Here is a 115,335-nt window from a genome sequence, read left to right as displayed (position 1 = left end):
AGACCACATCATCAGCTTATTTGCAGATGATATCATACTTTACCTAGAAAATCCAAATCAAACTTTAATTCCACTGTTTAATGTAATTAATATCTTTGCTGAACATTCGGGGTACAAAATTAATGTGACCAAAACTCAGATAATGGCTTTCAACTATTTGCCATCCGAAGAGGTTAAAAATAAGTTTAAACTGAACTGGACTGCAAAACAAATAAAATACCTGGGTGTAACTGTGACGAAACAATTGAGTGAACTTTTTAAAACTAATTATGATGGACTGACCACTCAGATTAAACACGATCTAAACCGATGGTCAACTTTACACTAGACTTTAGTGCAAGAATCACAACAATAAAAATGAGTATCCTCCCACGGCTATTGTACCTTTTCCAATCTCTGCCAGTTAAGATCCCAGGACTGGGATAGGCTCATCTCTAGATTTGTATGGAATGGTAAAAGGCCTAGAATAAAATACACAACATTACAACTATCTAGGAAGCAAGGTGGTGTGGGACTCCCTAATCTGAAAGATTACTACCATGCGGCCCAAACCAGACCAGCGATAAAGTGGTGTGATCAGAACTTTAATGCTAAATGGAAAGATATTGAAATAAAAGTACAGGATGTCCCAGTCCAGACTTTTCTTGGAAATGAGCAACTTCAGAAAACTTTACAGCATTTCCTTGATCCTATAACATCCCACACTCTAGAGATATGGTTTGGCCTAGACAAAGTAAGTTGGAAAGGGAGGTTAAAATGTTAAACTGGGCTGCCTATGTTGTTGGTGATATACCAAGTGCTCACGACTCAGGATTCAGGAAGTGGGAACAAAAAGGAATAACAGCGATTTGTACAGTAATGAAAGATGGCCATTTGATGAGTTTCCAAGATTTAAAAGATCAGTATAGTCTAGAGAAAACAGATTTCTACCGGTACATGCAACTCAGAGACTACTTTTCAAAGGAAGTACGAAGTTCGCGTACGTCTTATGGCGTGCTCGATTGCGTAATTAAATCATACAGGGGCCTCCAATTCAAGGAAATTTCTGTATTATATAAAACAAACAATACAATAATAATAATAAAACTATACAAAACACGCCGTCACTCCTAAAACTTCCCCCTCCTAAACAACTAAATACCATGTTGCCATATCATTTTTTGATTGGTCGACCAATAGGAAAGGGTTGGTTTTGTTTTTGCTCACAGGCTTTCGAGCGTTGTCCTTATAAAACGCTGTTTTTTCTTTTGTTTTTTTTTGCCTGTCCCATTTGGTTCTTTAGACGTCAGAATTGTTGTCTGAAGACCAACAAGGATACCCAATGGATTTATTTTGCCAAATGGATCATCATGGCATTGCCGTATTGGTCCATTTGATCGACCTTTGTTGTTATTGTTTATTTTATTTTATTTTCAGTTCTTACAGACGGGACAGACATGAGTGAGGGATAGGAAAGGGAGAAAGAAAGAGGAAGGAAAAGAAAAACAGAAGGGGAGAGGGACAGTGAGAAAGGGGGGAAAATAAAAATCTCCTGGATCACCTGTTGAGAGAAAAAGAATAGAGAACAAGCAAAAAAAAAAACAAAGCAACATACTAAACACAACACCATCGCATTAATCTAGCTAAGTGTAAACAGCAGTAAATACTAAATATTGAATGTTGTTGTGCAGCACGCAGGACAGACAGCGCACAATGTGCTTTGAAGTAGCAGCCAAGAAAGGTGTGATTTAAGTCTACAAACAGTGAACACCTGTGTGCACACCTGTGTGGATCGGCGCGCTTGTATTCAAATGGTTTCCCCATGTAATGGTCTGCAAGAGGATGTAGAGAGCCATAGCCCCGCCCCCAGGGCATGAAGCAGGCATGGAGGAGATCCAGGCCCCAGACATCCAGAGGCCCCAGAGTGCGAGAGCCCAAGGAGGACCACCGGAGGGGCATCCGTGCTACCCTCCTGGGAAGAGCTGAGGATCCCCAGATGAGGGGTCACCCAGTAGCCACCGGGCTACTGGGTGACCTACTAGAGGGGGCTGCAGTGGCGTGCCCGCCGGCTCTGCCGGCAGCCAGCTGTGCCAGAGTGAACCGAGCCGCAGGCACAGAGGCCGGAGGCCCGAGGGCCCCCCGCGCCCCGGAAGAGGCCTGACCGAGCAGCAGGCGCCAGGCCCCGCCAAGTAGCCACCGGGAGTGAGCTGGCACATGACCTGAGCGCCCAGCCCCGGACACCAAGAACCAACAATGCACCGACCCCTGAGGGCATCAGTCACCGGCAGGGAGTGTGGTGAGGGGAGATAGGCCTCCACACTTTGGAGGGCCTGGGAGTTCCCAGAGAGGTGGAGTGTAAGACCCGACCTGACATATAGACACAGCTTTTATTTTGATATTTTCTTTGACCAGTAAATTTGCATATTAGCTAAATATTTAGTTTCCTGTAACATTTAGATTTAAATATAAAAAGTTACAAATTTTGTCCTAAATGTGTCATAAAATTTCAGCATATTTTAGTTACAGTCTAGAAATCCATGTCAGTACATCCTTTCATACGTGCAGGTTGAGCTCTTTCTGCTGATGTGATGAAACCTGTTCACGAGCAGCAGCGTGGAAACGCCGGCTCATCTGCCAAGAGACAAACAGCAGTGATAACTGAGTCCAAGCAGGGCGTCTGTCAGGACTATAAAATGTCCGCTGGACGTCTCTCTGAGCTGTGACGGGACAAATGTCCACGATGGGTCCCTTCAAAGTGCTCCTCTGTGCGCTGACTCTGCTGGCCGTGACCGTGGAGGCCTCGTCTGGTAAAAAGTTGTGGTGAGGTTTAAAAGCAGCTGCGTGGCTGATTGTACAGAACACAGATGACATCAAACTAACAACGTTTCCTCCTGTCAGGAGGAAACAGCAACTACGACCTGTCGGGTCACAGATCTCTACAACTCTCCAGTGTACAAAGCTGAATGGATGGTCCGACCGCTTGGATCCAGTTGGTCCACGTTTGGACCGCTCAGCCACACCGGCGTCAGGTCAGGCTACACGCTCACCTGCTGCTGTCACTACTGCTGATGTCCATCTGGAGTCCACCGTCGCCACAGAAAAAGACGCTGCCTGAGATTCCTTCAGAGTTTTCTTCAGTTGCACTTTGCAGCAGCTCCTGCTGACGGCTGCAATGATGGGTCATCATATCTGAGCCCAGACTGGTTTTTATGTTTCCAGGCTAGAAACGTTTTTAACCAAACCACGGCCGAAGCTTTGACATCTCTTTGCTATTCTCTGAAAAGGCTCCGATTGCGTCCGACTGCTGCACCTCTTACATCCTCAGATTCGTTCCTTTCCTTCCTCGAGTTCAGACGCGCTTTGACAGCTCGAATCTCGGACTCTCAGATGTTTGACGAGTGCAGCGTCAGACTCGTTACGTTTTCTCTTCCCTCAGAGTGACGCTCGCTGATGAATCTCAGTGGCTGATCCACAAAGGTCATGGCTACGGCGTCTCCTCTGAGACGGTGGTGACCAGCGCTCGGCCCACGAGCTCAGCCTGGAAGGTAAGTTTGAACTGAAGCTTTGAGACATTTTTAAAAGAGTGATGAGTTGCTGAACATAAAGATATTTCCTCTGTGGAGCAAAATGTGTGTTTCAGTGACTGATGAGCAGTATGGAGGCAGAATAAAGCACTAAAGTGTGCGTTCCCCGTGTTTCACCTGAGCAGACAGTTCAACGAGAGGAAGAAAGTTGCTGATTTTGTGGAGGAGAAACCTACAACGCCCTCTTCAGCTGTCACGTAGCTTCTATTACGATGATGCTTCAGTAAATCTGATTTCTGCAGGTGAAAGCTCCCAGACAGCGTCACAGGTGGATGTTGTTGTTGCAGCTTCATGAACTCAAACTTCACTGAATCTGCATCTGAACGACCACACGGTGCAAAATGTCACGTGCTGTTCTCACTTTACTACCTGGTAAAGATCCTGATACATCTGTGCAGTTTTAACAAAGACTACACACAGACTGCAGCGCCCCCTGGTGTTTGTTTCTGTTCAGACATGCCCATTAGGATAAACTCCTCAGAGCAGGGGTGGGCAACTCCAGGCCTCGAGCACCGGTGTCCTGCAGGTTTTAGATCGCACCCTGGGTCAACACACCTGAATCACATGATTAGTTCATTACCAGGCCTCTGGAGAACTTCAAGACATGCTGACGAGTCGTTTAGCCTTTAAATCAGCTGAGATCATGGACACATCTAAAACCTGCAGGACACCGGCCCTCGAGGCCTGGAGTTGCCCACCCCTGCCTTAGAGCAACAACACATCAGTGTCATAAATAAAACATTAATGCTAAACAAGTTTCCGTCTCTGAGTGTGAACGTGACGTGATTAACTCTTTTCATTTTGACTCTATGGTCTCTGCCCTGTATTCGTGTTCACAGGCTTTGAATCATTTATGACGTGAATCCAAACGAGCTCGTTAATGTCACGAGTGCAAACCAACATTGCAAATCAAACACTTCGTGTGTGTGAATGTGGCGGTAAACATTCACCCCGAGACCTTTTGAAGCCTGTTTAGTTCTTCGTGGTTTAAAAGTGAAGCTCTGCAAACTCTCCCACGGGGCTCAGATTCACATCACGAACGCCAACATTTCAGAGACGCTGACGTCTGCCTGAAGAGTGATTGTTGTGCAGATTGCCGTGAAACGCCCGCAGCGGACGATGGGAATTGGCAGGGATCCCTGTGAACAGGACATCCCATAATGAGTGAGGTCAGGCTCCGGCGTCAGGCAGCGACGTGAAAGAAGCGATGGTCGTGTGGTGTGACGGCCTCGGTCGGTCAGCGGGCACAGAAAGCCTCTGACGTCACACATCTGAGGAATCTGCGCTCGTGCAAACACACGCCGAGGATGCATCCTTACATCCTTACATCCTTACTGTAGCAGACGCAGGAGTCCTGCACATCAGACTCAGAGCTGCTCGTCTATGACTCCAATGAAGCGTCTCTAAACGCAGACGCTGTCCTACATACACATATTTATATGTTCGTTCATGTTTGCCTCCAGGAAAGATCAGAAGACTGTCATGGATGTAAAACGCTCTGGTCCTGTGAGCCGAGGCTGCGTGTTGAACCTCCACGTGGAACAGAAGTCGACTTTTCAAACCTTCTTCACAGGCGTTAAAGGAGACATAATCCTTATTTCTTTCAAATAAATATTAAAAATGTTTCATTCTATGATAAAAACACTGAGGCAGCAAACTAAATAAAATCCCTGTAAGCCAAACGAGTGTGTTTCCTACTGTCACAGATTTCCTGACACAGAGTCATCTTCTACAGCACAGGTGTCCAACTGCAGGCCTCAGGGGCGGAGTCCTGCAGGTGTGAGACGTGTCCTTGATCCATCACAGCTGATTTAACGGCTACATGACCTCAACATGTCCTGAAGGTCTCCACAGGCCTGATGATGAACTAATCATGTGATTCAGGTGTGTTGGCCCAGGGTGATATTAAAACCTGCAGGACGCCGGCCCTCGAGGCAGCTCTACAGGCACTGAGCACCCACAAAGCACACGTAGCCCCTCAGCAGGCTTCCACAAGCTGCCCAATCAAAAGAAAGCAGGCAGGGTGTTGGAGTCAAATTGTTAATTGTTGTCATTTAAATTAAATTTGTAAGTCTTAGTTTAAACTATATGATCAAAGACGTTCCTTGGTCTCTGACCACCTCCCCCTGCTACTCTGGTGCTGGGGAGGCTTTATTAGGCACATCCTATCTGAAAGATCTGTTTCCTGTGTGGTAAGCTTCCTGCTTTTATGATCCTTCTGTGATCAGCAGGAGGTCACACAAACGCACAACCATGACACAAACATGTACTCACACACACACAGGTGCTTACACATGCGCGCACACACACTGCCTTATCTTTTAGAACCATAGGGGGGTTTATGAGGGGAGGTGCTTGTGTTTACTGTTGTGTAACTGTTTTCAATAAATAGCTGCGAGGAAGCGAGGAAGGCTCTTTGAAGAAGCCTTCCTCGCTTCTTCAAAGACGTCACACACAACGCGCTCTGTTTAGACCCAGACCAACAGTATTGTTTGACTGATGGTCTTAATATAAAGACTTCGGACTTTACGTTTCCCAATTTTTGCTTTAAGTTATTTTGTTATTTACATAATAATGTAAATAACCTAATAATGATCCTTATTGCTGTTTTAGAGGAGCGCTGCTTCAAAGGATAGTTGCAGATTTCTGTCAGAATCTGCAGATTATACAGAACAAATAAAATGTTCACGTTTCTCCAACGTTGTCTTCCCAACAGTTTCACCGGATGGTCAGGAAGTGTTCGCGATGTCTTCTCCGGCGCTGATAATCGGCGTCTGTCTTGTGTCAGTGACGTAAAAGATGGATTTAATGCGACATGACCATCAAACAGCAGCTTTCTGAAACATCAGATATGTATCGGATTCAGAACCACATATGAAAGTGACCCAGATCAGATTTGTGCCGTTCACACTGTCACACCATGATCAGATATGGGTCGCATAGGGTCAAAAAAAATCGGATTTGATGCGCTTTCGCCTGCAGTGTGAACGCAGCCAAAGATATGGAGCTGCAAATGACAGGAAGGAAGCCGACGACTGCGTTCTGTATAAATCTCTGTTTTAATGCATAAACAGTCAATAGAAATAAAAAGAAAACAAACTCAGATGTGATTAAAGGAGAATATTTACAAAAAAAACACAAGGAATAATTTTCTGTCATTTGCACATTTCATAAAACACACAAACGTCCAAAAAAAAAAAAACGCGTCTTCATTTTCACTGCGCGCCGTGACCAGCAGGGGTCATGTGACCTGCCTGAACAAACCCCCGTGAGGCCCGTCCGTGCGACGCAGCTCACAGGTGATGATGTCGCGTCTCTTTCAAATCCTGTTTTCGGCGTCGCTCTTCCTCTCGGTGTAAAGCCCCCCCCCTCCTGCTTCTTCCCTTTTTTCTCGCCTCAGTGCTTCAGGATCATAGGTGGAAGTTTGATGCAGAAACAAAGTTCCCCCTCGAGGAAAGCGAAAGTTCAGACTCTCCTCTCGAGGCAGATGGCAGAGACACCCCCTCAGTCTCGGTGTGTCTCAGGCGAGCGTTTGCAGGGTCTGGTAACCCCGCCTCTTCTGCGCTCGCAGCAGAGGCGTCTGAGTGTCCACGTCTCGAGACGAAAACGTCCTGCGGGCTCGGCGCAGGGACACGCGAATCCATCCGTAGACCAGACAGTTAAAGAAGCCCTGAGAGGCCGAGGTTAACGCCTGAGGACACAAGACACGCTCGGGTCAAAGACACGTGAAACAACCTGAGAGAGGCGAGTGAGCGATAACGATGAGCCTGAAATATCTGATGAATCGCAGAAACCAGAAGGCAACAAAAGACGAGTCAAGCAGTCAAGAAGGCTCAAACAGGAAGCTTGATGAGAGACATGGTTACACAAAGAGCACAAAATGAGCCCGACACACAAATTCAACCACAAACTGTTCGACAGCCTCAGGAAAAGACGACACTCCACCACAAACAGGTAAACGAGCTCAAAGTGTGAATGTCGTCGTTTCTCTGGACTCACCTGCAGGATGTAGAGCACCACCCCGGCTTTGCCCTGGCACGCCGCGGGATCCGCCACTCGCAGAAACGCCAGAATCACCGCTGAGGAAACAACACGACAAACAAAGACACGCTGAAACCTCGCTCACTGCGTCTGTCGTCAACAAGAACCAATCAGAGTCCGCGCCGAACAAACCTGGACCCCAGCAGAAGACGAAGACCAGCGGGTACAGGACCATCCTCCGGTCCATCACGCCGAACGAGGCCCGCTGCTCGCTGCCCAGGTAACCGTTAGAGGTCACGATGCGCCTGTAAATACAGCGCGCTTTGACCACGAGGACCTGCGGGGGGGAGAGGAGAGGTCACCTCCACGTGATGTTCGTGGAATAAGACGCGTCTGCGCGACGTGAACTCACCGTGATGCTCAGGAGGGTGACGAGCACGGTGATGAGGAAGACGGTGATGTGGTAGGTGTGCAGGTACAGGCAGCTCCGGCTCATCGGCTGCTCGCCCGACATCAGGAACAGCGCTCCGGTGTGCATCATCAGACACCTGGATGTGGAGAAAGCCCACTGAGCTCCTGTGTGGGATGAATCGTGGTGTGAACACTTTGTGTTCTGGCCTCACCTGTAGGGTTCGGTAAGGTTGGCCTGGCAGCGGCTGATGTTCCCCTCTATGATTACCGGCAGCATCAGCAGCACAGGAAGCAGACTGCAGACACAAGAGGAGGACTCACTGTTATCAGTACTGCGTGTGTGTTTGCATCCACACAGAGGCTGTGGCGCTCACTCACCATGAAACCAGAGCAACGATTTTACCCGCTGTGCTCACTCGGTTGGAAACCTGCACAAGGATGCAAAATATCAAAATGTATTTATAGAGCAGATATTAAAACAGTGTTGACCATAGTGCTTCACAGTCAGTACAAGCACGAGACAATAAAACAAACAATAGGCAACAACACAACAAGCTAGAATCAAAAGCCAAAGTAAAAAGTTTTATGACGTGATTTAAAAGACTGGATCGACTCGGCGGTACGAATGAACAGGGAGGTTATTCTAGGCGCCACGGTTGCAACGGCCCGGTCACCTCCTAGGTTGTGCTGGGAGCCTGTGATTGGACGATCTGCTCTGTTGGGATTGTATAAGTGGAGGAGTTCAGAGAGATAGCTGGGCCTGCTTTTATCGGTGTTTGGGTTTTTTTCTCTTTCTTTAAAGCCACCTACTATCTGTAGCAAGCCAAAAAGAACTGCGCACAATGCAGCCCCCCCTTTTATTTATGTATTTATTTTATTCTATTTTTGTTTGTTTTGTTTTTTTTGGTGGGTTTGTTTTTTGGTTTTTTTTCTGTTTGTTTGTTTGTTTGTTTTTTGCCTTGTTCACGTGATAGTACTTTTTTTTTTGTATGTGCCCATAAATTACACATTTTTCTGCATCCAAATGGTTTGCCACTGCGTGGCGTAACCAGTTTCACAATGGCAGTGTTTGTAATCGCAATTCGAGTTGTATTTTTCTGTACTTTTGTCATATTGGAAAATTATAAATAAAGTTGTCAAAAGAAAGAAAGCTGGGCGCTAAATTATTCAGAATTTTAAAACAAAATAATTTTAAAATCGATGCGATATTTAACAGGGAGCCAGTTTGTAGTTTGGCTAAAATTGGAGTGATGCGTTCATGGATTCTCGTAGCTGTTAAAAGACACGCAGCTGCATTTTGAATGAACTGAAGCCGGTAAAGAGACGAGCGTTGGAGGCCGAGTAGAGACAGTCACAGTCGTGTGGATCAGCTTTTCAAGGTTTTTACAGCCTCGTGTTTACTGAGACAAACAAAGCTGTTCATGCTGTAATCAGGTACCAGATCAAAACTATTGAAGCATCAGGACCAAACATGGGGGGGGTCTGTGCCACGTTCAGGACACTGGAGCATCTTTTTCCCCAACCACTGAGCTGTGGGAGCCTCTCAGAGTTTGACCCTGTCAGGTTTGTGTTATTCTTAAGCTTTATGAGCTGCAAACAAAACCCTGGAAGCTTTGTTTACTACCAGTGTCGTTGTTGTCTATTGTGTGTGTTTCGCTGCCCTGGCAGCTGGACAGATGTGTACCTGTACAGAGTATCCATCCATGCAGCTGCAGTACTTCTCCTTGATTCCTTTGTAGAGGTTCCAAACGTAGTTGAGGGTGTAGAAGAAGGAGGCCATGTAGAAAACCTGAAACAGAGTTTGTGATGAGACAAATCCTCGCTCACGCTCGCCGCGCTGATTCTCTAAATGGGTGACCTGACACCCCGCCCCCTTTTTAGACTTTAATAGAACACGAGAGCCAAAAGGGGCAGCTGACCCGGGGTTGTTGCTCTGAGTGAGAGATGTGGGTCAGGGATGTTTTTCTGCTTCCAGGCTGTTCTGTCCTGGTTCTGCTGCCCCACTTCATCCCAGAATGACCCAGTTCAGGATCTGGTCATCTGCGCCAGAATAGCTCACTCGATAGATATTTGTCAACAGAGACGTCATTTACCCGCTCGTCCTCAGGTGCTGGATTGGTTGTCATAGAAACAGAGGTAAAACCGCACCCAGTTTTATTTGATGTAAACGGGACTGAAGGAGCTGGAGGAAGCGGATGAGTCACTGATGATAAAACATTTAGAGAGAGAAGCTCAGCAGCTCAGCTTCTCTTTAGTTTGCTGTTTCCTTGAGCTGATTGATTTTATTTTGTTTCTCTTTCAATTTTTCATCACGATTGCTGCCCCGACCTTTTTCCTGCCACTTCCTTTTCCTTTTTTTGGTGATTTGCCCATTAGCACAAATCCTCTTGCTAAACTTACTCTTGTGTGGTTAAAAAACTCTTTTCTGATAACTATGGATATCATCTGATGATGGCTTTTAGCTGTAAATGTGCTCCATGTGTTAAACATTTGACTCTATTGTGTGAAAGTTCTTGTTTTTTGATTGTTGGCACACGCTCAGCTTCTGTATTTCAGTTGTGTGTGGGGTCAACTTTGGCTGACTTCTCAGGAAACACGTTGCTTTGAGAATATGGAAATCCCTCAGCAGCTCCACGCTTCACTCTGAAAACTTTCCCCTGAAACAAAGTAAAGAGAACAAAGGAAGCCCGTCTGAAGCGGAGCTTGTTTTGAACATGTTGGGGTCACGTGATGAAGGTGGAAGTGTTACCGGTGTGGTCTGACCACCGCGCTGGAATCACCGACTCTCCGTCGCTCATCTGGAAAATTGTGTGTGGCGTTGTGTTGTCAGAGCTGCTGCTCCGTCAGATCGGAGTTCATGCCAGCGATCGGTCTCCCTGTTTATTTTATTTTAGTAGCTTTATCAATAAAGTTGACCTGGGCTCCTCACACTAGGGCTGCCACAAACGATTATTTTGATAGTCGACTAGTCAGATCATCATCCATTGGACGTAAAACTACAGCTTATTGCACCAGCAGCATCTGCTCTTATATAACTATCATTAGCTTACAGCTCTAAGTGTTTAAGGTATGTGCTAACTAAAAATAAAGACAAGATGATAGTTTATTAAATTTTAATGAAATTTACAGATTGTTTCAGTGAAGTTTAATAAACTCCTTGCTATCTAAAATATAACAGGACACCGAGGATATTCTCAAGCATCTCACACTTCTGATAATCAGCTGTCTGCTTGACGTTTATTCAGCTGTGTAAAAACTATAACTTTAATCTCAGCCAAACCGATTTACTCAGGAACAAATAAAATACTAAAAAAAGCCAAACAATAACATTTTTAAGTTATCTAAGTGACTTATATATCATGTTTAACCTGAGTAGCGAAACACGACAGTGGGTTTGAAAACGATTAGCCGGGAGTCCGGTGTTCTCACGGCTCTAGTTAGCCTAGCCCCCGGCTAGCTATCGAGCTAGTGGCTAACAGACGTCTCCGAAAATGTCGGAGCGCTTTTGAAAATATGTGGTGTCTTGATAAACTGAGCAGATATTTGAGGTTTACACAGCTACATTCTCGCCTGAAAACATGTTAAACGTTTATTTTGTGACCCAGAAAGAATAATAAGAGTAATATTAAAACTAACTAGCTGCCGCCATTGTTGGAAACTGAGCTGGGCTGCGCTATGAATTCTGGGACAGCTTCTTCTTCTTCGGGGTTTAACGGCAGCTGGCATCCTTGTACATGCAGTGCTGCCATCTTCTGTTTCAGTCCGTTATTACACTCTTAAATCCTACTACTTATTCCTGCGTCTTTTGGGATCTTACAAAGCTTCAAACGACGCGTCGACTATTAAATCAGTCGTCGACGATTTTGATAGTCGACGTAATCGTGGCAGCCCTACCTCACACACACAAACCCTCGGGTCTTTCAGTTTGATTTTACTCCGTGGGTCACTTTGTCTTACAGTATAACCACAGCAGTCCAGTGTAGTGTTGTGTAGTGTTGTTTCACCTGTTCCACGATGTGCAGGTAGTAACAGTGCGTGCTCAGGCTTGTGCAGTCTTTAAAGAACAGGATGGAGCCGATCAGCCAGCACACGGCGAGCAGCAGGTCTGCGATGCTGAGCAGCATCAGAGGCTGCAGCTGCACACACACACACACACACACACACACACACACACACACACACACACACACACATACAGTGTGCTGAGAAATGATTTTAAAAGCTGGACGGAGGACGGAGCGTGGCTACTGTAGATGACCAGCAGGGGGCGACTCCTGGTTGTAGTGCAGCGGTCCCCAACCCCCGGGCCTCGGACCGTTACCGGGCCGCGAGAGTTGAGGCTCAGGTGTGAAATGTATAGTTTTCGGGGTTTTTATCGGTTTTCAGCGTTATTTTGTTATCGTTTTTATCGTTTACTTGGTTTTCCTGGGTCTTTTCACGTGTGTTATGAATAAATCTTCTTTTTTTCAGTACTGATACTCGTTTTATTTTGTTGTATTTATCCTTAAAGGCCGGTCTGTGAAAATATTGTCGGGCATAAACCGGTCCGTGGTGCAAAAAAGGTTGGAGACCGCTGCTGTAGAGGTAAGTCTGATTGGACAGAAGCTTATGAGAAAACGAGTCTCCTGTTCACCTGAAGACCTTTCTGGTGGGTTTCACGTCTCACTGAATAAACACGACGACGGTTTTATAAACCTCATTAGGACTCGAGAAGGTGACGCATGTCTCAGGGCGGGGCTTCTTTGTGACTGATCGGGTGTCTTTTCTGTATAAAACGATGAGTGGACCCAGCAGTTACGTAATGTTTTCCTTCTTATCCACATGAAGGTTAGAAGCAGAGCTGACTCTGAATATAAACATGTGAATGACAGCACATCTTTGCTGCTGATCGCTCTGCGCCGGGGAAATCTGACCTCGTTAAAGCGTTGAACAATAGGTACAGTGTCAGTGTTCGGCCCCCTCTCATCACGCCTAGTTTCACATCAGCGGCTCGGCTGAGGTTTGGAAAAGAGAACTGGATAACACAAAGGGTGATTTCACAGCGGCCACGTCCAGCTTTTATAAGCACTTCCTCTTCATTATTTTAACTTTAAAGTTCAGACCACAGTTTATCTCACAGTTTGTGCAAAGCGTCAGAGAACAGAGAGGCGGCTGACCTCGGGCTTCCGGCTGAGTCCCCGTAACATCAGGCAGCAGATGATGGAGCCTGAACCCAGAATGCTGCAAAAACAAACACACATCATCCTCACAATACTGCAAATGCACTGAAGGTGTGAGTGTAACCTCACGGGAAGAGCTCTGTGTTTCATAAAGATGGCGTGAAAGAAAAACAGCTGATTGGAACTGTGCCTGCCTCTATTGTCTGAGCGCTGTGACCTCTGACCCCTCAGGTCTTTCCCACTGGTCCCACACTGGGTAAATGAACCAGTAATAAAAGCCTAATGTGCTCTGAGCCCATTACAAACAAGTTTCTGTACAGGAACGTCCAACAGTCCGGCCGAGATGACGACTCAGAGTCTTTTTCAGCGCTCGGATTATTATCAAAAGGTCAAATGTATGTGTCACTAAAATGTAGTTAGAGTATCTTGACTTTTCCAGTCATGTTTCCAGTTTTACTCCTGATAAAAACAGTAATGACGACAGTTCGTGCTGCTGAACGTGACTGAAGTAAAATAAATTACTCATGAATGCCTTTTCTTTACTTTCCAGCTGTGCCTGTGGAGGATGAAGACACTGACCTGAGCACAGCCATGACGAGCTGGATCCAACTGACCACGACGTACACCTGCAGGGAAACAGGCAGGCGGTCAGCAGGCTGACACACACACACACACACACACTGGGTGTCTATGCAGATGACACCCAGCTCTATCTGTCCATGAAGCCAGATAACACACACCAATTAGTTAAACTGCAGGAATGTCTTAAAGACATAAAGACTTGGATGGCCACTAACTTTCTGCTTCTTAACTCAGATAAAACTGAGGTCATTGTACTCGGCGCTGAAAAGCTTAGAAATATGGTATCTAACCAGATTCTTACTCTGGATGGCATTACCTTGGCCTCCAGTAACACTGTGAGGAACCTTGGAGTCATTTTTGACCAGGATATGTCCTTCAACGCACATATTAAACAAATATGTAAGACTGCGTTCTTCCATTTGCGCAACATCTCTAAAATTAGAAATATCCTGTCTCAGAGTGACGCTGAAAAACTAGTTCATGCATTTATTACTTCCAGGCTGGACTACTGCAATTCATTATTATCAGGATGTCCAAAAAACTCACTGAAAAGCCTTCAGTTAATCCAAAATGCTGCAGCAAGAGTCCTGACAGGGACTAGAAAGAGAGAGCATATTTCTCCTGTTTTGGCTTCCTGTTAAATCCAGAATTGAATTCAAAATCCTGCTCCTCACATACAAGGTCTTAAATAATCAGGCCCCATCTTATCTTAATGACCTTGTAGTACCATATCACCCTATTAGAGCACTTCGCTCCCGCTCTGCAGGCCTACTTGTTGTTCCTAGAGTATTTAAAAGTAGAATGGGAGGGAGAGCCTTCAGTTTTCAGGCCCCTCTTCTGTGGAACCAGCTTCCAGTTTGGATTCAGGAGACAGACACTATCTCTACTTTTAAGATTAGGCTTCAAACTTTCCTTTTTGCTAAAGCATATAGTTAGGGCTGGACCAGGTGACCCTGAATCCTCCCTTAGTTATGCTGCAATAGATGTAGGCTGCCGGGGATTCCCATGATGCATTGAGTTTTTCCTTTCCAGTCACCTTTCTCACTCACTATGTATTAACAGACCTCTCTGCATTGAATCATATCTGTTATTAATCTCTGTCTCTCTTCCACAGCATGTCTTTATCCTGTCTTCCTTCTCTCACCCCAACCAATCACAGCAGATGGCCGCCCCTCCCTGAGCCTGGTTCTGCCGGAGGTTTCTTCCTGTTAAAAGGGAGTTTTTCCTTCCCACTGTCGCCAAAGTGCTTGCTCATAGGGGGTCATATGATTGTTGGGCTTTTCTCTGTATCTATGAAGCGCCTTGAGGCGACATTTGTTGTGATTTGGCGCTATATAAATAAAATTGAATTGAATTGAATTGAATTGAACACTGCAAACTTCACATTTCTTCACGATGAAGCGCAAACATCAAATGTTACTTTGTTACTTATTCGAGCTCTTAGAGCTGCATGACTCTTAATGCGATTGTGCTTAAATCGATGCTGCAGCGAGCATTCGTCTCTCTGTGAGGTCAGTTAACATCAGCTGCAGATGTGGGAGTGAAAGTGTTAAAAATAGAGACAAACAAACTGTGGGGGAAACACAAAAAAACCCCAGAGGAAGTTCAGAAATTCACTCCGAGAGGAGAAAAAGGAAACTGTTGTAGTCTCATTATCTCTTCTTTCTAAGATGTCAGTTTAACCATCTCACACCGACGACGGTTTAAATTCACAGTTTTCAACACACAAAAAGACCAACAAGATAACGGCGAGCGCGCACAACCCTCAAAGTGCCCGCTGACCGCGGCCTCCTCCTACACAGAATAAAACTGAACACGGCCCAGACTTCACAAACTGCAGTTCCTCTGACGTCCAGCAGAGGCTGCATCAGTGACGTCACCGTGGTAACCTCACTGCTAAGTGTAATTCGCAGATTTATCTGGATGTTAATGAGCAGTAGTTAGCAGGTGACAGCTTTCAACATTCGTGAAAGTCATTTTCCGACACTCTCACACTGCACGAGAAAATGCTAACTTCCTGTTTTACGAATCAAAGCTCCGCCCTCAGGGTCGTTAGACAAGCCGCTCTACCACTGGACCCACAGCTACCCATCGATGGAAGTAGCTAGCATTGACAGCACGCCACCCTCTCCAAATATGGTCACTTCTGGTGCCAAAAGACCAACATGGCTAAAATACTGACGCTTCAAAATCAGTGAGCGACGCCTTGTTGGATACCTCCATCTTTTAAATACAGTCTGTGAGAATACATCAAAGTATAAATATGAATAAAATATGTTTTAACTAAATATGTTTATATTTACTATATATAAATATAATACATATAATATATATTTAATTATGATCAAGATCAATAGACATTTTAAAATAAACAAATCCATGATTATGTACAAGAGAAAGAGAATAAATACAAATAAATATGACTGAACTCTTCATACAGCGACCCTGTTTCTCAGTCTGTCTTTAATGAGTTGTGCACTAAATGAAGAGTGAGAGAAACCCAGTGTGTGTTTGTGATGATGCTTTCTCTGCTTCTGCATTAAACCATCAGGTTGTTATTGTTCAGCGGTGAGCGCGAGCACCTCAAAGATTTTATTGGAAGTGAAATTTATGAATTTATTTCACTTCCTTCAGTGAGAGACGCTCGATTTACTGCAGCAGCACAAAAACACGCGCTGATTGTTTTACTGGACTTTTGGCAGATGTTGAACTGACTGATTCTCCGAGTGCAGCTCACAGACTGAACAAACCGAGACTCGTCACAGAAAACCAAACACATCCTGGACGTGACTCCGTGTAAATCACACTCGGATGGTTTCCTCCGGGTTGTTATTCACACAGAGTAACAGCGCGGTGTACTGTTCCTTTAACGAGCTGCAGCATCACGTGACTACACCAATATAATCTAATAATACGAGTTTAGAAAACATTTTTATTCATGCAGCACCAAATCACGACTGTTGTTGTTTATTGTTGTGAATTATTGCACTGTTGTAGATCCCACAGTAATACACAGTTCGAGTTTATTTCCACGCTCATCCAGCCGCATGTAAAGTTGCTGAGCTCCGTTAAAGTGCTTGAATGTGCGCGTGAGCTCACCTGCGTCCAGTCCTCGGCTCCGGTGGTGTTTGCTGCTGTGTGGTTGGTCAGAATCATGTCGTCTGAAGACATCAGAAACTCTCTGAGCATTTCAAATAATCAAGCTGAAGGTGATCACGTGATCTTGCCTGGTCCTGGAGCGGTCAGCTGAGCCTTCCGTAGGCTGTCGGGACCAGCTTTTATCCTGCAGGATGGCGCGGTGTCCGCTGACCCCGCCCCCGGGGGTCTGGCCACGCCCCCTGCCCGTGAGGGTAATACCCACCTGCCTGACGACGCCGGAGCTTCGCTTTTATTAAATTGAATAAATAATTAAGTGAAGAAGCAGCAGCTGTGAGTACTTCTACTCCAGTACTTGTGTAATATACTCAGTATTTTCAGTTACTTATACTTTATATATTAGCTCAGGACTCCTGAGAGAACTGCTGATCTTTTTTCCCCTGTCCGTTTGGATCTTTAGCCATCAGAATTATTGCCTGAAGAAAGATGCCAAGCGGACCATCATGGCCTCGCCATGATGGTCCATTTGATTGACCTTTATTATAATTATGTATTTATTTTATTCAGGGAGAGTGGTGAGGGGAGATAGGCCTCCGTACCTTGGAGAGCCTGAGATGTTCCCAGAGAGGTGGAGTCTAAGACCCGACCTGACATATAGACAAACAGGCGCACGCAGACACAAACATGCATTCCCACCCCCACACACACACAAACAAATCCTCGGCGCTCACCCGACGTGGAGACAGACACTCCCCAAACATTCTCCACATCCCAGGTCCAGGTACCCTCGCCACAAAGGGGCAAACCATACCTAGACCCAGGAGATGTAACCCTTTTCCCTGAAGTGGAGACAAGCAGACCGCCCCCTATTCTCCATTAGCACCTCCTCCCAGCCCCGCCGGTTAACAGAGAACAGGGGTGAGTGAAGACGCTGATATGTAGTGTTGCTGCGCGCTGTTCTAAAGTGCATTTAAAACACAGGCGGGCATGGTCAATGTTCCCTCTAAGCTAAGCGCATGCGCAATAGAGATTGAAAATGTGACGTCATTCAAGGGTAAAACCGCAAAGAATTCTGGGAACTCGTGGCAAGAGGTAGTAGCGCACGCAGGCTTTCAATTGAAATCAGTTACACAGCGATAAAAAGAAACACAAAAAACTGTCAAGAAGCTGTTGTATTATTAACTGCAATAGCCGGTCGCATGACAGCCATGAAGCCGACGGGTAAAGAGATCGTTTTTTTTTTTATCGATTACGTCGTTGAAGAGAAATTATTCGAGCCATGTTTCTGAAGTAAAAAGAGGCGACAGGTGGCCTGGATTGCAGCCATTCAAAGACCAAATATAACGTCCCAGAACATCCGGCTCACAGGTTAGTCTGCTCCAAGCATTTCCACAAAGGTCAGTGTTTTGTAGTAGTTAATACGTCATTTTTCTTAACATAATTGGTGATATAGGTTACAAGCAAGTCTGGCGCTGAACAGAAATTGTGGCGCTATGCTATCACTAATTGCCCAGTACGATTACAGCGTACAATATTATTGTCACTGCTACGTTTCTGTAATGCGAACCAGAAATTATTTCCACTACTAATTAATTACCGTTGAGCTCAAAGGTCCTATTAGTAAACGGTTAATGAATGTGTATTTATGAAGACGATTTGTGAGACTCGTAAACTTATGATACGTACGATGGTCTTTCGTTCTACACGGTGCATTTCATGGTCCTGTACCCATCCGTCGGTAAAGTGTACCTGGGCTTGATGCAGTGACCTGAAGTTACTGAACTTCATGAGTGTATGCACTCACTCCAAGAACCGTATCATTATAAATATGAGCGTGGTGAAAGTTGGGCAGCACGCTAACGTATTTTGTCCACTCTGTGTGCTCGTAAGGGTCTATCCCTTTCACTCCTTTGATTTTTTCCTCGTATCTTTTCTCTGCCTTTTCATCAAGTCTGACTTTGTACGGTCCGGCATTGTTCTCCTTCGTTTTGTACATAACTTTTTTGGGGGGCAAAGAAAAAGCAAGAAGGTATTGGAACCGGAGAATGAACGTTTTGCGGTGCTGCAAATGCTTGCATTTGATGCGGTACTTGGATTGTTTTGCCACGAGTTACCGGCATGCAATGCGCGAAAGTCACGTGGTCTGTCAATCTCTATTGCGCACTGCTGGCACGGTCTCTGCGCACAAAGATTTTTTTAACCTGAATTGAAATTTAAACTTTAAGAATCCTGTTTTGCAGTGTTAGTCAGTGACTGGCTGCTAAAAATATCTGCAGTGTTTGGTTTTCTTCCTGAATACTGTCGTTGTTTATATTTACTTCAATTCAATTTATTTATATAGCGCCAAATCACAACAAAAGTCGCCTCAAGGCGCTTCATAGATACAGAGAAAAACCCAACAATCATATGACCCCTATGAGCAGCACTTTGGCGACAGTGGGAAGGAAAAACTCCCTTTTAACAGGAAGAAACCTCCGGCAGAACCAGGCTGAGGGAGGGGCGGGGCCATCTGCTGTGATTGGTTGGGGTGAGAGATGATGTAGCTAAGAATGTGCTCAGCTTCATCCAGAGGTGGTGCTCTGCACACCACCACACAGCCCACAGGCTTCACCTCAGCCACGACCTGCCGTTTGATGGCGGTCGTTTCCCCCATAAATGCATTTGATATGTAAATAATGAAATGCATGAACAGTTTGTCTCAGTTTAATGTTTCAGATTATAAACTGATGATGAACTCGCTCCATGCTGGGACACCTCAGATTCCCGTCTGCTTCCCACAGACTGAACCTGGAAACATTTAAACAGGAAATATCTACAACTCGTGGGAAAATCCCTCGTCGGGACGTGAAAGGTTTGTTGGACGTGACGTATAAACTCTCACAGGTATTCTCACCTGGTGGAGATTTCAGTTTCATTCATGGACATAATCCCACTCATTTAAGCTCGCTGTTACACGCTGTTGTATTTAACTCGAGCTGCTGTAACAAGAGAAGATCAATCATACCCATCAGCCACTTTATTAGGTACACCTTGCCAGTACAGGATTGGTTTCTTCTTCCCAGCGTTGACGAGGTTTTGGAAGCGTCGACGAGGTTCTGGAAGCGTCGACGAGGTTCTGGAAGCATTCCTCAGAGACTCTCCGTGTTGACGTGACATCGTCACAGACTTACTGCAGAGCTGTGGACTGCATCCATGACATGTGGCGACTGTGGAGGCGTTTGGAGGACAGTGAACTTGTCACGGACGTGCCAAGAAACCATCACGCCCTCCCGACAGAGAGATCCTGATGTTGTGGCAGATCTTCTGCTGTAGCTCATTTGCTTCAGGGTGTGATGTGTCAGAGACGCTCTTCTGCATACCTTTGTTATAATAAGTTATATACGTTTGGTCATTCTCCTGTGACCTGCGGCACCAACCGAGCATTTTCTTTACAGAGAGCTGTAAACTCAGCAGGTGTACCTAATAAAGTGGGCAGTGAGTGTAAATATAAACTTCATAGAGTTCATAGAGGGGTACTGCCACCTGCTGGTAGAAAGATATCAGTCGTGTTGTTTCTGTGACGGGAACATTTCTGTTGTTGACATAATTCCAGATTTTTCCTCAGGATGCGATGAAGCGTTGGAGCGTTCAGACTCGTCTTTTAGTGTTTTCTGGTTGTGGTGGAGGAATCTGTGGCTCTGCAGGAACACGCAGCTGCTCGAGCTCCGGAAACAAACTCAGGTTCAGGTTCAGGTTCAGGTGAGCTCAGAGGCTTTAAAGACGTGGTGACTTTAAAAGTGTACAAACTGGACCAGGGACAGTTTTTTAGTTTAGACCATAGGTGTCAAACTCTGGCCGAAGCCATACCAGATTACTATCAGAGCTGGCTTACTGGTATTATACAGCTAATATATATATTGTTTAGTATTAAGCTTTGCTTGTTCCATATTCAGTTTTTCAGCAAAACGTGTTTGAGTCCATAAGAAAAGATTCATTCTTATATCTGGAGGAAGATTTTTTTCAATAAATATTAACGTTAGCCTGCGACTTTGTTCCAGGTTTGAATTTTGGCCCACTGTGTGTTTGAGTTTGACACCCCTGGTTTAGACTCTCTACAACAGCACGAAGGCCTCTGTGTAGCTGACCTTTGACCTTCATATATCAGCTGTTTTACCCCTCAGAACCAGGGCTGCTGATCTGTAGCACCAAATATTCAACGAGCACTAAAAGTTTGAAAAACCCTTCGTGACCACGCCTCTCGTTTGAAACACGTGACCTCCAAATGAGAAGCTGTCGGCAAAGTTCAGGGTTCACATCCGGACACGCGTCTGTGGTTCAGGCACCAAAAGCACTTTGGTTAACGGGTCAGTGTGGTCCAATCAGACGGCCGGATCGTGGACCAGCGGCTCGTTCGGAGGCAGAGATTTGTTCTGTTACTTGGGATGCTGTTAGCCTAGCTTAGCATACAAGCTGAAGGCTCATACTTCTTCCTGTTTCTTCACTGTGTCCACGACAGGAATGTAATGACAGTTGCAACAGGAAGTGAGCTGGGGCGGGGCTTTCCTTTAAGGCAGATTTAACCGAGCGCGTCCTCTGAACTCACACTGGTTTCACTGGTTACTCGCTGACTTTTGTCCGCACTGGTTTTCCCAGCACGGGCCTCCCTCTCTCGCCGCTTTCAGAGACTCTCATTGGTCGAGGAGGTCCCAGCCTCCCTCAGCCCGGCTGGCTGCAGCTCGTGCTTCTTCATGTGCTTCCTGAAGACTCGGGCTCCGCTCAGGTTCTTCTGGCAGATGTCGCAGAAGTACGGCCGAGCCTCCGAGTGCACGTCCACGTGGTAGGTGAGCTCGAGGGCGCGGCTGAAGCTCTTGCTGCACAGCGGGCACTGGTAGCGGACGCCGGAGTGCGTCAGCTGGTGCTCTTTGAGCGAGCTGCGCTGCTTGAAGGTCTTGGGACAGATGGGGCACTGATACGGCCGGGCGTCGGTGTGCAGACGCTGGTGCCGGCGCAGCGCGCTGGAGAAGGTGAAGCTCTTGCTGCAGATGCTGCAGGTGTAGGGTCTCTCTCCCGTGTGGATCCTCTGGTGCTCTGTCATGTGCACGTGCTGGATGAAGCTCTTCCTGCAGGTGGGGCACTGAAAGGGACGCTCGCCCGAGTGGATCCGCAGGTGCTTCTGCAGCGCTGACGCTTTGAAACAGTCGCGCCCGCAGACGGGGCAGCAGTGCCGTGATTTCCCATCAGCCCCACTGTCGGCCTGTGGGTTCAGGGGTCCGTGAGGACTTGTGGGCCCATCGCAATCTAAGAATCCATCAGGGTGTAGAGGTACATCAGGAAGTGTGGGTCCGTCAGGAAGTGTGGGTCCGTCAGGAACTGTGGGTCCGTCAGGGTCTGTGGGTCCGTCAGGGTCTGTGGGTCCGTCAGGGTCTGTGAGAGACATCAGAGAGAGCTCAGAGAAACACCGGCTGCTGCTGAGGAGAGTGCCTGCAGGCTTCATGAGGGCAGTCAGCGTTTCAGGGTCAAACATGCAGCCGTCCAATCATCATTCAGAAAAATCAAACTGCCCTCACAGAGCCCGTCGGGAACAATCAATAACTAATTAATTAACGATGAAGACTCACTGCCGCGCGCTGGCCTCCAGTCCTCTTCCTCACCATCAGAGTTTATCAGCCCGCTCATGTCTGGCTCTTTACGCTCCTCGCTGTTGCCCCGCCCCTCGGTGGGGCGGGGTTTGTTAACAGAGGGCTCGACTCTGGTGAAAACATCTACGGAGGTCTGTAGAAGTAGACAAAGACAGTTAAATGTTGGCGTGATTATGTCTCCAGATAAATCAAAGTAATTTAAAATCACTGTGACGTGATGTGAGTGGCGAGCACGCGGGTTCACACAGAGGACCGCAGCGTCCTGGACTGTCGGTGACGGCGTTCTGTGCTGACCTCATTCTGCACCTCAGACACAGGTCAAAGTTCACCTGAGACCAGCTGTTTTCTTACCTGCACGCCTTCATCCACCTCCTTCTTCTTCATCCCCAGCTCCACCTTCCCGCCCTCGATCTTCATGTCGAACCAGAACACCTGAAAGATGCAGAAAATCTGATCTGAGTGCAGTTTCTATCAGTCGAACGCACGCTCAGATGAAAGAGCTTTGAAGTCTGGGCGTCACCTTGTCGGCGGGGTCGGCGATGAGCCCGTCCCTGATGTGGGTCCTCATGTGCTGGCGCAGCAGGCAGGGCTTCAGGAAGCTGCGGGGGCAGATGCTGCAGGCGTGCGGCTTGTCGGCCATGTGGGTCTTCCTGTGCACTCGCAGGGTGGCCGCGCTGCTGAGGATCTTCGCGCATACCGGGCAGCGGTGCGGCTTCTCCGAGTCGTGGACCTTGGCGTGCTCCAAGAGAGCCGACATCTCCGGGAAGCTCCTCCCACAGCTGAGGCAGCTGTGGGAGGAGCTTCCCTTCGGAGTATCGGCGCTCCCGCCTGAGGACGAACAGGAAGGAGTGAAGGACCTGCTTAACTCAGCCGTTCATGTCACCTGGTACTGTATCGTTAAAGCTCGCAGACTAAAAGGACAGACAGCTAAACGGTGGAGAACATAACGTGTGGCGTGAAATGAGAAGCTGCTTTGTCGGCGTGCGAACGGGCCGACCCGTCGAGCTCTCGTCTGAAACGAGGAGCTGGAGTTTCTCACCGGTCGCCGAGTCTCCGTCTGCGTTCCCGGCGTTCCCGTTCTCCACTTTCATCCCGCTGAGCGATTCACCCGTTTTCTGGAACAGAGCGCAGACCTGAGGTCAGTTTACCTGCATCAGCTGTGAGCAGGTCAGATCATCTAACATTTCAAACACGCCAAATAATCCTCTTACATTCTGAAGTCGAGCCTCGCTGCTCACCGGCTGGTCTGAAGGCTGTGATTGGTCGTCAGCGGCGGCGGCGCTGCACTCTTCCCTGCTGTGGATCTCCTGATGCTTCCTCAGCACTCTGAGCACAGAGAAGCGCTTCATGCAGACGTCGCACTGGTACGGCCTCTCTCCGGTGTGAGAGCGCATGTGCTCCTTCAGCCGCGACGCTCGACCGAACTCTCGGCCGCAGACGCCGCAGGTGAACCGCTGCGCCCTCTGGTGGAGCTGCCGGTGCTGCAGCAGCTTCTCCACAGACAAGAAGTCCTTCTGACACAGGAAGCAGTGAAGATTCGTCTCCCCCTGAGTTTCAGACAGACGGAGAACAACCTGAAGCTTCAACGTTTAGCTCAAACCAACTCACAGCAACAGCTTTACATCGTTACAGGGAGGAAGACAGAACCAGGCTCAGGAAGAGAATAAGCAGAGGCAATGCTGACAGCCTCCCAGAGTCTGAGTGCAGACGAGACACCCACTATCTCGCCCTCTGTGGCGACACGTTGTGTCTCAAAATAAAGACCTGAGAATCGACTCGCAGACACGGGGGTCAGAAGGGCGTCGACTACGATAATGAGTCCGACCTGGAGTTGAGCAGAGGGGACGCTGTCCCAACGCTCTGCTGTCAGGTTAACACCTGTTCAACATCTGGTTCTCCAGCTGTGGGGGGACACGTTACTGTTCGACTTCACTGGGAATTGTCTGATGTTTCCTCAGAGAACGTCAGTCTTCCTTCTCTCACCCCAACCAATCACAGCAGATGGCCCCGCCCCTCCCTGAGCCTGGTTCTGCTGGAGGTTTCTTCCTGTTAAAAGGGAGTTTTTCCTTCCCACTGTCGCCAAAGTGCTGCTCATAGGGGGTCATATGATGGTTGGTTTTTCTCTGTGTGTGTTATTGCAGGCTCGACCTCACAGTATAAATCGCATCGATGAGTCTGTTGTTGTGATTTGGCGCTGTGTAAATAAAACTGAACTGAAGTGGACACGAGCCCACGCTTGGTTTTTGCCCACCCAGAACACCATGTGTGTGTTTTCAGGGAGTCACGGACCAACATCCTGGACAACCTCCTGTCCCGGATGGAGCAGTACGCCAACAACCTGGAGGAGCTGGTGGAGGAGCGAACTATGTATTATTGTAGGGTCTACCTGACAATATAAAACACCTTGAGGCGACTGTTGTTGTGATTTGGAGCTTTCAAACTGAATTGGATCGCTGTGAGCTCCTCCTCCAAACTGCTCCTCTAAGCAGAACTTCGGACTCGGTGTTTCTCCTGAATTCTGCTTGAATGGTCCAAAAGAAGGTCAGGTCAGCGTGACACTAAACTAAGTGAATTTAACCTTCAGTTCATTGAGCTTGAATCTGATTTTATTGCTGACAGACAGTAACTGTGAGGAGCGGCGCGTGAGCCAGAAACAGCCAATCACAGCGAGCCTCTCGCCTACTTTAAGTCACGACACAAAAGGAAAATGTGACACTTCTAAAGAAACTGTTCACACAGACCAATCCCTCCTTTCACACTCAGTCACGTGACCACACCTGTGCACTCACCTCTCCGTCAGCACCTTCGACTTTGACCACCTGGATCTGCTCGGCGTGCTTCTGCAGGTGTTTCCTCAGCAGACCCGGCCTGTTGAAGCTCTTGCCGCACAGCGAGCAGGGGTGCGGCTGCTGCCCCGTGTGCAGCCTCACGTGATCCCTGAAGGACGACGCCGTGGAGAAAACCTTCTCGCAGATGGAGCAGGAGTACAGGTTCTGTCCCGTGTGGGTTTTCTGGTGGTCGACGAGCCCCGTCCTGGAGGCGAAGCTCTTGGGGCACAGCGAGCAGAGGAACGGCCTTTCTCCGGTGTGAGTGCGCTCGTGCTGGACGAGGTGGCGCCGCTGGACGAATCCTCTCCCGCACACCGAGCAGCAGTGGGGTTTCTCTGCGGCGTGGCTGAGCCGGTGACGCCGCAGGCAGCTGAGCTGGGCGTAGCTGACGCCGCAGTCGGGGCAGGAATACGGCTTCTCTCCGGTGTGAACCCGCTGGTGGACCGCCACGTTTATCTTCTTTGTGAAGCGTTTGCTGCACAGCGAGCAGCTGTACGGCTTCTCGCCCGTGTGGGCGGTCATGTGATCGACCAGGCGGGAGGGACGCGAAAACTCCCGGCCGCATACCGAGCACCGGTGGCAGCGCTTTGACCGGTGAGCGCCGTCTGAAGCCGGTTCATCTGGTACAGAGAGACTCTGCACACCTGGATTAAGCCCCGCCCCTGCAGGACACAAATACATAAATGATCATTAAAATCACTTTTTAAAGGATTTCCTTTAACTTTCAATATGAATCACGTGAAGATCAATCAGAAGAGCAGAGGTAGAGGAGGCTGGGCAGACGCTCCCCCCGTAACGCCGCTCTGACACTAAAATAACCCAACGAGGGTCCCTAACCTTGAGCAGGGAGCTGCTGACAGTCCTCTCCTGTTTCCTCAGGCTCCTCCTTCACTCCATTCATCTCCTCATGCTCTCCTCCTCCTCAGTGTTGATGCGTCTCCTTCAGGCTTCTGTAATAATAATGATGGATTGCATTTATAGAGCTTTACAATTCCACTATTCATTCACACACTGGTGGAGGCAGCTACAGGTGTAGCCACAGCTGCTCTGGGGCAGACTGACAGAAGCGAGGCTGCCATATCGCACCATCCTGGTGTTGTCCTGGCCCCTCTGACCAACACCAATAGGTGAAGTGTCTTGCCCAAGGACACAAGGACCAGGACAGACAGAGCAGGGGATCGAACCAGCGACCTTCCGGTCCCTGAACCACATTCGCCCCGACCAATAAACACTTGTACACAAACTTCCTGCTCACGGTGAAAGCACCACAGTGTTAGCAGACGTACCTGAAGCCTGGTTGGTTTCCTCTGAGACGAGCCGCATGAAGCCGTCGTCGCCCGGCTGGAGTGAGTCCTCACACTGAGACAGAAGCAAACATGAATCAACCTTAACCGTTCGTCAGCGTGCTGCGTCTGCGACACCGCTCTGTCCTGATGACACGCCGATGAGCCAACGTGGCTCACCATCATCAGGCCTCGGCGCTCCACGCTGACGGATGTTTCACCGATCAATCGCTGTGAATCAGCTAGATCGATACACCGCAGCCCCGCCTCCTCTCCATTTGCACACAGCATCACTCAGCTTAACTTCATCATCCTCCGGACCTCTCCACGTATCACTGGACGCCTCCTCCCCACAGACCACAACCCTACTGGTGACCACTTCTCCAACAGAAGGGAAACAAGAATTTAACCTTTATCTGTTCAAATCATGGTCAGTATGTGCGAGGTGGTCAGGAGGTCCAAAAGTGAGTCTGCAGCCATCTGTGAGACATGGTGGAGGCTCTGTCGTGGTTTCAGCTGCATGTCAGCCAGCGGTGTTGGAGAGCTTCGATCAAACTGATCAAGTATGATCATCAGTTTGATCCACCATGCAGGAACATCTAGAAACATCTGATTGGAAGCACATCTGGATAGAAACACATGCAGTGGATCACCACAGGCAGATTTAGACTCAGATCAATTGTGGGATTAAGTACTGAACAGTCGTGAGCAACGTGATGCTGCCGCACAGTCGACGGCACCGCATGCTGCCCCCTGTTGGTCACAGGGAGCTGTGCTGAGATAAAGAAACGTCGGTGCATTTGTAAGAACACTGTTATTACAATGTTACAGGACACTGTGTCAGTGCTAGAGGATGAAAGAGACTGAACAGAAAATGTGAATGTACGTTTAAGCTTCAAGCTATTAAAAAGTCACTTTATAACAAAATAAATACAAAACAACAAAGTAAACTTTGTTCAAATGTGCATCGTCCACATGAACAGTATGTTTGAAATCCATTTGTATGTTTTATTTTTAAATGTTCAATTAATTTTGTTTGTGCTCCAAATAAATTAGAAATTGCCCTGTTGTCTTGTTCTGTGCCCACCCTGAGCCCCAGGTGTGGGACCGTCACTGTGGAACACCATGAGTCATGGATGGGCCTCCCCAGAGCCCGGACCCCTGCAGCAGTGTGGGATCATCCTGACAGGGAACAGAACAACAGGCAGAAACATCCAAAGCAGCAGTGGTTCAGTCTATGTTTGCACATATTTCACATTTTCATCACAGAACATAAAGAAATGAGGTGGCTCAAGACTTTTGCACAGTGTTGTGTGTCTTTGTCTGCTCTCGCTGTCATTTCTTCTTCCTTTACCGCACTGTGAGCATTAAAGTGCGTGTTCGGAGCTTCCTGATCACACAGACAGCAGCTCGGAGCTCACGCTGATGGTTTTTGGTGCTTTAACTCGGAGCATCAAACGGACAGCCAGCTAGCCCATCAGCTAGCCTAGGAGCTAGCCCGCTATGTTAACGTAAAGCGTTCAGAGAGAAGCCCGGAGCTTCAAACGCACTCGTCCGTACAGAATGGGCAAAGAAACGCCCGAAAAAGGATCTAAACCCGACGGTGTTACAGGAGCATCCCTGACAGCAGAGCGGCTGATGCTTAGCTGTGAGTGCGGCTAGCGCATGCTAACGCTAATTAGCTGTGATGGAGGCGGAGCGCCGGTTTAAAGGCTTCACAGCCGCCTTTGGCGAGCTAACCCGCAGGTGTACGGATGGAGCTCTCACCTGTCTGTCAGGAGCACTCACACCGACTCCAGGAGAACTGAAAACCAGGGAATGTTTTTAAAAAATGAAAAGAGCCAGACAGCAGGTGAGTCCCAACTGAACCTAACTCAGTGCTGCCGCCGCTGGCCGGGAAGTGAACTACAACAACACTGCAGCGAGAGGCGGGCGTCCGCGTGCGCTCACGCACACTTGAGGTGACACAAAAGGAACCAGATGTTTCCATCTACGTCATCACACTTCACCATAGCCTCACCAACATCTGCAGCAGCTTCACAGTCACCTTTGAACTCTGCAGGTGAGACTGGAGGTAACTCACCTGGAGCTCATGGACAGGTTATCACACAGGTCAAGCCAAGGACTTTATTTTATTCTTCCTCCCACATGAAGGCAAACTGAATATTTGAGCTTATTCATCTCTGCGAATTTATTTAGACTCCATCATGGCGAATGACTGAAATCTGCCGCCGCACCACAAATTAGAGCTCAGTTAAACTTCAGACGTCAGCGTCACTGTGGCCTCAGAGAAACTGTGATTACATCACAAAGAGGAGGAGGAACCTGCAAATGAACTGTGTGCACCAAATTTCATGAATATGCAACACGGCGGCGAGGCTGCCTCTGTGAAAGGCGGCGCTGCCTGTTTTTTAGGGACTTCCCCCTGAAATGTGACCTCGACACGCGCTGTAAACAAACACCAACTCAAACTGAAGTGACGACAACAACAACAGTGTGTTTTTTTAGGATGAACAGGAAGTGTCTTTAATTCTGGACACTGACAGCAGATCATCACAAACATGGAGCTGAGTGAAGCTCAGGACCGTCGCCGCCGCTGGCAGGAGGTCACCACCCACACACACACACACACACCTTGCACCCCTCCCCCCACAGTCAGTCTACTGCTTCTTCTTCACCACGTGAGCGCAGTCATATTTGCCCCGCACCACGGTGAGTTTGACCCCGGGCAAGTCCTGCGTCCGACCCCCCTGCACAAGCACCACGTTGTGCTCCTGCAGGTTGTGCCCCTCCCCGGGAATGAACACCACCGCCTCCTTCCCGTTGGACAGCCGGACGCGGGCGCACTTCCTGTTGGCGGAGTTGGGCTTCTTGGGCTTTCGGATCATCGTCTTCAGGATGACCGCCTTCAGCTGGGGGCGGCCAAACGTGGCTCCAACGGCTTTGGGAGGGACTTTGGGCTTCCCTTGGCGGTGCATCTGGTTGAGCGTGGCCATGGTCCTGGACAGGAGGGGGGCGGTCCACGCAGAGGCGTGCTGGGACGCTGCAGAGGGAGGGGTTTATGGTTAAACGCTGAAATAAAGTCGGCGCTTGTTCACCTGTCTGACACTCACCTTGAATCAGCGACGTCAGTGCCGGTCTCAGACTCCACAGAGACGCCATTCCTGAAACATCAGAGAACATCTGTCAGGAGACCGTCCTGACAACCATCAGCTGACACGCCCACATCAAACACTCGAGTATTGCAGTATTTCAGGTTGGTATTTTGGGCTGGGTCACCTGACCCCTCAGCAGGTCGCATCTTTTAACGTCAGCTCCGCCCAAACTTCTCATCAGCACTTTAAAATCAAACGTTTGTCTGCGACTCGTTTGGCATTTATTCAGGAAACAGAGCGGTCCTCGTCTTTGTCCGTCAGACGAGCGTCGGCGCAAAGCTCGGCTTGTGTCTCGTGTCATAAATCAAACAGCTCACTAACAGCTGGACTCGCTCATCGGCGGTGATACTTTACTTCCTCCCTGCGAGGTCAGTTTGGCTGTTATTACACATCAGCATCTGTAACAGTACAAAATATAAAAGTGCAGCTCTGCAGCTGTTAAACTGGACGTGAAACACATTGTGTACAAAGGCTCATTTGCATCATGGAGCCCTGCTCTCTAAAACTCTGTGTGAAGCTGGATTTAAGAAATAATGCTTTATAAACAGCATGTTTGCAGCCAGCTCGCTTCAGTACAGGTGGTGTTGGTTGGTCACAGCTACAACAGTTTCTGTAACTGACCTCAGGTCAGCAGGAAGCGTGTGCCGAGAACAGCACCACAGTAACCAGAAGCATCCTCAGCTCTGAGATCTGATCTGGGCACAAAGACCAGCAGCTGGTGACTGACAGGTGTGACTGGGTTATGGTGGGAGAACAAGCCGCTGAGAGCTTTATGAGCCGATGGAAACCATTTTAAAAGGTGACTGTGCAGAACTGGGAGCCAGTGAGTGTTACCATAATCTAACCTGCATGAAACATGAATTAATCTGATTACAAAGAAGCTGAAAAGAAACTAAAAGGTTCATCTTGGCAGCAGAACACGAGCTTTCTGTGGCTTCTTTCTTTACTGCAGATTAAACCTGTTTTTACGCGCGAGCAGCAGCTCTCGGTGGGTCCTCGTGCACGCGTCAGCGCAGTCTGTTAAACTCACGAGAACTAAACTGAACGCGCGCAGTTGTTCCACTAAACCAGGGGTGGGCAACTCCAGGCCCCGAGGACCGGTGTCCCTGCAGGTGTTAGATGCGTCCTTGAACCAACACAGCTGAGTTAAAGGCTAAATTAGCTCCTACAGTTCTCTGGTAACGAACTAATCACGTGATTCAGGTGTGTGGACCCAAGGTGAGATCTGAAACCTGCAGGACACCGACCCTCGGGGCCTGGAGTCGCCCACCCCTGCACTAAACTCCTGTGGAAGGAGCACACCTGTGCACGCGCTGATGTTTATACTACAGCGTGGCTAACGCTTAACATCGGCTAGCTTCAGGACGCACGCGCACACACACACAGGGGTTACCGGAAGTTTGCTCGCTCCACGCACACCTGCTGAGACTCCCGGACAAACAGGCTCCACACCGGCGGAAGGAATCGGAACTCTGACCGGTTAATGTCAAAGTATTGACGGCATTCCAGTGAAATCTATCGAGGACGTCGCAGCACGAGCACCACGACCTCTCATCAACCCGGAAATCCTTCCGCTGTCAGTGCGGCTCCACTGGCGCATTACTGCCCCCTGCAGGACGAAATAGTCACTTCGCGTTTCTCCTGATTTCTTCTTCTTCCTCCTGCCTCCATCCATGAACCTCTGAGCTCCTCTTCTCCTCCGCACATGCTCAGACCTCAGCAGGTCTCACCTCGGTCTTTAAACCTTCCTTTTCGCTCTCCTTCTGTCAGAAATCACGCCTCCTCTCCTCGCAGCTTCACTGTACATTTTTATTGTATTCTACAGGTTGTAATGCACGTCATCGTCACCAACACTTAAACACTTATTTAAAGGTGTTTTTTCCTGCTTATCATCGTGTATTATTCTGTTTTATTGCATTTGGCTCTGTTATCAGTTCACGAGTACAGGTGAAGCACTTTGGTTTCAGACTCTGTAATAACTCTAATTACTCTGCAATGGGGTTTTCAGCCAGAGCCGATTCAAGAAGGTCAGCTCAAGTCCTGATAAGTGGCTCCAAGGTTTCGTGCTTCACACATGTCAGCTGATCTCTATCAGACACGGTTACACATTAACCAGGTGGTCCACAGGTGTGCAGGACAGGTAAAGCAGCTACAGCCTCACGCCGAGCTGCAGTCAGTCGGAGTGAAGATGAAGATGAGGCCGCAGCTCCTCCTGGTTCTGACGGCGGTCGTCTGCGCCGCCGCCAAGCCTCTGAGCAAGGCGGCGATGACGAGTAACAAGCTGCTGCTGATCTCCTTCGACGGCTTCAGGTGGGACTACGACCAGGACGTGGACACGCCGAACCTGGACCAGCTGGCTGCGGACGGGGTCAAGGCCAAATACATCACCCCTCCCATGCTGACCATGACCTCGCCGTCCCACTTCACCACCATCACCGGTAACCATGACAACTTCATTTTAATATCAATTTAGTTTCAAAGTTGCAGCAGTCACAGGCAGTACTGCAGTAGGAATACTGCATGCGCTGGAAAGTACACACACTGTACAAGTACAAATATTAAATACCTGAAAGTACTTAATATTTGTACAACTTTGTTTGTATAGCATTTAAACCCAGCGGTGCACCAACGGGCTTTACAGTAATACAATCATTTATAGAAAGGGAACATTAACAGGGAATAAATACACCAACAGGTGGAGAGCACTAATCAGCCACAGCGCTGTGAAAATATGCAGTAGGAAGATTGTTCCAGAGTTTGGGTGCAGCTGTGGCAAAAGCGCGATCACCTCTGGTCTTCAACCGTGCCCGTGGTTGCCCTGAGAGATCTCAGTGCTCTACTAGGAGTGTACAAGCTGAGAAGTTCAACAGGATAGCTGGGAGCAGTGTGGTGTGTAATTTTAAAGGTGAGCAATAGTATTTTAAATCAATCTTTGACAGGAAGCCAGTGCAGGTCAGTGAGGATAGGGCTGATAGAATCAAACCTGCAGTTCCAGTTTGTACAGGAGCAACAAAAACACGAACGGAGTCTGTTGACGCACCTCTGTCTTTATCTACTGATATCTCTGTTTCTGCACTTTATGAGTGCTGGATGTTTGTAGGTATGGAAACTCAGTTTCCCTCAAAGTCTCTCTGATTCTGAAAAATTGAAAATCTGGGCGAGATGTTCCAGAAAAAATCAATATCTTAAAAGTTATAATTTACAAACTGCAGAGAGCCGTCTGCTTTAGCTACTTCACAACTATTTTAAGGCTTTTTGAAAATATTAATTTCTGTGACCAAGACATTAAAACAACGAGAGCGGAGCAGCAAAGAGAGGAGGTTGTGCAGACGCGGTGCTAAAAACAGCTGGATAGGAGCCACAGAGTCGGGTCATAACCAGCCTCAGACATGCTCCTCCATAACATGTCCTGTTACTGCTGCTGTATCAGTACGTGCTGCTGATAACACGCCTCTGAGTGCAGCTTTAATCTGTAACAAATGCATGATTTAAAAACTGCTTTCACAGGCAGTATCAGACGGTTAGCTGTGTGTGAGCAGTTTGATTTATAATGCATCAAATCAGTGACCTCAGATTAGGTTCATGTAGTTAAGGAAGTCAGAGAGATAAGCTGCGACGGTGCTGCTGGGAAATAAACCCGTCTGAGACCAGAGTCCAGAGACTGCTGCTCCGGGGACAGGTTTAATCTGAGCCGAGGGTCATGGACACGCGATGATGATGTCAACCAGCTGCTGACGCCGCCACACTTTCTGACATTCAACTTGAACCTTTTGCAGACTGTGTGTGACGCCCATCCCACGGTCTGGTCTGTTAGCTGTGCCTGGAGGACAGCCTATGATGATTCGCTAATGCATCTCCCTCGTGGCCTTTCAGCCAATAAAAGCTTCCTTACTGGTTTAGTTAGTGATACCTGCTGATTCAGCCTGCACAGTGTAGATCGACTGTGCAGCACAAACATCTCTTTGCTGCTGCTCCGAATTCCACTGTGTTTTTGTCAGCACGGTGCATGGACCGCTTCTTTTTTTGCACTAAACCAGTGTCACACACTGGGGACTTGTCCAGGATTCAAGCCTGTGACCTCATGCATGTCTCAGAAGTTGCACATATAGTAAAACACAGATGTGTGCAAATCCCTCCAGACAATCTGTAGATTATTTACCTCCTTACCTGTGGGGAAAGATAAAGCGAAGGACATGCACAACCTAAAATCTGGCTCAGCTTCTGTCGGCGTTTCACATCGTCTCCAACTCCTAAATAAAAGATCACTAATATCCGACCTCTGATGGTCCCTCTCAAATAAAGGATCTTACTTTCTGTCTACTTTCAGTTTCCAGAGCGCTGCAGTGAAATGTGCTAAAACCTTCCTGTGTTCTTTAGGCCGATGGGTGGAGGATCATGAAGTCGTCCATAACATGATGTTCGACCAAGAGACGAACCTGAAAGTTCCTGGCAAAGAGACGATGAAGAGATCGGAGTGGTGGGACAATGGCGCTCTGCCGCTGTGGATCACCGCTCAGAACCAGGTGAGTCGGGGTGAAGGCTGAGCTGCACACACAGGAGGACGCGTCATTGTGGTTATTTTACCGCAGCTGACGCGTCCAAACACTCAGGAGAGCACCAGATGTAGAAAGTAGACGACATTTCTACGTTTGTCTAATTCGGGAAAAGTTGGATTCTTCAGGAACATCACTGATAAAAAACCAAGCTGGATGAAATCTGACTTCCTGTGAACTCGAGTGCTTCTAACACTTCTGGGCTGGTTGTAGCCATAACACGATCACAGATCCGGAGTGCGATGTGGTGCTTACCATTCTGTTATTCTAATTTCAGGGTCTGAAAACAGCTTCCTTCTTCTTCCCCGGAGGCGGAGCCAACTACAGCGGCCAAGCGGTCAATCGAGTGCTACTGGAGGAGCCCGGCCACCCCGACGACAATGAGACCGAGTGGCGTCAGAAGATCGACACGGTGATGAGCTGGTTCTCTGAGGAGGACTTCCACCTGGTGACGCTGTACTATGGCCAGCCAGACCGCGTGGGCCACGCCAAAGGGCCGGACACGCCGGACCGGAAAGAGATCATCCGTCAGATCGACCGTACCATCGGCTACTTGAGGGACGCTATCGATCGCCACAACCTGACCGACAGGCTGAATGTCATCATCACCTCTGACCACGGCATGACCACAGTAAAGAAGAAGCCGCAGGTAGACGAGGTCATCCTCAACAACTACCTGAATTTATTCAAGGTCGCTAAATTTGAAATTCTCGACTACGGCGGGTTTGGCATCCTGACGCCACATCCGGGGAAGGAGCAGGAAGTTTTCGACGCCCTCTCCAACGTGCCCAATGTCACGGTGTACAAGAAAAACGAGATTCCAGAAAGTTTCCATCTCGCCAAAAGTGAGCGTCTGCCTCCCATCGTGATCATCGCAGATCTGGGATTCAACCTGAACTCTGTAAGTACCCCAACGTTTCACCTCCAAGAAGCAAAATTCAACAAATCTAGAGATCGTATATCGACTTTGTATCGTTTCACACCAGAGATTCATCGTCTACGTGAATAAAGGTGACCACGGCTTCCATAACACTGAGATGGACATGAAGACCATCTTCAGGGCCTTCGGCCCGAGCTTCAAGAGGAGCTACCTGTCCGAGCCGTTCGACAGCATCCACATCTACCCTCTGATGTGCAAACTGCTGCAGATCGAACCAGCGCCGCACAACGGGTCACTGAGCGTGACCGAGGACATGCTGCTCCCCGCCCCGATCACCACGGCCAAGCCTTCGTTCACAACGCCGCAAGGCTCTTTTACCACAGGTGTGTTGCCCTCGTCTGACGCTCTGCTAGACCAGAGTAGCGGTCTGTCATCCAAGGTTCAGACAGACTCATCCTTTAAGTCTGGCTTGAGTTCAGGGTCAGTTCACGTTCTCGCTTCAAAACGACAACTTTTGAAGATAAAATAAATCATTTCATCTATAAAAAGGTAGAATTCTGTACATGGCTCACAGACCTGTCGTAGGTCCGTATCATTTGGTGCCATTGGTCGTCATGCATTCACATTAAAAACTCTGGCCCCGCCCACTGCTCATCAGCACTGATACAAGATGCTGAACCTGCAGCCAGTTTTTGAAGGCGTCTCCAGTCCAATCACAGAATTATTTCATATCATAAGTGAGAGTTTAATAAGACCAGGTAAAAACTAGCTTAGCTTTCAGCTCTGAGTGCAGATCATGTGACGTGCACGTTAACCACGATGCTCCTTTCCTTTCCAGCTGGAGCGCAGGGAGCGCGGCTGTCCGTGGCTCTGCTGCTGGCCACGCTGCTGTCCACGTTCACCGTGCTGTAACTGCTCCAGGATCAGTTTGACGTACAGCTGGATTCAGCGATCTCCTCATTTACTTTGCTGCAGGTTCACTCTGAATGTTGTAACGTTTGCTTCTCCAATAAATATGAACAACGTGAACATTTTTAAAGGTTTTCTTCTTTAACATGTTGTGTTTCACCTGATGTTCCTCTCTGAGGTGTTTCCGTTCGGTCAGACTGAGCACTGGTTTTACTGGATTGAAAGAATCCTTTGTGCCTCGTTATGTGTTTTTCTGTGAACCAATCCCTGCAGCTGAGGTACAGAGTGCACAATTAGCCTGAACCTCACACACAACACTAACAGAGATGGGCTAACGAGTTACTGTACTCAGATTACTTTTTTCAAGTAACGAGTAAAGTAAGGGATTACTATTGCAAATATGGTAATTAGATTACCGTTACTTTCCCGTAGGAACGCTGCGTTACTGCGTTACTAAAACCGTGATTTTTTTGCGAGAATGTCTCATGACAGTGACGTAAGCGAGTGCGACGTTCGTGACAACAGCTGTGTGCAGATCAACAATGGATCATATATCGAGTGCAGAGAGAGTATGAGCGTGCAGCGTTTAAAGCGTGGAAGTACTGACCTTACTTTGAGTTTGATTCCATAAAAAGTGACAAAAACATTAGTGTCCGTTGTGCGTGGGAAGAAAACTTCCAAACAAGCACCGAGTAGCTACGACGTAATGGGAAACTCACAGAGAAACTCGCGGATTCTTCCACTGACCGCTGCACACCTGCACCAGGGTAACCCTCCGCCTACCCCACTCCTGCTTTACAGGTGAAAATAGAGTAACAGGACCGCTAGTCTTTGACTTTATTTATTTTCTGCTGTGTTTTACTTGCATCTATTTGAAAGACTGAGTGTAAACACACAAAATATTTTATTTTATGTGCTGGAATGAGCAGAAAATAGGTTTAAATAATTTCTTCCAGTCAGAGAATGTTGCAGATAATTAAATGTTTGCTTGATGCATAAAGTTAAAAGATTAAAACTAATAAAACAAGTTTTAAAAAGAGACTTTTCCATTTGATTACATTTTGTATGATGATTATGCAGAAAAAGTAGAATTGGGCTGAAAGATCTATCACTTTATCACCTATTCAGGTTGTAAATCCTGTTTTTAAAAAGTAACTAAGTAATTAATTACTTTTGAAAATAAGTAATCAGTAATTAATTACTGATTACTTATTTTCAAAAGTAATCAGTAATTAATTACTGATTGGTCAAGTTACTTGAAAAAAGTAATCAGTAATTAATTACTGATTACTTTTTTCAAGTAACTTGACCAACACATGCACTAACAGGAAATACTCAGCAATGGACATTTTATCAGGTTGTGTCTGACACTGTGAGGACGGCCTCGCTGTGGGAGCCTCTGGTGGACGTGGAAGGAAATGCAGCTTTTGCATCAAATCTCTTTATTGTCAAATTGTTGAAATAAATCCATCAGAGATCAGCAGCGACTCCTGAAATGATCGAGACGACTAGAGAGGTCACGTGACTCGCTGTGACCGTCGCCACCAAACTGATTTATTAAACTTTACAAAGAAACTACGACAACAGCAGCTGTGACGTCATTCGTTTTTTCTGCTGTAGGCAACCAGGTGCTGTACAGAGACCACACCCACACACGCGCACACACGCACACACACAAACTAAATCAGCATGATGGATTAAATAAAAACGTGTCGGCGCTTTGCCCATTTCACGAACACTGAAACAAAAGTTCAAACCATGAAATTAAAATTTCTGACGACATCCGTCCGGAGACTCAGCTGCTTTTTCCTCCTTTCTTTCTCAGTTTGATGCTTCGGCAGCCAATCACAGACCGCCCGAGTTAAAAAATTAAAAACGGCAGCAGAAGAAACCTGAGGAAGCCGTTTCCAGAAGAGTCTCATGTTTCACCTTAAAACGATGAGAAAATAAAACGTTCGCCTCGTCCGAGACAACGCAGAGTCAGAAGTACGGCACGCTCAGGTGAAGCCCGATTGGTCCCCCCGCGACCTTTCGCCTCCCTCAGAGCACGCGGAGGAGCTGCAGCGCCCCCGCCTCACCCTCCTGCCCCGGGGCGGTGGATCATAGCGACGTCTCGGCGTTCACGACTCTTTGCCCGTCCTCGTTTTCCACGTTTATCCGGACGCTCGGCAGCTTGTCGTGGCTGAAAGAGAACAGAAACTTTACTGGCACCAGAGTCGGAGACTTCACGTCTTACAGACACGTTAAATAACTTCCACTTCCTGTTCTGAGATCTGATTGTGCTCACAGCACAGGTGTGGCAGCAGCAGGCAGGTGGAGCGACGTCTCCGAGGTTTGGTTTGTGGCTCTGGGAGGAAGCTCGTCTCCGCTGGTCTGACCGAGCTGTCAGCGACTCGTTTCATGATGTGTTTGAAGTTTATAATGAAAACATCAAAATTGGATTTTGTTTCTTAATCCACATCGTCCAGCCCTCCACAGCACAGACACACCTGCCAGCGCTCATTTTTAATGGTTACAGGACTGCTGTTTAAGTCTGACGTCATCAGTCGTGTCCGGGTCCAAAGTCAAACGAACACTGAGAGTTAAAAACTGTCTAAATTATTTCATCTTTAATAAAATGATCAGCGTTGCTGCTTTACCAGGTGTAACAATTAAGTTTAACATCCATGAAAACAGGATTTATTACATCTAATAGAGTTAGAAGTTAGCAGGAAGTTAGCTCGCTAGTTTCCACCTAAACTAAGATGTTCTGACTGAGAGATTTATGAAACTAATTCAAACGTACAGCTCTGCTGTCACTTCCAACATAAATGAAGACAGAAAACTAAACAGCAGTGACGTTTGTAGGGTTACTGAAGTTGAACTACCTGGTATATAATGTTGTGCTACGTGATCGCTAGCGACACAGCTATGTTAGCATAGCATTAGCACAGTGAAGCTGGAGGATGAGCGCTAACTTTTTCCCCACTCGATAAAAGTTAACGTGATGTGTAATGTGTATGTGTTAGTCCCCCGTAGGGAAATTACTCCTCTGCATTGGTTACAGGACTGCTGTTTAAGTCTGACGTCATCAGTCGTGTCCGGGTCCAAAGTCAAACGTCACTGAGATTAAAAACTGTCTAAATTCTTTCATCTTTAATAAAATGATCAGCGTTGCTGCTTTACCAGGTGTAACAATTAAGTTTAACATCCATAAAAACAGGATTTATGAAGTTTAACAGAGTTGGAAGTTAGCAGGAAGTTAGCTCGCTAGCTTCCACCTAAACATGATATAGCTGCATGATGTTCTGACTGAGAGATTTATGAAACAATCCAAACGTACAGCTCTGCTGTCACTTCCAACATAAATAAAGACAGAAAACTAAACAGCAGTGACGTTTGTAGGGTTACTGAAGTTGGGCTAGCTGGTATATAATGAGGTGCTACGTGATCGCTAGCTACACAGCTATGTTAGCATAGCATTAGCACAGTGAAGCTGGAGGATTAACAAAAGTTAACGTGAAGGTTCCTGATGGTTCGAGACAAATACAGTCGCATGGCAGGATGCTGTAAATGGACCAAACTTCAGCAGGAGAACAACTGAGATAATCCATCCACAATACCAGGTTAGTCATTCATATACTGCTGCAGGGCTGGAGTTACATCGTGAGGTTTAAACACTGAGCTTTAAAACGATTAGCGATAATAAACCGAGAGAGGCCGACAGCAATCACTGACTGTTTTTAGGGGCTTGTTGAGATTAAATAAAAACACAACAGCCTTATTAAACACAGAAGCAGGGTTCCTATGGCATCACTTAAAGACAAACACAGTGCAGAGAGAGCCAATCAGAGCATAGCAGGTGATGTCGCTGGTGGCGAGGCAGGCGTACCTGAAGGTGCGCCTCAGAGCTTTGCTGCTGTCGGAGTTTTTGGAAACAGACTTCCAGATGCCGCTTTTGGCCATTTCATCAGAGATGTTGACCTCTGACGGGTCGCTGCTGAGTCAAACACACACACGTTAGCCTCTGCTGCAGACGCGCAGCCGTCAGCGTGTTTGATGTCAGACCCACCGCTTCTTCAGGTTTTTGATCGGGAAGTTGAGGACTCCTCCTCTGTCGTACGGCAGCTCCTCCTCCACCTCCTCCAGCATCCGCCGAGCGTCCTGCACACACATACACACACACACACACACACACGGTTGAGCCAATGAGGACACAGAAGCAGGGTCACGTGCACACACCAGCGCCCTTCACCTCCTTCTCCTTCTTCTTGTCGTCCTCCTTCTTCTTCTTGCTCTCAGGGATCAGGTCGTCCAGCCAGCTCAGCTCTCTCTTGGTGAAGCAGAAGTCCAGAAGCTTCCGGATGAAAACCAGAGCGAGAACCTGCAGAACGCAGCAGGAGGTGAGTCGCCGCGTTAGGAAACAAGGAGATGCAGTGTCTCTCAGTGCGTCTCACCATCATGGGGAAGATGACGGCGGCGGGCGAGGCTTTGATGGCCCACAGCGCGATGAGGCAGGACAGCTGCACCACGGTGAAGACGTGCACCTTCCACAGCGGCACGTAGCGCAGGTAGATCAGGTCGGGCTGGTGTTTGGCCGGCATGCCGAACAGTTTGATGCGGTCAAAGAGCTACGGGACAGACAGACGCACGAGAGGTCAGACGAGCTTTAACGCCGCCGTCGGCCGGACGGACGCAGAGACGTACCTGGATGCCTTTGAGCGAGGACACGCCCATGTAGAGGAACACGCCGTACAGGACGGGCATCGGGATGAACTGTAAAAGCAGAGAAGCGATCAGTGAAGGGAGCGAGGAAGCGTGAACGCAGCACGCACCGTCGGACGACTCGCCTTCAGGACGGAGGTCATGAACACGGAGCAGCCCATCAGGAAGAAGATCATGAAGCCGGTCACGCGCTGCTCTCTGATGCCGAGGAACTTGGGCTGCTCGCCGGGCGCCGCGCACTCCGACTCCAGCTTCAGGCTGTTGACGTGGGAGATTGAGAGCACCGTCGCTGCCACGAACCACGGCAGGCCCATGATGGAGCACACGCCCAGCATCACCGCCACCACCAGCAGGTCCAGATGGTAGCCACACCCTTTCTGCAGCCCGCACACACAAACGCACAGTGAGGTAAAGGTCGTCGCCCCGCGGGGACAACGGCGCGCGGCTTCTACGTCAGTTCTGACCTTCAGCTTGTTTTCCTTCCTGTTGATGATGACGGCGGTGATCTGCTGGTCCATGAAGATGAGGATGGTGCAGAGCAGCGCGGGGACGGCGGCGGCCAGCAGCGTCCACCACGGGTTCGGGCCCAGCGGGGAAATCAGCCACCCCCGATTTTCAGACGTGGGCTGAAAGCAGCGCGAGACCATTTCATCGTGTCAGCAGGTGTGAGCCGCCGCCCATACACGTGATGATGTCACACTTTTTGTTACATTAAATATGTTAAATGTTTCATAGTTAAACAGTTCAAATGATCCGAACTGTGAAAGATGAAGAACGAATCCAAAGTTGTGACCCAGTGAACGACCCTCCGTCAGCATCGAGCGACCTCTGACCTTTTATCGCAGCGAGCTGCTGAGGGCCCTCGCTCAGTTTAACCCTTTAAGACCGACCATAGAACCAAGTCCGCCAGAGCTTATATTATATGTTTACATGCTGTGGAGCCATTTTTGGGAGCATTTCAAGTTGATATACATCAATACAACCATTACAGCCCAGATTTTAATAATATGTCTGCATTAAGTGCATAGTAATTACATAAATTGCAAAAAAGTGCAATAAACTACAAAAAAATTGAAAATTGTTTTTGTTTTTTTAACATATATTTCTAGTTAGAGAAATTTAAGAGGCTTATCCCTCAAAACTGTAAATACAAAAAAGTTGCACAAAATAGTTTCCCACCACAGGAAATTTATTTTGAGTGTCTTCAGAGTTTTATTTTTGAAATACACCAATTTTTATACACTGCAGGAAAAACGAAAATAAATATTATGATGCAAATCTGCAAAAAAGCAGCATATGCATCAAAATAAACTATTTCCAGCAGTGCAATATGAGTCCTAAGCATCCCAGAAACCACACAGAAAGTCATAAAGTCAAACATAACTTTTAAAAACACTACATTTCTGCAAAATGACGTCACTTCCGGTTTCGGGCAGGTCATGGCAGACATGCGATAGTTCGCGCTGACGTCTATTCCAACGTAGGAAGTGTTACAAACAGCTGATCGGATCGGCAAAGCGTGTTTCTGGAATATTATGTTTTTGTTGCTGCAAGTGCTTTTTATGCAGTTTTTGCAAAACTATATGTGGAAGGAAACTGTGACCGAGGACAAGCTGATGGCATAAGATGTAAGTACAACTCCTCCGGTTTATATGCAAAAAAAATTATTGCGCTAGCTTACGTGGTTGCAGAGCTACCGGGATTTAAAAATAGTTACACAAAACAGAGCGTGCTGCTCTGACCGGCTTTCAAGGGTTAAAACCTCCCCAACATCCATCACTGAAGCTGGATTACATTATTACTGGAATAAAGGGGAAATGGCGCCCCCGCAGGCCGTTTGGACCTGCGCATGCTGAGAGGCGAGCGTTACCTTGAAGCGGTCGGGCACATTGAGTTTGGGTGAAGGAACTCCCACCAGATAATCCACCAGCACCATGATCATGATGGTGAGGAAGACGGCGAAGTCGCTGATGGTCGATCGAACCTGCGGGCGGGAAACAGCATCGATATTTTCTTATCGAACGGTAAAACGCGACCGCCTCAGACCTCCAGCTCTGCACAAATGTTACAACGAGTGGTGATGTTTCCTGTGGATCCAATAAATCGTTTATCTTCATCACACGTGAGAAACATTAAAGAGTCTGCGAGCACGCCATCGGCTCCTCTCTCGGGGTGTCACTGACCTTGGTGGGGAAGTAGCTCTTAGTCTTGAACTGTTTGAGGAAGGAGGAGAGGAAGAAGGTGGTGAAGAAGAGGATGATGGACCAGAAGAGGACGTCGGGGACGTAGGGGCCGCTGTGGCTGCACGCCGGGCCGACCAGCTCCCCCATGAGCGCCTTGCACGTCTGTGGGGAGAGGGAAGCGTCAGCCGCAGTTCCTCTGATGACCAGCAGAGGCTGCTGCTCGTTTGTTCTGACTGAAAGGCGTCGCCGACGGCGTCAGACAGCAAACGTTTATTTCTTACCTTCGAGCTCAGCTGATCCCAGGTGATGTTTTCTGGGGTCACGTTCTTTTTGCTCCACACACCCAGGACTTCGGCTGAGGCGTTGGCGGGCGGAGCGCACTGACATCTGAAACAGAGCAGCGCTCACGTAAACTCGGAGCTAAATGACCACGTCACCCTCTTAGCTCCAACCATCTGAAACGACCACGGTGACGCCGGACAGTCGCCTCACCTGTAGAAGGTCAGGTTGTCCAGCTGGTTGTGCATGTTGATGGGGTAGAGCTCCCCGAGGCGGACCAGCTTCTCCAGCGCCTCGTAGATGAAGATGATGCAGATGAGCGCGGCGAAGGCTTCCTCTGTGAAGCGGGTGATGTAGCAGACCAGAGAGCTGGCGTCCGTGGCGACCAGCAGCAGGCACAGGAAGGCGGTCCAGAGTCCGATGCTGGTCCTCAGGTGCAGGTAGGACAGATGGTACTGACTGAGGATGGGAAGGAAAGGAGGTCAAAGGTCAGCCGAGGGCACTTCTGTAGGGTCACTTTCTCTAACCCAGCAGACATCCCTGAAGTTTGAAGCTCTCCTGACCTCTCCGTGACCTACTACATGGATGATGTAATCCAGATGAAAGTGGAGCAGGTTAAAGAAAATGAGGCTTTTATGCAACTGTTACAAAACATTTTTGTGCATCACAGAAAGATTTTTTTTAATCCACCAAAAAATTATAAAACAATATGAAACAGCTGAGAGCACAAAAGCACAACGTTCCCACAGCTGCTCCAAAAACCCCTCGAATCACGTTAATCTGTGACGCTGAGATTAAGCCTGTGACGCGCCGCCAGCTCGCGGCCCCGTGCACCGCACTGGCTGCGCCTGCAGGGGGAGCTGCAGCGCTGCAAACACAGAGGAGACAAACACAAAGGCACAAGGACGGAAACAAAACCTTAAAAACAGCAGCCCGCTGTGATGTCATCACAACCCGAACAGCCAATGGGAGCAAAGCTTTCATGCAAACCTGTCTCACCTGCAGAACTTGAAGAGGATCTTCTCAAAGACCAGAACCGGGCCCGTGCTGCCCAGGATGGTGAGAGGCTGCCCGGCGAACAGAGAGTAGGCCACGCCCGTCAGAGACGCGCCAAACAGCGACTCGATGGCACTCTATCAGAGAGAGAGAGAGGGGAGTAACACCCGGATGCACCAATCAGGGCCCAGGATGAGCTCACACAGGGGTCCTTACTATGCTCCCTTTGGTGGCCTCCCCGAGCAGACCTCCGAAGGTGATGACGGGCGACATGCAGGCGCAGTACAGGAAGAGGATGGAGGCCAGGCACTGCAGGTTCACGGCGTCTCTGATGTCGCTCCAGTAGAACGGCGCCTTCCGCCGAACGTCATTCACCAAACCGCCAAAAATCCTGTCGGACACACGAGGGATTCCCCGTCACTCCCAACACACACCGAGCCAGGACTCGTTTAACACGTTTCCTGTTTTATTTTGAAAATCTCCTCGCAGTGTTTATTAATATTGCTGAGCTTCACTCACCTCCCCGTCCTCTGCAGCTCTGGTCCCGCGTGATGCTCCGCCTCCTTGCTCATCTCAGAGCTGTGGGCGGAGCCATTGGGGAAGGACGCTATCTTTCTCTTCTCCTGCGGACACAGACGGGGGCGGGGACGTCACTTCTGAGAGATCAGAGCTGGCGTGGCGGGTTTGTTTCGGATCTTTTACCTGAGACGGGACGCTCTTCGGGGGCTCGATGCGGATGCTGGGGTCCCATTCTCCCGGCGGCAGCACGGTGACCTGATCCAGGAACTCGTCGATCCCCGACAGCAGGTCGTTGCGGTCCCTCGCCTTGTACGCCACATCGTGGAAAACCTGCAGCAGAGCCGCCACACGTCAACAACTTTTTGTCTGCGCTTCAAACGACATCACGCCTCCTGAAGCTTTTTCACGAGCACGCCGTCACACTGACGCGTCTGTGTCCGCTTCTACAGACATGAACTCCGTCACTAAGAAGAGCGTCGCTCACCTCGTCTGTCATCAGCGTGGCGATGGAGCGCCCGATCTCGTGGTACTGCGGACCTTTTCCAAACGGACCGAGCAGCAGGAAGAGAAACCTGCAGGGACAGGAAGTCTGTCAGCAGAGGAAACGCACGGAGCGGCGTGCCGAGGGCGGCGCGGTCGCGGCTTACCTGGTGGGCACCGGGACTTCGGTGAGGCCGGTCAGCAGCACGGCGGGGCAGAGCCGGACGAAGGCGATGATGGGCCGCTCCAGGAAGTCCACTTCACCCACCAGGACGTTGGAGGCCTCGGCTCCGTGAGGAATCTTCTTCATGAAGTTCATGTCCACCTGACACACACACACACACACACACACACACTTTGTGTTTGTTTTATTTTGTAGTTCCTCGTTGGTTCACTTCCTGGTCTCTCTGTGATCCTCGCTGCCTGAGCACGGCTGAGAACCACAGCAGCTCATCAGCTGCAGACAGAAAGCATCTGTGATCATCCAGAAGATGAGTGCACAGACTTGACCTTTGACCTCTACGGGAAACATGTGAGGTGAAGCAAAGATGTGGGGAAAAAAAAGTTTCACATCAACGACTGAAACATGAAAAACTGTGAGATGAGACCTGCAGGAGGAGGAGGAGCAGATGGAGGAGGAGGAGGAGCAGATGATGGAGGAGGAGGAGCAGGAGGAGGAGGAGGAGGAGGAAAGGAGAGAAGGAGAGGAGAAGCAGATGGAGGAGCAGGAGGTGCAGATGGAGGAGGAGGAGCAGATGATGGAGGAGGAGGAGGAAAGGAGAGAAGGAGAGGAGAAGCAGATGGAGGAGCAGGAGGTGCAGATGGAGGAGGAGGAGCAGATGATGGAGGAGGAGGAGGAAAGGAGAGAAGGAGAGGAGGAGCAGATGGAGGAGCAGGAGGTGCAGATGGAGGAGGAGGAGCAGATGATGGAGGAGGAGGAGGAAAGGAGAGAAGGAGAGGAGAAGCAGATGGAGGAGGAGGAGCAGATGGAGGAGGAGGAGGAAAGGAGAGAAGGAGAGGAGGAGCAGATGGAGGAGGAGGAGCAGATGGAGGAGGAGGAGGAGCAGATGGAGGAGGAGGAGCAGATGGAGGAGGAGGAGGAGCAGATGATGGAGCAGGAGGGAAGGAGAGGAGGAGCAGATGATGGAGGAGGTGGTGCAGATGGAGGAGTGAACAGATCCATGCGTTTGTCATGAATCTGAGTTTCTGTATAAATAAAGTTCAATTGAATAAACCAATAAAAACATTTCTCCATCCAACACTGAAACAGCTGATGGTCACAGGACGCCACAGACAGCCAATCACAGAGCACCACCACGATGAGTCACAGGACAGGCTACACTGATTGGCCGAGGGCCGGCGACTGACGTGTGACTTACTGCGGGCTTCCTGCTGGCCGCTGGCAGCAAACAAACGCAGTCGCAGTCCTGCTGGGAAACACAACACAGCTTCTGATTGGCTCATTCGGGGACTCGCCGTCACGTGACCGAAAGCTCGGGTTCTGTTTGCACCTGGAGGCAGGTGTGGCTGCACAGCTGGATGCTCACTGGATGGTTTTAAGACCAAAGTCATCGTCCAATAGCGTCACAGACTGAAGCAGGAAGTGGAATTCATCTTTTCTGCTGTGACAGACCAAGTCTCCTGATTTCATCCTGAATGTGAGCAGATACCTGATGACCTGCTGAACCACGGACACAACGAGCTGATACTTGGATCGGATATCAGGCTGATCCCGACTCACGCAGTCTGATCTACTGGATTCAGATCTACTGGATTCAGATCTACTGGATTCAGATCTACTGGATTCAGATCTACGCAGGAACGCAGAATTGATCAAATCTGCACTCGATTTACAATTTTGTCTCCAACAGTTTGTTAAAGCAGAGGAACGGATGTTCTGCTGTGCAGGAACGTCTCGTGTTGCCTTTCAGTGCATCACTGTGCAGCTTTAGCGAGTCGTTCATTTATTCGTTGTGTTCGTTCGCGGCGTGGAGGAAGCAGCTGCAGGTTTCTCCACCCACAGCTCCTCTTTCATGTGTGAAAGTCAAACATAAACCACTGAATCAAAGCGAACTGTCCACGAGGTCACTCAGGATCATCACAGCTTTAATTCTGACTACGACTCGAGGATACAACGTTTTCTGCAGCGTCTTGAGTCAAACGTGAGGGTGGAGGCTCGGTGACAGTCAGTTTAGACTCCGCCCCACTGGCAGGTTACTGTGTGAACCCGACCCCGCCCTGAGCTGCGAGGCCACCCTGTAACCTGGATTTAGTTCTGACGGGTGTCGGAGCTAAAAACGTGTTTTTAACCCTTCAGAAGTTTCATGTGGTCATTTCCTGTGCAGCTCTGTGTACTTAAAGGGCCGGACCTCTGGAGACGCTCACAGTATGAAGGTAAAGATCTCTGATTGGCTCAGACTGAACGTTTCATCCTCGGTGCTTCTGTCAGTTATTAGTTATCTGTCACAGTGTGTCTGACAGGCAGAGCAGCTGATGTGTGAGGCTTCATGCAGCTGGCAGGGGTCAGGGGTCAGAGGTCAAAGTCTGACCTCTCATCATTAAACCGTCTCTCACCTCCCTGAAGCTCCAAACAAGCAGCAGCTGATCTATAAACCACGTGTGAGGCGGAGCCCCGCGTTTACCTTGCTGAAGTCCACCGTGCTGTTCTCCCGGCTGCCGTTGCCGCCGTTGCCGCGACTCTCGCTGTTTTTGTTGTCGTCGAGGTTTCCGGGCGCCGACTGAGGCGACGCCAGCAGACCTGCAGAGCCACAAAGACCACAGAGTCACACGCAACATCTGCAGCAGCTGCCTGCAAACACACAGCCGTGTTACTGACACACGTGACATCACCGCCTCCTGACCCGGCGGAGCGGGCGGCGGCTTAAATATCTCCAACTTTTAAATGCAATTCCTGCTCGCTCACACTGAGCGCGGTGCGGGCAGTGATGCGGTTTCCTCGGTTACGTCACTGTTAGTCGGTGCGCAGCACGCCTGTGGTCACGGAGCGCCGCGCAGCAGAGTCTCGGCTCCACAAACACGATCAGCACAAATCAGCTTTTCACGCTTCAGCACCTGAACAGTGATGAGTCGGTGGTCAGGTGATCGAGCGTCAGCGAGTTTTGATTCTTTTACGGATCATTAATGAACAGGAAGTGCCGAGAGTCACTCGAGCGTCCAGAGTTCACCGAGACGCAGCAGAGAGGAAACAAGCCGACCTGCTGGGATCCACTTTAATAAATCACATCTTTCCACTGCTGTGCTGACGACTGGATCTGATGCCTCTGCCCCTCCAGCCTTTGTTGACTGTCTGTGGGATGTTAAAGCCTGGCTGTGGCTTAATGTTCTCAATAAAACAGAAAAGACCGTTTTTGAGGCGACAGCCCTGTGGGCCGTCCCTCTCACACTGTTAGAAACATTGGAGTATTTTTGGACAGCTCCCTCAAATTAGAGAAGCACGAGTTTCTATCAGCTACACCAAAGTTTCAAAGCAAAGCCCCACGTCCCCCTGAAAGACTTCTCCCTGCTCTCAGCACCTCCCACACTCTCTCCTTCAGCAGTCGCTTCAAAATGCTGCTGCACACCTCTGAACCGGCATTAGAAGGTACGATCACATCACTCCAGTCCCAGCCAGCTTACACCGGCTCCCCGTTAAATACAGGATTGATTTTAAATTCTCTTGCACACTTTGAAATAACGCCTAGATAATAGGGGTGCAACGATACACAAAATTCACGGTTCAGTTCGATACTTTGGTGTCACGGTTTGATATTTTTTCGATACAAAAAAAAATGTTCATGCTTTTTTAATTTGTAATTGATTAAAATTATAAATATATATTTTAACTCAAAAGTACAGTTTTTAAATTTAATGTTGCTGAAACCACAAAATAAAATAAAAAATAAATAAATCTATCTGATTGAGGAATCACTCATCTTTGGAAAAGAGAGTTAATACAGAGAAACGTCTCTTTCCAAAATAAAAGCTCTACTATACGCTTCTTCTGGGCTATATTCTCAGCAGCATATTAAACATATCAGGTCCCCATAAGGAGAATCATGTGCTAACGGCTGTCTAAATGACTCGGGTAAAGTTTGTAGCATGCCTGCTTGTTGTTTTTGTCTGCTTCCACTTGTCTTTGCACTAGGATGATGTTGGAGTAAATGTGCAGTCATATTCGTTGTGTTCCCACTAGTGCTGTCAGCGTTAATCTGAAATGACGTTAACGCCACAACACGGCAAATCTCCGTTAACGAGCTACCGCGGATCGCCCCGTGCGTGGGGCTGGACGGCCAACACTTAACGAGCTAACTGTGCTAACACACTAGTTCCCACCAATGTAATTGAGCATTGCTGGCACATCCGACATACTGTTTTACTTTAGTCCATGACGCGCTTACCTTCAGGGTCATACTTCACATGAAAACCAAAATAGTTCCAAACGCCAGATCTGAATGAGGGTGGGGGAGGTTCAATTTGCCATGTTGCAGCGAGCTTAGCTTCTGTCTCGCTAGCTTGCGCTGCGCGCAGTGAATCTGTGTTCGACTACTCCGCCTAGGCTGCACTGTCGAGCACAGATCCACTGAGCTCTCAACACAGACAGCACCGTCAGAAGGAAAGTTGATAAAATTAATTAAAAATGTTGTATTGTTCATACATATGCGTACCGAACCGAAAGCACTGTATCGAACGGTTCAATATCCATACGAGTATCCTTGCACCCCTACTAGCTACCTAACTGATCTCCTCCACTCGTACAACCCCAGGAGAGCACTAAGATGAACTGATGAACGATGGTCTTTTAAGATGTGCTATAGCAATAAACTTTTATGTGATCGCGCTTCTGACAGCGACACAGACGGAGAACAAAAAGTTTACAATACAAGGAAAAAATGTAGTTTTTGGTGGGTTTTGTTTTTTTGTGTAGTAAGACCACAAAAGTTCAGACGTCCTGATTTCCAGATCTTTAATGTTTCATGAAGGAGAGAAATCAACTCAGATCAGACCCAAGCCGCCTCTCAGAGCGAGGAAACAAACATACAGACTCTGTCACTGCAGCTAACAGCCTGTTAATGGCAGCAGCCGCGGCCTATCAGAGGCCGGTTTGTTAACTCCAGCAGAGGCTAAAGGAGATCGAGGATCCAGAGGACGCTGCCGTTCAACCTTCACCTGTTAAAAACGTTTGTTAACAGAAAAACTTGATGTGAACACATGTAGCTCAGACAGGCGGGTGTTACGACACTGCAGGTCCAACACTCACGCAACTCTGTCTCCAACAGACAGACGTCAGCAAAACAAACCAAAAACATGCAAAATAACTCCGCCCCCAAATAAGCTACCCGTCTGCCAACATTCATCCAATCATCCGCCTCCAGCTTCATCAGCACGTTAGCGTGCATGCTTCAGTGTCAGAGCGTGGAGACGGCATCACGCCGGAGGAAAGCCGTGCCGTATTTGCCTGTTCGGGGAACCACGTCGTCTTCATCTCCCAGGTGGAACACCTCCTCCTCCTCTTCTGGGGGGTGCACCACCACCGTGGGGAGCCCCACGGGAGCAGAGGAGCGGCGTGGAGAGCCACCGGGGACGGGAAGGGCGAGTCCGTGAGGCTGGCTGGGTTCGGAGAGGTGACGGCCGTAACGATACAGAGAGAGGTCGGTCTGCGACGAGGAGGCGGAGCCGGGGAGGAGGTGCCCGAACGGGCCTGGGGTCCTCGCAGAGGGGGGTAGGGTGGAGAGGTCGAAGGAGGCCATGGAGCAACGACGGAGGAGAGAGAGACGAGAGGAGGACAGACCCTCCCCTGAGGAGGAAGAGGAGGAGAAAGATGATGATGATGAAGAACGATGCTGCAGGAAACACCAAGCCAGCGTGCACGGATCAGTGAGTTAGTGACGTCACACCAACATCAGCTTTCTAAAGTAAACCTTCCTCCACCAATCACGAGCTCCGACTCCACACATATATATATACACAGCACCAAATCACAACAGCAGTCAGCTCAGTCCTTAACGAGCCACAGCAGCTTCATGCAGAGCCTCTGTGCCGGTTCTCGACAGCCAGACGACTTCTGGGTTCTTGAAGATGTTTCGCCTCCATCTGAGGGCGTCTCAGGTGTCGCACCTGTACAGGGGTGGTCACTTTGAGGGCGGTAGGACATTTGTGCGTCGCTGCCTCACCCTCCCATCGTGTCAGTTGCATCTTCAAGGACACAGAAGTCGTCCGGCTGCCTCCGGACCCGAGGGACAGTCACTGAACTAGGATGAACCTCTTTCAGCCTGTTTGAGAAGCAAACACTTTACTGCACCACTTTCTGTCTTTTAGTTACAGTCTTTGTTCAGGTGAAGGCACCACCCTCGCTCTAACTACCCGTCTGCAGTGAACACAAATTACTGAATGTTTACTCCATCACAGGCAGGAAGAGCTGCTGTAACTGGGCATCACCCACTCAGCCCACTGTGGTGGAGAGCAGAGGTCCTGCTGGTGCAGAGAGCAGTCGCCTGAGCCGGGAACTGAGCCGGGAGCGCCGCGTTGGAGGCGACGACCTCGTGAAGTACAGCTGTAATCAAAGTCTGACCCTGAGCTCTGCTCTGTGACGTCTTCAGCTTTATAAACTGTAGGAAAGCGTCAATCTGAAGAAAAGCTCCTGAGCGAACGAGCGCGAGCAAACGGTAAAAGCTGCAGCTGATGGTCACGTAGAAGCAGGTCACACGCACGCCAGACGGCTCAGCGCCTGCAGACGGCGTTCAGCCCGAGCAGCATTAAAACATTCCTCTCTCACAAACAGGATCCAGGAGTGCGGATATTAAAACGCCGACTCCGCTCATGCTGTTAGCTGGTTATTAGCTCAGCGAGTCGGCGGGTCCAGCCAGGTCAGGGAGTCCCGGCCAATAATAAACAGGCTGAGGTCACAGGAGGTCACAGCAGCTCAGGGACGGGCGGGGGAGAAACCAACCAAACCGGAGCCATAAAACTCATCACAATCACTCAAAAACCACGGCAACGGGACCGTGCAGCAATATGAGACCCGTCGTCTTGTCACCCCTTTACCTCGACCAATCAGGATGGACAGACTCTACATTCTGCCCGACAACAGAAACAAAGAACTATGAACTCTTAGGAAAGAAAACAGTGCATTGCTTAGTAAAGAAATCGTAAACCTGCCGCCACGCCACGCTAACTAAACCCTGCAGAGGCCGAGCAGTGCCAGAGGTCAGGAGGGGTCAACCTGAACTGGCCTCCTGCAGCTCGTCTCCTGACCTGCAGACGCGAGGATGACAAGAGCGCTGCCGTCTCACCGTTGCGTTCCAGTAAATTTGGCTCCGAGTATTTCTTGCCTATGTCGGCAAAGGATCGGACCAGCGGGATGCGGTTGCTCAGCTTCTTCTCATTCTGATGGTGGTGGCGCCTCAGCATGGCCTCCCTCACCTTCTCCTGCGCGCCATCCTCCAGCTGACCGGACGCCAGCATGCTGTCAATCACCATGTCTGTGAGGAAGGAGGACAAGAGGTCAGCTGACGGACACAAACACACTGCAGGTTTATGTTCTGAGGAGGAAGTGAAAGGCGTGACGCAGCCTTTCACTTCCTCTTCTCTCTGAAACAAGACGTCAGAACTCGCCCTAAATACCAACTCTAGAGATTGGCTGATGCCTGGAAGCCTGCTGAGGGGCAGCTCAGCTCAGCTTTCATCGTGGCGTTCTTCTTCTCCAGCAGCTGATTCAAACTAGATTCAAAGCTCAAATGTGGTTTTAGCACGCCTCGACCTCTAGATTTAAAGACGAAGGTCGTTTTTGGAGCAGCGTATCGAGTGATGGGACGAGTTCCCGATGGCGCTCTGACCTGCGATCTCCTCGATGGAGCTGGCTCTCATGTCGAGCAGCACGGTGCCGTTCAGGATGCAGGAGCGCAGCTCGAACAGGCTGTGCAGCGACAGCGTCGCCACGTAGGGTTTGCTCCAGCGCTCGCCGCCGTCCTCAACGTCCTCCTCAAACTTCAGCCACCTGAACGAACACACACACAGCCGAGTGTTGACATGTGAAGAACGCCAGGCGTTCGTGCTAATGCTATAATGCTAACTAATGTGGGCTGATCCACTCTGCTCTGCTGAGTAAACACGTTAATCTGCAGGTTTCCAAACCACACGACGTGGCCCGCCTTCATCGGTTTCCTCTCAAATCCAGCGAGGCTCGTCTTCCTCACGGCGCTCTGCAGAGTCGGGATTAGAGAGGAAACCTCGTTAACCTGAACAAACAAGGCCTCGCCCGTGCACAGCAGGAGGATTACTCCTCACAGCTCTGCAGCGTTGTTGGAAAACGCCGCAGATTAACGTCTGAACGCAGAGCAGAGAAAGCGAAAGCGCGCCCTGCCTGGCCGTCTCCTTCCACTCCTGCATGTCTCCGTCTTTGAAGGCGAGCTCGTCCAGCTCGGTGAACAGGTCGTGGGGGATGTGCTCCTCGTCGTCGTCCTCGGTGCCGAGGATGAACTGGACCCTCTGAGACGGCGTGTCTGCGGGGACACAAACGCTTCAGCACGCCGCCGTCGTACAGCTGGCCCGTGTTTGTTTATCCTCGTTCAAACCTGACCGTATGACGGCGACTCTCGCCCGTCCTCCCGATCCGAGCGCTCTCTTCGCTTCCTGTGATGTCGATGTCCGCGGTGACGGTGTCTTCTCCGGCTCTGGCGGCCCAGCGGAACGTGCACGCCAACGTACACCGCCCTGTGACCTGACGGAGGAAAGCAGAGGGGTCACATGAGTTTGTTCTACACCTCCAGTGATGACAGAACGCTGGAAACAAACACGTGAAGGCGCTGCGAACACGGGAGGCGTGCTGCACGCTCCGTTACCTCAGTAACGTTCATCATTCTCAGGCTGTGTGTCGACCTCTCACTCAGTTGTTTGTTTAAAACAGGACTGTAATAAACTAGTAATAACATGGAAACAACCTACAGCGTCTAACAAGACGTGAACTGAAGCTGCGTTTGAGTTAAAGATGCTTTTTGTAATTATGGTGACGTCACTTTTCATGTTTTCGGCCTTTCAGAGGTTTCCGGGAAGCTCGGGACTCAAACTGCACTGTCTCTGTCTCTCTTCCACAGCATGTCTTTATCCTGTCTTCCTTCTCTCTCACCAACCAATCACAGCAGATGGCCCCGCCCCTCCCTGAGCCTGGTTCTGCTGGAGGTTTCTTCCTGTTAAAAGGGAGTTTTTCCTTCCCACTGTCGCCAAAGTGCTTGCTCATAGGGGGTCATATGATTGTTGGGTTTTTCTCTGTATCTATGAAGCGCCTTGAGGCGACTTTTGTTGTGATTTGGCGCTATATAAATAAAACTGAATTGAATTGAATTGTTGGAAATCGTTTGATTTGATGCCGTTTTTGGCAAATTGTGCACAAAAATAATATTTTTTGTTTTTTCCTGCAGTTTATAAAAATTGTTGCATCTCAAAAATGAAACTAAGAAGAAACTCAAAATCCATTTCCTGTTTGAAACCATTTCATGCAACTTTTTGCATTTACAGTTTTGAGGGATTCACGTCTGAAATATCTGTAACTAGAAATATGTGTAAAAAAACAAGGTTTCTGTAGTTAATTGCACCATTTTGCAGTTCACGTAGCTTCTGTGGACTTCATGCACACATGTGATTGAACTCTGGGATATAACGGTTGCACTGACGGCACTACGGCAGGTACAAACATACAGAGAAAACATCCTGACAATGACAGGAGCTGCACCACACGGGGCTTCGTGCGTGCTTTAGTTCCTCTTTCTGAACACGCCACCTCACGATAAGAGCTGAGGTCACGTGAGTCAGCCACTCCATGTTTGGTGTGTACACGTCACGATATTTCATTTCCACTTTCTCTGCAGAAATGACGTCGACACTGTACAAAAGGGTTAGATTTGTGTATGGGATTTCCTATGCCCCCTGAATGCACCATCGGTGTGCATGTCCGCAAATTTAGATCAGAGACAAACGGCAGCCGAACAACGGACAGTGTGTGCGTTCATAAGACTGTAAGTTAATGTTTACTTCATTCAGTTATGTTGGTGTTCAGCCATGAGTGTATTTGATGACTTACCAGCAGTTTCTGCTTCTGTTGAAGTGACGTTATGTACAAGTAGCAGTTCGCTAGCATAACAGATTTGTTCGCTAATTAGCTTCTAGCAGAGAGATTCGTTGTTATCGTGTTGTTGATTCTGTGCTCTGTGTAACAGATGATAACCCAATGTAAAGTTGCCTTCAGTGCATAGTTGTATGCGGTGTGTTAATGCATAATGTCTGACTTTAAGTTTATGTAACCAGTCTGAAGTATAATGTCAGCTTATTTAGTTATATACTGTACTTGAGTACACCTCAGTTGTATCTATATGTTTATTATGTAATTTGATTTGTATCATTATGCTTTGTCTACAGAAACCACACACACACACACACACACACACACACTCACGCCCAGCTGCGGGCACATTCTCAATTGGAAATACAAAGAATGACAACTTTATTCCTGGACTCTGCCTGTTTGTTCCTCTCACATCTGAACATTTACAAGTGTTCTGACCCGACACTCTGAAGTGATTGCTGCCAGCTCAGATTTCTTTACCCCTTCTCAACAGACACACTGGAGACTGTTTTTGTGTGTGTGTGTGTAATGCGGGCTGAGTCATTTTGTTACTGTGTGTTTGACTGTAAACACACAGAGGCGTCTTTGTGTGTGTGGTGTATAAACTCACTCTCCAGTTCCTCCTTCTCAAAGTTGGTGTACAGGGTGGAGCTGGTTTTGCCCTGGTCCAGCACGGCCTCCTCATCGTTGCCCTGCAGAACACACACAGACCCACAGGTGACCTGAGAGTGGGTTTAAACGACTGTTTATCAAACTCTGTAAACACGGTCGCATCTGCCTCAAAACAACGGCGAGGCTTCGGAGACAGACCCGTGAGTGACGCGAGGACGGCTGCTGAGGTCACGGCGTGTTAGTTAGCACCGGGAGGGCGGCAGAGTCATCACAGTCACAGCGTCTGCGGCTTTAAACGCCGACCCGCCAGCACGCTGGAGCCTCGGCCGCAGATTACACCTCGCCACTCAAATCAATCACCAAACAATGTCACAGTGAAAGGGCAGGAAGTTACTGTCAGCCAAGGAGTCTGGCTCCGCCCACAGCTGATGGGAATGCGTGACTAACTGTACAACAGGAAGTGGAGCAACAGCTGGACATCAGTAGGGTGAGATGGAGACAAACACAAAACAAAAAAAACAGAAAGAAGAGGACGCTAAACTGAGCGTGCTCCACTGACCATAATGATTTATGTCGACCGCCCCGAGAGAGAGAGACACACAAGTTTGATGTTGGTGTGTCAAACAGGAAGTGCAGCTCCACACTGGCTGCTTTTTAACAGCCAGCTGTCTGTTTGCAGAGCAGCACATCACCCACACACACTCCTCGTGCCTATGGTACGACAACTTTTCTCCGTGCCCCTGGTACACTGCGCAGAAACACCTTGCCCCACACACACACACACACACACACACACACACACACACACACACACACACACACACACACACACACATATAAAAGCAGCAGCTGATTCCAGTCAAACAGCTGCTGTTTTCGACCTCTTTGGAAAACGTTCCCGTTCAGCAGCATCGCTCCATCTGCACGTCGGAGCTGCTGACACTCGTCCCGAGCTGATCTCAGGTCTGCGAGCTCTCCGCTGAGCCGTCTGTGTGAGGTCGGGCTGATTTTGGCCTCCCAACAATCATTTCTGCTGCAAAGCTTAAACTCACGCTTCAGTTCAGCTCGTTCATCCCAATAACGATGAAGAATCTCTGAAGCGAGCACGTGCTCACAGAGCGAGCAGGTGACCTTCCCCACAGCTCACGACCCGGCAGAGCCCTCACCACGGCGGGTCGATACACGCCCGCATCACTGTGGATGTGGCAATCTGTTACATCACTCATCGACACCCCGAGACACCCGACCTTCCTCTGTTTAATGAACCGACCCAGAGTGAGTCAGTGATTAATCGTCACTAGCGAACGATCACACAGGTTGACGGTTAGCCCCGCCCCTCCTCATCACATCTGAGAACAGCTGCGTCTGTAGTTTCACAGACAGGTCTGGGCACGCTGCAGACAGAATAAAGTTGAAGATCGTTTGTCTCTTAACATTTTTAATAACTGCGCATGTGCCTGCATTTGTGTGCGCGTGGAGACACAGCCGAGTCATTTAAAAACAAAACAAAGGAAGAGGAAGAAGAGGAAGCTGAAGGAGCTGGTGAGAGGACAGAGACCCGAGAGGACCTGAGACAGGACGAGCCAGCAGGTGCGAGGTAGCGAGTCAGCTGACCTCTGCCCATTTACGTCAGCTACAGTCTCTCATGTGTTTGCTCTGATGGGTGGATGCTAACGTCCTGCCTCTCACTAACCTGCTGTCACTGTGAGGCCGGTGAGTGACAACAAAGATGGCCGCTCTCCAACCGTTTATTGTTTAAACTCGGAGCGACGCTACGACGGAGGGAGGAGGAGCCGCTGACGAGGTTTTATTTATACAGCACAAAATCACAGCAACAGTCGCCTCAAGGTACTTTACACTGTAAAGACCCAACAATACGACAGAGGAAACCCCAACAATCAGAGGCCCTCCTGTAAACAAGCACTGGAGACAGTGGGAAGGAAAAACTCCCGTTTAACAGGAAGCCGGCAGAAGCAGGCTGTGGGAGGGGCGGCTTTGGGCTGAGAAACAGAGGACGAGTTACTGATAACAGGAAGACCAACGTCGTCGCAGGTGTGACATCTCATGTCAGGACCAGTGTTACTATGGTTACTGCTCAAGGGTTAGCTCTTTAGTTACATTGTTACTTTAAATTTCCTGGGAAAGCAACAATTTGGTTACTTTAGTGGTTACGTCGGAGCTCTGCTGTCAGTGGATACGACGCGGCAGCGCGGTCGGGGACGCGGCAGTGCGGCCGTAAAACATTCAGCCATAAAAATGATCAGCAGGCTTTCTTAGATGTCACGCTGATACGTCTACATCACAGGGATGAACTTAGACATCAGTAAAATGTTTGTGTTTATTTATAGTAAGAGCTGGACGCCCCGCAGGAACAGATCTGAGGCGCTGACAGACCCAAACATGCGAGGAGGAGGAGCCTCCCAAGCCTGATGTGGTGAAAGCGTACACGCCTGCAGCTCTCGGTCCAAATAAGCTGCAAGTGCCTGAGAGCAGAGCGACAGATCCATCCGGTTCAGCAGGGTTAAAGATAGATCGCACACACACACACGGCTCAGGGGTTCCTGTTTCCTGTCATTACGCTGTTAGCGCACGCTGCCAATGCCACGTCGGCCCACAGGAAGCGCACACACGTGGACTCTTCTTCTCTTTCACAACTTTGAGAAGCTACAAAACTTTCAGCTTCTGGGAAGTGAACCGAGCGCAACTCTGCAGGGGGGGGGGGGTGTGTGTCAGGTGTGTTCATTTACAGGCTCGGCTGCAAAGTTGACCTCAGCTGACACATATACACTCGCCGGCCACATTATTAGTTACACTATACTCATGCTGGAAACGCTCCTCAGAGACTTTGGTCCACGTCGATATGACATCATCGCACAGCTGTTGCAACATCCGTGATGCGAAAGTCGCTCAGCTGGCCTGAGACCTGTGGGTGTGGACGTCCAGTTTGAGATGATCAGAGTTATATGAAGTTGTGTGTCATCCTGCTGGAAGCAGCCAATCCACGACCCAGCACGCCACCGGCCTGCACCACTGATGCTGTGGTTGTATAAGAGCCGCTTCAGTTACCATGGTGATGTACAACATCCGAACATCACAGCACAAAGATTCAGACCAGGAGAACTTCACGTCACCTTCATCACTTTGAACTTCAGCAGGTCGGCTTGTGCTGCCTTGTGATTGGCCGATTAGAAATTTGTGTTAAAGAACAGTTTAACCGATGTACCTAATAAACTGTCCTGTGTGTAAAAGTGACTTTCTACTAATTTACACTAAACTTAAAGGAAGAGACGAGGCTCCTCTGCAGAGAGCTCGCCGAGCACACACACAGCCGGCGCTTCCAGCTGCAGCGTCCACACAAACTAAACTCGATGGTCCGCCCTCGGTGGAAATCAGCGCTGCAGAGACCTGGAGGAGGAGACGTCCAGGTCTGACCTTCTGACCTCAGAGATGAACTCTGGATCCTGGACAACGGAGCGGAAACACAAACTTTCACTTCAAGGCTTCTAAAAATATAAATCGTCCCCGAAGGATCGAGAACATCGCTCACGTTTCAAGATCGGCTTTCAGCTTCAGAGAGCGAGGCGGTACGAAACATCCAGCGCGTCATTCCCCACGAGCGTGACCTCTTACCTTCTGTGTGGGGCTTCACGTGCACAGCAGCCACGAGGGGTCAGAGTTACGAACCAACATGTGGTAACCTCAGCTGGTCATTGCAGTCTGACTGCACGTGTGCGCCCGGTACTTCACAGATGTGTGCGCCTCACACAAAGACGGGGAAACATGAGAGCCGGCGCTTACGCAGCATTTCTACTGTTCTGTACATCAGCTACACGGCGAGAGACGCCCACGTCACCAGACGAGGGCGAGATCAGGAGAGATCTGCTTCCTGTCCACCGACGGCTCGAGCTGAAGGTGAGCCGGTACCTGTGAGCGGATATCGTGCAAAACAGATGTGGCCAGATGTTGCAACGCAGCAGACACCCGCCTCTCGAGGTGCACCTGTGGCTGCGTTTAGATGCAGAGGAGTCCGCCGGTCGCCGATGCAGCGGGCGGCGGACTCTAAACATCAGAGCTGAGTCTGGGCTACGATCGACTCTGCGTGTGTGCAGAGGCAGGATGTTGCTGTTGCACACATGCTTTCAGCTCTTTTCCTGTTAAACTCACTTCCTTCAACGCTGCGTGACCAACAGACACATGGAAACCACTAAAGCTCGTCACCTTTGCTCAGTCACAACCACGAACAGCCGACCAAAGGAGAAGCTGCCCGACTATCAGCGTCAGAAACTCACTTTTCAGTCTGATAACGTGAAACACAAACTGCTTCTATAAGCAAATACATACCAGAGACATGGCCCGGGCCACCCTCTGACTGGCAATGTCCCCCCAGAAGTCTCCCATAGCTGCTCAGTCCAAAAACACAGAGACTCCTCAGGGTCAAAGAAATCCTGCCACACGAGAGAAAAACTGTGGAAGTGTCCCACAGAGCTGTGAAAATCAAATCCAGCAGGTCTGCAGCTCGAACACAGCGAGTGTCCCCGGGACAGTAAGTGAATCCAGAGCCTCGGATACGATTCAAGTATTTATAGCAGAGCGTGTTGCTTCACTGAGCGAGCAGCCAGCCTGCAAGTCTGCAAACACAGCAAGAAAAAAAAAACACTGAAAAAAAGGAGGCGGGGCATCTGCTGACAGAGGCGTCATCCACATTTCTGAGCAGGAAAAAAAGGCAAACAGAACAAGAGCAAACTGAAACCGGCCTCAGCTGCCCCCGTTTTCCACCCCGACACGTCCGTACCTGCAGTGTTTACCTTCCAGGTCAGAGGTCACACACACGAGACTCCTTTATAGTCACAGATGTTCAAATCAACATGAAATGAACCAAAACAGACGATCACTCCTCTAATGATTCACTTTTACTTCCTGCTGTACGGTTACTGACGCCTGTAATTACGTTTTACTTCTTTAATGTTGCCACTTCCATATTTTATTTCCTTATTATTTGCTTATTGTCTAGCACATTTATTTCCTTATGTATTTATGATTTGTTTATTTAATGAATTTACAGGACAAGTCGTTATGTTACAAACTTATAGTTGAAACGACCGCCTGCTGTGAAGCTGCACAAATAACACAAACATATTCAATTCAATACATTATTACTGAAAAGATAAAAACATACACATTTATTCTATTATATATAGAGGTGCAAGTTGAAACTAGTTATTGTTAGTTTAGGCAGACTGTCAGCTGCTGCCCGTCACGATGCAAACTTTAAGCCCTGATGAGATTTAAACAGGCGAGTTATAAAATACAGGGACGAGCTGGGAATCCTCCACAGCATTCCGGCCTTTCCGGTGTGGCGGATAAATACAACAAAATAAAACGAGACAAACACTGTGGGATTTTCTAAATATAATAATAAACGCAAATTTACTGTGTGATTGTGTAACTTTATTAGCAGCGTCCTCCTGAAATGTGTCAACAACAGAGAGTAACATCCTCCGCTCTCAGGTCGCTATGGTAACGCATAAATATTTCTTTCAAAATAAGACGCACAACTACAGAACGGGAAAGACTAGGGGTGGGGAAAAATGGATACTGTGTAGCATGGTGATATTTTGTTTGCTAATAATGTATGGATACAGGGACAGCAGAAATCGATACTTTGTTACAAAAAGGTTTTTGTGCTCTGACTTCAGAGCATGTTGATCCTTTTTCTGAGCAAGAATCCTGACATTCCTTCACTGTCCAAATGTGTTTAATAAACATGACAGTTTACTTATTTTAATTTAAGACATGTTTTATTTTAATTCAGTTTAAAACTTTTTTATTTAATGTAAAATTATATTTTGTTTTAATTTACTTTCAAATTCTTCAGTTGCTGAAGGGGCTGCATAGTTTTCATAAACTGCATAGTTCAGAATAGCTATAATTGTACCAGATGGTTGATTCAGTTAAGTTGGACTAGACTGTAATACAAACCGTTCAGTTTGTCAACAATCAAACTGAAATGAGAGAAAGACTGAGTGTGAGACTTTGATATTAGAGAAAATGATGATTGATAAAGTTTACCTTTATGTACAGAATCTAGAATAAGTATTGTGATAATATCGTATCGTGGGATGTATGGTGATTCCCACCTCTAGGAGAGACCCAGGGAGACCGAGCTCACGATTAAAACGCTGAAAACCATAAAATTTCACGACCGAGTCTCAACTCTCGCGGCCCGGTCCATGAGCCGGGGGTCGGGGACCGCTGATCCACAGAGACCCAACAGTATCAGGCTGTACACATGTTTAACGTGGGGACTGAGCCTGCTGGAGCCCCTGCTGGATGCTGGGGGAACTGCAGGGTGTGGTGCTTCTGATTTACTGTCTCAGCCTAATGCTCAGAGTCTCGTTCGGTCCAGCATTTCTCCCTCTGTCGTCCCAGTTTTTTGCTCCACCAGTCCACTGTCTGTGTGAGGAAGCTTTTCAAATGAGTTTCTCTCAAACTAGAAGCAGCTGCCTGTAGGGCAGAGACGACACGCATGGGAGGAAACCCTCTGTGGCGAGACGAGCCGTGGGGTCAGCTGACGATCCTTTACTGACCTTAAAATACGAGTGTGAGCTGCTGAGAGGAGCGCGGCAGCAGGGAAGCTGGTCACTGTGTTTAAGGCCGGAAAGTGAGGAAGTCAGGAAAGTCTGTTGGTGCAGTTTCTGTTTCACACGTCGAGTTTCTCTGGTCACGTGACCGAGTCGGCCACTTGTGGTTGTCAGAGGCCAGATGAGTGCATGCGTGCGATAAAACAGTGGAGGAAATGTAAAAGCTCCTTCGTCGTGTGTTGATGTGCTCGTGCAGCAGCTTGTTCTCGGTCCTCATTAGAATTCCTGAGCTGTGGAAAAGAACTGGCGTGGCCTCAGAGGCACGTACGCAGTATCGCTGCAGTAAACCAGTTATTGTTTTCAGATGCAAAACTCCGGGCTGAATGCCGTCCATGCCGAGAAACACGAGACGGCTTCATTTATTCTTTCCAGCGCTGCCGATTCTCCCTGCGAGCAAATCGAATTTACCCACCCCGACTCTCCCACAGGGACTCCCAGGTCAGGAGAATCGGCTTCCTGCATCACCGAGATTAAAAAGCAACCGTAGAGCGAGGTCAAAGGTCGGAAGACAACAGGAGGAACGGCAAACGGTCCCATGGGACTCGGATTACTTAAGGAGAGACGAGCTGCGCTGGCACGAAGGAGCAGAGCAGGTCAGGTGGTTCAGATCTGCCCTTCAGGCCCGCAGCAGCGGCGCTGAGCAGCATGTGGAAACACACATACATGTGCGTGCTACAAACACACACATGAAGAACAGTGGCAGATATTTGTCCTTTCAAACCGGGACCAGGACTTTTTTGGGGTCTTAAACTGGGACTTCCTGCAGTTCCTCTGACGTCCACCTGGGGCGCCGTCACAAAGAGCAGGTTTTATTTAAACAGGCACATTTTATTATGTCTTATTGTATCTTTATATTGGACATAATGACATTTAATGTTCTTGTATCAGTTTTGGTTTCTACAGCTGATAACGGCCAGCCGCCACTTCCTGGCTGCTAAGAACCGTCATTAACCAAGAAGCTGATGAAAAATAATAAAAGTATGAAAATGTTTTTTTATGTATGAAAACATTTAAGTTTGAACCTGAAGCTCCACAACCTGCTGCAGGCTTCAGTTATGATTTCAGCAAAGAGAGAAAGAAAGAGGAAGTGCAGCAGGGAGGAAGAGTATTTTTGGAAATCTTTGCAATGAAAATATAATCACACACACACACACACACACACACACACACACACACTCACTCCCCTGAGACCACAGAGATGTCTGTGCTGATGCTGCCATATTAGGAGAACCAGCAGGGAGGAAAAACATCTGGACTGCAGCAGCATTTACTAAACACATCAGCAACTGTGGGAAAATTCACACACACACACACACACACACACACACACACACACACCTCGTGCCTATGGTACAACAGCTTCTGATTGGCTAATTTCACAGCTAGTGAGTCTATTATTGACCGTGGCCTGGGCTCACCCAGTGTGTGTGTGTGTGTGTGTGTGTGTGTGGCTGCCAAAGGAAGCTGATTTAGACAGAAAGTACTCTGAAAGGTTAGTTCTCCATTCAGATCAAAATACTTGAGAGGGCCAATCAGAAAGCAGCAGCATGACATCACTCACATTAGGAAGCCCAGAGTTTAGCGTTTGTCTGTGAAGGTTCTCAGTCATCCAGGTCATCGTAGTCTAAGGAGCTTGCAAAGAAAAGCGTCTGGACTTCTTTAAGTTACTTGAAGACGTTTCACCTTCATCCAAGAAGCTTCTTCAGTTCTAAGGTCAAATGGTGGAGAGTCCCAGATTTAAACCTAGTGGGAGTTTCCCCCCACAGAGGGACAAAAGGACCCCTGATGATCCTCTAATCACATGAGCCAAGGTGTGAAACTGGGTGTGGGTCACAATCAGCCAGAGTTTCAGGTGAGCTCATTGTGAAACCTGGCCCCACCCTATCATGTGATGTCCTGAGGTCAGAGTTTAGCATTATTGCCAGAAGTGCCATATTTGGAAACAGAGGGGGGAGGGGCAAGCTATCGGCTAATGCTAATTAGCTTGGTTAGCATCCACAGACAAGATAACGGCCGATTAGAGCTCAGTAAAAAAAAAAGAAAGTAGAATTTCACCAGAACTGAAGCGTGTTAGCGCAGCAACCTCACAGCAGCCATTTCATTGGTCACATTAGGTCAATAAAGGCTCCAACAGCACAAACCTGGTCCACAGGTGCAGCCCAAAGTTAGCTGAAGTGAAGCCAAGCAGCCAGCTAGCAGCTACAGCCACCTGTGTCAGCATCCACCTGTCAGTCAAAAAGGCCACGCCCCTAACATTACAAGCTACAAGCCTTAATACAATGAGTATTCGACCTTGTTTTTAACGAGGGGGGCTCTAAGAGGGTAAAACTGATGCTGGCGTTCCTCACGCCGAGCCTGCAACTGATCAAACGTCCTCAGTGAAGAGCTCGCACAGATTTGTGAAGGTTAAAATGATGGTTTGAACCTCGTTGTTTGGTGCAACAGCAGGATTCAGTTACCAGGATGCAGAGACGACCCTGAATAAAAGGCTTTGTCCCCCAGCACACCGATCAAATACTTCCCTGCTGGCCAGAGCAGGGCGATATGACTAAAAACATTTATCACCATATACATTTAAAAATTTGCAATAACGATATAACTGACGATATAATTGACACGAGACAAAATACTTTACAATTCCACAACTTTATCAGTGAAAAACCCATCAATGTATTTTCACTGAAACAAGCAGCTGTTTTATCTGCATTAAAGTTATATAAACATTTATCAGTGCAAATGCAAATTCATCGCTGACTGTTTAACCAAAAGGCGTTTCCAGGGGAAACTGGCCGACATCCTCAGCATAACCATGTGTAACATCCACTGGCTCCACAGCATGTAAACGTATAATATCAGCTCTGGCGCACTTGGTTCTATGGTAGGTGGCCCACGTGGAGGCACATCAGCAGCAGCTTCCTCCTACACGACCCGGCTCGAGGCCACACGGACGAGGCCGTTCCTCCAATCAGACGCAGCGGCGTGGGAGGAGCTGCCACTGAACCATCAGGACTGTAATTAGGGGGCGACGCACCACCACCTGAGCCCCGAACACCACTTAATTACCCAGGATGCCTCTCTCTGCACGCTTCACATCTGGAAATGAGTTCCAGCAATTTCTGTGAAATCAGACGTCTCTCATTTAAAGACAGACGGCTCCGCGGGGAGTAAAGGCGTAGAAATAAAGGACACAGCAGGGGGCGCTGTGGAGACAGGCGACGAAGAGCAGGCAGGAGCAGAGGTTCGCATGGTCGACCTCCACCAGCTACACCTCTCCACCCGCCTCCCTCTCATTCACACACGAATGACTGCTTCTGACTTCCATCCCCGTTCTCTCCAGAGCAGACCTCCACCTCTCCAGAGCAGACCTCCACCTCTCCAGGCTTCCCGCCTGGTTAAAGTCTCTCCTAGACACCTCCACCAGTGTGTCGTCTGGACCAAACACCTTCCTACTCTTCATCCTCTTCATCAATTATCACACCTGTCCAGTCACCAGAATTTATTTTACACCAACCAGCTCAGAGACTGAGGGCCTGACATCATCAAAGGTTATCGATCATCACAAACTGAACACTCTGGATTATATTCCACGCTGTGACCACGTCTCCTCCACAAAACCAAACCTCCAAACGTTTCGTATTTCAAGAGTAAAAGTGTTCGTCTCTGGCGCTTTATCTAATCGGCACAAATTTGTATTTCTTATTTCACAAGATGGAAATAATCGAAAGCAAACACGAGACTTTCTTCAGCCTCCTGGAAAGACACGTTTATGTGGCCACTGATACGCTGGCGCCACACTAACCTTTTTATTAAAGCACGGAGGATTTACAGTCTGTGTGGCACCACAGCTGCATCAGCAGCTCCGTCTGCAGCGACTCCACCTCCAACCAACACTCCCCGAACGGTCTGTGCACCTGTGTGAGGCCTACACCCACCCCCACGTCACTTTTCTCTTTCCTTTGAGGGCTTCTTCTCCACGCAGCATAAAAGTGAAGTGAGTCAGTCTGCATCACTGCATCTGTAGTAATACAGGAAACTCCCAGCAGACGGAGTTTCCTGCCGGGTTTCGCTCTAACTGCCCACCGGAGAGCGTGGAGCCTCCCGAGGACGAGTCTGCTGATGTCAACACGAGTCCCTCAGGTGCACCAGTCAGGAGGAAATCTGCGGAGTCGCTAACCTGCTGCCTCCCTACGCCGTCCAGCCGCCCAAATGTAAGACGAGTGCTGGAGATTCAGAGCGAGCAGGAAGGAAAACATCTCCCCGAGTCTGCGCTCACGCGTGAACGTCCAACTTTCTGTGTGTGACTGTAAACACGGGCAGAAATCACAGCGCAGCCTTTATCTCACAGCTATGTGGACACCTGACACAAAAGCTGCAAGACGACACCTGAACGCCATCACCGCCACCGCGGAAAGAAACGGCTCGGGGAAATCTGACCTGCCGGGAGTTCACAGGTACACAGCACCTCAGCCTTTCAGGCCCCACTGTGAACGCCGACTGTGGACTCATACGCAGGTCTGGCTCTACCTGTGTGGACCTGCTGCTGCTCTGGATCAAAGAGTTGAATAAATGCTGCATCATCGCCGAGCCGGACGCCTTCACAGAGCCGCCACTTCCTCCTCCATCTGCACCAACAATAACCTGCTCCATCAGAGCGCCGCGGCCGCCACACGGCCTTCGCATTGTTCACAGCCGAGGCTCGTTACAATGAAGTTGCACCTCGGCTTCCCCGGAGCCTCCACAGACAGGAAGTCAGCGGCACATTAAACACGAATCACATCTGCAGAGACAAAGACGCAGAAACACCGGAGGTCGAGGGTACAAACCTGCAGGTTGACCAGGAGACGCAGCGTTTCACGTTTAAATCTGCAGCTCAGTCTGACTCCCGGTCTGCAGGTCAGGGCTTCTTAGACTGGACCTGTTTCTTTTCTTGCAGCTTTGTACGACTCCGTTACAGACGACTCGCCTCTTCATCACACGGGTCCAGGAGCAGAAACATCGGCGCTCTTATTGGGAATTGCTCTGTTAGATGTGCTGTCTGTTTCTGACAGAGCAGCATACGTACGGGAAGGAATCCACCGTCCTGCTGATGTTGACCCCGACAGCCCTGATTGGTCAGATGGGCCTCGTCGCACAAAACAAGTTTATTGAACCGTTACTTTACCTGCATTTGGAGTTTAGAGAAAATTCGTGGTCGTTTACACAGAAAGTGTTTTAGTTGCAGCACAGTCTGCACACATGGCAGTAAAAATATACTTAAATGCACAACAACAGATTAAATAAAAGTGGGAACGTTTGCTTACAGGACTGTAAATGGTTTAAATGGGTCTGTGCTGTGAGCGTTAATCCCAAACAGACCAATGACATGCCTCTCAGCGTTTATGAAACCTAACTCTGTTTAACACACTACAGAGCTCTGAGAAACCGTCTATCCCAGATATTTTTATCCATCTGAACAGGACATAAAACTTACACATGAATCATCAAAGTGTTCTCCAGCAAGTCTGCAAACAACACATCACCACAAAGTCCATTTGTCCTGCAGTGAGTGTTTTTAATGCATCACATGCATTAAATATTACACAGTGAAGTTGCTGCAGAGATTCATAACAGAATAAAAGAAATCTGACCCTCCATTATTGCACCTGCAGTCCAGTCGCACACCAGACTCATTCAACATGAGACGAGCCCGAAGAAGCAAGAAAACTCCAAACACCTGAAATAACAGCACGAGCTGAGAGTTGACGCCACACAGACAGACAGCAGTGAAGTTTTCACTTAAACACCCTGCTTCAGGTTCGGTCTCCATGGTAACAGCAGGGCAGCATCCAGCCCTCCTGAGCAGGATGCTCCAAGCCAAGAAAGTCCAGCCTCACTATGAAGTCCACTCCACAGAGAGCGGTCACAGCGCAGCATCGCTACAGTGTAAACGTGAATCACGCCACACACAGACACTCATCTCCACGTGGCCTGCTGACTGTACCACAGGAGGGAGGTAAGCCTGTCCTGCCCGGGCCTCACGCGGTATGAATGAACTGACAGGTCTGACGGCTTCATTCCTAAAATCAACGTTTTTTTATCCACATAACTGATGGGGTGGGCAGCCTACGCCAAACTCTATAGGAAAAACGGCTAATTTTACCCGGTGCGATCGGCAGCAATCAAACACAGTGCACGCACGCACAGTAGACACGTGCCCCTCTTTACTAAATGCACTTTCCAGTCGCCATTAAAGGATAAGTTTGATTATCGAGAAGGACATTTTAATCTTGTTTACAGGAGTAAAAACTGCACATTTCGGGTTTGGAGATGGTGGGAAGAGAGACCGACAAGCCGGAAGAAGAAGGGGGAGAGTAAAGAAAGTAAAGCCCGTGTGTGGATGTGATGCACGCCGAATTTAAGCTCACTTCGTCACAGATAAATTCACCCTTCTGTGTTACTGCAGCGGCTTCACAGACCTGCCTGGAGCACGTTCACGTATAATTAGCCTATTTTTGAATGCAGTTTGGCCCAGCGCGCATCATTACTTCACTTCCTGGCAGCAGCGTGGTCCCTAAAAAACAAAAGCGGTCGGCTGCCAGCCTTTTGTCTGCGGCCGGTGAGCGGCCTCCCCGGGGACAACCGGGGACTGGTGAGGCGGCCCGGAGGCTTCCCTGACAGTGGACACCATGTTGGGTCCAGAACTTCTCCGCGGGCTGCGAGCCGTCCGAGCCCGCGGAGGAGGCGCTAGCCGCCGGCTAACAGGTACTCTTCAGGGGGAACTTACAGATGTGAGGAGCGGTCTCATCTGTTCGCGCTCTTCCTCCATTTCCAGCGCAGGCTCCTCTTCCTTTCTCCCGCGAGCTGCTGGATCATCCGAGTTCAGCGTGTAGCCGCCGGCTCCCGGTCCTTCTCCGCCGCCTTCTTCTTTATTCTTAACGATTCTCCGCCGCCACTACTTTACGCCTGCCTGGAATATATTAACTCCAGCTGTAAGCCCCGCCCTTTTTTGACTGGCAGTTCCGCTGTCCAATAACGTGGCGGCGGTGGTTTTACTACCACCAATCGGCGAGCGGGAGCGCGCAGTGGGCGGAGTCGTGTCGGTAACAAAGCGTGAGCGTTCCCTTCAGTTTGTTGGTTTTACCGAAAACTTTCCGATGAATCCGGTAAAAACAAGCAGCGATGAAAGCGGACGAGTCCGCTCAGTTTTACCTTCATTTAAACCGGTAATCGGAGAGTCTCAGAGGGAAAGCCTGCTCTGTGCACCCGCTGTACCTCCGACCTGCCGAAATGATAAATACTATTAAATATAAACGATATCAATGACAGTGTAACAGAATTATAAATAATAACAACACATAAAACTGCAGCTGACATGTAATAACAGTTCAGTGTCGTCATACAGAGCACAGCAGACCTCTGCTGATGAATATTAATATTTCTTATACTTTATTACACGTTAGCGGAGTTTTTGAGCTGTGGTCATTCAACCGCTGTCGGAGGGAAAGGTCTGCTTCTTCTTCCTGACTCTGATTTAACCAATATTAATATTTATAAACTGCTGCGCATGTATGCATGAATGTATGAATGCATGCATGCATGTTGTTTAAAGCAGATTCTGACAGAAGCGTTTAAAGATGTTTTCAGAGGAATCAGGAAACTCCAAAGAGCTCCCATAAAAACGTCAACATCCAGCTGTGTCTCATTCAAAGGCTGTTTTTGTGCGTCAGGTCTGTGTTTGCATAAAGTCTGCTCTCATACTCTGTTATTTCACATTTTCAGTAACAACAAAAAAAATGTAGTTTGGAATAAGAAGGACAAACAAGTCAAATTCATTAATCAGGTTTTTTACAGTGTAAATTAATTTGATATCTTCTGCTCTTGTGTCTTTGTCTTTTTGTTCCCCATAAACATGATGGGCTTGATCTACAGAGGAGCACGTCATCACACAACGATAGTCAGCTCTGATATTCATGCACAATCATTCAAAATGTTTCAGACAAGGAAGACAAATAAAATTACTACACAAAACATTAAATTGTAAAATAATATAAAATACATGTTTGAGTCTCTTAATTAATCTGTAGAACGTGCAAACAAACTGGTGATTTCCTGCTTGTACGTATCACAGAATCAGAAACAAAAGACGCTTCGAATCTTGAAAATTCAACAAAGCTTTGCAGGCTCTTCATCACTTGATGGATTCAGACCTGCAGCTCGTTTGAATCACACGTTTACCTAATAAACTCACAGATGCAGATTCAGACCGAGGTCATGGTGAGGTCGCCCAGCTCTGTGCACTCGAGCTTTCATGGCCGACTGAAGTGAGTTTGTCGGGGTGGTGAGTGCCATCAGAGACCAGAGGAACATGCTATAAAACTGCACCAAAACAGTGAGACTTTATGGTCACAACCAGAAACGTTTGGACGTTTGGAGAAAAGTGAAGAAAAGCTCCTCTACTGTGAAGCTTGGAGGCAGGTCAGGCCTTCCTGATGGAAGCTGTATGTAGCTTATTATCAGAAAACACTGATGGGCTGTCAGACAAGCGCCAGGCCAGGTGGAGCCATGAGTGGAGGTCCTCCAGTCTCAGTCTTCTGACCTCAGCATCAGTTTGCGTCGTTCTCAGGAAGAAGAAGGTGTGAGGAAATACAGAGCCATCCACAGCTGTTACAAAAACCTGTCTTTGATGCTGAAGGGCAGTGCCCTGTATGAAGACCTGAGGGTGTGTACACTTAGAAACATGAGCTAGAAACCCCCGTTCACGTATGTGTCTGTAAAAATAGGCATTTTTCCCACTCTGTAGGACGGCTCATGAAGGCAGCAGTCTTCCTCCTCCTGTGGGAACTCTGCGAGATCCTAACGGAGTTCAGCTGTGGATGGAAAACAAAGAATAATTGTTAACGTGAGATTAAATCACGCCGGACGATTCGGCCCTGACACAGTTTTGCAGCTTCTCACGGCTTATCTGTGATTAGCAGATCAGTGTTTGTGCAGCGTTTCCCTCCTGCTGGAGCGGTCGGCCTCTGTAATCCTGACAGATTATTTCATTACAGAAAAGTCATTGTTGTTCCCACAAAGCCACAAAACAGCTCCTGGCAACCATCGCAGGCTCTTTCTGGGTTTTCCTTCAGAAAAACAACAGCGGAGGTGGTTTTACGTGATGCTGCACATCACTGCGGCTCAAAGACGAACGCTTTGGTAGAGCTGGTCCAGCTGAAGAGCCGTCAGCGCTCAGAGGATTTATTGGTATTATGATACGAGAGGATAGATGAGAGCCGGGGCGCTCCGTGACACACCGAAGAACGCTCCTCATACTCGAGCGTCTCCCTGTGAGAGAGAAGTCTGGACACAGTGTTGGGTTCATAAAGTGAATAATTATTATCACAGACTGAAGGAAGAAGACAAGAAACAGCCATGAAATCATATTCTGATGTACTGAAACTCTTTGAGTCATCAAGTCATTATGAATCATGAGGTCAATAAAAGTGAGAAAAACTATAAAACACACAGAGAATAGATGGATGTGACGGCGAGGCACACACGCCGGCGCCATCTCGCCCCTCTCAAAGGGCGATTATGGATCATGGAATAAGTTGCTCGTCCATATCACGAGCTTTTATCTGTTTTTTACTTAACAGCACGTCGGTCGACCGTGTTGTGTTTACAGTTCTCTGTAAATAAAGTTTTAATCATGAGAAATTCAAAGTTTCTCAGTCGCTTCTTTTATTTCTAACCTGATAATAAACCCGAGGAAATAAACAAATCTGAAGTGCATTTCAGTTTTTAAATCATATGACTGTAAAAAGCCAAAAACAAACTTTATCCATCGTTCTTCTACATGATTTCTCATAATTGAGTCTGATTATTGACAAAGTTTCTGCTCTCTAACGGCTGAGCTGCAGTAACAGCAGTGATGCACACGACGGCTGCAGCAGCGAGACGGCTGCAGCAGCACGACGGCTGCAGCAGCACGACGGCTGCAGCAGCACGACGGCTGCAGCAGCACGACGGCTGCAGCAGCACGACGGCTGCAGCAGCACGACGGCTGCAGCAGCACGACTCGGTTTCTACACCTGCCCTGTGTGTTTGCTAAAGAACAGCACAGGTTTCCTTTAAAGGTTCAAAGGTCACCGCACCCTTTCAAAACTCAGAGGTCCGAGAACAGAGCCCTGAGGAACGCCTCATTTCCATGACAAAGTTTACTGAGGACACATCCTGTTGTTTTGATGTTTAACACGAGTCTCCAACACAGGAAGTAGAAGAACCAGAGAGAAAAGAGCAAACAGGTTAATTACTGCACCTGTGACACACCAGCCAGCCCAACATAGTGTATTTAATATTCATAGTTACAGTACTTGAACGTGTGATGCAGTTATTCAAAGCCTTGCTTACGTGCTACATTAGGCTCTGCAGTTTAAAGCAGCGCCGCTCGTTCTGGTTTTCACCAGCAGAGCAGATTAAACGGTGAGCCGTCAGCAGGAGACCCGAGCCTGCACAACTTTCTAATTAATATTTCAGATGACCTTTGACCTGCTGGGAGTTACATAACTCTGTCCTCTTTATTGTTCGGTCCTCGGCATCTCCGTAAAGACGTCACAGCGGTGGGCACGCTGCGAGTCGTGAACAGCCAACAGCTGGAACAGTTCCACCTCAGACGTGTTTCCGATTATTCTCAGAAAGGAGGATGAAGCAGGAGTAACATCCATCAGTGCACATGATGAAGTGCAGTCATTAACATTCATCTGAGGTTAGCAGCCTCTCATTGTTTATTCAAAACAGAAAGAACAAACAGGAGGCCGCATACAAAAACTATAGAAAGGCACACATGGCAGAACAAAGTGTTCACAGGAAGTGCAAAAGGACTGAGTGATGAGGGTTCCTCAGACCGTGGCTCAGGTTGGCGATGTGGGTGTGGGGGGTAGTGTTTGCTGATAAGTTTAATATTTTTATTGAACCTGGACTCCAGTGAGCGTTTAAATCAAGGGTTGATTCCAAACAGACAACAGAAGATGGAAAAATGTCTGATTTCCTGCTGCAACGTTCAGACGGCAGGTCAGAGTTTACCTGCATCAACGCGCTGCAGCGACGCCGTGTTTCAGCTCCACGTCCATCCTGATGTGCCCACGGTGTACCATCCCGCTTCCAGCAGGGCGGCGCTCCGTGTCACAAAGCTGCTCACAAACTGGTTTCTCAAACATGACACGACTTCCACAGCAGAGCACGTTCAAGTGCAAGCAGAGCGGATACTAGCAAGATGTACCTAATAAAGTGTCCAGTTGGTGCACAATCCCAATTCTGGAAAAGTCAGGATGCTGCATCAAATGTAAATAAAAACAATGACCTGCAGGTCTCATAAATCCACGTTATCCACCAATCCTCTCTAACATGTTGGAAAGGCTGAAAAGTCACTGGGACTAGAAACCAGTGCCTGTGGAACTGGACCTGGAAGCTAGCACATCTGGAAAGGCTGAAAGGTATAAGCAGGTTTGAGAGCAACATCCAGATGTGTTCGAGCAGGGCCGTGCTAAACTGCAGACTGCGGTCCAGACCTTTGACCAGCTGCGAACATCTGGAGCATCACTGCAGCAACAACAGGACGAAGCAGAGCCGAGCAGCTGGAACAGCTGCCGTCGGCTCACAGACCATCACAGACGGACGTCAGAGCACAGACTGGTCCTGCTTTACAGACGCCGACATCAGACTCAACACGAGCTCGTGTAACGAATCCTTTCCTCAGTTTAAATGTTTTCTCATTTGAATCAAATGTGACTTTATGACACTTTGATTGACAGCATCCGGAGTTTTCAGACCTGCGGTTGTACAACCAGCAAACAATCAATAATGACGCAGAGAAACAGGAAGTGGGTTTATTTCAGAGGACTCACCATGAAGCTTTGAAGCTTGAACACAATCAGCTGTTTCATTCTCCTGCTTCAGGACACGAGACAGTCAGCTGCTCTGCAGCTACACATTATTAATCCTCTAACACTGATCACAGAACCTAAAGTAACTCCAGGAAACAGAAACGCTGTTGAATCAAACTCGTTTACTTAAGTTTAACATGAGATGAACACACAGATCTGAGCCACAGCGACGGCTGAATCTCTTAAACACAAAATCAGCAGATTTTAAATAAATAATCAACATTTTGTTCATTTGCAGCAGAAAAATTCAGCAGCTGGAGTCGTTACCCACAGTGCCGCGGGGCTCAGACCGCCACACTGAGGAGCTTCTGGTCAGAACTTTGTGGACAGCTGCTGCGCTCTTCCTCCCTGCGGAGGATGAGGATGTTCGGTAAGTCCGGCCTCCTCCCGCAGGTGCTGGGTGGAGGTGAGGGAAAAGGGAAAGGCGGCCACACCAGTTCTCCTCCACCTCACACCCAGTCTGAACCTCTGTCGCCCTCTGGTGTCCAGCAGCTCTCACTGCAACTCCGGACCACCTCAGCGTCCCAGCAGCGGGTCAGAGGTCAGCCTGGCAGGCGGAGGCCTCTCTGCTGGGCGGGGCTCAGAGTCAGCATCCTCCTCAGGTGAGTCAGGACCAGGTGCTTCATGCTGCCGGACTGCTTGGAGCGAGCCAGAGCAGAGGATTCTGGGAGCTCAGGTCTGTGGGGACGGCGGCTGCCATTAGATCAGGTGATCTGTTTTTATTGGTTTGTGGTGTCTGTAGATGTGCGCCGTACCTGTTGAGCCTGCAGCGGCGTCCGCCTTGGAGGCCGAAGCCCTGCGGCCGGGGGCCCGGGGGGTGACGGGGGCCCCCGGGGGCCCTCAGGTTCCTGGACAGAGTGGAGAGAGAGTCTCTGTAGATGAGGCCGCGGCGGGTGGAGGTGACGGGGCAGTGCTGACATGTTACCAGCTGAAACGAGAGGAGCACATCCTTCAGAGGGATAACTGGTCACACAACGCGCACCGAACGTGGATTATTCCGCTGCTGAAAATAGTCCCTGCTCACACGACCTGAGCAGCAGGACAGCCCGCTGCGTTTCAAGGAAGGAAGTTTAATTTACACGAAGGATGGACTGGATCAGCTGATCTCAGAGGACGCTGGGTCTAAATCGAGCGCTCCGTCTGCAGGACGGCTCCCAGGGGCCGCCGCCGCCGCCACAGACCTACTTCTGCTTTAATTAGACCTCGTTTACCAGCAGCAGCACACAGAGGCCACCGGATACAGGCTGCTTCCTCGCAGCAGCATCTGTCAGACCCATTTAAAGGTGGAGTCACATTATCATGATGTGGTTAGAAAAACAACCAGGAAGCTGCTGAGTCTCAATGATTTGTTTTTACCTGGATTACTTTCTGTAAAAACTATTTCATGTTGGTTTAATTGAGATCAAAGATTAAACTCGTCCCATTTCAATAAAGCTCCTCTTTTTCTAAAAAGCCCAAAACTTTAAACAAATATAAAAATAAAAAAAACATTTTCTTCTCAGCAACGTACAAAAAGCGTCCCCAAAAAGCGTCGACCAACACAAAACTTCCAGAGCTTTATTTTCATTTTAATAAATGTCCCAGAAACGTTACTAAAACTTAAACTTACTTACTTTGCTTTTTTTATTTGCTGAAAATCAGAGAGATAAGAAAAGCTCCTGATTAAAAAGTGACAGGATCAAATATCAGACTCTGTGTTTTAAATATGAAGAAAGAAAAAAACAAATTTCATCATCAAAGTGAGAAAAAGTTCTCGATGATCCCGAGAAGACACGAAATGCACAAAACAGATGGAATAAAATGAAGATTACTCACCGAGACGAAGGTGGCCATGCTGCTGCTCTCACAGACCATCCAGCTCTGAGTGATATCATGCAGGGGGCGGGGCCACAGCCACACAATGATGTCATTATTTAAGACTTCCTGTAAACTGTAATCTAGAGGCAGATTACAGATTAGAGGACACACAGACGCACACAGGGTTTAAGGCTGATATTTGCAGGTCTGTGAGTTCAACTTTGAAAAGGTCGTAACTGCGTCTGAATAAAGACTCTGACTGTAAACATATAAAACTATAACGTGCAGCGAGACAATGACGGAGGCCTCGCCATCACCGCGGCCTCTGCAGGTGCACAGAGGTCACATGGTGTCTCTGATATGAGTCACGACTCTACAGCAGCTGCACAAAAACAGCAGTTATTAGGATCGTGTCTTCAGGTTTTTCACATCACGCCGCGGCGACGCCTTTGCTTCCACCTGATCTGTGCGTCTGACGATACGGACAGATGTTCCAGCTGTGCACACCTGCAGAGCACACACAGCAGGTTGACCTGCGCGTGACTGAAAGCTGTGACAGAATATGTACTGTTCTGTTTTTGTACTGGATGCAGAAACAAACCAACGTGAGACACAAAAACTGAAACACTGAATGAAACAGAAAACAAAGATGAGCTGATGAGAGTAAGAAACTCTGAAACACCGAGTAATCACAAAGCACGGTGCCAGTTACTTCAAAGGAAAAAGAGACGAAGCAGCTGTAATAATACTACAGAGGAAACTTTGCAGTATAGATTTACAGGTACAGTATCTGCACACAACAGGCAGCAAGAGTCGGGCGGTCTGCTTCTCCCCACCGCAGGGAAAAGGGTAACACCACCTGGGTCTGGGTGCAGTTCCCCCTCCAGGGGCAAGGGTACCTAGACCCGGTACAGTAGGAGCTGTACTTCCTGCTTCTGTACTATATTGCTATATAGATGAGCAGATATACTGATGTGCTACATGTATACAGATGTATCGATGTGTGGTAAAGTGAGTTATCACACATCGATCTATAATGTAATGATGTATAATCACAGCTCGAACACACCTGAGATTTTTTTAACAACAATGACTTTGAAGTCTTTGGTGATGCAGCTGTTTTCCTGGAAAGTGCAGCTGTGACAGTCGTTAGATTAGAGCTCTCACAGTTACACAACAGGCAGGGCAACAAGGAGGATTACAGTGTGTGTGTGTGTGTGTGTGTGTGTGTGTGTGTGTGTGTGTGTGTGTGTGTGTGAGTGTGAGTGTGCGTGTGTGTGAGAGAGAGAGAGAAACAGGAACCCAGTCAGGCAGTAATGAGGACATTAATTGTTGAATCTTAATGAGGGGAAACTGCACCCCCATGTGGACAAAATGTGAACTACAAGTGACGATCCCATTATGTAATACTTTGTTGCTGTTTTTAACTTAAATTTAATTGTGAAACTGTGGGATTATAATATTACCTTATACCATGTTAGACCCCTAATTAAAGATTGTGAATTACTATGTAGTTTTAGTTTGCATTATTCTCCTGAATTAGAAGAAGGTGATAACTATTACATTTGTTAAACTGATCTGCATTACATTAGACTGCTGATTTATTGTGAATGAATGATATTGTTTTATGATGCATTATACTGCTGAGTTAGAAGAAATACTGTTCACAGAAAGTCATCGCCTTATTTGTCTGGTTAGAAGAGAACAGAGCATTCTGCCTCATCTCAGCAGGAGCAGATAAACAGGGAGCCAAGGTCGTAGCTTAGGCGCAGTGTGAGAAAGAATGTGAATGTTTAGGCTTTTATGATGAGGTGGGGGCCACTAGAGGCTATAAGAGTTTGATCAAGGCTCCACCATTTTGAGATCTGATGCTGTCTGCTGTATGGTGTCCATCTCCCACGCGTGTTCATTAAATCATCGTTTGACTTGACCCAGCCGGACCAGTGTTGTTATTTTGGTTTTCCTCGTGTATCCATCCCCAATATTTGAATCCGTAACAATACCAAATCCAGATGAAAGTATTTTTACATGATGTTTAAAAAAATGAGGAAGCCGATCTGTTTTCTGAATTGACTCTTTCCTGTTTTAATTCCAGTCAAATTAATTTAAACCCCACAGACGGGACGTGTCGTCCTTTAAACAGGTTACAGGACTCGTTTGAAGGACACTGGCTGTAAAACACGGCTCAGAGCGAGCTCAGCCTCATTTGACTTTCAAACTGACTGCAGATGAGATCAGGAAGCTGCTCGACCTGCAGCAACAACACCGCTCACAGCCACACCCGGCATCACTGTTACACACAGCTGCACGTGTCGGACAACAAAGAGCTGCATGGAAAACACGCACAGACAAACCCAGACCCAGGTTTAATTTGGGGAGCTGTGAGTGTCTGTTAAAGAGGAAAGAAAGGCACAGACACATTTATGAGAACAGATAACAGGACAAAATAAAACATTTTCTGGATTTTTCTATTCTCATCAGAAAATGTTAAAAAAGTCACTGATTTTAAAATATGTCCCCAGTTCCCAAGACCTTTGTTTCCTTAAAATAACCTCATCCATTAATTACTGTTTGACTTGATTATCCCCGCGGGAGGGAGAGGGAGTCCACAGAAGTGCCTGATGAAGGTGGAGAGGAAGAGCGTTTGACCTGCACTCTGATAGCTGCAGCTCTGCGTCCCTTTCTGCTGCTGGGAGCTGGAGAAGCAGAGCTGAGCACTTTTATTGTTTTTGTTTTTGCCATCAGCTGATCAGAGGAAAGCACGTGTGTTTAATGTGCACGCCGACTGTCCCGAGCAGAATGACGAGGTCAGTTTGTGGTTGGACGTTTCTGACCACAGAAAATATCATCCAGCCTTTAACAGCTGACGGCTTCTCTTCTGCCTCTCCGAACGACCACACCAAGAACAAAATGAGACATTTATTTATTTATTTATTTATTTGTGTCCCGTTTGGATCTTTAGCATCAGAATTGTTGTCTTAAGGCCAAGAAAGATGCCAAGCGGATTTATTTTACCAAGTGGATCATCATGGCCATATTGGTCCATTTGATTGACCTTTATTATAATTATGAATTTATTTTATTTTTGTTTTTTAAAGACGGGACAGACATGACTGGGGGATAGGACAGGGAGGAAGAATGAAAGAAAGAGAGGGAGAGAAAGAAAACCAGAGGGGAGAAGAGACGGTGAGAAAGGGGGGAAGAAAGAAAGAAAAACAAACACCTGGATCACCTGTATGGAGAAAAAAACAGAAGAGAAAACAAACAAAAAAGAGCAACATAATAAAAACAGCACCATCACAATAAACTAGCTAACAGTAGATACTAAATATTAAACGCTATTGTGCAGCACGCAAGATCGACAGTGCACAATGTGCTTTGAGGCAGCAGCCAAGAAAGGCAGCAGCCACCTGTGTGCACACCTGTGTGAACACCTGTGTGCACACCTGTGTGAACACCTGTGTGCACACCTGTGTGAACACCTGTGTGCACACCTGTGTGAACACCTGTGTGCACACCTGTGTGAACACCTGTGTGCACACCTGTGTGAACAGCTGTGTGCACACCTGTGTGCACACCTGTGTGCACACCTGTGTGCACACCTGTGTGCACACCTGTGTGCACACCTGTGTGGATCAGCACGCTTGTATTCCAAAGGTTTCTCCATGTAATGATCTGCTAGGGAGTGTGGGGAGCCATAGCCCCGCCACCAGGGCATGAAGCAGGTATGGAGGAGATCCAGGCCCCAGACATCCAGAGGCCCCAGAGTACGAGGACCCGAGGAGGACCACCAAAAGGGGGGGAACCGTGCCACCCTCCTGGGAAGAGCTGAGTAGAGCCCCAAACGAGAGGTCACCCAGCAGCTACGGAGCAGAGGTCAGAGGGGGTTGCAGTGGCGTGCCCGCGGGCTCTGCTGGCAGCCAGCTGTGCCAGAGAGGACCGAGCTTCAGGCCCAGAGGCCTGAGGGCATCCCACCCCCCGGAAGGGGCCCAGCGGGGCCACAGGCGCCAGGCCCCGCCAATCGGCCACCAGGAGTGAGCCGGTACATACATGAGCGCCCAGCCCCAGTCGACAAGGACCACCAACACACCAACGCCCCATATACACAACCAAATACTCGGCACTCACCCACCGTGTAGACAGACACAAATAGACACTGCACAGACAGTCACACTCCCCAAACATGCTCTATATCCCAGGTCCAGGTAGCCCCGCCCCCAGAGGGGCAAGCCGCACCTAAACCCAGGAGATGTAACCCTTCTCTCTGGGGTGGAGGCAAGCGGACCACCTCCTTATCTGCAGGAGCAGGGAGGCCCCCCATCCCAGACCCCAATCTGACGGCCAGCACCTCCTCCCAGCCCCCCAGCCCTGACGGCTAACAGAACCGGGGTGAGTGAAGACCCCAAACCTCCCTCCTCCCGCTCATATGTAGTGTTGCTGTGTGCTGTTCTAAAGTGCATTTAAAACACAGGAGAGCATGGTTCCTGCTTCCAGGAAGCACGGCTCCTCCTGAAAACCCTCAGTGTCTATATGCATTTAAGATTGAGGGTAGGGCAAATTCAAATTCAAATTTTTATTTGTCACATACAGTCATACACAGTACGATATGCAGTGAAATGCTTGGACAACTGCTCGTGACCTAAAGAAAAAAAAGAAAAGGCTATGAATAAGATAGGAAATAAATATGAAAATAAAAAAGGGTAAATTTAACCAGGAAGGAATAAAATAAAATAAAATATAAAAATTAAGTTAAGAATGAGATAACTGTACAACACAAATTAGAATGAAGGGTAAATTTAACTGGGAAGAATAAGATAAAATATATAAATTAAAGTTGAAAATAAAATAACTGTACAGCAAAATACACAGTATAGAAATATATAAGAATGTATGAAGAAATATAAATATAAATATATATACACACAATAGCAGCAGCTGTACAAATATTAACTGGAAATGAGGAATAATGTCCAGTGTTGTGCAAATATGTTTAAAGTGGTTTAAGTGATGAAGTGAAAACAATGTCCAGAATGTCCAGTGTGTGTGTAAGGCACCAGCGCCAGAGGTGGGTTGAATACACCGACCATCCTCTGGATGCTGTAGAACATGCCCACCCCCAAGGCCCTATATGTATGTGTTAGGTGAGAGTGTGAGTAATGTGGACGTCTAGGCTGCAGAATAAATGAGACATTTAAACAGTTCAGATGTGACGACAGGATCACAGATGAATCGAAGCTCTGACAGATCGATTTGGTGCTTTTAGCTGCAGGAGCTCGAACAGTCGCCCCAACCACACCTGCACGGATGTGCATGGCATGCAAATGTCTTCCAAATCACTGCGAGTTTGACTCACAAATGATCGTTTCCATACCTGAAGGACAGGAAAGAAGGTGACTGTGGAAAACTCCCCACAGTCAGCCGCTGACCGCAGACCGGCAGGTAAGACTCGGGTTTCTCCTCGAAGGCACAAATTCTGATTTTGACCCGTTTCCAAAGTTTGCAGCTGATCGATCACAGAGCCGTTTGTTGTCTCACGCTAACGTTTGGCCTGGTTTTCTTTTTCACACATTTGTATTTTGATAAAATGTTTTTGTACTTTTAAAACATTTGAGTTTATTGCATGTGATCGATTTTCTGATTTATTATTTAAGCATTAAACATGTTTGATATGAACGCGACTCGAACATCAGATAAATTTGTGTTTGCAGTTTTTCCTGATATTTTTCCTTTGTGTCGACAGAAGCTTGGTATTAAACGCACACAAAGCCACTTTTGTAATTTGATGATAAACTGAGGTAAATGTGACGTCATATCTCAGATGATTTTGAACTCAAAGTTAAGCAGCACCGGGACTTTAACCTCATGTGATCCTTTGTTTCTTTCCGTGTGTTTGTGCGTCGCAGGGAGACGTTGGTGTTGTTCCTCCATCATGTATCCTTTGGTCCTCCTCCTGCTGCTGGGAGCGAGGAGCTCAGGTAAACAGCACACCTGGGCTTCTTTTGGGTCACCTGCAGTTTGGGGTCACAGATGTCATGTGAAATATTACAGACTGTATGACGAGTATCACTCCTCCCACCTGCTCACTACAAAACAGCTTTAGGATCCAAATTATAATAAGAATTCAAAACTCAAACCGAACATTGATTACTGATATTTAATTTTGACATTATTGTCATTAACCATCTTTACTAACAAACTGCGGCTTGTTGGAACTCTGTAGCATCATTTTATTCTCCGATATAATCTGCATGTTTACAGTTTGATCTGAAACACTGATAATCCAACCTGCAGTTCCTCAACTGTCCACCAGAGGCTTCAGCGTAGATGCCACTGTTAACATGACCAGTGGCGTGTCTAGAAAATGTTTGTTGGGGGGCGGGTAGGGGCACACATTTGGTGAAGGGTGGCAGATAATGTTAAAAACAATTCGACCAACCATTAACCATAATTCAATAACCTTATAAACCTAATAACCGAATTTTAACTCTTATTAGAATGAGATTTTAACCACTACGGTGCAAAGTTTTTAGATACTGTGTTGATAAAGTACAAGAGATACAATCAGTCAGTGTTTATTCAGCAGTCAAGGACATCACTATTTGCATAGTATTTTTACTGACGTGTAGTGCACATATGTTTTGGGCAAAAACATTTTTGAATATTAAAATACAAACATTTTAACATACAATTGGCAAATTAGCCAATGCAAAACTTTATCTGCCTATTAAAAAAGAAGATAATCTTCTCACAAACTGGTGTTTGATTTTGAAACAGGAACAAAGTGGGGAAACAAATGAAAAGACTAACATTTGAATAAAACCTGAAAGCAAGTAAATACTTTCTATGCTGCCTTATGGTAAACTTTGGTAATATTGATGTATAAAGAACAACACTGGCTGATGATGAAATGCAGTCAGCTGGCATGGTGACACTGCCAGTATCAACCTGCAGGGCTGGACTGGGACAGAAAATCGGGCATTTTGACTACAGACCGGCCCCCCAGGTATTAAAGCCATAAAGCCTTTGAATGAAAACAAACGCTGTTGTGACAGTGATGTACAGTCTTGTTGGTATATGTATGATTTCTATACATTTTACATCAGATAAAAACTTTGTTTGCAAGATTCAGATAATTATTTATTAACAGCTAAATATTTGAAATGAGAATAAGAAAGAAAAGTATTTTTTTTCCCCAGCGTAAAGACAGAACAACTCCAGCTTTGTTTCTTTTTTTTCATTCTAGCTAAAGTCCAGGACAAACTGCGTCTCTTCTCAGCTCAATACGTAACGCATAATATTTTCTCTGAATCAGGGACCATTCCATTTTTAAGGAGCCGTTGGCAACTACTAACTAACCTTATGAATAAAATAAAGTTCACTATCAGTTAGGGCTGCCACGATTACGTCGACTATTAAAATTGTCGACGACTGATTTAATAGTCGACGCGTCGTTTGAAGCTTTGTAAGATCACAAAAGACGCAGGAATAAGTAGTAGGATTTAAGAGTGTAATAACGGACTGAAACAGAAGATGGCAGCACTGCATGTACAAGGATGCCAGCTGCCGTTAAACCCCGAAGAAGAAGAAGCTGTGTCCCAGAATTCATAGCGCGGCCCAGCTCAGTTTCCAACAATGGCAGCAGCTAGTTAGTTTTAATGTTACTCTTATTATTCTTTCTGGGTCACAAAATAAACGTTTAACATATTTTCAGGCGAGAATGTAGCTGTGTAAACCTCAAATATCTGCTCAGTTTATCAAGACACCACATATTTTCAAAAGCGCTCTGACGTTTTCGGAGATGTCTGTTACCCACTAGCTCGATAGCTAGCCGGGGGCTAGGCTAACTAGAGCTGTGAGAACTAGGGATGGGTATCGTTTAGGTTTTATCTGATACCGGTGCCAAACCGGTACTTTTGAAACGGTGCCGGTGCTTAAACGGTGCTCAAACCGGTGCTTAAAGAATGGAGAACACAAAATTGGTCCAAAAACCTCTCATGTTCAGCTGTTTTTTTTGTAAAAAGATAACAATGTTAGCCTTTTCTGCAGCTATAGGGCATATATGGTATCACTCTTGGCTGGAAGCAGCTTAAACAATGGAAAAAACAAAAACTTTGTCCAAAAACCTCTCATGTTTAACTGTTTCCCACTTTTTCTTTGGTCATTTTAGCCCTTTTGTCCAGGGTGAAGGGAGTATCTGCCATCAAACAAGAAGACAGCCGCATGTAGCTATGATGGTGTTTGCTAGTTCACCTTACATGCATTAATGTAATAACGTGGTTAGCCTACTCAACGTAAATTATACACGAACAACATTAAGCTACTCACGCAGAGAAGAACGGCTGCTGCTGCATCATCATCCTCATCATTTCTGCTACACTGGCAGGGCTAGGGGCCAGGACTCTACTCTTCAGCTTTTTGGGGGATGTTGCTAACTCCGGGTCGATAACAGGCACCACACCTGCAGTAGATGTGCTCGGTGTGAGGTCTCGCAGCAAGCTATCAAATACGGCGCATTTTTCGGCTTTTAAAAAAAACGCTATGCGTCGCCAGGTGTTTCATCGGATTTCAGGTGTTACCTCCTTTGACAGTATCACAGTATCAGCTTAAAGCACTTGTTGCAGCTGCTGAGTTTGCATCTTTTGCTGTGAAGTACAGCCAGACTTTGACCGCTTCGCCTTGGGCATTTTTAACCTGTAGCTCTGCTCTAAAAGTACGTACGTACCTGGACCCGCCTACTATCCCCGGAAACGTAAAATGATTGGCTAGAATTCAAAGTGTATCACATCTCAGGAAAAAAAAGCACCGAAATAAAGCACCGAAATGTGCGCTGCTTTTCGGTCTGGTTACTACCGTTTATGTCAGAACCGGTGCCATCATGGCACCGGATACCGGTACCCATCCCTAGTGAGAACACCGGACTCTCGGTGTCGTGCCAAACTAGGTATCCCCGACAGAATTTGTTTCCCCTGCATCAAGCACACGCTGGACTGTCCAAATCATGGACAAATAGTATCCCACATTGTTGATTTTTAGTTTACAAACACTTCTTATAATGACTAACTACTTCTGACATTTTTGAGATGTTAGCTCGTTATACAACGAAGTTATAGTGGGATACAAATAATATCAGGCTGATCCTGCCACAATTTGTTCCCCCTGTGTAAATCACGGACAAACTGTATCCCACATTGCTGATTTTTTGTTCACAAACACTTCTTATTAGGACGCATTACTCCTGAAACTTTGGAGGATTTAACTCTTTATATAGTAAAGTTACAGGAGAATAAAAATAGTTATCAGCCAAAATGTTAATGGTTTGTTAAAATAATCCCATCTGATACCCCGTGAGCAATAAATATATAATTTTCTGTTGTAACCCTCAAACTGAATGGTAATGTAACGATACTAATTTTTTACTTTTTCACAAAATGAAAACATCAGTACTTGCTGCGTGCTCCCAGCACAGGGGAAACAAATTCTGTCGGGGATACCTACTTTGGCACGATACCGGCAAATCGTTTTCAAACCCACCGCCGTCTTTCGCTACTCAGGTTAAACATGATATATAAGTCACTTAGATAACTTAAAAATGTTATTGTTTGGCTTTTTTTTAGTATTTTATTTGTTCCTGAGTAAATCGGTTTGGCTGAGATTAAAGTTATAGTTTTTACACAGCTGAATAAACATCAAGCAGACAGCTGATTATCAGAAGTGTGAGATGCTGGAGAATTTACTCCAGTGTCCTGTTATATTTTAGATAGCAAGGAGTTTATTAAACTTCACCGAAACAATCTGTAAATTTCATTAAAATTTAACAAACTATCATCTTGTCTTTATTTTTAGTTAGCACAGACCTTAAACACTTAAAGCTGTAAGCTAATGATAGTTATATAAGAGCAGATGCTGCTGGTGCAATAAGCTGTACGTTTTACATCCAATGGATGATGATCTGATTAGTCGACTAATCACAAAATTAATCGGTGACTAGTCGACTATCAAAATAATAGTTTGTGGCAGCCCTACTATCAGTAACATCATAGCAACGAACAGCTGTATAGAAACGTCATGCTAGCTCACTTAGTACGAGTTATTGTAACTGAGTGTAAAAAGTCAGCACAACGAAAATAAACTCCACCTAAACTTGGTTTATATCTGACCCAATAGACAGATAGACTGCAGGTCATAACTTCTTACCTGAAGTTCAGTTCACCTGATACTCGGACCGGTGTTCCAGATCTACTGGCGTTTAGATCAACTGGCGTTGGTGGAACAGATGTGTGGCAGACTTGCGTTTCAGGAGCTGCTACCGACGCACATGACGCACAAACAGACACAAAGGTACAAATGTGTTGTGCATGAAATGAATTCAAACGTGCTGCAGATGTGTGTCACAGGTTGATCTGGCTGTAGGCTGTGGCACTTGGCCAGAGGTGGCGCTGGTTGACTCGAGTCCATGTTAGTACACAAAGTAAACTGCTCGCTTTAGTTGTGAAGCAAAAACGTTGAAACCGGAGAAATAAAACGTGCGAGGGGAACGATAACGACGACTAGAGTCTCCCGATCGTTTACTCTTGTTGTCCTGTGAACAACATCGGCGTGGTGTTAATTGTTTGCTGTTTCCGCGATCGCGTCGCGCATGAGGATATCACCAGGTAAACTCGAAACATTTTTAAACATTTTGTTGTTCAACGGCATCAAGACTGACGGAGTGTGTTCGAGATAACCTCACAAGTGTCACAGATGACACATTTGGCGTTTTTTTGCTGATTTGTAGTGATGTGCGATACCACTGATTTCCTTTCTGATCCGATACCAAGTAAAATTCAGGGAGGTATCGACGATACTGATCTGATACGATACTTTGTACAAAAACGTATTTCAGTTATTGTATCTCAAATTATAGCGTCATAATGATTACAGGACATCGGATTACTTTTTCTTATCGCTTAATAATGCAGAGTTATCATATAGAAATAAGAAAACTGAAGTTGTTTGAACACGTTGCCTGCCTGCAGCACTAAAGGACTCTGTGAGAGACGTCTGTCTCGCCCTAGCAGCACCTGTCCCTCTCCTCCTCTTCAGTTTGCCTCAACATACACTCGTCATATTCTGTGATATGATTTACTCTGAAGTGCTTGATGAGGTTAGTGGTGTTGCCACAACACCTCACTTTCTTGCCACATGTATTGCAAACTACGTCTCAACCGTTTGTGGAAATAAAATACGTCTGCACATGACTCCATTTACGCTCAGCCATTGTTGTGAGTGTGCACACCAAGGGGCTGGACACATTTATACAGACATACTTCGCACAGGCGGAAGTAGTTCCTTCCAATGTAGACAATCCAAATGATATAGTTTCTTTCCACTCTGTTCCTGTTAATGATAACCTACAAATTTACCCTAAATTACTAAAATATTGATATTTTAATGTGAGTATCGATTCTAGAACATAAATGATTGGTATCGGAGGAATCGATATTTCAGTATCGATCCGCACATCACTACTGATTTGTCGGTAGCAGCTCCTGAAACGCAAGACTGCCACACATCTGTTCGACCAACGCCAGTAGATCTAAACGCCAGTAGATCTGGAACACCGGCGGCTGCCTCGGGTCTCTCCTCCTCCTGCCTCCCCTTCCCTCATCCACCTGTTGCCTCTGTGGAAGCTCCGCCATAGCCACCACCAAACAATTGAGTTATTTTTACAAATCGGCCAGCATCTGGCCAATCCACCACCTCTCATTGTTCATGCCGTTACAAAAAATAAAATAAAATAAGTCATCAGCCCACAGTGCAAATGTCCGATGGCTAGTCCAGCTATGTTAACTTGTTAATCTTTCGCTGAAAAATTGTTTTCTGCGGTGCCTCTTTCTGCTTGGCTCTCCTACCTTTGCTAACATGATGCTCATAGTGCAGAAGCCGGTGCTGCATTCACTTACCCTCGGATATCTGAGCTTTACTGTGAAACCATAACCGTACATTTGATATTTCATTAAATTTTAGTGTTTTAGCTTCGGGGTGGCGGGGGGTGGCGGGGGGGGGGGGGGCTGTGCCCCCCCAGGCCACCCCGCTGGACACGCCACTGAACATGACATGATGCAGAGGGTTGGTGTGACAGAGGAGGATGCTGGGATAGATCAAGCCAAATTTAAATCAGGCAGGATTTTTGATTTTCAGAGTAAAATCATCCAGAATTTTCTTTTTATTTGGAATAATTTTCACCAGAATTCCTGAAAATGTGGTAGAAAGGAAGGACAAAGACGGTTCTGTTTCTTCCTCATTAAACAGCTACTGTGTTTTCTTTCACCAGAGTCCACGGACCCTGTGCCTTACAACACCATTGGCCAAAACTTTATCGTTGTGTTTCCGGAGAACATCGCCAGCTACTACCCCAGCCCGGCCAGAAACTGGGTCAAAATCACTGCTTTGAAAAATGGGACAAAAGTCGACGTTCGTCAGTACAACAATTATGAGCCTAGGGTCCTGGACGCTGGAAGAGTTTGGAATTTCGTCGTGAATGCAGCGCTGGAACTCGGGAAGCAAAACATCTCCAACAAAATTCTGACCATTGACAGCAACAATAATATCACCGTTCAAGCCATCAGCAGTAAAGAAGACAGTGTGCAGACTGCTGTCGTCATACCTACAAACAAACTCGGCACAACGTACCTCATCCCACCAATACCCACAATTCCCGGCACAAATAATTTTCAGGACTTAGTTGTGCAGACGGTGACAGAGCGAGGCCCGTTCAGAATCATCATCGTCAACGGTGTTCAGCAGCAAAACAGCGTGAGCGTCGCAGGATTAAAGACGCAAGAAGTTCCCCTCCAGTCAGGCCAGGTTGCTCAGATCTGGTTGAATGAGAGTGCAGGGTTTAAAAACGTGACGGCTGAAAAGCCAGTGGCCGTCCTCTTTGGCCACCCCTGCGTCGTCCAGGGCAACTGCAGCTGCGGGCTGCTGTACACCATTCTGCCGCCAGCCTCAGGCAGGACGCTGAAGTACTTGGTTCCTCCATTTCTGGCCCAGGATGCTGAGGGACAGACGAGGGTACTTTTGGCACAGAACGGTTCCACCAGCGTCACGGCCTACGCCTCAAGCTCACTGATGTATGATGTAGCCGGCACAGCCATCCTCTACCGGCCAGGATTACTCCTCCCTCTGATCCCAACAGAAAACTTTGCCTGTTGCTTTGTGGTCACAGCATTATCCTCGATCTCCAATAACTACGCCGTGATCGTGGTCAGCAGTAACGTCACCGACGGGGTTCGTGTTAGAAATGACCGCATATCAAGTGAAAAGTGGAGCAAACTGGAGGGGACTAATTACAGCTCGGCACAAGTTACTCTGGGTTCGGGTGAAACTGTCATCTGGCACACTACCTCCAAAATGGCCGTCTACTTTAGTGGGAACAATGGCAGCACTTCGTTTGGGAACCAGGCACCTGTCGTCAGTTCAAGCCCAGGTGAGGAACTAAAATCTGCTGCTGATTTCCACAGTTAGTGATAATATCCACTGAGTGCAGGACACCGTCATATGTACCCGTGCATCTAAAAAAACAAAGATCATGAAAAAAGTTTGGTTTGTAATTGAATGCAGACTTTTTACTGTGATGATTACGTCTCGTACGTCATTAAAATCAGACACGATCAGTCGCAGGACTCTCCCAAACGTCCAGCCTCTGAAGCGTGCTCACCTGAGCGCTCAGCACTTTGGCGAGTCGTGGAGGGCTCAGCTTGTCCTGCCGAGGTCTCACTGAAGCACAGCTGCTTACAGACCTTCAGCTTGGGTTGGTGGGTCAGATGTTTGGCCTCTCCCACTGATTTGCTGTGGTCAGGTCAGGTGAGCTGTGGGCGGGTGCTAAGTCCTTAAAGTTGACTCAAGCATCCAAGTGTCTGCTCGTCAAGAGTCCAGGAGCCTGATGCTGCCTTTCCAAGAGAACTTGGACAAAGCAACAGTCCAGTTCTTTCCCTCTTTAGTCCAGATAAGATGTCTCTGATGCTGTCGTGGGTTCAGGAGTGCTTTGATGGTAGGAGCGCTGAAGACGTCTCTGTGGGGGGGCTCCTGATGCTCGGACACCAGCCTCGGTGCACTCCACAGGAAGATCTCTCACGTTTTGCAGAGCTGCAGAGCGTCATTCCCGTTTACCTTCCATTAATATGCTGCACTGTCAGTACAGCCAGCCTGACTCCACCCTCCTTCGTCTGGACAGGAGTGTTCCTCACGGTTGTGAGGCCTGAACTACAATGATAAATAGTGAAAATGGTAAATGGTCTGTATTTGTAAAGCGCTTTACTTGGTCCTAAGGACCCCAAAGCGCTTTACACATCCAGTCATCCACACATTCACACACTGGTGATGCAGCTACATTGTAGCCACAGCCACCCTGGGGCGCACTGACAGAGGCGAGGCTGCCGGACACTGGCGCCACCGGGCCCTCTGACCACCACCAGTAGGCAACGGGTGAAGCGTCTTGCCCAAGGACACAACAACCGGGACTGCCCGAGCCGGGGCTCGAACCGGCAACCTTCCGATTACAAGACAAACTCCCAACTCTTGAGCCACAATCGCCGCTGCAGCTCACACATGTGAGCCATGATCAGCAAAATAAAGCAGAAATAAATAAAGAATACAGAAATGTTTACCTTTGTGAAGCTAAACTTTGAGACGCGCGGGTTATATAACGTCAGACGCACAGAGCAGTGATGGAGCTGCGATAACAACAACAACTGAAATACAAACTATATTTAAAGAAAGAAACCGATGCAAACAGGAAGCGTCCACTCTTTAGCTGCTTCCTTCCAATAAATGTGAACGACTGCACCCTAAACTCTAAACAACTTTACACCTCGGGCGTTTGCTTTAATGTCTAGTCTTGTGAAACCTCTGATTTCAGCCTTTTCTTCTTCTTCTTCTTCCCGAACAGATTTCAGGGGCTGCGTCGTGACCCCCGAGGTTATAGAGTTGAAAGACCAACGCAAAGGCTGGCGTGAATCTTTTAAAACCTGCGCTGACAGCGACAACAAAGAGCTGCTCTGCCTGTCAAGCACCGACCTCCAGAAACAGATCTATGGCAAACTTAGCCAGCACAAGTCTTTAACTAACACTGTACAAAAGGTGTGGATTGGCATGCGGCGCAGCTCGCTGAACGGGGAGTGGTTCTGGGTGAACGGGCACAGCGTCAACAGCACCAACTGGGGTGGCGGTGAGCCCGGTGGGGTGGAGGAAGGCCAGTGCACCATCATGCGTCTGGGAAACGGCACGGGCGTGGAGTGGAGCGACGACGATTGCTGCATGGGTGCTCATTACATCTGCTACACGGAGCCGGAGCTCTTCCCCATATAGGACAGGAAGTCTGCAGCTCTGCACTGTCATTAGTTTCACTGCACATCCTACTCACATATAAGCATGCTGTAGCTTTCACATGAATATTTTATGGCTCTGTAGAGAAAAACATGTACTCTAGTTTAGTCTGAGGGTTTCGTCACCGCACACGCTCTGCTTGGTCAGACACCTGAACAACAACCAGCAGCGTCTGTGTCCTGAAAACCGAAGCAAATCTGTAACGAAGCATTTAAGAGAGTTTCACTTTGCAGATGATGCTCCTGCTGATCTGACTGGGAAATGTTACGATCGTCGGAAACCAGTATGCAGCATCACTGGTTTCCTGTTTGATTGTAATCGTCTGAGAAGAGTGTGAGCTGTTATTTGTCACTATTTAAAGTGTTTGAGCTTCGTGTGTTTGATGGTAGATGTGTAATAATCAGCTGATGCTAACTCATATTCACTGTTTGCTCTTAGATGACGGTTTCTGGGATAAATGATAAATAAATCAGCCGTCTGCTGATAGAATACTTTTCTATAATAACTGAAGATGTAAATTCAAGTGTGATTTTATTCTTTAAGGATTCCTAAACCGAGCTGAATGAAAAGTTCACAGGTAACCTCGTCCTGCTGATGCTTTATATTATTTACCGGTTTGAAGTCGACCCAGAGTTTGCATGTTGAACTGTTGAATCTGATTGGTCAGAATCATCTATGCACCAGTTTTATTGTAACAATGATTATTCAGTCAATCATGGACTCAGTGACATATCAATAAATCTGTTTTGCTGTGACAAACTGGACGCTGTTGGTCTTTTATTTGTTCCCAGTACAGAAACGTCCAAAACGATTCACATCTTTACACCTTTAAACTCTAAATGTTCTTTACTGTCAGGCTAAGAATTTAAAGACTTTAGTAACTTTACTGTTAAATGGATTTAATGTCCAACAACAACATTAATGAGCAAATTTCAACAAATATTAAGTTTGCAGATGATGTGCATCAGTTGTTTCAGACTTTATTTCCTTAAGTTTCCTGTAAAAACCTGAAATCATTTGGTAATTAAAGCAAAAACAAAGTAAACAATTCTCATTCGACTTAATTCTAGTGGAATTTATTGCTTAAATAAAGAAACTTTCAGGAATTCACATCAAATGTGGCTAATGATGAGCAAATAAGTCAACTTCATTTCGATGTGCTCTCAGCCGCCACTTTATTAGGCGCACCACACCCATTTTTGCTTCATGGCACAGATCTGTGCGGCGATTATGATCCGTGATGATGTGACAGCTGAGCACTCATCAGCGTCATGTTCACCCAATCAGCTCGAAGCAGGAATCATACATACATAATTTACTGGCTGTTTGATCAGCTTGACTACATATACTTTTACCATGATTATATGACTGGCATCAGTCATTTCCTCCAGCAGCTGAGCCCCTGCAGAGCTCCGCCCTGCACCATCCACACCCCCATCCCCACCAGCAGGAGGACTTTTGCCCCCAGAGACACCGACAGGAGGAGCAGGAGAGGAGGTGAAGCCCCGGCCAGAGAGAGAGGGGGCTGGGGGGGCAGGACATACAGGGTGGCCTGCTCTTTACCCAGTGGGTTGGAGGCGCTGCAGGTGTACTGTTGGCCTGGCTCCACGTCTCTCAGCTGGCTGACGGTGTGGTAGTGGCCGGTGGAGCCCTGAGCCAGCGGCCTGAGCAGAGAGCCCTCCAGCAGGTCGTCCGGGCCGAGCCACTGGACGTCCGGCAGCGGGGAGCCTTGGACCCGACACAGCGCTCTGTAGCCGGACTGCTCGGTGCCCTCCACCGACAGGCCCAGGATCTTTGGAGGAGCTGGAGGAGGAGGAAGAGGAGTCAGATGCTGTGGAAGCCTTCATGCATCTTAATCCTACTGCACAGCCACTGAGATTAAAGGTTCTAGCTGCGAGCTAACTGTTGTAATAGAAAATCCACCCTTAAAATCAGCTGACTGTGTTTCAGAAAGCTTCACTACACCAAGCTGCTGAAGAACAAGTGCTAAACTGTTTCTGGGTCAGCTGTGAGTGATGTGGGCGGTACCTTCCACTCTCAGTCTGGTCCCCATCTTGTCCTCGAAGCTGATGTGTTCTCGTCCTTGAACCTCCACTCTGCAGTAGTAGCGTCCATTATCCTGCAGGATGGTGTTACTGATGCGCAGCGACAGGTCGTGCTCCCTCGGGTTTCCCTCCAGCCGATAGCGCTGGTCCTGCTTCGGCCCCGGCTCACAGGTGGGGGCTCCGGACCGGCTGGTGCAGCGGTACAGGACGGTGGCTCCCTGCCCGTGGCCCAGACGCCACACGACCTGCAGGGAGGAATGCTGGGAGTGCTGCGGATGGCCGAAGGTGCACGGCAGCACCACCGGGTAGCCCTCGATGCCTCGTACCTCCGGCTGAACCGTCACAAACCAGCCGTCTTCTGCAGAGCTGAGGGCTGATGGGAAAAAACAGTAGTTCAAGTAAAATCTGTTATAAGTAGCAGGATGTTGCTGTTGTTGCTGGACAAGCCCAGAAGAAGCTTAAGCTTCATTGTTTGCTGATGTCACCTGAGAGGCAGCTGTTATGCAGCCACCGACCACCAGGTGGTGCTGTAGCTGCAGCAGGGTATTGGTGCTAAATGAGCTGTTGGAGTCCCTGAACTCTGTAATGCTGTTAGCAAAATGACCAACAGCACAATGTTTCATGGTGACTGGCCTATGAGTGTGCAGAGTCGTGACCACGCCCACTCACCGTCTGGAAACAAGGATACAAAAGCTCCCTGCAGCTTTTCCTTAAACCTGAATCACTGTGAATCATTGTGCTTTACCCTCCTTTGTCACAATAATCTAACATCATTATTTTACTTAATAAGACCTGAAAACAAAAACTGTCTGAAAGTTCACAGAGATCAGCTGACTCACAGACCTGTAATCAGACTTCTTAGAACCGGAGCAGTCGCCCCCTGGTGGTCATTACAAATACACGTTTGAGGCAGTTTGTGAAGCACTGATGTGATTCAGAGACACAGCAGACGCACAAATGGCAAATAAAGCACACTTATTATACATTTGGCTCATTTTTAAATGGTAAATGGCCTGTATTTGTATAGTGCTTTACATATCCAGTCATCCACACATTCACACACTGGTGATGGCAGCTACATTGTAGCCACAGCCACCCTGGGGCGCACTGACAGAGGCGAGGCTGCTGGACACTGGCGCCACCGGGCCCTCAAACTTCTCATCACTTTTCTAAAGTTCTGCTGTTTCTCTGAAAGAATCTGTGAGGATGCTTCTGTCTGTATTAAAGCACAGAAATGACATCACATCCTGGCACATTAAGACAACGTGCACGTGCATAAATCAGCTCACCTCGTGTGACGGACAGCAGCAGAGTCAGAGTGCTGCAGAGCAGCCGGGCGTCCATGATCCGACCAGATAAGACAAAGAAACAGGACGGCTGTGTGTGTGTGTGTGTGTGTCTGTGTGTGTGTGTCTGTGTGTGTGTGTGTGTGAGTCAGTCCCTCCCAGAACGTCGCTCATGATTTTCCGTTTCTCTATTTATACCCCGTCGAGCTTCCATGTGATCTGAACTTTGTTTGCACGACTGAAACCGTGAAGAGGAGCTCAGGTCTGAGCTGCAGAAATAAAATCAGCTCAACATGTTTGGATGAAAGTATTCACACCGTCTACTCGTGTACAAGTACAATAGTGTAGAAATACTCCAAGAAATACACGAGTAACATGCTGAATGTGCGCATGTCATCCCTGCACGCTGCAATCTCACAATGTTGTATTATTTCATGTTTCTTTCCTTTCTTAGCAAAATTTTAGATTATTTTAACGACTGTTTTATTTTTAATGTTTTATGTACTGAACTGGATCCTGTGTTTTGTCCTCAGGATTCTACATCCTGATTGTAATGAAAGATAAAACGATTAATAGTAAAATATTACAGTTTGTATTTTAGATCAAATCGATAATATTTAGTAACAAGAGAACGTGCTGAAAAGCTGACGAGGTGAGGTCAACAGTCGGCAGGTTAAAAGCATCGTTTGTTTGAAATTAAAGTCCTCAAATGTTGACTGATTACATTCCTGCCACCTGGGGGCAGTGTGCCCCCCCTGCATGCCCTGCTGCTCTTTCTCTTTCTCCCAACCCTAGTTTGACTTCAGGTTTGGACATAAACCCACTGCGGTGGTTTCTTCAAATTTCACCACCCACTCTGCAGGAGGGGGGGATACAGGAGAGGTGGAGGAAGATCTCAGCCTGGGCGTCTATTGTCTCGTGTAGTCTGGAAGATGGGTGGATGACGGGGTGGGTGCAGTTTTCTCTGTGGTGGGGTCAGGTGGGCTGTCCCGGGCTCTGTGGGGCCAGGCGGCGCTGCTGTACTGGGCCCCGGTCCGGATGGGCCTGGGCCCCCTTGTATGGGGGTGCCTACTGGGGTCAGCGGGGGAGCTGGCCCCAGGGAGGGGTCACTTGCCCCTCCCTTCCTTCCCTCCCCACCTCCAGCTGCCTCCCTCTTCCTGCTCCACCACAATCACCCACACATGCAGGGCCTTGGGGTAAAGGTGTGTCACCAGGGTGCAGGGGAGGCATCCCCCCCCTCTGTCCCCTTCTGGCTGCCTGTGCCTCAATTTTATCTCACAACTTAGACGTTCACATTACTCACACTCTCATTACACATACATATAGGATCTTGGGGGTGGGCACGCTACACGGACTCCAAAAGACCATCAGGGTGTACAACCTCACCCCTGGCGTTGTTGCCCACCTCTCAATTTTAAATACACGTAGACATTGAGGGCTATCCGGAGGGGCTATGCGCTTACCTGCTGCTCTCTGGCAGGTAGCTCCATGCCCTCCTGGGTTTTAAATGCACCTTAGAACTCACATGCATCAACACTACATATGAGCGGGTGGAGGGAGGAGTCTTTTGGAGGCTGCTGAGTGACCCCTCATCTGGGACTCTCCTCAGCTCTTTCTGGGACAGTGGCTCGGCTGCCCCTCTGTTGGTCTTCCTTGGTCTCTTGTGTTCTGGGGGCCTCTGGATGTCTGGAGTCTTGATCTCCTCCATACCTGCTTCATGCCCTGGAGGACGGGGCTGTGGCCCCCCACACCCTCTAGCAGATCATTACATGAAGAAACCTTTTAAAAACAAGTGCGTCCATGCTCACAGGTGTACACACGGTTGCTCACACACACAAACTACACCCTTTTTGGCTCCTACCTCAAAGCACACTGTGCTGTCGATCTTACGTGCTGCACAATAATGTTTAATATTTAGTATTTACTGTCATATTCCCATATATCATTGTGATGTTGTTTATTCTATTACTCTCGTTTTCTTCTGCTTGTTTTCTTTTTTCTTTCTCAACAGTTGATCCAGGTGATTGATAGATGTATTTTTTGTCTGCTTATTTAGTTGGTTTTTTTCCCTTTATCCCCGTCCCTCTTCTCCACTGTTTTTCTTTCCCTCTTCCTTGCTCCCTTTTCTTTTCCTCATTCAAGTCTGTCCCGTATCTAGCAAGTGAAAATAAAAAAATAACTAAAATAAACAATAAAAGGTGAATCAAATAGACCATTACAGCAAGGCTGGGATGATCCATTTGGTAAAGTAAATCCGTTGGGCCTCTTTCTTCGCCTTTAGACAATAATTCTGATGAAAAAGAGCCAAACGGGACAGGCAAAACAAAAAAGTATATTTAACCACAAATTTCCGATAAGAACATTTAAAGTTAAGTTTTGCTCTGTGTTTATTCTGCTTTTGTGATGCAAAGCTACGCTACTGCAGTCCCAGAGCTTGAAACGAGCAAAAGTCCAGAGTTTGAATATAAAATGAAAATGATTTCCAGACTTGGACCTAGGTGAGTCAGAAAATCCCATGAAGCTGCTGTTTGTGCAATAAGTATATGTCTCTGCATACACGTAAATGTTCTTGTGCACATCAGCACGCATCATAAAACAAACACAAATGAAAAAACCTGATAAATGGAAACATGTGACTCAGACTGTGATGCTGTTTTCTTTATATGAACTGAAACTGTTCATGTGCCTCATGCAAGCTTTCACTTCATGATTCCATAATGTTGCTCCATAGTTGGAAACACGCCTTCATTTTAAAACAGTCCCATTAATGTCCCAGTCTGACCCTCACATTTCCACGTTCACCTGGAAATAATGAAAATGTGGAGGATTCAGAAACATTCAAAGGTTTTAAACTGCAGCCACTGCCGAGCAGATTGGGATCACTCAGGTCCAAACACAGTGTGAGCGCTCCATCAGCAGATCAACATGTGAAGCTAAATTCAATCTGTAAAAACATAAAATATAAGTAAAAGGTGTAAAACCAGTTTGGAAGTGGTCTCTGTTTCTCTGCTTCGTCTTTGTCTACGTGACAGGAAACACTGAGTTTAGAGGTGACAGTTTTCTCAGAACTTCCTGTTTTACTCTCCGTGTGCAGTCAGTCTGAGGATGAGGCCCGCTACATGCAGTGTTGCTAACTCCTCAGTAAGGAAAATTGCTATTGGCTGTCCTAAAAGTCGCTAGAAGTCGCCAAATGACGTCATCGCCTAATTTGCATAATTGGTCTTGCTAATGTAATTGTAACCTACGTTGTTGGAGAGAGAAATAACATCGTGGAAGAGACATAAAGTGAGTAAAAAACGTCCTAAATGCATTTAGAGTTTATTTAGAACTACAAATTAAATTTATTTTAGCAATTATTGTTTTTTTTAATGTCACAATTCCAACCCTGCTCCTTTATCCGGGCTTGGACTTAAGGCATTAAGTAGTTTTAAAACTGATCCACAAAACAACATCACAGTAAAAGAAGAACTGACTGCGTTACAGTCAGTGTGGGAGCAGCGGGTTCGCTCATGCGCGATTCATTTGCCGTTTGGACGCACAGGTGTGAACGTCTCCTGCCCTGATAGCAGCTGGGGGAGGACTATCCTCCGCCTGTGAGCGCTTTGGCACGGGTGAGGCGCCCACGGCAGCACTGCTGCTTGTTGAGAGTGAGAGCGATACGCGCTTTCACGTCAAAAAGTCGTCACAAATAAGTCTCCAGTAACAGAAAAAGTTGCCAGATTTGTCGCTAGTTGCCTTTTAGAAAAAAAGTCGCTAAGGGGTCTGAAAACTCGCTAAATATAGCGACAAAGTCGCTAAGTTGGCAACACTGGCTACATGCATCAAGGCCTCGTATCTTATCAGTGTTATTCAGTTTAAACCAGATGTTTGCAGATGTGGGGCCACAGTGGGCCCATGCCTGGGCCACAGTGGGCCAACAAATAATACCATAAAACAGACTCTCGCTCACAGCTGCGAAAGTCAAACTCTGCACAGGCAACTGTGCTGTACATAAGTACCAGCTATGTTACAGCGGCTGAATGAAGAGAGCTGTCGAAGAGCAGCTCAGGAGCGAAACCTTCATGAGGTCTTCACCAGCCTGATGCTCCGCTACGTTTCTTAGTGACTGTTTTAAAGGCCTGTGCTGCAGGTTTGGGAGGCGCACACAAGCTTCAGCTCATGGTCGGCTTATCAGCGTTTTTGAAATGATGCCATGCTTTTATTTTGTAGTTGAATTAAAAGCACCTCATATACAGCACGGCGACGTCCTTCTCTCAGCCTTATATCACGTATGAGACGGTCATAAAACATGTGCTGCTTTCACCTTCTTTTTTTTTTTTTTTTTCTCCGCCTGTCCCATTTGGTTCTTTAGCCGTCAGAATTGTTGTCTGAAGACCAACAAGGATACCCAATGGATTTATTTTGCCAAATGGATCATCATGGCATTGCCGTATTGGTCCATTTGATCGACCTTTGTTTTTATTATTTATTTTATTTTCAGTTGTTACAGACGGGACAGACATGAGTGAGGGATAGGAAAGGGAGAAAGAAAGAGGAAGGAAAAGAAAAACAGAAGGGGAGAGGGACAGTGAGAAAGGGGGGAAGAAAAAATATCTCCGGGATCACCTGTTGAGAGAAAAAGAATAGAAAACAAGCAAAAAAAACAAAACAAAGCAACATACTATACACAACACCATCGCATTAATCTAGCTAAGTGTAAACAGCAGTAAATACTAAATATTGAATGTTGTTGTGCAGCACGCAGGACAGACAGCGCACAATGTGCTTTGAAGTAGCAGCCAAGAAAGGTGTGATTTAAGTCTATGAACAGTGAACACCCGTGTGCACACCTGTGTGGATCAGCTTGTATTCAAATGGTTTCCCCATGTAATGGTCTGCTAGAGGATGTAGAGAGCCATAGCCCCGCCCCCAGGGCATGAAGCAGGCATGGAGGAGATCCAGGCCCCAGACATCCAGAGGCCCCAGAGTGCAAGAGCCCAAGGAGGACCACCGGAGGGGCATCCGTGCCACCTTCATGGGAAGGGCTGAGGATCCCCAGACGAGGGGTCACCCAGTAGCCACCGGGCAGAAGCTAGAGGGGGCTGCACCGGCGTGCCCGCCGGCTCCGCCGGCAGCCAGCCGTGCCAGAGTGAACCGAGCCACAGGCACAGAGGCCGGAGGCCCGAGGGCCCCCCGCACCCCGGAAGAGGCCTGACCGAGCAGCAGGCGCCAGGCCCCGCCAAGTAGCCACCGGGAGTGAGCTGGTACATGACCTGAGCGCCCAGCCCCGGACACCAAGAACCAACAATGCACCGACCCCTGAGGGCATCAGTCACCGGCAGGGAGTGTGGTGAGGGGAGATAGGCCTCCACACTTTGGAGGGCCTGGGAGTTCCCAGAGAGGTGGAGTCTAAGACCCGACCTGACATATAGACACAGACAAACAGGCACACACAGACACAAACATGCATTCCCACCCTCATGCACACATATACAAACACTCAGCACTCACCCAACGTAGGAATAAACGTAAATGGACATGTACACTCAATCACACTCCCCAAACATACTCTATACCCCGGGTGCTTTCACCTTCTTACTGTCTCCTGTGTGGTGTTTCCTTGTTATTACATTGTAGCAGACATGCAGGTGTGGGTGACCTGTGGGGCTGTGGGGCTGTGTGGGCGGGGCCACATGTGTCTGAAGTGGGTCTCCTCACAGAAACGTCATTGAAGGGCTGTGAAATAAACAAAATCATTTCCTGATGGTGTGTGTCTGCCTGTGCTCCTCATCGTGTCGTCTGTGTTTCTCTGCATTAGTTGGTTTCTCTCCGTGTTTCTCTCTGTTGCATCTCGTGTTCCAGGTTTATTCGTTTTTCCTAGTTTAGGTTTGTGTCTTTGTGCAGTCCTCGCCATCCTCATTTCTGTGTATATTTCACCCTTTGTAAATAAAACGCTCACCTGCATCGAGCAGTTTCTTGAATCTTGGGTCATTTAACTCCACCACACGACTGCTGCCCCAGCTGTGACAAGCACACTGTGAAAAGCAGCTTCGTCACAGATACAGGCTTTGATGAAGACCACCAGACTCCAGCCAGCAAACGTCCTGATTGACAAACATGAAAACAGGCAGTAAAATGTGTGAAACCCTGCAGGCGGCCCTGGGCTCTCTCACATATTTATTCTTCTCTTTTACTAACAGGAAATTATCAATTTAGAAATGACACATTTCACACTTCCTGAATTTGTTGTTTGACGGCTTCATTTCTTTGTCAGTCTGAGGATGTGGCTGCAGCGTTTCTCCCTCATCCTGAGTGCGATCGTCTCAGGTAAGAACTTTGAATCTGGGTTCAAGCAGGATGGCATCAGAGAGGATTCAAAGACTCACAGTAGAGATATCTTTAGATCTGGATTTTCCTTTAAGTCAAACATTTAGACACACAGGACATGAGAATTTAATGTGTGTGACAAAAGAGACTGGCTTTGTATTTCAGTCACTGAAAGACATGGCGGTTGGTGGTGAACACCAAAGCACAGAGTGTCTGTGAAGGTTCTCAGTCATCCAGGTCATCATAGTCAAAGGAGCTTGCAAAGAAAAGCGTCTGGACTTCTTTAAGTTGCTTGAAGACGTTTCACCTTCATCCGAGAAGCTTCTTCAGTTCTAAGGTCAAATGGTGGAGAGTCCCAGATATAAACCTAGTGGGAGTTTCCCCCCACAGAGGGACAAAAGGACCCCCTGATGATCCTCTAATCGCCTGAGCCAAGGTGTGGAACTGAGTGTGGGTCCCAATCAGCCAGAGTTTCAGGTGAGCTCATTGTGAAACCTGGCCCCACCTTATCATGTGATTTCCTGAGGTCAGATGGCCCAGGATGTGAGTGGGCGTTAAGGCGTCTGGGGAGGGAACTCAAAACTGGATTATAGATGGCAGACAGTTGGTGTCGTAAACCACCGCCTCTGTTCAAAGATGGTCGCTCACAGTGGACATAGATGCTTCTATCACTCCTCTTTCAAACCATCTGTCCTCTCTGTCCAAAATGTGAATATTGGCATCCTCAAAGAGTGACCTTTGACCTTTAGATGCAGATGGACAGCTGAGTCTTGTCCTGTGGAGGTGGCTCTTCTGTGTTGTGCCATGCTCTTGTGAAGTGGCTGTTTGGTCTCTCCGATGTAGAGGTCTGGGCATTCCTCGCTGCTGTACAGCAAACACCACATTGTTAAGTCTGTGTTTTGGCGTTTTGTCTTTCGGGTGAACCAGTTTGTGTCTGAGTGTGTTGCTGGGTCTGAAGTACACCGGGATGTCATGCTTGGAGAAAACCCTCCTGAGTTTCTCTGATACACCGGCTACATAGGGGATGACAATGTTGTTGCGCCTGTCCTTCTTATCCTCCCTCGCTGGTGTCTGATCTTCTTTTCTGTGCCTCTTTGCTGACTTTATGAACGCCCATTTAGGATAGCCGCACATTTTTGCAAGGATGTTTGCAAGGATGGTAGCAAGGTGTTTTGCAATGTTATAAGTGGCTGAGTTTATGCTACTGACTATGGGTCTGAGTGGGACAGCTTCCTTGTGGATTTTTGGAAGTCCGTTACGTGGTACAGATTACCACACAAAGATCACTACTCTCCTCAGTGACAACAATACCTACGAAGCCTTAAAGCGGGACCCCACAAGCAGCTACAAAAAGAAAGTTATAGCTTCCCTTCAAGACTTTGAAAAAGACAGAAACGATGGGACGAGGCGCGACCTCTCACAACGAACGCAGCATGGTTAACACCTTGGAGACGCTTACAGCTGCCGTGAAGGCTCAATACAACACCATTGAGCGTATGGTGGGATACATCAGAGAGGGCCCTGCTCAAGATGTGAACCTTGAGCGAAAGTTGGATCACATCGCAGAACGGATCACTGCAGTTGTGAGGTCTCAGAGTCAAAAGAATGACAACACCATGGAACAGAAGTTTGATACCATCATGGGGAGGCTCGCGGAGACCAGTGTCGGAGTGTTAATGATCAGCTTGAAATTCTCGTGAGCTGCTCGCATGAAAACAAATCAACAAATTTGAGATCATAATGCAGACACCACCACGGCGCCAGCTGCAGGCCCAAGGCTGAAGCCGGACAAACACTCCCTGATAACAACTATGTGATGACTATTCTCCCCATGCAAGGCCACCTGGGTTGGCTGGAGGACTGTTTACTTAGCCTGATAGGGCGAAGGACACTGTCTCAGCTGAACTATGGACACGCACACACACACACTTACACTGATAAGCACTCACTCATCCCCCTCCCTTTCCAAACGCCTTCGAAGCTTGTTTCCTGCGAGGGAACACGGCGGGTCTTTGTGCCGCGCTGGGGTGATAGTGCTGTGCAGGGCGGCTGCTGTGTTCGCTTCGTATTACTCCTCACCCCCACCCAACCCTGTGGCTTGTTATGTCTTCACAATGTTGTGCTGTGGACATTTGTGTGCTTTTTTGTGCAGAGGAGTTTTTTTGTTTCCTGTTCTTGTGCTGTCCTACCATGGAAGCACAGCATGAGTAGAGGTCTCTTTTTTTCCTCTAGTATTTTCCCGATGTTGTGTACATTCAGTGTTTTTTTCTGTAACGCTACCGGTCTCCGACTTGTATCCCCATGTAATGTCTGTGTTATGTGTGTAAGGTCGGGGGGGAGGGGGGGGGACCCATTTCACTGCAGGGCAACCTGCATGTGGCGAATAAAGCTTTGATTGATTGATTGAAACACAAAAGTGCAAAGTTCACCACAGAGTGATGCAAGCAGAACCGCAGCACGCTCCACAACCAGCAGGAAAATCACTGAGACACTCCAGAGCTCTTTCAAACCAGGCCACGGATAAACGTGTCCTCATTGGACCAGGAGCGTCTCTGAAGGCCGAGGGGCTCCTGGTGCAGACACAACAGGCTGGAGGATGTTCTGCAGGTCTTATAGAACCTGCTGCTGGTGTCTCAGAGCATCTTCAGAGGTCTGCTAGAGTCCCAGTGTCGCTGGTTGGAGCTGTGCAGTGAGTTCAAACATGAAAATAACCATCCAGATGTTTTCTGTCAGGTTCTGTCTCAGCTGGATGGAAGCTGATCGTCTCTCCAGGGCTCAGAGTCTCCAGAGGGGAAGATGCTGTCCTCGGCTGCTTCTTCACCCCCACACGGGATTATTCAGGAATGATCAAGGTCACATGGAAGTTCACAGCATCAAACACTCCTCTGTTCTTAGAGTGTCCAGTAAAAAATGATTCCATGCATGGAGCCAATCCCTGCGCATTTCCCGATTTAAAACATTCCCTGAAAGGAGATCCTCGATGGGGGGATGGGTCGCTCCTCATCAGGGATGTACAGCTGACTGATAACGGCGCGTACGTCTGCAGAGTGGAGCTCGACGGGTGGAGGAACTTTCAGGAAGCAAAGACAGAGCTTCATGTTGGAGGTAAGGTCGAGTTCAGCTTTTACTGAAAGTTATCAAAGTCGTATGAGTCACACAGGTGCAAAGACTGTAATGAAAGATAGCCACACAGCGACCTTCTGCCGAGGTTTGAGTCACACTGGACTGTAAATTATTCAGCGGTGACCTGTAGTCGTCCATCCTGCAGGCTTCTCTGTGCAGCTGTTCAGAGACACATTCATGGTTTTCTGCTGCTGGAGAGGATCCAACATGCAAAGATACAAGTTGTTCTGAAGATTGTTGTCAAAGCTGCATCTGAAGCCAGACTGGTTTAAGGTGTCACATGATGGAAAATCATCTGTAATCAGATTACTTTTCTGCTTCTGGTTCCCAGCTGAGCCTCACATCCTGAACCTCTCTGTGGTGGAGATGTCCTGTGGCTCAGACAGCGCCCCCCGGAGGCTGCAGTGTCGAGCTGAAGGTAACCCGCTGCCTAAGATTATGTGGCTGTCGGCCTCCAGACGCATGTTAGAGAACAAGAGTGAGTCCTCACAGTCCAGCCCGTACCATGTGACCAGCTGTGTGCCGTACCTGGAGGAGGAGGAGCTCACCTGCAGGGCGGAGAGTGCACTAAACCACACGGAGAGGACGTATCCAACCAGAGAGCCTCAGGATCAGAGTGAAGAGAGTGAAGAGAGTGAAGAGAGCGACGCTCTGAAGATCTCTCTGATCGTGCGTGCTGTCATCGCTCTCCTGATCCCGATCGCAGGAATCGTCTTTTACTGCCTGAGTGAGCTCCTGTTTCTACTCAGTGCTGCCAGGTTCTCTTAGTGGTCACTCCAGATATTGCAACATAAAACAACCTGTGGCCTGTTCAGAGCTTAGTTTGAGGCAGCTGGAGTCTTTTAGTCATTGTTGTCATCTTGTTTTGTATGTGAAGGAAACAGATGTCAGCAGCAGGTCTCAGACTCCGCAGCAGGAAATCCTCAGACAGTTCATTCAGCCGGCGCCATGTCCAATTCCACTTCCTGTGAGTCCCAAAGCTTCTAAAGTTTCAGCTTTTTCATGGATGTGAAAAGAAATCAATAAAAAATTCATTGATCTGAAACGACAAAGCTGAGGGGCCAGTATGAGATCAAGAAGGATTATTTTAGACAGTGAATGTTGCAGGTCACCTTTATGCACAGACCTGAGAGGACCTGTGGCAGCGAGTCCATCAGTGAGGATTCTCTGTTGTTTCGACTGGAAATGAAACGAATCCTGTGAGCAAAGCAGCTGTTTTCACCTCAGATGAGATTTTTTTTCTTTCAGCTCCAGAAACCAACGAGGAAGCAGGTGAGTGAGGAGCTGACAGCTGACAGAGTGACCAGGTGAGACCATACTGTAAAAATGCTCTGAGTGTCCGCACATAAACAACACAGCAAGGTAACAGCTGGCTGGTTTCACACCTGCCTCGTCTTCCTCACCTGAGCTCTGTTACTAATGGAGAACAGCAGAACCTCCACATTCCTGATGCTCGCATCATTTGATAATCATGCTGTGAAAGATGATATCTTTATTTTGGTCAGGCTAAACGTGTCCCATTTTTGCTCCTTCGTTATTCTGACGAAATAAATGATCTGAATCTGTGCCAATGAAAACCAAAAATATGACTGTACAATATAAAAGGCATTAAAGTCACTTTCAGGTGTGCAGTACCATGATATTGATATTGTCATCTGATAATGGCTTTAATGGCTGAACTCTTATTCATTTCATTTCAGGGTCATGTACCATCTAAGGAACTCCAGGTGTGGAAAAACATCAGTCAGAAAACATTGTACTGAAAAATACTGAGCATGAAGTCTGAATAACACATTTGTTTGCTCTCAGGAACAACCCAGTGAGACGAGGCTGTTTTTCCCAAGAGCCTGAAGACTTTTAATGATTTACTGTCCACAGAAATACAGCAGCATCCTGTCAAAGCTTTGTAAAGCCAGCCTTCTCTTCTTTTCCATTTAAACTTTGTCTTCAGCACAAACAGCAACAGAGTTCCAGACATTTATAAGCACATGTAAAACTGCGGCTGATATTAAACAGGTTAAAGACGTGCAAACAGTTTGTATTATTTATCCAAGATGTGCATGTCTGTACGTCTGTTTCATCAGATAAACAGATTTTACTTTGTTATTAATAATTATAGCTTCATATTTATATTTTTGTGTCTACTTTAACCTCCTAGGACCTGCGTCCACATATGTGGACATCACATTTTGGGTTATTTAGACCAAAATACTCAATTTTGCTCTACACAGGCCTGATATCCACTAATGAGGACATTATCCTGCTACTGTTCTATCAGAATTTTAAATGAATATCCTCATATGTGGCTCTGATTTTTCTTCAAAACAAAAATAAGGTAATAAATAAATAAATCTGCTAATACTTTGTTTTTACATTCATCGGGTCCCAATCAGCCCAAATATCAAAGAGAAATTAAAAATGTTTTTAGATTAAGATATAATTAAGATATTCAGTTACATTGTTTTTACTGAGCTACTGCACAAACCGTTCTACTTACATCGTTCCTTTATTCTGTTGTGTTTTAAGGAGAGATTGATTTTGTTTCCAGTGTTGTGGAGAAAACTTGTAATGAAGACAGAAAAAATAAACATTCAAACAGTCTGTGATTGGTCAGACGACACAAACTCACCAGTGTGGTGAGTTTTATTGTAAAACTTGAATGACTCAATTAAAAATCATTAAATCTGTTTTAACATGAGAAGCTCGACTCGTGTTGTGTTTTGTTTCCCACAACTACAATCACATCCAAACACAACAATAACACTCACAGTTGACATGTTTTTAAATTGAAAACGTTTCTATTGTTACAGTGTAAAATGTAACAATAGAACGCTAATTTTTAGAATCTCACGAACTTCATTTATAAACAATAACAAACATATCAAATCTTTAAACTAAGAACATTTACCATATTAAAAGAAAAACATGCCCACTGATGGCAGAAACGTTTAAAAAAAGGTAAGCGGTACTAAAGTGAAACAGCTGGACGAACATTTTTGTAACTAACCAGACTAACTGGCATCAGGTCAGTAACATGGTCGTGGCCGATGGCCCCGCCCCTCCCTGGTTCTGCAGTTTTCTTCCTGTTAAAAAGAAGTTTTTCCTTCCCACTGTCGCCAAAGTGCTGCTCATTGGGAAACATGTGATCGTTGATGTTTTGTCAGTTTTCTGTGTGTTATTGTAGGACCTCTACAACACTGCAACAGTTGGTTACTCTTAATATCTGCACATCCTCTACAGTGAAAATACCAAAATTACAAAGTTTTACAGTTTAGAGTAAAATGTCAACCATATAGATTTAATTTGTTTAATATTCTGGACCCCCCCCTGGTCCAGGAGGGACATACAGCATTCCGGTAAGGTGTCAAGATTGGACAAGGGCTCCATGCAGTCTCTGGTCCACCAAACCCTTGTTCACCCCGGGCCATTAGTGGAGGCAGAGTGGATGGAGGTTAAATTCAATTCAATTCAATTCAATTTTATTTATATAGCGCCAAATCAGAACAAAAGTCGCCTCAAGGCGCTTCATAGATACAGAGAAAAGCCCAACAATCATATGACCCCCTATGAGCAGCACTTTGGCGACAGTGGGAAGGAAAAACTCCCTTTTAACAGGAAGAAACCTCCGGCAGAACCAGGCTCAGGGAGGGGCGGGGCCATCTGCTGTGATTGGTTGGGGTGAGAGAAGGAAGACAGGATAAAGACATGCTGTGGAAGAGAGACAGAGGTTAATAACAGATAGGATTCAATACAGAGAGGTCTGTTAACACATAGTGAGTGAGAAAGGTGACTGGAAAGGAAAAACTCAATGCATCATGGGAATCCCCCGGCAGCCTACGTCTATTGCAGCATAACTAAGGGAGGATTCAGGGTCACCTGGTCCAGCCCTAACTATATGCTTTAGCAAAAAGGAAGGTTTTAAGCCTAATCTTAAAAGTAGAGATAGTGTCTGTTTCCCGAATCCAAACTGGAAGCTGGTTCCACAGAAGAGGGGCCTGAAAACTGAAGGCTCTGCCTCCCATTCTACTTTTAAATACTCTAGGAACAACAAGTAGGCCTGCAGAGCGAGAGCGAAGTGCTCTAATAGGGTGATATGGTACTACAAGGTCATTAAGATAAGATGGGGCCTGATTATTTAAGACCTTGTATGTGAGGAGCAGGATTTTGAATTCAATTCTGGATTTAACAGGAAGCCAATGAAGGGAAGCCAAAACAGGAGAAATATGCTCTCTCCTTCTAGTCCCTGTCAGGACTCTTGCTGCAGCATTTTGGATTAACTGAAGGCTTTTCAGTGAGTTTTTTGGACATCCTGATAATAATGAATTGCAGTAGTCCAGCCTGGAAGTAATAAATGCATGAACTAGTTTTTCAGCGTCACTCTTACATGTGTGCACGGGGACGTCCACAAATAGATACATAGTGCTGCTGCTGATTAAATTTAAAGGAAAAACACATGAAACAAAGGCTGCAGTAAGCTCGTGCCTGTTGCATCCCCTGATTTTGGGAACAAATTTTTAATTAGAGACCTTTCTTGATGTAGCTGAGATGGTCAGTAGTTGGAGGTGGTGTGGAGGGGGAACCAAAGGTTTTGAGCAATAAATGCTGTAGCTGCAAATACCTCCAAAACTGAATCTGTGGTTTAAGGTCATTAAAGGACTTGAGAAGTCTCCCCTGACACAGGTCTCCAAGAACAAGTATCCCTTTCTAGACCCACAGTCTCCAGGAAAATGGAGACTTATTAATGCAGAGTGTTGGACTGAGTCATATGGAGACCTCTGTCACAATCTGCGAGGCAGATCGTCAGGAGATGAAGGATGTGGACCCAAACGCAAGCACTGACAACAGCGTAGCTGTGACAAAGGTTATTAATAAAGGAAAACAAACTACAAACCAAGGCAGAGCATGGCAGGGAACGGCACTAACCAAACCTAAACTGGGAACAGCTACAAAATAATAATACAAGGACCAAAAAAACCTGCAACAAGAAACCTGAAACCTGAAAACTTGAGACGTGGAACCTGGAACATGGAGAGACACACGGCAGAAATACAGGGGAAGTACGCAGACGAACCAACTAACAGAGGCAAACACAAGGCTTAAATACACAGAGGGATGAATGGGAGCTGGTGGCTGAACAGACTCAGCTGGCCGGGCTCACCAGAACCCCCAGCTGACGTGGCGTGATGCTGGCGCAGTTCTCCTGAACCCCCAGTGGGAACAGAAGGCAACTGGACGGGCCCCTCAGACTCTCCGGCAGAGGCAGAAACAGGACCTCTGGTGGAGATGGCTCTGCCCAGGCAGTTACAGCAGGATGAAGTCCTCAGCTGGCCAAATGGACTCACTAGAGCTTCCAACAGAGGACAGAGGCGGCTGAGTTAACTCGCCCGAGCTCTCAGCAGGGACCGATTGCTGAGACAGCCCAGTAAAGCTCTCAGGAAAAACAGGTTGCACTGGCTTCTTCGTCTCCAGGGTCCAGAGTCACCTGAGAGCTGAAACTCAGCCTCTGGGCAGGCCCTGGAGAGAGTAACGGTCTCTAAATCGACCAACTCTTGAACACCGAAATCAGAAGACTAAGAACTTTAACCCTAAAATACCCCCAAACCAAGAACTGATAAATCATGACAAAAATCAATCTCAATAGTAATACAGAAAACAAAACACTGGGTCACAGACCCAGGGACCATGACAGCTTCAGTATGAAGGTGGGAGTTAAAATTCAGTAAAAGGCCACTTTCTTCCAGACCGTCTGCAGGAATGAAAGAATGGGGTGGGTTTGTATATCTGCTCAGAGCTTGGTGGTTAAAATGTGCATCGGAGGGAGTGGTGAGCACAAATTACTCTTAAGACTAAACCATAGGGGGGCTCGCTCTGGAGGGAGAGCCCAGTGAACCATGTGACTCAGACTGAAAGCATAATGGTAAAACAGTAGATTTGGGACCCCCAGACCACCCAGGGCCTTCTCAAACATTTGCACATCATTTCGCCAAGGGTTCCTTGCTAGCGCCATTTTGCTGTAGAAGTGTAAGTTTTTGTCTGTGACTCGGTAATATGAGCTTTCACAAAGACTCTTCAAGCTTCCCACTCTCCTGAGGTGATATTTCCTGCGTAATGTTCTAAATCTAAAGAAAATTAGCTGCCACTGTGATGGAGCTTCCCCATTCAAGCTGCCATCTTGACCGCCTACGCAATGTTCCCTCTAAGCTGCGCGCGTGTGCAATTGCGCACTGCTGGCACGGTCTCTGCGCATAGAAAATCTGTGTTGCACACACAAAAAAATCCAACCTTAATTGAAATTAAAACTTTAACGATTCTGTTTTGCAGTGTGAGTGAGTGACTGGCTGCTCCTGTATCAGAACGATGCCACCTCATCCCAAAGTCCAGCCAATGATGCGATTCACATTCGTATATACGCAGCTAATCAACGTGGTTGACTGACAGCGTCCTTATGTGCCTTATGTGTTTTAGCAAAGCGGCTGATGTGGAGTGAAACCACGTTAATGACAACGTATACAACCATTGGAGATGTGAGCAGGACAGACGGAACAACTGACGGAAAAGTGTGGACTTTATACCAGTTTTTAAATTGTGTTGATCGGCCACATAAAACCAGAGTTATGATAAAATATCTGCAATGTTTGTTTTTCTTCCTGAATACTGTCGTTGTTTATATTTACTGCGGGAAGAAACGGTACAAACGGCGTTTTATAAGGAAAACGCTCGAAAGCCTGCGAGCAAAAACAACACCAAAGAACCTACAGCCTTTCCTATTGGTGGAAAAATGTATCATGTCGACCAATCAAAAAAATAACAGAACAGCTGATTGTTCTGTAAATAGTTTGAAATGTTTATTTAAAAAAAAAAAAAAAAAAAAAAATGCCTTCGCTGCATTTTTAGGTAAACAGCTGCAAAAAACTTTGTTACTTTTTTGAAGAAGTAACTATATAATTAATTGCCTAACATTGGTCATTATTTACTTGTGACCTGTGGTAGGTCCCTATTTAAAATAGGACAGAGCCGCAGGCGCACAGTCAGTTAAAAAGAATTTAATTTTTAATACAAAATAAAAGTAACAGCGGCACCTAAAAACAATTAAAAACTTTACCTTACTAAAACCAATAAAACTGTATGATTGCCCGTGAGACGGGACAAGCGCTGCGGGGAACCGTTTAAGAACAAATCGACATAGTACACAGGTTAAAAAGGGACGGCAACTCACACATCACCCCAAATGGGCAAAACTCTATAGAGAAAGGCAAATCTTCGGTGCCGTCTTCACTCAGGTCCACCGCTGGGCATGCAAAAGCGGTGAGACAAAAAAGGATTTGTTTTCCCTGCAGCGCCTTCACCGTCTGCGACAATATATATGTATAAAAGGGGTTAAAATACTAAAAGAATCAATCTCTATGGTGCCTACTGATACAGAAAAATAAAACAAGAAACAAATAAAATCGACAGCCGCAGCAGTCACAGTCTGTCAAATTACACCAGTATAAAACAAATTAAAACACTCTGATGTGTCGGGTCCTTCGCCCGCAGCCAGCAATCCACTTGGCAAAGCAGCAGCTCGGTACTCTGTAAATAAAAGGCAGGAGATGGCTTACGCTGGACAGTAAAACACAGGAATATTCCTCAACTGTATTGTTTTCGTTACCTGTCCACAAGTTCGTGTCACACCCTAATACATGTGGGTCAGTGGCGGTGAAGTCCACTACACTGTTCTGACGGGAACGCAATGTTTCCCACCTACAAGGGTGCAAATAACTGTAAACCTCGGCCACAACAACCAGAGCTCCAGTGGTACATTGTTGTGTAACCTACCGCTCTGACAGAGTTTAGGGGGACCTGCATCAAGCTTTCATGGAAAGAAGTTAAAAACACCAACTTGCCCAACTTGGACCAAGCACTGGCAGCTTCAGGTTTGCTGAGGTATACTAATTGCCCACACCTGAGCTTATGAAAGGAGCAAAGACCAGCTCCGCCCACCAGGGGCGCTTCCCAGACTAAGGTCTCACCTGTCACATACTGTATTTGCAGACAGAGTTACAGACTCTCTCCCAGACCACAGACTCATAATACAGTCAGAGCTTTATAAAAAAAAGAAAGTTGTGTTTTTAAAATTGGAGTTAAAAGTTATTTTTACTTCCAATAGTGTGAACATACTGCAGGTCATGAACAAGATTTTTTTAATTTTCATTGTAAGTGGGCTAAAGCAGTTAATTAAAAGTAGTGTAACATAAATGCTGTAATTTGATTACTTTAATAAACATGTAACTTGGATGATTCGATGCTGGTGTGACCACAGTGCACATGTCTGCTGTCGCTCACAGTGGTCAAAGGGACGCTCAGGGAGTTTGTGTGTTCAGACACGTGAAACATTAGAGGGAACATTGCGCCTACGTCACCAGACTCCGGGACAAAGGAGTTTTGAAGTCTGTTGGTCCTTGACTTCGGGAGAAGCAACCTGTCGCTAAACAGACTCCTCTGGTTGTTTAGGGTCTACTTTTTAATGCACAGGTACGCTCACACAATCTGCACCTTTCTAATTATTCTAAATATTCTCAACTATTTAAACATCTTTCAGTATCCTGCTCTGTTTGCACACTACAACCTGGGTTTGCCACTCACCTGTATTCTAATTTTAATAACTGTACAGTACTCTGCTTTGGTAGCTATGGTCCATGATGTAAATATGTAAAAAATGTTTTTCTGTTCTGTTTGTATATGTGTGTTTGTGCTGCTGATACAACCAAATTTCCCCTTGTGGGACAATTGAAGGATTTTTCTATTCTTTTGTATTCGACTATATTCAGGATAATTCACTAGAAGACATGTCACAGAGTTTTTTCTATGTACATAAAGTGCAGTGGAAAATTAAACATCCTCAAAATGTTGCAGGTAAAGTGTGATGACAATAACATATTGCCTACTACCTGCTGGCCTTTACCTTCCTGGATCGTTGGCTTACGTATGCCAGTCAGCTGACTGCACTACACCCTGAACCCACTGCTCCACCCCTCCCCTGCAACTGAGCCGCAAACCACACGATCATCAGATCAAGACAGAATCTAAAACCTATGATAAGAACAAAAATCCAGTCAAAACAGGAACCACAGACTCAAATGAATCAAGAATCGAGCAGAGAAATCATCACTGTGACAAGCACACTGTGAAAAGCAGCTTCGTCACAGATACAGGCTTTGATGAAGACCACCAGACTCCAGCCAGCAAACGTCCTGATTGACAAACATGAAAACAGGCAGTAAAATGTGTGAAACCCTGCAGGCGGCCCTGGGCTCTCTCACATATTTATTCTTCTCTTTAACTAACAGGAAATGATCAATTTAGAAATGACACATTTCACACTTCCTGAATTTGTTGTTTGACGGCTTCATTTCTTTGTCAGTCTGAGGATGTGGCTGCAGCGTTTCTCCCTCATCCTGAGTGCGATCGTCTCAGGTAAGAACTTTGAATCTGGGTTCAAGCAGGATGACATCAGAGAGGATTCAAAGACTCACAGTAGAGATATCCTGACTTTAGATCTGGATTTTCCTTTAAGTCAAACATTTAGACACACAGGACATGTGTGACAAAAGAGCCTGGCTTTGTATTTCAGTTACTGAAAGACACGGCGGTTGGTGGTGAACACCACAGCACAGAGGTTAGACAGAGGCAGGAAACACAAAAGTGCAAAGTTCACCACAGAGTGATGCAAGCAGAACCGCAGCACGCTCCACAACCAGCAGGAAAATCACTGAGACACTCCAGAGCTCTTTCAAACCAGGCCACAGACGGATAAACGTGTCCTCGTTGGACCAGGAGCGTCTCTGAAGGCCGAGGGGCTCCTGGTCCAGGATGTTCTGCAGGTCTTATAGAACCTGCTGCTGGTGTCTCAGAGCATCTTCAGAGGTCTGCTAGAGTCCCAGTGTCGCTGGTTGGAGCTGTGCAGTGAGTTCAAACTAGAGATGGACCGATCCGATATTACCAGGGTTTTAATAGTTTTGCAATTTTCATTAGTTTTTATTTTTATTTAGTTTTGACTTCAGATTTTCAATTTTATATCAGTTTTAATTAGTTTTTACCAATTGTTTGCTAGTTTAGTTTAGTTTTTATTTTTTTGAAAATCCTCAGTTTCAGTTTAGTTTTGATTAGTTTCAGTTATAGTTTTAGTTGTGTTTGCAATAATTAAGTGTAACAAAATCCCAGTTTCATCATATCAGTCATTCTGCTCATCCTTGGGTATGTTGCTATTCCAGCTACCATACTGCACCCTGGACAGGTCGCCTGTCTGTCGCAGGGCTAACACGCAGAGACAGACAACTCACATTCCCACCTATGGGTTCTTTAAATAAATAAATAAAGGCAGATGAACAACCATTGACACCAGGCAACTATAAAATGTATATCTTGGCCCCAATGAGACTATTAACTCTCGCAGCACCGGGTGTTCGTAATTTTGGTTCAAGTGAATTGATAAACTTTTTGAAGGTAATTGACTCACACAGTTGTGTAGATATCCCCGTCCTGTTGTCTCGGGATGCATCACGCTGCCTTGCCTGGGGTTAGCTTCTGTTTTCTGGGGATGAGGGTTGAGTGTGCTCCCTTACCTTCTCAAGCTAAGCTAGGTTAGCCTTCTTGTGTGAGCTTTTCAAGTGCACTTTAAGGTTTGTGGGATTTTTTCCCTTTAGAAATGTCCCTCATAATTTGTCTGTTTCCACTACAAATGGTAAATGGCCTGTATTTATATAGCACTTTACTAGTCCCTAAGGACCCCAAAGCGCTTTACATATCCAGTCATCCACCCATTCACACACTGGTGATGGCAGCTACATTGTAGCCACAGCCACCCTGGGGCGCACTGACAGAGGCGAGGCTGCCGGACACTGGCGCCACCGGGCCCTCTGACCACCACCAGTAGGCAACGGGTGAAGTGTCTTGCCCAAGGACACAACAACCGAGACTGACCAAG

General features: G+C 47.4%; 9 protein-coding genes and 3 long non-coding RNA genes across 25 annotated transcripts; 4 read left to right on the top strand and 8 right to left on the bottom strand.

The window, feature by feature from the left end:
- Positions 1 to 6,603: 6,603 nt before the first annotated feature.
- On the bottom strand, positions 6,604 to 18,047 carry tmem116 (transmembrane protein 116). The gene is made up of 11 exons (XM_085177710.1): positions 16,796 to 18,047; positions 13,694 to 13,740; positions 13,112 to 13,175; positions 11,960 to 12,091; positions 9,640 to 9,744; positions 8,334 to 8,383; positions 8,168 to 8,251; positions 7,957 to 8,092; positions 7,737 to 7,881; positions 7,563 to 7,642; positions 6,604 to 7,254 (listed from the first exon to the last, which is right to left on the bottom strand). The coding sequence occupies exons 1-11, from the start codon at positions 16,883 to 16,885 to the stop codon at positions 7,084 to 7,086; spliced, it is 1,104 nt and encodes a 367-aa protein (XP_085033836.1). The 5' UTR covers positions 16,886 to 18,047; the 3' UTR covers positions 6,604 to 7,083.
- Positions 18,048 to 19,102: 1,055 nt separating this feature from the next.
- Positions 19,103 to 27,298, top strand: LOC146509213 (uncharacterized). The gene is made up of 2 exons (XR_014876892.1): positions 19,103 to 19,864; positions 19,905 to 27,298. It is a non-coding gene; the product is annotated as an uncharacterized LOC146509213 (long non-coding RNA).
- Positions 20,591 to 26,188, bottom strand: LOC146509214 (uncharacterized). Of its 5 annotated transcripts, none has more exons than XM_085177702.1 (8): positions 26,076 to 26,188; positions 25,200 to 25,900; positions 23,622 to 23,957; positions 23,450 to 23,525; positions 22,931 to 23,238; positions 22,762 to 22,842; positions 22,390 to 22,543; positions 20,591 to 22,195 (listed from the first exon to the last, which is right to left on the bottom strand). In XM_085177702.1, the coding sequence occupies exons 1-8, from the start codon at positions 26,137 to 26,139 to the stop codon at positions 21,450 to 21,452; spliced, it is 2,466 nt and encodes an 821-aa protein (XP_085033828.1). In that variant the 5' UTR covers positions 26,140 to 26,188; the 3' UTR covers positions 20,591 to 21,449. The 5 variants fall into 5 exon arrangements, with proteins under 5 accessions (XP_085033828.1, XP_085033829.1, XP_085033831.1 ...); XM_085177703.1 differs by having other exon boundaries at positions 20,591 to 22,177; XM_085177705.1 differs by having other exon boundaries at positions 20,591 to 22,159.
- Positions 27,299 to 29,020: 1,722 nt separating the features above from the next.
- Positions 29,021 to 31,250, bottom strand: mrps12 (mitochondrial ribosomal protein S12). Of its 2 annotated transcripts, none has more exons than XM_085177712.1 (3): positions 31,096 to 31,250; positions 29,635 to 29,685; positions 29,021 to 29,564 (listed from the first exon to the last, which is right to left on the bottom strand). In XM_085177712.1, the coding sequence occupies exons 2-3, from the start codon at positions 29,681 to 29,683 to the stop codon at positions 29,182 to 29,184; spliced, it is 432 nt and encodes a 143-aa protein (XP_085033838.1). In that variant the 5' UTR covers positions 29,684 to 29,685; positions 31,096 to 31,250; the 3' UTR covers positions 29,021 to 29,181. The 2 variants fall into 2 exon arrangements, with proteins under 2 accessions (XP_085033838.1, XP_085033837.1); XM_085177711.1 differs by having other exon boundaries at positions 31,070 to 31,246.
- Positions 31,251 to 31,527: 277 nt separating this feature from the next.
- Positions 31,528 to 36,706, top strand: LOC146509211 (ectonucleotide pyrophosphatase/phosphodiesterase family member 7). 2 transcript variants are annotated; one of them, XM_085177709.1, is made up of 5 exons: positions 31,528 to 32,114; positions 34,054 to 34,199; positions 34,507 to 35,130; positions 35,216 to 35,492; positions 35,948 to 36,706. In XM_085177709.1, the coding sequence occupies exons 1-5, from the start codon at positions 31,751 to 31,753 to the stop codon at positions 36,019 to 36,021; spliced, it is 1,485 nt and encodes a 494-aa protein (XP_085033835.1). In that variant the 5' UTR covers positions 31,528 to 31,750; the 3' UTR covers positions 36,022 to 36,706. The 2 variants fall into 2 exon arrangements, with proteins under 2 accessions (XP_085033835.1, XP_085033833.1); XM_085177707.1 differs by having other exon boundaries at positions 35,216 to 36,706.
- A 737-nt stretch (positions 36,707 to 37,443) lies between these two features.
- Positions 37,444 to 69,517, bottom strand: LOC146509209 (sodium bicarbonate cotransporter 3-like). Of its 5 annotated transcripts, none has more exons than XM_085177579.1 (26): positions 69,310 to 69,517; positions 55,904 to 55,985; positions 53,755 to 53,895; positions 53,539 to 53,677; positions 53,012 to 53,172; positions 52,469 to 52,657; positions 47,822 to 47,937; positions 46,559 to 46,606; positions 45,347 to 45,504; positions 45,184 to 45,271; positions 44,883 to 45,029; positions 44,700 to 44,803; positions 44,397 to 44,571; positions 44,184 to 44,317; positions 43,398 to 43,643; positions 43,187 to 43,292; positions 42,906 to 43,067; positions 42,593 to 42,706; positions 41,187 to 41,348; positions 40,848 to 41,099; positions 40,705 to 40,773; positions 40,455 to 40,628; positions 40,253 to 40,381; positions 40,070 to 40,161; positions 39,890 to 39,997; positions 37,444 to 38,200 (listed from the first exon to the last, which is right to left on the bottom strand). In XM_085177579.1, exons 1-26 carry the CDS (start codon positions 69,349 to 69,351, stop codon positions 38,119 to 38,121), a joined length of 3,420 nt encoding a protein of 1,139 aa, XP_085033705.1. In that variant the 5' UTR covers positions 69,352 to 69,517; the 3' UTR covers positions 37,444 to 38,118. The 5 variants fall into 5 exon arrangements, with proteins under 5 accessions (XP_085033705.1, XP_085033703.1, XP_085033704.1 ...); XM_085177577.1 differs by lacking the exon at positions 69,310 to 69,517 and adding an exon at positions 60,247 to 61,042; XM_085177578.1 differs by lacking the exon at positions 69,310 to 69,517 and adding an exon at positions 60,247 to 61,040 and having other exon boundaries at positions 39,890 to 39,994.
- Positions 54,040 to 55,897, bottom strand: LOC146509210 (uncharacterized). The gene is made up of 2 exons (XR_014876878.1): positions 55,793 to 55,897; positions 54,040 to 55,053 (listed from the first exon to the last, which is right to left on the bottom strand). It is a non-coding gene; the product is annotated as an uncharacterized LOC146509210 (long non-coding RNA).
- Positions 69,518 to 72,565: 3,048 nt separating the features above from the next.
- On the bottom strand, positions 72,566 to 77,057 carry LOC146509208 (uncharacterized). The gene is made up of 3 exons (XM_085178737.1): positions 76,262 to 77,057; positions 75,202 to 75,374; positions 72,566 to 75,124 (listed from the first exon to the last, which is right to left on the bottom strand). Exons 1-3 carry the CDS (start codon positions 76,298 to 76,300, stop codon positions 74,989 to 74,991), a joined length of 348 nt encoding a protein of 115 aa, XP_085034863.1. The 5' UTR covers positions 76,301 to 77,057; the 3' UTR covers positions 72,566 to 74,988.
- A 4,338-nt stretch (positions 77,058 to 81,395) lies between these two features.
- LOC146509207 (IgGFc-binding protein-like) lies at positions 81,396 to 91,638 on the top strand. 3 transcript variants are annotated; one of them, XM_085178451.1, is made up of 5 exons: positions 81,643 to 81,682; positions 81,984 to 82,038; positions 82,147 to 82,218; positions 88,557 to 89,711; positions 91,173 to 91,638. In XM_085178451.1, the coding sequence occupies exons 3-5, from the start codon at positions 82,173 to 82,175 to the stop codon at positions 91,589 to 91,591; spliced, it is 1,620 nt and encodes a 539-aa protein (XP_085034577.1). In that variant the 5' UTR covers positions 81,643 to 81,682; positions 81,984 to 82,038; positions 82,147 to 82,172; the 3' UTR covers positions 91,592 to 91,638. The 3 variants fall into 3 exon arrangements, with proteins under 3 accessions (XP_085034576.1, XP_085034577.1, XP_085034575.1); XM_085178450.1 differs by having other exon boundaries at positions 81,396 to 82,038; XM_085178449.1 differs by lacking the exons at positions 81,643 to 81,682; positions 81,984 to 82,038 and having other exon boundaries at positions 82,059 to 82,218.
- An 879-nt stretch (positions 91,639 to 92,517) lies between these two features.
- On the bottom strand, positions 92,518 to 96,474 carry LOC146509206 (sialic acid-binding Ig-like lectin 15). Its single transcript, XM_085178452.1, has 3 exons — positions 94,944 to 96,474; positions 93,638 to 94,027; positions 92,518 to 93,412 (listed from the first exon to the last, which is right to left on the bottom strand). Exons 1-3 carry the CDS (start codon positions 94,996 to 94,998, stop codon positions 92,988 to 92,990), a joined length of 870 nt encoding a protein of 289 aa, XP_085034578.1. The 5' UTR covers positions 94,999 to 96,474; the 3' UTR covers positions 92,518 to 92,987.
- A 4,725-nt stretch (positions 96,475 to 101,199) lies between these two features.
- Positions 101,200 to 107,112, top strand: LOC146509205 (HEPACAM family member 2-like). 2 transcript variants are annotated; one of them, XM_085175951.1, is made up of 7 exons: positions 101,200 to 101,246; positions 103,980 to 104,351; positions 104,701 to 105,096; positions 105,247 to 105,336; positions 105,618 to 105,676; positions 106,070 to 106,096; positions 106,179 to 107,112. In XM_085175951.1, exons 1-5 carry the CDS (start codon positions 101,201 to 101,203, stop codon positions 105,647 to 105,649), a joined length of 936 nt encoding a protein of 311 aa, XP_085032077.1. In that variant the 5' UTR covers position 101,200; the 3' UTR covers positions 105,650 to 105,676; positions 106,070 to 106,096; positions 106,179 to 107,112. The 2 variants fall into 2 exon arrangements, with proteins under 2 accessions (XP_085032077.1, XP_085032078.1); XM_085175952.1 differs by lacking the exon at positions 101,200 to 101,246 and adding an exon at positions 103,598 to 103,896 and having other exon boundaries at positions 106,179 to 107,111.
- A 4,238-nt stretch (positions 107,113 to 111,350) lies between these two features.
- LOC146509204 (uncharacterized) lies at positions 111,351 to 112,289 on the bottom strand. Its single transcript, XR_014877016.1, has 3 exons — positions 112,188 to 112,289; positions 112,021 to 112,112; positions 111,351 to 111,941 (listed from the first exon to the last, which is right to left on the bottom strand). It is a non-coding gene; the product is annotated as an uncharacterized LOC146509204 (long non-coding RNA).
- Between the last annotated feature and the right edge of the window lie 3,046 nt (positions 112,290 to 115,335).

Source organism: Neolamprologus multifasciatus, chromosome 11, assembly GCF_963576455.1.
Source record: "Neolamprologus multifasciatus chromosome 11, fNeoMul1.2, whole genome shotgun sequence".
Classification (NCBI taxonomy): Eukaryota; Metazoa; Chordata; class Actinopteri; order Cichliformes; family Cichlidae; genus Neolamprologus; species Neolamprologus multifasciatus.
Note: the sequence above shows the minus strand (reverse complement) of the source record. Positions and strands in the feature narration are given on the sequence as shown.

Bases quoted from the DNA above. Each gene is read 5' to 3' on its own strand.
- LOC146509214 (XM_085177702.1), bottom strand. From the start codon at position 26,139: ATGAATGGAGTGAAGGAGGAGCCTGAGGAAACAGGAGAGGACTGTCAG. The intron at 25,901-26,075 runs GTTAGGGACCCT...TGTGTCCTGCAG, and splicing joins TCAGCAGCTCCCTGCTCAAG to GGGCGGGGCTTAATCCAGGT. The intron at 23,239-23,449 runs GTGAGAAACTCC...GTTCGTCCTCAG, and splicing joins AGACGGAGACTCGGCGACCG to GCGGGAGCGCCGATACTCCG.
- mrps12 (XM_085177712.1), bottom strand. From the start codon at position 29,683: ATGGCGTCTCTGTGGAGTCTGAGACCGGCACTGACGTCGCTGATTCAA. The intron at 29,565-29,634 runs GTGAGTGTCAGA...CTCCCTCTGCAG, and splicing joins ACTGACGTCGCTGATTCAAG to CGTCCCAGCACGCCTCTGCG.
- LOC146509205 (XM_085175951.1), top strand. From the start codon at position 101,201: ATGTGGCTGCAGCGTTTCTCCCTCATCCTGAGTGCGATCGTCTCAG. The intron at 101,247-103,979 runs GTAAGAACTTTG...GTTTTCTGTCAG, and splicing joins CCTGAGTGCGATCGTCTCAG to GTTCTGTCTCAGCTGGATGG. The intron at 105,097-105,246 runs GTGAGCTCCTGT...TTGTATGTGAAG, and splicing joins AATCGTCTTTTACTGCCTGA to GAAACAGATGTCAGCAGCAG.
- LOC146509208 (XM_085178737.1), bottom strand. From the start codon at position 76,300: ATGGTCTGTGAGAGCAGCAGCATGGCCACCTTCGTCTCG. The intron at 75,375-76,261 runs GTGAGTAATCTT...CTCTCGTTTCAG, and splicing joins GCATGGCCACCTTCGTCTCG to CTGGTAACATGTCAGCACTG. The intron at 75,125-75,201 runs GTACGGCGCACA...CCGTCCCCACAG, and splicing joins CGCCGCTGCAGGCTCAACAG to ACCTGAGCTCCCAGAATCCT.
- LOC146509207 (XM_085178449.1), top strand. From the start codon at position 82,062: ATGATTTTGAACTCAAAGTTAAGCAGCACCGGGACTTTAACCTCATGT. The intron at 82,219-88,556 runs GTAAACAGCACA...TTCTTTCACCAG, and splicing joins GCTGGGAGCGAGGAGCTCAG to AGTCCACGGACCCTGTGCCT. The intron at 89,712-91,172 runs GTGAGGAACTAA...CTTCCCGAACAG, and splicing joins TGTCGTCAGTTCAAGCCCAG to ATTTCAGGGGCTGCGTCGTG.
- LOC146509206 (XM_085178452.1), bottom strand. From the start codon at position 94,998: ATGGACGCCCGGCTGCTCTGCAGCACTCTGACTCTGCTGCTGTCCGTC. The intron at 94,028-94,943 runs GTGAGCTGATTT...TTTTCCCATCAG, and splicing joins GCTGCTGTCCGTCACACGAG to CCCTCAGCTCTGCAGAAGAC. The intron at 93,413-93,637 runs GTACCGCCCACA...CTCCTCCTCCAG, and splicing joins GACCAGACTGAGAGTGGAAG to CTCCTCCAAAGATCCTGGGC.
- tmem116 (XM_085177710.1), bottom strand. From the start codon at position 16,885: ATGCTCAGAGAGTTTCTGATGTCTTCAGACGACATGATTCTGACCAAC. The intron at 9,745-11,959 runs GTGAAACAACAC...ACTCTGTTTCAG, and splicing joins ACCTGCACATCGTGGAACAG to GTTTTCTACATGGCCTCCTT. The intron at 7,882-7,956 runs GTGAGTTCACGT...TCCCCCCCGCAG, and splicing joins TCACCCTCCTGAGCATCACG to GTCCTCGTGGTCAAAGCGCG.
- LOC146509209 (XM_085177577.1), bottom strand. From the start codon at position 60,303: ATGGGAGACTTCTGGGGGGACATTGCCAGTCAGAGGGTGGCCCGGGCC. The intron at 53,678-53,754 runs GTCAGGTTTGAA...GTGTCCCCGCAG, and splicing joins GCGAGAGTCGCCGTCATACG to ACACGCCGTCTCAGAGGGTC. The intron at 47,938-52,468 runs GTGAGACGGCAG...GTGGCTCTGCAG, and splicing joins AAATTTACTGGAACGCAACG to GTCTGCTGGCGTCGCCTCAG.
- LOC146509211 (XM_085177707.1), top strand. From the start codon at position 31,751: ATGTCAGCTGATCTCTATCAGACACGGTTACACATTAACCAGGTGGTC. The intron at 34,200-34,506 runs GTGAGTCGGGGT...TTCTAATTTCAG, and splicing joins GGATCACCGCTCAGAACCAG to GGTCTGAAAACAGCTTCCTT. The intron at 35,131-35,215 runs GTAAGTACCCCA...GTTTCACACCAG, and splicing joins TGGGATTCAACCTGAACTCT to AGATTCATCGTCTACGTGAA.